Source organism: Silurus meridionalis, chromosome 7 (assembly GCF_014805685.1).
Source record: "Silurus meridionalis isolate SWU-2019-XX chromosome 7, ASM1480568v1, whole genome shotgun sequence".
NCBI lineage: Eukaryota > Metazoa > Chordata > Actinopteri > Siluriformes > Siluridae > Silurus > Silurus meridionalis.
Window position 1 is genome coordinate 20,892,398 of NC_060890.1, and position 144,179 is coordinate 21,036,576.

Sequence of the window (144,179 nt, forward strand, 5' to 3'; positions counted from 1 at the left end):
AGTGTTTCCTATGGAGCTAAACTGAGTCTAAGTAAAAGAAGATAAAGAGACTGTGAGTATAAGGAGCTCCAAACCTGCATCAGCTCACATCCCATTCCTTCTCTTTCCCACTCTCTCTCTCTCTCTCTCTCTCTCTCTCTCTCTCTCTCTTACACTCGTCTTACCTGCATCTATTCTCATCTCATTCCACCCCCACTTTCAGCGCATTCCTCTCTCTTTCTCACAGTTGTCACAGTTGTATTTCATTAAAAAAAAAAAAAAAAAAAGGCAACTTGAATGGAGTTTATTTTTTAGAATGCCTATTCTGCCTATTCTGCTGCCTGGGTGATGATGATAATAATAATAATAACAATAATAATAATAATAATAATGATAATAACAATAATAATTTATTTTATATAGTGCCTTTAAAAGTAGCATCTCAAGGCACTTAAGAAAAACATATATACATACATATATACGTATATATATATATATATATATATATATATATATATATATATATATATATATATATATATATAAAAGTAATAATAATAAAATCAATTAGAAAAATAATTATTATTAAGGCAGTTTGTAATGAGGAAATTAACAAGGAGACACAGCGCACTCTCATTTAATGGCAGCTGGTCACAGAATATAAAAAACCATACACAACACAAATGCAAATGTTTTTATAAGATCGAAACTTTTAGCTTATTTAAAATAAATATACAGGTATATTAAATATTTCAGAGGAACTCATATTTATGCTATGTATTTGCAAGCAATGAAATGTTCAGCAACGTGTGAATATCTACCTAATAGTGTTTAGCTGTTTGAGATCTGGATACTTTTTGAAATATTATAATATTATAAGAATACACTCACCGGCCACTTTATTAGGTACACCTGTCCAACTGCTCGTTAATGCAAATTTCTAATAAGCCAATCACATGGCAGTAACTCAGTGCATTTAGGCATGTAGACATGGTCAAGACGATCTGCTGCAGTTCAAACCGAGCGTCAGAATGGGGAAGTAAGGTGATTTAAGTGACTTTGAACGTGGCATGGTTGTTGGTGACAGACGGGCTGGTCTGAGTATTTCAGAAACTGCTGATCTACTGGGATTTTCATGCACAACCATCTCTAGGGTTTACAGAGAATGGTCCGAAAAAAAGAGAAAATATCCAGTGAGCGGCAGTTCTGTGGACCAAGCTTGGACTCTACTGCTAAGGCAAGTTCTACTGTAGACCCTGAGCAGTAGACAGTTTACTCCCTGAGACTGTCTGAGAAAGAGCGAGTCTAGGAGCTGTATGCTGTTCTAGTGTCTAATCCATTTCATTATTCTACAATACTGCACAATGTTAGACTTAATTAGCAACCTTGTCCATCTCCATACTCCTGAGAGACAATTTATTCAGTTTAGAAAACTTGTCATGAACCAGTATCATTTAAACTATTTGCTGAAGAAACAAAGCTTTTTTTGGGGGGATGTACTCCCAACGACAGAGCACATTAGCCCCTAAGAAGACATCAACTCTGTTTTACTAAGTTGTAAACTTAGGATACCATCAGCCTAAATCTTCATAGGCAGAAATTATAGTAATTGTTTTAACAAAAAGACATAAAAGAAACACAAAAGAATAAATGCTAGTTCAAGTGGTTTAGGAAGAGGTAGGTCTTTACCCATTGTTTGAAGATAGTTAGTGACTTACCTGTTTGTACTTCTAGGGGAAGTTCATCTCACCACTTTGGTGACAGAACAGAAACTATTCTTGATGTATACCTGCTTCATAACCTGAGAGATGGTGTTTATGATGGAATCTATAGGTGTTTTCTTTTGTGAAAGGTTTGGATTAAACTCATTATACTCACGAGACTCAGATTCAATTACGGTACTCGTAAATGACATTGAAAATACATTTTAATACATTAAAAAGCTATAATAACATATATTTTGATAATAATGGGTCGTAATGCTTACAGATGAAACCAAATTCCTCTTGCTCTACAGACACTAGAACCACAGTTTTATGAGTAGGTATTGTAGATATAGAATATATCTTGACCTGTAATTTGACTAACTGCTTCCATGGAAACCTGTTTCAACATCTGTTGTTTTATGATTGGATGAGCATTAAAGGAAGAGTCCCTGCAATGCTGCATGCAGTCAAGTGTACAATGGAGATCAGCAATCAGGAAAAAAACTACATGGGTGTCTTTTTAATGATGGACAGACAGACAGACAGACAGACAGACAGACAGACAGACAGACAGACAGACAGACAGATTTAGGCATGTAGACATGGTCAAGACGATCTGCTGCAGTTCGAACCGAGCGTCAGAATGGGGAAGTAAGGTGATTTAAGTGACTTCGAACGTGGCATGGTTGTTGGTGCCAGACGGGCTGGTCTGAGTATTTCAGAAACTGCTGATCTACTGGGATTTTCACGCACAACCATCTCTAGGGTTTACAGAGAATGGTCCGAAAAAAAGAAAATATCCAGTGAGCGGCAGTTCTGTGGACGCAAATGCCTTGTTGATGCCAGAGGTCAGAGGAGAATGGCCAGACTGGTTCGAGCTAATAGAAAGGCAACAGTAACTCAAATAACCATTCGTTACATCTCTGAATGCACAACACGTCGAACCTTGAGGCGGATGGGCTACAGCAGAAGACCACACCAGGTGCCACTCCTGACAGCTAAGAACAGGAAACTGAGGCTACAATTCGCACAGGCTCTCCAAAATTGGACAACAGAAGATTGGAAAAACGTTGCCTGGTCTGATGAGTCTCGACTTCTCCTGCGACATTCAGATAATAGGTTCAGAATTTGGCATCAACAACATGAAACTACATTGTCCGTCAGTCATTTTGTTTTCATTATGCTACTGGCTGGAAATAAAAGGTTTGAAATGAGAGGCGGCGCATAAAAAAAACATCTGCAGAGAGAGAGGAGACTCCACCCAAGATTTATACTCTTTTACTTTTTTATTATCTTTTTTTTAACTTTTTTTGTGTTTTCAACCGTTTTCTAACACTACATTCTACCAGCCATTTTTGTTTTTTGTCACCAAGATGTCGTTTTTTATGTGAAAGTTATTCGAAAATATATAAACACAAACACCAGCCGAAGTTCTGTGACATAAACAAAGGAATAAACATCTAAATTACAACACTATTGTTTGTTTGGAGCAGAAATTCTTTACAGTATGTTGTTAACTGGACCCTTATCTTTCCTAATAAACCGGGATTAGCAGCAGTGGATGTGTTTGTGACTCGTTATTACAATAATTATGTAAGAAGTGCGTTTTTTTTATGCATGTTGTTGTTGTGTACTGCTCACACAAATTCAGCAAATACATTTGTTATACATTTTCCATTGAAATATAGTAAACTGAAATCGCTGCTAGAGACTTTAGAATGATGTATAGTTAGTCATGGTTACTCTTCTCCCTATTTATTTAATCTATTGCTAAACAATTAACACCTGAGAACAATTGGCTATTAGTTGTGTTCACGCAACCACAAAGCCTAAGAGGTTAAGGCAGTTCTGAAGGCAAAAGGGGGTCCAACCCGGTACTAGTAAAGTGTACCTAATAAAGTGGCCGGTGAGTGTACTTACAATGTAATCTTAGATGCATTGACCTAATTGATATTTGTACATATAATTAGTATTTTGAAAGGAAAAACATATTGTTTTTTTGTCATTAAAGCCAGGCATTAAACATGAAGCAACAATTTGCACCTACTGTATGTTTAAACAGTTTTCAGGAACTTTCTATTGTGTGAACTGTTGATTTAACACTAATTAACAGTGCATTTATTTATTCACCCAGGAAGCAGATAGCATATTCTATTTTATACTGCTGTGCTGGAGAATTGCCATTCATCTCCTTTTTTCTTTGGCACAGATCTTTTAGTGGACTGATTGGATTATTAATGAAAGAAAGCTGAATTAAAATATAAAAGACCAGCTTTTTGAGATTTCACCCTGCCGAGCTTTCTTGTTATTCATCAAAAGGAAAATCAACCATCGTTATGAACTGCTCAGGGTGTACACGTTTTAAAAGTAAAAGGCAAAATGGTTTGTTATGCTCTAATTAGCATAGGTAAAAGAAAACAAACTGAAAAACATTTTAAATGTGATATTTCATGGTATGTCCTCAAGAATATCATTATTATATGGTTTTGTTTTGGTCTATGACATCAATGATGATAGTGTTTAGAACAATTTTTTTTTTTTTTCTAAATTTATAAATAGTAGGTCTGAATCATTAAAATGTTAAATATATTTTAAAATGCAAGTATATTTTTATAATTTCTCCTATTACCAGCATTCGGCAGAATTCTTTTTTTTGTAGCATGATCAGTAATCTAAAATTATGCAATTTACTGTACTGTGTTTAAAAGTAAAGTAGCTTATTGGTTGCGATGTTGGATCAGAAGGTCATACGTTAAAATCCCAGCACCATAAGCTGCCATGCTGGCCCCTTAAATAAGGTCCTTAACTACTAAGTTGTATAAATGAGATAATTGTAAGTCGCTCTGGATAAGGCTGTCTGCCAAATGTATGAATGTAATGTATGTAATGTATTTCTTAGTAACTCATTAAACCAGTGATTAATTATATTCCCTATTTCAATTCAACCTTTTAATCCTGTAATTCTCTAATATAGCTGTTTGGATTAGACTTTCCACATGCATATACACATTATACACATTTTCCTCCATGTGGCTTATTAAAGATTCATGCCAATATTATTACATGAAACAGTCTCTTATACCATACAATAAAATTCTTAAAAGAAATGAATGTGAGTATATAAAGTGTACACTGTGTATAAAGTGTGTGCGGTGTGCAGTGTAAACATGCACACACATAACTTACTATATAAAGTGTTCAGTGAGCGATGTAAACATGGAAAACATCCTTTTTTTAAGGGTTACAGACAGTCTGGGTATAAAGACAAATCCATGTGAAATTATGGATTCTTGAGTTTTGGTTTTGATTTGTTTTATTACAATTTCGACTTAAAGTGAGGAAAATAAGTATTTGAACACCCTGCTATTTTGCACGTTCTCCCACTTAGAAATCATGGAGGGGTCTGAAATTGTCATCGTAGGTGCATGTCCACTATGAGAGACATAATCTAAAAAAAAATCCAGAAATCACAATATATGATTGTGACCCGAAGCACACAGCCAGGATAACCAAGGAGTGGCTCTGTAAGAAGCATATCAAGGTTCTGGCATGGCCTAGCCAGTCTCCAGACCTAAACCCAATGGAGAATCTTAGGAGGGAGCTCAAACTCCGTGTTTCTCGACGACAGGCCAGAAACCTGACTGATCTAGAGAAGAGCTGTGTGGAGGAGTGGGCCAAAATCCCTCCTGCAGTGTGTGCAAACCTGGTGAAAAACTACAGGAAACGTTTGACCTCTGTAATTGCAAACAAAGGCTATTATACCAAATATTAACATTGACTTTCTCAGGTGTTCAAATACTTATTTGCAGCTGTATCATACAAATAAATAGTTTAAAAATCATACATTGTGATTTCTGGATTTTTTTTTTTACATTGTGTCTCTCACAGTGGACATGCACCTACAATGACAATTTCAGACCCCTCCATGATTTCTAAGTGGGAGAACTTGCAAAATAGCAGGGTGTTCAAATACTTATTTTCCTCACTGTATATACTGACTCAGATTTCATATATGTCCTCTCAGATTTCATGGTCATCAGTCAGGAGGGACCCGATTGAAGGTTCATCATGTGATTCGACAAGGTGATATCAGATGTTGGGTTGGGTAGTGTGTCTAAAATAAGGGGTGGGTGAGGGACAAAGCGTCAACAGGGTGACACACACACACACACACACACACACACACACAAGTGTGGCATTGGGGATCAGCCGGGAATCAGGCACATCCTTGTTCATAGGCCCGGGTTTTGTTTGAGAAGAGGCAAGCTGAGGATGATGATGACCACGGTGACGATGACCCAAATGGAGACGCAGTACAACAACGGCTATGTGCAAGGCGAGTACATGCTGCAGGAGGATGACTGGGACAGAGACCTTCTACTCGACCCTGCCTGGGAAAAACAACAGCGCAAGGTGCGAGTCTCCACTAACCTGTGCACTGTGTGTGTCTGTGTGTGTGTGTGTGTGTGTGTGTGTGTGTGTGTGTGTGTGTGTGTGTGTGTGTGTGTGTGAGGGGTTGAGAGGAAGAGAGAGAGAGAGAGAGAGAGAGAGAGAGAGAGAGAGAGAGAGAGAGAGAGAAAGAAAGAAAGAAAGGAATGTGTTGTGGCCATACTGTCTTTAGAATACTTAAATAACATTAACACTTAATACTAATCCTATGGATTACAAGTTTGAAATATGGTAATGTGCCACCTGTCAGACCCTGTGTGTGTGCGTGTGTGTGTGTGTGTGTGTGTGTGGTGTTTTTTCAGTAGTATAATCCTGTGGCAATTGTAGTCTTTAATAATATTTAATATTATATTATATTATATTATATTATATTATATTATATTATATTATATTATATTATATTATATATATAAATATAATATATATGTTGGGGTGTTAGATGTGTTGGTTTGGGGTATAGGAGGTTTGTTGTATTCTGGGTTGTAGGAGGTGGTGGAGATTTCAATGATGTGGGGTAGGGGTGAAAGAGATGTTGGAGATGTTGGGTATGAGGTAGAAGATGTTGCAATATTAGGTATGGTGTGTAAGAGGTGTTGGAAATGTTGGGTATAAGGTGTAGAAGATGTTGCAGATATTGGGTATGGGGTGAAAGAGGTGTTGAAGATGTTGAGTATAAAGTGTAGAGGTGTTGGAGATGTTGGGTATAAGGTGTAAAAGCTGTTGGAGATGTTGGTTATAAAGTGTAAAAGGTGTTGGAGATGTTGGGTATAAGGTGTAAAGAGTGTTGGAGATATTGTGTATTAGGTGTAAAAGGTGTTGGAGATGTTGTGTATGAGGTGTAGAAGACGTTGGAGATATTGGGTATGAGGTGTAGAAGACGTTGGAGATGTTGGGTATGGGGTGTAATAGGTTTTGGAGATGTGTATGAGGTGTGAAATGGTGTTGGACATGTTGGGTATGAGCTGGAGAAGACGTTTGAGATGTTGGGTATGGGGTGTAAGAGATGTTAAAGATGTTGGGTATAAGGTGTAGAAGGGTGTTGGAGATGGTGGGTATGGGGTGTAAGAGGTGTTAAAGATGTTGGGTATGAGGTGTGAAATTGTGTTGGACATGTTGGGTATTAGGTGTAAAAGGTGTTGGAGATGTTGGGTATGAGGTGTAGACGATGTTGGAGATGTTGGGTATAAGATGTAAAAAGTGTTGAAGATGTTAGGTATGATGTGTGAAATATTGCTGGACATGTTGGGTATTAAGTGTAAAAAGTTTTGGAGATGTTGGGTATGGGGTGTAGAAGACACTGGAGATGTTGGGTATGGGGTGGAAAAGGTTTTTAAGATGTTAGGTATGAGGTGTGAAATAAAGTTGGACATGTTGGGTACTAGGTGTAAAAGGTGTTGGATATGTTGGGTATGGGGTGTAAGAGGTGTTTGAGATATTGGGTTGGGATTGCTAGTGCATGTGAGACAATCAAAGTTTTGGGCAATATTGTTTTGGTGTTATCTGGCATTTGCCATTTCACTGCCACTGTTTTCCATATCCACCTGCAATTACGTCACGATGTAGTGATCCGTTTAGAAATACAGTGCCTTGCTTTAGGGTCCAACAGTAAACCAGAGCTGATTTGTGAATTTATGATCACCAAATCAGTAGCACAACAAATACACCACAGTCACCACTCTTCTTTGCAGGTTCGGCAAGAATTGATTCTTTCTTTAGGAAAACATCTAAACATTATTGCAATGAACAGATTATTTTAAATTATGCTTCAAACCACTTAAGGCTTTGTCTTAAATCACCTGCTGCTAGTTCTCATCATGATTATGGTGGTGTTAGAGTCAGGGTTTTTGAAAGTTCACCCTGATTAGCATTTGCTCACAATTACATCCTTGCAATCCTAAATGGTCAGCAATATAACTGGAATGTGGTATGCTGAAAACATCATGCAAGTAGTGTGTGTGTGTGTGTGTGTGTGTGTGTGTGTGTGTGTGTGTGTGTGTGTGTAGGTATCTAACAATAGAACGCAGCAGCAAACAGCTTTCCCACTGTGCCATTTTCACAATGTGCATGCTTGCAAAGACTGTCATTAGTTTTAGGACATCCACCTAATTATAACCTTAAAGCACAGTGGCCTGGGGAACAGTGAGCTTAGGTATGATCAGACTGGCATTTTACATTAGGTGGTTTGATAGGCAGACTATGTGCCTGTGTGAGTTGTAGGTGAATAGTTTGCAATCAAATGTAACACCTGTTTGCTGTGTGTACCTGCCAAGTGAAGTGACTCCAAAGGACTGTATGGATTGTGAACTTTCATATCTCAACTGTGAACATAAAAGCATTTTATGTATATATATATATATATATATATATATATATATATATATATATATATATATATATATATATATACAGGGTGGTATGACAAAGTTTTGAGACCTGCTCTGTTTGAAGGAAAGCACTCTATTTATCTATGTTTTCACAATATCACCTTGAAAATAGTCTCCTTGCACAGCAATACAGTGCTCCCAGCGTTCCTGCCACTTCTGGACCCTTTGAGCTGGATCTTCATCTTAGGGAAATCTGGTGAGTAAGGTCGGTTCGGCAGTAATACCATGTTGTTTCTGACGGTAAATTCACGTGCGAGGGTGTCAGAATTACCTATTTGCTCTTTGTTCTAATTTGCTGTCCATGATAAAATAGCAGACGTGGTAGCGCACATGGTCAGAATAGCACCAGTTGTACAACTCTCAATGTACAAAGGACAATGTCTTTTGGCACAGTGACTTATGAAGGTCGGTGCTCCCTGTGACTTTGCATTCAGCCTTGTGCTGCCACCTGTTTGCATGTGTTTATTTTACTGAAGTATGATACAAATAGAGGAGCTGCACACTCTGTTTGAAGAAGTGGTGGCTCAGTGTTTAAGGTTCTGGGTTACTGATTGGTACGGGGTTGAAGCACGATTATCACCAAGCTGCCACTGCTTTTGAGCAAGGCCTCATCAGTGCTGTATAAGGGCTGACCCTGTTCTCTCGCTCCAGCTTCCTAACATGGGATATGCGAGGAAAGAATTTCACTGTCCTGCAATGTAAACGTGAGAAGTAAAAAAACATTTTTTTAACCTTTATACATTTAATATGGTGTTTTAAACTTGTTATACTTACATAATTAATTAAATAAAACCCACAGTCAGCTTCTCAGAGTTAATTTCAGTTCAATTCTTTTCTGCATCTCTGTATGCACATAATAATTTAATGTCTTTTTTGGATGCATTGGTACCATGTAATGGTTATTTCATTTGAATATAGCATCTCGTCTGACCTTTATTGTCATTTATGGTTATTTAAATCCAACCCAGTGGATCTCAAATTGACAAGCACTGTTTCACATGGCATGCAGACCAGGGCTGCACGCCCAGAACAAATTTCAGCACAAGAATGATTTATTATAGTGGCTCCTAACACAGCTGACACCAACAGAGCAAATGTTCTTCTGTCCATCTTAACCTTCACCTTCAGTTTTGACTTGTAGTTCAGCATATGCATAATTTGATGCCTACCAAAGGAATGATTTTCATAGTAAGAAATAAAATGCACAAATGTGTGCTGTAATGTACAGTAAATCATAGACAATTCTGATTTCACATGCTGTAAATCCTTTTCAAAGTAATTGGCAGACACTATTATTAAGTTTAATGGACTGCACTGAATTCAGCACATTAACCCGTTTCTCGTATTCTTCTCTCATCACCATATTGCATGTATGAGCACAAAGCTGTAATTATAATGACAGACCAGAATCTAGCTTAAAGTGAGATGTCCATGAAATAGAACATCTCAATATACAACGAAGACAGTATTCAACCTGGAGATCTTCAGACATTATAGCGATTTCTACTGTCTCTTTTAGTATCGCTATAGTCTGCCTTTTTCCCAGACATCTCTAATTTCTCCAATCCTCTAATTCTCCAATCTATCTATCGATCTATTATATAAGGGCTGTCAAAATAAACTAGTTAATAAAGCATAAACAGAAATTTTATTTAACTGCACAAATGTTATCAATGCTTTTGATCAATGATTAATGCAGCATGCTTTCTGTTTGACCATTATTATTAAAAATATAAATAAATATATGAGGCGAAATGAAAACCTTCAACACAACACAACACAACACAACCCACATTTATTCATGACGTCCTTTCTTTACTCAAATATAAAAAAAAATTCATCACTTAACATTGATGCGGCAAGTCTCGAATCAAGTAGTTCATTTTGGTGTCTTGATGATCTACATATTTTACCACAGTTACTTTAAAACATTTACAAGAAGATTTTGTCTTCCTGCTTTATACTGATTTTGGTTTCTTTAATAATAAACATACATTTGCAGTATTAAAAAAAGAATAAACCATCCTCTGTAGTCTTCTGATGTCTGATTTTATAGCTGAGCCCATACCAGATGGTTATCGAAATGCACAGGACAGACTCCATGATGGCTGAGTAGAACTGTTTGAGCAGCTCCTGTGGTAGGCTGAACTTCCTCAGCAGGTGAAGGAAGTACATTCTCTGTTGGGCCTTCTTAACAAGGGAGTCAATGTGATCGTCCCACTTCAGGCCCTGAGAGATGGTGGTGCCCAGAGCTTTAATAACGTCACTGCTGCCACAGTGCTGTTCATTATGGTGAGTGGTGGAGTACAGAAGGGTTTCTCCTGAAATGAACAATCCTCTCCACTGTTTAAGCGTATTAAGCTTCAGGTTGCTATGACTGCATGAGACAACCAGCTGCTGAACCTCGCTTGTATGCAGACTCATCACTATTATCAATGAGGCCGATGACTGTAGTGTCGTCTGCAAACTTCAGGAGCTTGACAGAGGGGTCTGTAGAGGTGCATTCGTTGATGTACAGGGAGAAGAGCAGTGGGAAAAGACTACATCTCTGGGGGGCACCAGTGCTGATAGTATAGCTGTTTGACTTGAATTTCCACAGTCTCACTAGCTGCTATATGCCTATCTGTCAGAAAGCTGGTGATCCACTGACAGGGAGAGCTGTTGGGATGATGGTGTAGAAGGCCGAACTGAAATCCATATGAACAGGATCCTCACATAAGTCTCCGGTTTGTCCAGTTGTTGCAAGAGTTAGTGCAGTCCCATGTTTACCGCATCGTCCGCAGACCCGTTTGCCTTCTGCCTACGTCTGTGGTGCGTGAGAGCCAGGAAATGAAACACCAATGGTAGGTTTAATAAGCAGCACAATGACAAGAAATAGGTTGATGGGCTGAAAATGGTATACAATGAGAAGAATCCATGTCACCAAATGGATTAAATGAGTCTTTTTTGAAAATGTAAGAAGTAGAAAGTACAGATATTTGTGTAAAAATTTAATGAGTGAAAGTAAAAAGTTATATAGTAAAAATACTATTAAAAATAAATAGTAAAGTACTAAAACCTGAAAAATCTACTTAAGTACAGTAACAATTTGTACTTCATAACTTCCTATCTCTATCTATGTTTAAATGCATGACATCTGTTCATTCCAAAGCCTCTTTCTATCCCTTTCTTGACTTTTTTTCCTTTCTCTTTTAATGTCTTACTTTCTCTGTGTGTTCCAGACATTCACAGCATGGTGCAATTCACACTTGCGTAAGGCTGGGACTCAGATCGATAACATAGAGGAGGATTTTCGTAATGGGCTCAAGTTGATGCTCCTTTTAGAAGTCATCTCAGGTACATTTTCACTCTTCATATTAATTATGAAAAATTCATAGCCAAAAATTCAAATGATAAGTCCAGTTCAAGGACAACAATTGTCACAGCAACAAAAAGTGATAATGATAACAACAAAAATAATAATATTGATGATAATGATGACAATTAATTAAATCTATCTATTTACAAGCCCAGAAATAAACAAAAATATTGCACATAGTAATAGCTATGTATATAACGCTACACTTACTGTTGAGTAAAAAACCCTCTATTGAAATCACTTTGCCTTCCTTTTTGTATTCAAATTACTGTATAATTAATGACAATTATTATTATTATTATTATTATTATTATTATTATTACAATTTATTAAGTTTAAATTAGACTCTTTACACATTTACTTTAGTCTCACAATTTTTGGCATTTGGTTTGTCCCCTTTGTTGCTTTATTCACACTCGAGCTGGCACAGACTTCATAAGTTTGTGCAAAAACCTATTTTTATTATCAGATTTATATCAAATTCAAAGTGTCATCTAAACACATTTAATAGAAGCGATTAGACATGAAGAACAGCTGCCAAGTTTTTGTACAAAGCAGACGAGATCATAACTATCACACATTTAAAAAGGTCCATAGTGCAGACATTTGTTTTAAATGATGCCAGAATTATGCCTAAATTCACAAGACTATATCTACCATCAGCCACTGAAACTCATTCACTAGTAATTAGCTCTTGTGTATGCCATCACCTCTCACAGCAATCTTTGTCTCAAGTTTTTCTTGGACCATGATTATGCTCATTTCAAGTTAATGCTCTAGTAAACCTATTTGTTCATCTACTTAGTGTTTTTTGTACTCGTGGTTTGTTCTAATGTTAGTTAGATTTTCTGTTTGCACTTAAATGTAATATCTGCATTTGCATCTGCTTATACTTGCTTTACATACAAAATGAAAAGAATCCTTAGTTTACAATGTGACCTTAGACTTTTGGTCCCCACTGCATATACACCAAATAGTGCATGATATGGCAAAAAATATGTCACAATGCTAACAAAACTTTTGAATGTGTTTCGTATGGGTTTTCTGTTTTCTCAACAAATGCCTAACAGGCAAGAGGCATATATAAAATAATAAAATGAAATAAAAACTGTGGAAACCTATAAATGAATATACCAGAAGACAGAGATTAAATAGATAAATTGTACATTTAGGGAAAAGAAAGTACATTTGATTAGTTTGCCCCTTAGGTTTGCTCATTTGACATGAAACTGTTATTGACCTTTATACTGGGCTGAATTAGGCTTTGACATGCTGTGTCACAGTAAGTGATTACATGTTACAGTAATTTTGGATGTGAAGTCATTAATTCAGGTTCCAACTGTGAAGGTTTCTATATTCGTCCTTAGGTGAACGGCTGCCTAAACCTGACAGAGGAAAAATGCGATTTCACAAAATAGCCAATGTAAACAAAGCCCTGGAGTACATAACCAGTAAAGGGGTCAAGCTGGTGTCCATCGGGGCAGAAGGTAACACACCAGTGTTTTTTGTTGTTTTTTCACACCTTATGCAAGTCAAAGATATTGTCAAAGGCAATGTATTATCTTCCCAGAGTCTCTAAATTAATTAAGAATAGCTGTTGATTAAGAGAGTTGGCTGAAATTATAGTTTTATTTTCAGTCGGTGGCTTAGAAATCAAATATTGTACAGTAGGGGAAATAATTATTTGATCTCATGCTGATTTTGTGAGTTTACCTCCTTACAAAGAAATTAACAGACTAGAATCTTCATGGTAGGTTTATTTTAACAGAGAGAAACAGAATATAGAAATAAAATTCCTAAATAAAATAATAGAAAGACTATAAATTAATTTGTATTTGATTTGACTCTCACAAACCCAAATTAGTCCTGTCCTAAAATCATGTCTATAAATGACACCAGTCACAGAATCACCCTCTTCCATTCAATCTCTCTACCACTATGGGCAAGACCAAAGAGCTGCCAAAGGATGTCAGGGACAAGATTGTAGACCTGCACAAGGCTGGAATGGGCTACAAGACCATCAGTCTGTTGCTTTGGCTGTATGTTTTTGATCAAGTCCAGTTGATGCCAAAGAGCTCAATTTTGGACTCATCTGACCACATCACATTCTCCAAAGCCTTCTCTAACCCTTACCATAACCCAGAGGGACCTGTTCATGTGCATTCTTGAGCAGAGGGACCTTGGTGTATTACCAATGGTTTCCTTGGTGACTGTGGTCCCAGCTCCCTTGAGATTTCTTTGTAAGGGGTAAACTCGCAAAATCTGCAGGGCATCAAATAATTACATCTCAACATGTCATTGAAAAGACTGCAGTGTCTGTGAATTATTATTAGGCTTAAATATAAAAAGTATGGCATGTGGGAGGATGACATAACATCAATGTGTTATGTGACATTAGAGATTGTTGATGGCAATATAAAGATGACTTTGGGAATGATCTGGACCATCATACTTCGCTTCGCCATCCAGGACATCTCAGTGGAAGGTAAGAAATGAAAATGCAACTCACATTATGCACTGACATGAATAATAAGTTAGCAGCTCATTAATTTAACAGTTAATTAGCAACTCATTTAACATATCCAGCATACACAATATTTGTGGTTCACATGAAGCAGTTAGTATGATTCAGAGGCAAAGTTTTAGTTCTTAAACCCCTTTTAAAAGCATTCAATTTTGTTTCTTTTTTTTCTGAGAAAATGCTTTTGCTATTTTAAAAATTTGCTTTATTAGTTAAGAGGGTTTTAGTTATAGGAAGGAAAAAAAAAAAGGAAATTTTATCCCTGAATGTTCTGCAAATGGAAAATGTTTTTATAAATTGTATTTATAAAAATGTAGTTTTTTCTCTTTTTATTTTCTCTATTTAATGCTAAGTAATGGCATCTTGACAATAGTAATGTTAAGCTATAAACACACAAGATGTCTTTTTCCACTCTGCACTTTCCACTGTTGGTGTATTAAACTGGAAAGATGGCCTGGCCTTCTGTGCCCTTATACACAGACCTGAACTTAATGATAAAACCATACACTTATAAATACGAGATACAGAAAATAGTATGGATTTTAAACTAGTAATCACAAACAAAACACACAATATTCACTTCTGGTTCATTTTCTCATTGATAAAGCTGAGCAATGTACATTAATACAATGTAAAGCCACTAAGAACTCACAGGTCTATGGAGAGGTGCTCACTTATACAGGAAAGAGTTACTCAGTGAATAAGACATCAGACCTCTGTTAAGACTACAAATCCCAATTTCAAGATGTCCCTGTTGGGCACTTGGCCAAGGTCCTCAACTGCTCATCATATAAACATGGATTTTTAAATTCACCTAATTAGATACACGAGGATTCTTCCAGCTCTTCATTGTTAGTATAACTTTCTTTTCCAGCCATTTGTTGCCTCTGTCCCAACTTTTTTGAGACATGTTGCTGCCATCAATTTCAAATATACCATATGCACATTTCTTCAAAAATTTGTCACTTTGAATAAAACGTGTAATATAAATAATGTTCCATTTGGATTTTAGTCACTTTTGTTACTTATACAATATGTTGCTGAGATAAAATTTAATGTACTTTTTTATTTTTTGCACGTATTATTCGATCTATTGAATATTAGTGGGATTTTTTCAGAAACCTCAGCTAAAGAGGGCCTTTTGCTATGGTGCCAGAGGAAAACAGCTCCCTACAGGAACGTCAATGTCCAAAACTTCCATTGCAGGTGAGAAATTTGGAGCGATTTTGTGTACTCCCTTAGACTACATAATGTTTCAGATTTACAAATTTACATTCTGAGCTTGAATACACACACTCAGAATTCTCAGCACCCTGTCAGTGAATAATTTTTGCTACCAATCTGGAAAAGAATAACCACTTTCTACTAAAAAACAATTAGCTTTTACTCAAAAATAAAACTATTCTGGTTCTTAAGTGTATTCTGTGATGCTATCAGCTGCAGAGAACGAATGATTCGCTGACATATATTACAGTAATGATGTGAACTTCTAAAAAACTTTGCTTTTGTTCTCTTTAAAACTTTTTAATTGGTCTTCCAAAGACACTTGCAGATCATGTAAGATCATGTTACAGGACACAACATGAAATAAATAACATCATAAGTATCCAATATTTTAAATATAGACAAAATAAGTTCTAATTTTCTATTATAATAAACCAAGATTCAAGACATTTCTTCACTGATTTCCAACTTGATCTTTTTTCTTTACTTTTTTAATTCTAAAGAGAAAAAAGCTACTTTCCCATATCTCAGCGTACAGGGTGGCTGGTGCAGAGAGGATTAAGTGCCCTGCTCAAGGGCCCAACAGTGGCAGCTTGGCAGTGGTGGAGCTTAAACCCTTGACCTTAAGATCAGCAACCCAACACCTTAACCTTTAAATCATCACTGCCCGCAAAAGTGAATCATTCTAATTATTAACCTATATAATATATAAAAAAATTATTGTTGAAAAATGATTATACTTATTAAAATAAATTCTAATATTATCTGTAAATGGAATCAGAAAAATCTAAGCTATATTTATGTGTCTAGAAATTGACTTAATTCTCTTATATATTGTTTATTGGCAAAACCTCCATCATTTCAACACAAAAATGATTATCGCTACTGGGGTGCATTGTAACAGTATCTTACCCTAATATAACTATACTATATTCATTTTAAAAAGTAGCGATGTTCATCCAATATTTGTGCAATCAGATTTACCAGTTTGACTGCATAGTATGTTCAATAGAATGTAGAATAAAAAATTTTGCATTTCCAATTTAATAGTTTTAAAGTAAACCCACTGAATTCAAATGAACAGTCTAATTGAATTGTTATACTTTAAAAGCTCAATAATGACTATAATAGTTTTGACAATACTGCACTGATTTGCATGATTATAACAAAATAATAGACTGGCTATGTTTCACCTGAAGAACCTTGTACTTCTTATACCATATGCAAGGGAATAAATCTTTGGCATGTTCAATCAGGTGTATGTGCAAATTAAGGAAATTAAATGACTGAACAATTTTTTGCTGTTTTTTTTCTGAGAAAAAAGGTTTCCCTATTTAAAGTTAAAGTGGTTAAGACATTTTGAAATAGGTGCAAATAGATGTACAGTGAATTTAAACCTTAACAACCCTGCACTTTTCTTTCATTTCATTTAATGCTATGTAATGGTGTTTTGACGATATTGACATCATGCTATATACACACAACATTTTTTCCCCTCTCTGCACTTTCCACTGCTGCTTTGTTAAGCTGGAAGGACGGCCTGGCCCTCTGTGCCCTTATACACAGACACAGACCTGATCTGATTGACTACTCCAAACTCAACAAGGTCTGCTTGCTATTCTATATGGCTTTCTGATCAATTGTGTGTGTGTGTGTGTGTGGGTGTGTGTGTGTTAGAAACATGGCTAATGATTTCTAGGAATTTGTCACCATGTCTAAGAATTTCTTTTTTGACTCATTTCCTTCCTATGTGTGTAATTTCAAATACTAACTATGCTTTTCTTCAAAGTTTAACTAAACATTTTTTTGTAAGTTGTCATTAAAGGTGAAGGTATCGAGGCTTGTTTACGCCACATAAAAAGACAAAACATGTTTAATTGTGGCTTTATTTCTCGCAATTCTGCCTTTTTTCTCACAAGTCCGACTAAAATCAGGCAGCATCACCCCCTCTGTAGTGCCAGAAAGCTTTACACATTCGCATTCGGATCGCATGGAATCAAACTAAGCCTTCAATCCCTGGAGAGAAATCGAAGAAAACGAAGTCAGAATTGGCAAAAATAAAGTCGAAATTACAAGAAATAAAAGAAGAATCGCAAGAAATAGAGCCTGATTTGCAAGAAATAAAGGTGAAATTATGAAATTCTTTCTTTAACGTTGTGAAAACTGACTTCTATATTAGAGAGTAGTTTGCTCCCCTCACTAACACGTTTTCATGCATATGTTTTCTTTGCAAGGCAATAGTGTGCACCGAATGGTCCCTCTAACACAGTTTCTGGTCCCTACAAGACAGGTGTTTTGGCAGGTGCTCTTAATAATTCTAAAAACACCCGAGTGCATCTTTTATTAATGTATGCGCAGGATGATCATCTCGGCAACCTGAACCTGGCTCTGGAAATCGCAGAGAAACACCTGGACATCCCCAAAATGCTGGATCCAGAAGGTACTTCTGTACATGACACACAGTACAAATTCACAGAAATTCAGCTATTTGGAAGTCACTCTGGATAAGGGCATCTACTATATGCTGTAAATGATAGTTTTACTTGGCTAGAAATAAATTAAAAAAATGTATACATATATAAAATGTAGAAAAGGTACACGGCAAAAATGTACGAACTGTGGTATAAAGTGCAATGATGTTTAACACTGATCTGAGAAAGTGAAAACGTTAATAGTATAATAGACATTGTTTAATACAGGATAGGCCACATGTATTGACATGAATGTTGGCTGTGTGGGTGTTGTGCTGAGATATCTAATGTTAGTACAGTATGTACTGGATATGGATATGGATATGAATTCAGTGGTGCTTGAACATTTGTGAACCATTTAGAAATTGTGAACCCATCAGAAGTCCTAATACCATGTCCTAAGACAAAGACACCTAATTAAACAACTGAGCAAAAAAATATACTTTACATTTATTTATTGAGGAAAAGGATCAGATATTACATGTGCAAAATGTAAGTGAACCTCGAGTATTAGCAGTTAATTTGAAGGTGGAATTAGGGTTAAGTTTCAATCATTTCGATTAGCCATGGTTTCCATGGTTACCCATGAAATGATAACATTAACTTAAATCTTAATTTTGTCTTTTATTCCTCTTGTGCTGAATTCACAATATACATATTTTGGTTGTTGTTGTATGCACATTCATGTGTATAGGTGTGGACAAACTGTAAAAACAATTCACAAATGCTATCCAATATTGTTTACATCACCAATTTAATTTTAACAAATCAGCATCATTTAAACATCAGCTTTGGATAGTAAGCATTAAATGATATGCTTATAAATCAAATATAATAATCTCTATAATGCTAATATCACAAATTGTCATAATAAAATTACATATATGCATTAAGCATTATCACATGTTTCTAGAACAGTCTGTTACACAAGCATACTAAAGTTTGTTTACCAACTAAATGCAAAATATATTGCATGAATATTTCAACAAGCAATATAAAAAAACAGTAAATGTCTACACAAACATTAAATCACAAGTGTATAACATTAGCCGTTTAGGCGCTAATCGCAAAAGCTATCTACAGAATATATCAGAAATGATCAATTCACTTAAACATGTAAATTACTCACCACGCTGGGAATATAGTTTCAAACTATCATTTCAAACTTCTATCTTCATAGAAGTTTAGTGAGGTTTTAACATGAGAACAACAAGCATTCATTTTTTTTTCTGCAAACTATTTTCTAAACATATTTCTTCATCAGAGTCTGGTGGTAAAGGACATGCTCCTGCTTCTCAGTTTTTAGAACCTACAGTGAGGAAAATAAGTATTTGAACACCCTGCTATTTTGCAAGTTCTCCTATTTAGAAATCATGGAGGGGTCTGAAATTGTCATCGTAGGTGCATGTCCACTGTGAGAGACATAATCTAAAAAAAAAATCCAGAAATCACAATGTATGATTTTTAAACTATTTATTTGTATGATACAGCTGCAAATAAGTATTTGAACACCTGAGAAAGTCAATGTTAATATTTGGTACAGTAGCCTTTGTTTGCAATTACAGAGGTCAAACATTTCCTGTAGTTTTTCACCAGGTTTGCACACACTGCAGGAGGGATTTTGGCCTTGTAAACTTGTGTGTATATATATATATATATATATATATATATATATATATATATATATATAGGTTTATATCCAAATGTTTATTATATTATGCATGAGGAGGTTTTGGTGAGGAGAATGAGGATATGTGATAAGGAAAGGGGGGGTAGAGGCGATAACCGGAGGCGGAGGGAAAACTAATTTTTTACTATAACTCCTGTACACTACGTATCCCCAAACTTTACATTTTTTACTTTTTCTTCTTTGCTTATCTTGATTTTTGTCCTCAGAAAACTCGTACATTCATGCACTCATAGGTCATGGTAGCACTGTACTTATACATACACGTTTACATTTGCGGCATTTGGCAGACACCCTTATCCAGAGCGACTTACAACTGAGCAGGGGAGGGTTTTTAGGTACTTTAGGGCTTTTGCTCAAGGGCCCAGCAGTGGCAGCTTGGTGGTGGTGGGATTTGAACCTGTGATCTTCTGATCCAAAGCCACTGAGCACTCAGCCTTAACCACTGAGCTACCACCTCCCTCCACATCCTACACATACTTCACAGTACATATACTCATGCTTTAAAAATATTTTGGTAAAAGTTGAAGTACTGACTATACTTTTTTTACTCAAGTTAAAGTAAAGAAGTTTGGGCTCTGACATGCACTTAAGTAAAAAGTAGGCATTCTTACTACCTGTTTTAGTGTCAAGATGGTAACTGGATGCCACATCATATTAATATTAGGGCTGTCAATGTATTAAAATATTCAATGGTGCTGTTCTAAATGTACCTTAAATTACTACTTTCCATTTTTTTTATACTTTAATCAACATGGGCATTATTCGTGAAACCAAACTCAACATAGCATGAAGACAAAATATTCTTGTAAAAGTTTTAAAGTAATTATGGTGTTTTAAATTACGTAAATTATCAGGACACCAAACAGAATCTTTGCTATGTTTCCAGACGGATGGGTAATGAGCTGATACCGGAGAAACTGTACTTTTTTTAACTTATATACAGATTACATAATCAGAGAAAATTTGTATTCGGTGTGAATTGGTTTATTTAAAAGATTTTTCAAGCTTTATCTACATATATTTATTATGTCTGTGAGGAAAATATTTACTGAGATTCAGGGTGTTTTATTTGTGTTGTGTCTGTTTACTTTACAAAAGCACAACGTTTTAATGTTATTATGAGTGTGTACTAATAAAATTGGACCCTTTACATATTCAAATAAAAAAAAAAAAAAAGACAGCAATTTATGTTAGTTTTGGCGTTATGAGAAAAAAATGGCACAAAACCGCCGGTGCGTTTGTCAACACCAAAGGGGTTAACTGTGTGCATCATGGTGGATTTCGGTGCTGATTTGAGACTTGGTGCATCAGTAAAACAATTTTTACTAATTAAAAAGAATTTTTCGGTGGAGCTTATTTATTTATTTTTTTATATCTGAGCAAAGAAAATACATCATGAATAAACGTGTATTGCGCTAAAGGGTTTATTTTCGCCTCTTTTATTTATTTATTTATTTATTTATTTATTTATTTATTTATTTATTTATATTTTTTAAAAAAATGGTAAAACAGAAATGCGTGCTGCATTAATTGCACGTTTATTTAACCACTGCCTTTAAAATCAATTTGCATTTTGACAGCCTTAATTGATATATTAACACAAAACCAATAAAAAAGTTCTACCCAATAAATGTATCCAGGCTGAACATCCACCATATTAAACACAAGCAGAGAAAAGATGATAATGATGATCATGTGATCAGGAATGTCTCTGTTCTATCATGTTTACATCGCTGATTCCCTCTGTCTCATCCACGTTACCCCCAGACTTCTTGTTGCCTTTTGCCTGCTCATTGATTGCTTCATAAACTACCCTACATTTGAAGTGTGTGGGAGCCAGGAAATGATACACCAGTGGTAGATTGAAAAAACAAAAATGCAATGACACTTAATAGGCTGATGGTTTAAAAAACAGCATGCAATTAAAAAGAAAAATATTGACATTTCACCAAATAGATTCAAACTAAAGTAACAAGGCTGTTTTGAAAATGTTAGAAGTAGAAAGTACAGATATTTGTGTAAAAATATAATGAGTAAAAGTAAAAAGTGGTCCGAAAAATAAATGGTGAGGTAAAGTACTGATGCCAGAGAAATCTACTTAAGTACAGTAACAAAGGATTTGTACCGCATTACCTCCCACCTTTGAATATAAGTATGACAAAGCAAATATTGTTAATGAATTTACATATACTATATTGCAAATCTGAACATATAGCATATATTGCAACCTGTGAGCGCTGAATGCTGCTATATTCATGCAACTAGTCTGCTGCTGCGGCTACTGACAGAGTGTTATGCTCATTAGGCTATAAAGGTTATAAAATCATCCTAAAGAGTATGGAGACTACCAGTCCACAGACAGTCAGAGAGATTGTATAGAAATTGAGGGCATTAAAGACCATTTGGAAAAAAAAAAAACTCTTTTTGGGATTGCCAATTGTTTGTGTTTCTCCATCAGATAACACTAAACAACAATAGATAGGGGTGCAAATTGAACATTCCAAATAGAACATTGCTGGCTGTGTGCAGTGTGTCTAAAGGTCACATTGACAAGCCAGAAGTCTACTGGAAAAATGTTTTATGGACAGCTAACCAAAGAATATTATGTTTGGAGCAAAAATTTAAGCACTGCTTGGTTTCTCATCAGAATGTCCTCAGTGCAGGAGATCTGCTGTCTGCTGTCAGATGTATACCAGTGTGTGTGTGTGTGTGTGTGTGTGTGTGTGTGTGTGTGTGTGTGTGTGTGTGTGTGTGTGTGTAATGGCAGTAAATGTTGAGCGAATGGGATTGTATGCTAAAAATAATGAGTTTACATTTTTGCTCTGCATTTGCCTGCTTAGCACCGTTGCATGATGGATCTTACAATAGACACTGTAATTGTCTCTTGTAGTAAAGAGAGGTCAGTATGTCAATCCTGTTGTGTTTTTATAATAATATATAAGGGAAAGAATGTGTTTTTTTTCAGTGAGCTAATAAAGGCTGAGTTTTTAGCAGACTATACTCATTCATTAGAGAAAGAGGTAAATAGCAAAGGATGGCAAATTGGATTTCACTGCAGATAGAGATGCTTGTATTTGAGGTTGCTGCAAATAAAGGTGTTTTTTTTTCTTTTTTACCTCAGTAACAACAGATGTGCGCACAAAAGTGCCCCCTATTTATAGTGTTTTGTCTAAGCTCATTGTGTGTCAGGTATAAAAAATAAATAAATACATTTTCGGAACTTATTTTATGGAACCTTACTTTGTCATAGAACAGAAAAGGTTTGATGTCATATATTTTATATTACTAGATTACCAGACTTCTTATCTCATCTCATCCAGGTCTATAATGTGTATAAATCAGTGGCAGGCCGTGCATTTGGTACCTGGGCCTTTTAGTGGGGACTTACCCAACTTAATCCACATCTTAATACCACCACTATCCCGTCGTGATTATAGAAACCATCAAGACAAAAACGCAATGTAACAACGAGAGAGGCATTTCAGATATGGAGGTTGAAAACCATTTTACCAAAGCAAGAAACTCAGTTAAGACAACTCCAAACCTCTACACTACAACTGCAACTGTGCACCTACATCATCTGGAGCAGTTTAGAATCGACATTTGTGTAATAACTTGACAAAAACTTAAACATTGTAATAAAATACAACCTACCCACCAGAGATGCAGACTCATAATTTGCACTGCTCCTCAAGGGCTGTAATCCAGTGGTACCGTGATTTATCAGTGCTTACCGAATTTTCTTCTAGTCAATCGCTGTCTAATTCTTGCCTGTTTTTTGCCTTTTACCTAGTTTATTGCATACAAACAAAACGGACATCCATGTGTCTCAAAAGCAATAAAAGTCTGGGCGTTTCCAAACTTTTAACAGGCACTCTAGTGTATATGTATATGTATATGTATATACTATATGAATGGTTGTATTGGGACTACTGACCATTACACCAATTACACTACAGGGACTGTAATAGTATTGCAAACTCAAACTCTCAAAATATTAATTTGGTCTCTTCTTTGCAGCTTTTAGTAAGGCTTTCCACAACATTTTGGAGTGTTTATGTGTGAATCTTTGCCTATTTATCCAATAGAGCAAACAGCCCAATTCTATTTTCCCTCCTCCACCAAATTCTACATTGTCTATAGTGTGAAGTGGGTCTAATGGCAGTGTGCTTTACTGCTCCATCTGATGCTTGCGTTGGACTTGGTGGTGTGAGGCTTGCATGCAGCTGCTTGGTTATGGAAACATGTTCCTTTGAGCTCCCACTACACAGTATTTGGGCTATTAATGGCGAGGAAGAGCAACGCAGATGCATTATTTGCTTTGAGGATGTTGATGGAGAAGTATAGAGAATGTTAAAAGGAGTTGCATTGTGTGTTTGTGGATTTAGAGAAAGCGTATTACAGGATGGTGAGAGAGGAGGTGTGGTATTGTGTGAGGAAGTCAGGTGTGTCAGAGAAGTATGTGAGGGTGATGCCTGTATGAGGACAGTGTGACAGCAGTGAAGTGTGCAGTAGGAATGACAGACTGGTTCAAGGTGGAGGTTGGACTGCATCAAGGATCGGCTCTGAGCCCTTTCCTGTTTGCAGTGGTGATGGACAGGTTGACGGACGAGGTCAGACAGGAGTCTCTGTGGACTATGATGTTTGCAGATGATATTGTGATTTGTGATGAGAGTAGGGAGCAGGCTGAGAAGAACCTGAAGAGCTGGAGGTATGCACTGGAGAGAAGGGGAATGAAAGTCAGTAGGAGTAAGACAGAGTACATGTGTGTGATTGAGAGGGAGGGCAGTGGAGTGGTGTGTTTGACAGGAGAAGAGGTGGAGAAGGCGGAGGAGTTCAGGTACCTGGGGTCAACAGTGCAAAGTAATGGAGAGTGTGTTAGAGAAATGAAGAAAAGGGTGCAGGCAGGGTGGAGTGGGTGGAGAAAAGTGGCAGGAGTGATTTGTGATAGAAGAGTATCTGTGAGAGTAAAAGGGAAAGTTTATAGGACTGTGGTGAGGCCTGCGATGTTGTATGGATTAGAGACAGTGGTATTGAGTAGAAGACAGGAGGTGTAGCTGGAGGTAGCAAAGCTGAAGATGTTGAGGTTTTCTTTGAAAGTGACGATGATGGACACGATTAGAAATTAGTTTATTAGAGGGACAGCGTTTGTAGGACGTTTTGGAGACAAGGTGAGGGAGGCGAGATTGAGATGGTTTGGAAATGTTTAGAGGAGGGACATGGGGTATATCGGTAGGAGAATGCTGAGGATGGATGAAATTGTTTTTAATTCTATCTAATTTATTACAGAATGACTTTTTGCAGGGTGGCATTCTATCACAGCACTATGCTTTCACTGGGCTCCTAAGAATGACCCTTTTTATTTTACATTTTAGTTATTTAGCTATTTATACACCTGTGGCAATGGGTCTGATTCACCTGAATTTAATGATTAAGTGGTGTATCCCACTACTTTTGTCCATAGTGTTTAAACTATTTTGCTCCTTTCATTTCATTTCACTACTCCATCATCAACACCCCCAAACCTGATGAAAGAGCCATCATGACCTATGTGTCCTGCTTTTATCATGCTTTTGCTGGAGCCGAGCAGGTACAGCTGTCTGAACAAACACTTACAATACAAGGTTACAACATATTGTTTTGTTAACAACCTTATTAATCAAACATACATGTCTTTCCGCTCATGAAAGGCGGAGACTGCTGCTAGCTGGATTTGTAAAGTACTTGGAGTCAACCAGGAAAATGAGAAGTACATGGAAGACTATGAGAAGCTGGCCAGTGAGGTGAGACACTCATGTTCTCTGAGAATGTCCACTTCTATGTTCACTTCTACTCCCGCTTTTCTCTTTTTCTCATCATTAGCTGCTTGATTGGATCCAACGCACCACCCCGTGGCTGGAAAACCGAACTCCCGAGACAAGTATGGCATCCATGAAAAAGAAACTTGAAGATTTCCGTGACTATTGTCGCATTCACAAGCCACCAAAAGTGCAGGAGAAATGCCAGCTGGAGATCAACTTTAACACGCTGCAACTGCGTATCAGCAACAGGCCTGCCTACATGCCGTCTGAGGGAAAATGGTGTCGGTGAGACACCAAAATCCTACATATCAAAGATTATTTCAAAACTTTATTCAATTTATTGCCGTGTTCAAAATTGCCGTGTTTTTTCATATTTTTCCAGGTATATTTTTTTGCTTTAGAATAATGAATTTTAAATTGTTTGGAAATGGCCTTATAACCCTTCCCAAATTGATCGGCAGGAACAGTTGTTTCTCTAATATCAATGCTGTCTTTACTCTTTGGCATTGTGTTAACAAACGCCTTAATGCTCCAATCCAGCAAACTGCTAAAACTTGATATATTGTAGAGGTGGTCAATCAATTATTAGTACTTTGTAGTTTTTATATATGGCTTTTCAATTTTGGCTTAATTTTTGTAAAATATATAATTATTGAGTGTTATTGAGGGATTTGGATTAATTGATTTTTATTGATGGTCAATAAAAAACATTTTTGAGGTTAATAGATTTTTATTAAATTAAATTAATTATTAACTTAAAAATTGTTTTACAAGAGGCACATAATCGGCAAAAGCATCAAATGAATTATGAAACAGAAAGACACATAATTAATCATTAGCTCAAGGAATAATTAAATATATATATTTATATAATTTTTTTTTTTTTTTTTTTTCATACTTTAAGCAGTTAAGAAAAGTTAGTTTTCAGAGGATATGGCTTTTCAGGTCAGTACTCATTAAAGGTGATATTCCAGTTAACAGGTCCTGTGTCAATGTGATAATCATTTTAACAAATCCTCAGTGGAGGTGATTATCAGGCTAACAGGTCCTCTTGTTCTCTGTAGGACATTACAAGTGCGTGGCAGGGTTTAGAGCAGGCAGAGAAAGGCTATGAAAAATGGCTGCTGAATGAACTTCAACGTTTGGAGCGTCTAGACCATCTGGCTGAGAAATTCCAGCAGAAGGCATCCACCCACGAGAGCTGGGCTAAAGGTAAAAGTGTGCAAGACAAGAAAACATCGGTTTCAAATATGATAAATACTATGCAAATATAAAAGATGCTTAGTGCCATAAACCCATTTGTATCTGAAGAACATAATACAATATACATAATACTTACTACTCATATTTAAAAGAATGCTCAACAAGGATACATACTTACTGTGAATCAGCAACATTTCCAACTTTAATTATGTAGATAAGATATTTAATGTCAAAAAAGCTTTGGTTTTGAGTAGGCTTCATTCCACCACCTTTTCATTCAAATACAGACATTTGAATTTATTAAATATATTAAATCTAGCCAAAAAGCAAATCCTTATTAACTCTTCAGTGTAATATTACTGATCATTACCGCACAATATACCATAGTGTAAAGTGTTTTATGTGTGTCATACTGTATGTACTGTAATACAGAAATGTTGCTGCACTGCACATATTTCCTCAAAGGAAAGATAACCAGGTAATTCATGGTCAAAATATATAACAGCGCAGGTGTATGCTTGCTGTATGTATTCTGTGTGTGTGATGTAGGTAAGAATGAGCTTCTGACTCTGAAGGACTATGAGAAGGCCTCTCTGACTGAGGTGCGAGCGTTGCTCCGGAGGCATGAAGCATTTGAGAGCGACCTCGCCGCACACCAGGACCGAGTGGAGCAGATCGCCGCCATCGCACAGGAACTCAAGTATGACAACTTCCAGTTTCTTTTTCTTTACACATAAAAAAATTATAGGTATGCAGGAAAGCCATTGGAGAACCATTTGGAGTAGGTCTCTGGTCTTTTAATTACATTTTATTCTTTACCTGCATGATGACATTACATAAATACTAGATCCTGGTGAAATATGCTTTTGTTATAAATGACTTTATAACAAAAACTTTTTTAAAAGGGTCCTCTAATGAAAATAAAAAAATTTTACAGCACAATGTCACTATTACTGTTATACACACAAACACATTCCAATTTAAGCTTCAGGTGGGCAATCTGGCATAAATACCACCACAGGATTTCTTTCATGTTGAAAAAAATTAACTCTGCTGTCAGAGCGCTACCGCACTACTAAGATTTCCATGCTTCTGTATTTACATTTACGTCATGTCTTCACGCCATCCTGTGAATTCTCACATCATTCTTTCACGTGTCTTTGTTTCCGACGAGTTTTGTGTAAGTAGCTTATTCAGCCGTTTCCTTTTTTGCCAAGTGATTTATGTTTATAGTTTCTTGAACCACATTTTTGATCTTGCTTTTGGTTTCTTGTTTCTCACTCTTGGTTTTGCATATGTATTGCTTTGACTGTCCCACATTTTTAACCCAGATTTGAGCTTGGATCTGGATATACATGATATTTGCTAGTTGAGCTAGCTTTAGAGTCGCAGACAGAAAAGACACACTAATGATTTATAGCTTTACATAGTCTGAAAACCAGAGGTGGGAAGTACCGGAGTACAAACACTTCGTTAATGTACTTAAGTAGATTTTTTGGTATCAGTACTTTACTCCACTATTTATTTTTCAGACAACTTTTTACTTTTACTCATTACATTTTTACACAAATATCTGTACTTTTTACTTCTTACATTTTCAAAACAGACTCGTTACTTTAGTTTTATTAAACAGACACATTCATGATCATCATCATCTTTTCTCTGCTTGTGTTCTATATGTGGATCTTCAGTCTGGATAGATTCATTAGGTAACAACATTTTTTATTCGTTTTGTATTTATATATCTATATATATATATATATATATATATATATATATATATATATATATATATATATATATATATATATATATATATTTGGCTGTCAAAATTAAAATAATTGTAAACGGCACTAGATGTTATTAACACGCCATCAATTTAGCGCGCATTTCTGTTTTTACCATTTTTATAATAAGTATAAATACATAAATAAATAACTAAATATAAAAGAGGCAAAATTAAAACCTCCAGCAAAACATAAACTTATTCACGACACCCCTTCTTTACTTAGATATACAATAAATAACTAAACTCCACCGAAAAATAATTTCAATCAGTAAACGTTTGTTTTATTTCTGCACAAAGTCTCAAATCAAACACCAAATCCTCATGTTTTACACAATTGATCCTCTGGGTGGCGTTTTGTGGGTTTTTACCTCATAATGGCGACACGAACAGAAATTACTGTCTTTATTGATTGTAGAGATAAAAACAATACATCATTCAAATCTGTAAAATGTCTATGATTATATATAAAAGCTTCTTGACTTGAAGAGGTGCACTTTCTCTGGTATCACCTCATTAACTGTCCATGTGGAAACATAGCAAAAGCTCTTAATGATGTCCACACGTCTCTACACTGTTATAGCCTTTCTATTTAATCACTGTACATACATTAATCACTGTACATATTCTCATATATATATTACATGCTGTAAATATTATACATATTTATCTGCACTATTTGCATGATTGCTACTTTGTGCACTTCTGGTAGATGCCAAACTGTCTATCTATCTATCTATCTATCTATCTATCTATCTATCTATCTATCTATCTATCTATCTATCTATCTATCTATCTGTCTGTCTGTCTGTCTGTCTGTCTGTCTGTCTGTCAAATATTAATATGATGTGAGGTCCAGTTAACAGCTAAAACAGGTAGAAGTAATAACTACTTTTTACTTAAGTACATGTCAGAGCCAAGACTTCTTTACTTTCACTTAAGTAAAAAGGTATAATCAGTACTTCAACTTTTACCCGAGTATTTTAAAACATGAGTATCTGTACTTTTACTTAAGTAATGGATGTCTGTACTTTTGCCACCTCTGCTAAAAACACCTTAAAATTAAAGGGTCTTACATGGCTAAGATGGGTAAGGTGTCTGGTTCTATGAAGAACCTGGATCCATGGAACATTCCCCTTGCAAAAAAGGTTCTTTGAAGAGAAAAAGGTTCTTCACACTCAACAATCTCAATGCTGATCATGCATATCATTTTCTATATATTGGACTGAACAGGTTGGAACAAAGCCAATTGCAAGACAGTGTTTTTAACACCCACATGTGTTAGTTTAAATAATTTACACAAATTATTTTTAGATCAGTTATGGATCTTCTATGCCATCGGTGCAAAATGCTCCTTCTAGGTTCTTCAATGGCACCTTCTATGCACCTTCTATGGTGGGTGGTGGTAGTTCAGTGGTTAAGCCGTTGGACATTGGATAATCACGGAAGATCACAAGTTCAAATCGCACCACCAAGTTGCCACTGCTGGGCCCCTGAGCAAGGCCCTTAAACCTCCCCTGCTCAGTAGCAAGTCGCTCTGGATATGATAAGGGCATCTGCCAAATGACATAAATGTAAATGTCTATGTTAAGGGCATGTGCTCTGATGTTAACGGCATGTGCGTGATATAGAAATATTAATTAAGAAAATGATGCGGTTGTTATTGACACTGGATGGTTTTTAATGCTCTGTGTAGTGTTCGGTGTGTGTAGTGTTGTGTATTTCAATCTCTGGCTACGACTGCATGTGTGTGAGCTTCCTTTTGTATCTGGTATTATAAATATCTATAACTATGACCTATAGTGCTGCCAAAACACCTGCCTGAATCCTTCTCTGTAAATGTCTTCACTCTCTCTCACTCTATCTCTCTCTCTATCTCTCTCTCGATCTCTCTCTCTCTCTCTCTCTCTCTCTCTCTCTCTCGCTCTCTTACCCTTACACACACATACACACACATGTTCAGAACAATAACGCATTAATGTGATGATTAGACAGTTATGTAAGGGTTGTGTAAACTGGGGCTGTACTTTTACTTTTCTCTACTGCCCAAGGTTATGTTTACTCTTCCCTCACACGTTATTATGTTTCTGATTGATATATCTCTGAATGGTCATTGATATAGTTGGTTTTGTTTTGTATGCTTAAGTATACCTATTTATTTTATTTATTTATACTATTACCCTTCTCAAGTTCTCTTTCAGTTATTCATGTGCAGTTGCAATATATTTATCTATTAGTCATGCATTATAACTGTGGACATTGCGGACATTGTTTTTTGCCTGGGATATTGTGTGTTTGTTATCTGTGTGTAATTTTAACACACGCATACACACACACACACACACACACACGCACGCACACACATACACATGTGCACACAATGTTCTAGGTCAGGGTCGGTTTGTTCTTATGCACCTGCATTAAATCACTGAGAGCTTCAGGGCTCAGTTTAAAAAGTGTGTAAGTGTGTGTGTGTGTGTGTGTGTGTGTGTGTGTGTGTGTGTGTGTGTGTGTGTGTGTGTGTGTGTGTGCATGTGTCTGAGTATGTGTGTGTGTTCAGAATGACAGCTGTAAAGGCTGATTTTATCTAATACCATGCATTTAACCAGTTTTTGATGAGTATTTGAGTGTGTGAAATTGTCCAACATCATTACAGGCCTGTTAATCTAAACCTGAGCTAATTAGAAGGAATGTTAAATCAGCTGATATTTTCCATTATTAGAAAAGCTTTCAATCAGCAACCACAGATGTTTTACAAAAAAACAAGTACACATAATGTCTATTTTTTATCTCTCTCTTTCTTTTGCTTTTCTATGCCATATTATCATGCCCCTTACTAACACATGTATTTATTAAAACCGTGTTTCTGGACTTTGGCCATCAGGTGATCAGTTTTAGCATTAACTGTGTCACTGTGTTCTAAGTTACAGTATGTGCACACACACACACACACACACACACACACACACACACACACACACACGACAACTATACACAGTAAACGCCTGGCAGCCTTTTGGTCAGAATTATCACTATTTAACTTTCAGACTTTTCACAGACTTCTCACAATTTTGTCTCAAAAACAGCTTTACAGATATAACTGTGTAACACATACATTTATCCTCAAGTTTATTACTAATGAGTGAGCCAGTGGACATGGTGGTAAGGAAAACTTCTTGAGATGGCATAAGGAAGAACCTTGAGAAGAACCAGACTCAGAAGAGAACCGAGCCTCATCTGGGTGACACCAATTGTCCATTCATTACATTTCCGTTATTGTTGAGGGTACCAAGGTTATTTCTGGTGTGTGTGTGTGTGTGTGTGTGTGTGTGTGTGTGTGAGAGAGAGAGTGAGAGTGAGAGTGAGAGTGAGAGTCACTAATGAACACTTGAGGGCAAAACTTGTTAATGGCAATTGCAACCATATGCCACTGAAACAAAACTGTTTATATTAATTACAGACCAAATCCATCTTCATGGTTCTTGAGCTCTTGACTCTTCACAGTAACCTCCTGCATCACTGCTAGCTACTTTCTCACATTTTACCCTAGTTTTAGTTGTTCTGATTATTTTATTATTCATGATTTTAAAAAAATTTGTGCACTTTACACGAGTGCTTCTCATTATACATTTTCAAATATGTAAATACAGTATACATTTTTAGGGTTGTCATTTTTTTGCTGTCTACAATATGTAATTTAATGACATAACCGTTTATAAAGTTACAGATCTGAAACATTAGAACACAGCAAAAAACAAACAATACCAAACACATGACTGTAATTATTTTATCTGTAAGTATGTTTTACTCATTTTACAGTTCATTTTCATAAAATTGTTAGTGTTATTTTTTTTTTTTTTTTATTTTTGCATAAAGAAGCGTAATTAGAATAAGATCATTTAAAACTCGACCCAAGTCAATGCGTTGAAAATGAGGTGAATAATTATAGCTTTAATTTATAATAATATCTCAATAGAACTCTCTTTTTTTTTTTCATATTCAATACATTTTCACATCTTTTTTGTAGTGTAGCTTTTCTTCTGTTGCAAAAGGAGCGTCATGACTGCAAGGCTCCATGTGTAGCTCACGCAGCTCAAGGATCTTTCATAGCTTTTTTTGTTATAGATTTCTTTTTAAATATTTTTAATAGACACATTTATTTTGCCAGCATGTTGTATTGCTTTTCTTTTGCTTCCAGGCATCGGGTTTCTCAGTTCACGTTAGTGCACACTGCTATTGAAATGTCATTACATTTCAAATAGGAAGAATTTCTACTTTTTGTGTGTGTGTGTGTGTGTGTGTGTGTGTGTGTGTGTGTGTGTGTGTGCGTGTGTGTGTAGTGAACGGGACTTCTATGCAGCAGCAGCTATTAATGAGCGTTGTCAGCAGATTTGTGATCAGTGGGACCAGATGGGAACTCTGACACAGAAACGCAGAGAGGTCCTTGAGGTATTTCAATTATTATTATTTTTATTATTATTTTATTTCTTACAAGTTGTTTCCAATTGAACAAAATAAATAAAAAAACTGAACCTTTTGATAAAATGTATATTCTGCACAACATATCGATGGCCTGCTGGGATAGAATTGATTAAAGAATAGCATGTGCTCCACTCAAGAGCCATGTTCTTGTACACAGTCATCAGTACAGTGGAGGTGATTATAATTATACAGCAGGTCACTCTTATCTTACTTTATTCCCCTAATTAAACAAATGTTAGCAGCTTTAAAGATAAAGAGATTTTAAAGTTTACATTTATAAGATTAGTTCCTATTAGTTTATCCCTAATTAGAGAGCAGGTGGCGATTGTGGCAAGGAAAAACCCCCCTGGAATGAGAAAGAGACTTTGAGAGGAGCGAGAAAGAACCGAGTAGCATGAATGAGATAAATATTAATCGCTCTGGATAAAGGCGTGTGCCAAACACCATAAATGTAAATGTAAATGATTGATTAATTGACTGTTGCTGCAAACTATGGTCCTAAGCCATTGTAGTAGTAATAGACTTTATATTAATTATTGGAATATATTGATAATTTATTTCAAAGTATCTATCTATCTATCTATCTATCTATCTATCTATCTATCTATCTATCTATCTATCTATCTATCTATCTATCTATCTATCTATCTATCTATCATAATTTATTTACTGTTTGAATGTTGAATGATTTTTTTTATTGTATATCTGCAGTATTGGTGAGAAATGTTTCTCTAAAACTCTTTCCTAATTTTTTTAGGGAAATAAAAAATACCAAAACATTCCTATATTTTTTAATTGGATATAGCAATTGTTTTATTACTGTTTCCATTTTGCAAATGTTCATGATATATCTATTGAAGATGCTATAAATGTGTGACCATGTGGGCAAGTAGGCTACAGCACACTGCTATTCATTTAAATGATATGACCATTTGAGATTGATGTAAATCCACAACCAACATTATGAAATGCTTTTCAAGACAATGATTTAACTTAATGAAAGAAACAGTCTTATGAATTTCAGTGTTGAAACTTTACAGTGACCTTGGTTTTCATCCTTAGAGAGAAATTAAAGCTAGGCAGAAAATGATTTATTGTGAACTTTGCATATTGTGCATGAGGCAGGCATTCTTAGAATCAAGGCTACATTCTCATCAAACTGTATATGTGACTGTGTATGTGTGTGTTTGTAAGAGGACAGAGAAGTTGCTGGAGACAATCGATCAGCTCTTCTTGGAGTTTGCAAAAAGATCTGCTCCATTTAATAACTGGATGGATGGAGCCTTGGAGGACCTGCAAGACATGTTCATGGTGCACAGCATAGAGGAGATAGAGGTAATGCTCAAGAATGTAATGATAAATTATAAATCACAAGATATGCCAATATAAGCAAAAAATACACGTATTTTATTCATTTCAATCCCTGGTCACATTATTCAATATCTTGATTTGGATTGTTTATTCACAAGCAAGTTACATTTAATGAAAAAAATTAAATGTTTAAACTGTAAATTGAAGTAGGTGAGACTGAGGCCATTTTGGCTCATGTGATTTACTCAATGCTGCATATTATGGATGTACTGTGTATTGAGTATTTCATGTCAGAACAACAGGGCACGGTTAAAAATGGTAGTGGTTTGTCCCAAAAATCCATCTCATACTAAAATTGAAAATAGCACTCACAACATGATACACAAAGGTTTGTGCATTTTCAATCTAGAGCTTTATCTGTGTGTGTGTGTGTGTGTGTGTGTGTGTGTGTGTGTGTGTGTGTGTGTGTAAAGAACCTGATCTTGGCCAATGACCAGTTCAAAGTGACGCTGCCCGAGGCAGATGCGGAGAGACAGTCCATTATCAGCATTTACAACGAGGTGCAAAAAATTACCCAGACTTACAACATCTCTCCCAACCTCACCAACATCTACTGCTCCATCACCCCGATGGAGATCAGCACCAAATGGGACAAGGTGTGTAAGATTGGCCAGAGATCTTATATGTATAGATAAGTGCAGGTGGGGCAGAATGTCCCAATGATGTAAGAAATAGTACGTGGCTAATTGTGCATTAGATGATTTTAATGCTTGACATTGGGGGCACATAACTCACAGACGCAACACTTTTTTGCCCTGGTCATTTGCCATACAAAACTTGTTTATTGGATATAAATAACAGTTTTTTTTGGGTTAGGTATTTATATAAAATTTTTTGGATCTAAAATTCTGACCACTCTGTGTCATTCACAGAGAAAGAATAGTGTGGGAAAATCACATTTATTAAAATAAATGTTATTTATAAAAATCCTTTCATTTCTACTAATAATGAAGCTGCTGCTGTTAATGAAGCTGCTGCTGCTGTTTCTTCATTAATTTATTGTCCAGTTTGTTAAATTCATCTTGTGCCTCTATTACCATTGCCGTAGTCATTATATCAGTTAAATGGCATGTAATACTCATCCATGTAATACAGTAAGGTTAATAGGAAATATTTAGTATTTCACAGTAGTTTAGAACCAGGGTGTTGAACGCACGCCTTCTTACCAATCGCTGGTAATACATTTGGTTTAATTTGCTTCCAAACGGCAGTTCGTTATAAATAAAACCTATAAATAAAAGCGCGGCGCTGGCAGCAGCAGAGAAATGCGGTGCAGACAGCGTGACATGCGGAGAAACACAAATGATGAGCATACGCAAAACACACAGGACCATACGTGGACGGCATGAACGTGCAATAACGGACCGGGAGTGTGGGTGAGTGAGCGGTTTATATTGGAGCTGGGAGTGAGTGAATAACTAGCTCCAGCTGTGCGTGATTCAGGCTGAGAGCTTGGAAGCACGAGGAGGCAATGCCAGCCACCGAATGGGGGTGTGGCAGGTGGATTCCTGACACCACCCCCCCCAAAGGGGCGGCACCGGACGCCCCAACCCACTCAATGCCCGGCGGGCCAGGGCACTCGGAGGAGGGCCCCTCCAATCTCCCAGGGCCGTAGGGGACCCGGCCGGAACTGCCACTAAGGCAGAAACAGCCAGGAAGGGCCTGAGGCGAAGAGACCACCCCTGCGGAGAGCCAGAACGGGACAACGACTCCAGCAGGCTCCCGGAACGGAGCACAGCCCAACTTGGAGACCAGGAGCAGGGCAAAGTCCTTGGCGCCGACCGGAGGCAGAGAGACAGCCCTCATGGAGACCAGGAGCGGAATGACGCCCCCAGCAAGGACCTGAGGTGGGACGACGCGCCCAGCGAAGACAGGAAGTGGATAGACGCCCACCACGGAGGCCTGGAACTGAGAGACGGCCCTGACGACGACCCGAGGCTGGGCGGAGTCCTCGGCGGAGGCCTGGAGCTCAGAGACGGCCACCGCGGAGACCCGGAACGGGGTGACGCCCACGGCGGGGACTTGGAGTGGAGCCACGCCCTCGGCGGAGACAGGAGGCGGAGAGACAACCCCCTTGGAGACCTGGAGCGGAGCGACACCCTCGGTGAAGACAGGAGGCGGAGAGACGTCCTCTACGGAGCTCTGGAGCAGGCTGACGCCCTCGGTGGAAACCGGAGGCGGAGAGATACCCACAGGAGAAACTGGAAGTAGAGAGACCACCCCCATGGAGACCGGGAATGGAGCCACGCCCTCAGCGGAGACTGGCAGCTGAGCGACTTCCTCTGCAGTGGTCTGGAGCTGAGAGGCGGTAACCCTGGAGACCTGGAAAGGCGTGACGTCCCTGGGACCTCTGGGATGTGACCTCTCCTCCTGAGTGCTCGTGGGGCGAGCCGTCACCTTTTGGGAGACTGTGGTGCGAGCTGTTGCCTTCGGATGAAGCTGGGGGCAGCGGTTCGACGTCCCTTTCGCAGTCTAGGAGCTGAGCTAAGAGCTCTGGGGATTCCTTGGGTAAAGCGGAGCTCTGAGAGGTGGCATCGCCCTCCGGGAGACTGTTGGGCGAGCTGTTGCCTTCGGTGGAGCCCAGGGGCCACGGGACGACTTCCCTTTCGCAGTTTCAGAGGTGAGTTGAGTGCTCCGGGATCCCCTTGGGTGAAGAGGTGTTCTTGGGGACGCGCTGGCATGGAACCGGGCTCTCCTTGGGACGCTGGAGCGGAGCGGAACGTTTCTGGAAGTCCTGGGAGCGAAGAGAAAGCCGCCTGGGAACCCTGGAGCGGAGCCAAGCTCGCCTGGTGACCTTGGAGCAGAGAGGAGCTCGCCTGGAGACCCTGGAGCGGAGAGGAGCTCGTCTGGAGACCCTGGAGCAGAGAGGAGCTCGCCTGGAGACCCTGGAGCAGAAGGGAGCTCGCCTGGAGACCCTGGAGCAGAGCAGAGCTTGCCTGGAGTCCCTGGAGCGGAGAGGAGCTCGCCTGGAGACCCTGGGATGAAACCGAGCTCTCTGGGACTCTCTGGAGCGGAACGGAGCTCTCGGGGTCTCTCTGGAGCGGGACTGAGCTCTAGGGGACTCTCTGGAGTGGGACCGAGCTCTCGGGGACTCTCTGGAGCAGGACCGAACTCTCGGGGACTCTCTGGAGCAGGAACGAGCTCGCCTGGTGACCCTGGAGCGGAGAGGAGCTCGCCTGGAGACCCTGGAGCGGAGAGGAGCTCGCGGAGTTGCCCTGGGACAGAGAGGAGCTCACGGGGTCGCTCTGGGACAAAGAGTGTGGAGCGCAATTTTTGCTCTTTCCGTCGGATAGCTGGACGGATTCACCTCCATGTACCGATTCACGCTCCGTAAAAATTCCCCCCATTCAGCTCTGTCGCCGGAGAAGCGAGCCGGGAAATCCATGAGGTCAACACGGGGGTGTGGTGCTTCCGAGCACGAGCCGCGCAAAACCGCAGCAGATTTCGGGTTTTCCGGGGTGGGGGACTTAGTGGTCGCTTTATCGCGGCGGTACGAATCCTGCCTCTGAAATTTGGATCGCCCCCGGGACCACTGTGGTAATCCGATCATGTCCTTACTTTCTTTCTTTCCTTTTTTCTTTTTTTTTTTTTCCGCCCCCCTTTTTTAGTCCTTGTAGTCCTATTCAGGGGTCCGTTATTTCTGTCATGCGGGAAAAGGAGGCGGAAGCCGTAGTAACAGCAGACAGTTTTATTTAACAAAAGACAGGAAATATACACACAGTTCGCACAGCTGTATATTCCTGTGAATGAAAACGGCAGTTCGTATAAATAAATTCACAATATCGCGCAGGGAAAAGCGCGGCGCTGGCAGCAGCAGAGAAATGCGGTGCAGACAGCGTGACGTGTGGAGAAACACAAAGACCTGCGTTCGCAGGGATAATCCAGAGTTCAGGGTCCGGGGAAAAGGAAGATATAATCCCTGGTGCACCTGGGTAGAGGTGCAGTCCACGCGAAGTGAGAGAGAGTGTCCGAGGCGAACGATACGTAGCGGGGATGAGCAAAAGGACCATACGTGGACGCCATGAACGTGCAATAATGGACCGGGAGTGTGGGTGAGTGAGCGGTTTATATTGGAGCTGGGAGTGAGTGCATAATTAGCTCCAGCTGTGCGTGATTCAGGCTGAGAGCTTGGGAGCACAAAGAGGCAATGCCAGCCACCGAAGGGGGCGTGGCAGGTGGATTCCTGACAGGTCTAATGTTATGGGGCTCAGTTTTTTGTCTTGAAGTTTGTGAAACCGGGAAAAACCCAGGAATAATCCATATATTAGCCGCTTCGTTGTTTAAGCCGTGGGGTTTAAAGCGTGGGAAAAAAGTAGCGGCTTGTAGTCCTGAAAATACGGTATTTGTATTTATTTGGTTTTATTTATTTATTTGTCAATTTAATGTCTTTGTTTAATTTAATGTCTTTTCCACAGTTAAGATATAATGTAGAAACTTTGTGTCCTAAAAGGCCACAGGATATAGTTTCAGGTTGAACTGGTTTTGCATGTAGAGACAGCATCAGTTGGAATTGGTGTATGCACAATATCTTGAAAACATCTTGATCACTCAACTGCAAAGAGGCTATATGGGCAGAACAGAAACTTTGCTGTGTGTAGCTGGGCTAACAGATGTATATTCCTGATAGTCCTGGCTTACTAAAATACCTCACCTATTTCTGGTTTAATTAAAACACCTCGAACAAAATGTCAAAGTAGAAGAATAAAGCACTTGGGTGCATGATGTTATAGGAGAATAATCAGCACTACTTGTTAGGGCAACCATTCTTTCACTTAATTATGACAAAGTCAAAAGAAATCTAAATTTTATTTTATGTCTGTTTGTGTGCAGGTCAAGAGGATGGTCCCTCAAAGAGATACATCATTACGGGAGGAGTTATCAAGGCAGCAAATGAACGAGCGCCTCAGAAGGCAGTTTGCAGCCCAGGCTAATGCGATTGGACCATGGATACAGACCCGGATGGAGGTGCAAATAAAATAATGCAAACGCAGTGGCTTTCCTAAGCGGTGTGGTTATGTTGTTTGGTCATGCTGTGCTATGTTTTAAGGAGATTGCACACTGCTCTGTGGATGAAGGTGCTACTCTGGAGGATCAGATGAATCAACTAAAGCAGTATGAGGGTATGATCATTAACTACAAGCCCAACATCGACAAGCTGGAAGGAGATCACCAGTTTATCCAGGAGTCACTAATATTCGACAACAAACACACCAACTACACCATGGAGGTGCCTCATTCTTTCATATGCTGTAGTTCATACTAAATATTTCAATGAATGTTAAGTATTGTGTATTGTTATGACCGAATGACAGCACATAAATAACTTAATAATATTTATAAATCTGATGTGCACAATGTTTCCCTTAACAAGCATAGGTCAGGACCATTGTCTGAACTTTGCTCAGAATGATTAATATCTTTAGAGTGTATGATACATATACAATATAGTGAATTATGTAGTACATCTATAGGCATTTAAAGGAAAATGACAAACTGCAAGTTATTCACAGCCACTTCTCACCTCTCTACATAATAGAGTTTTGCTCTGTTCTGATCTCAGCATATTCGTGTCGGATGGGAGCACCTCCTGACCACTGTGGCTCGCACCATCAACGAGATCGAAACTCAGATCATAACCCGCGATGCCAAGGGCATCAGTCAGAAGCAGCTCACAGAGTTTCGCTCATCTTTCAGCCACTTTGACAGGGTAACACCATCAGTGCACAAACATCCACACTTAAACATGCACATAAAAATTTACACACACAAATATAACACACACAGAATTGTACAGAGTCTGAGCTATTCTCTCATGGTGTGGATGAAAAGAGAAATGGTGTAGGGGTGATTCTTAAGGAAGATTACAGTAAGAGTGCAGTGGAGGTGAAGAGAGTTTCTGATAGGGTTATTAACGTAAAGTTGAAGGGGTGATAATAAATGTCATCAGTGCCTATGCTCCACAAGTGGGTTGTGAGATGGAGAAGAAGGAAAGATTCTGGAGTGAATTAGATGAAGTGGTAGAAGGTGTACCTAGAAAAGAGTGATTGGTGAGTGGGGCAGACTGTAATAAGCATGTGGGTGAAGGGAACAGAGGTGATGAGGAGGTGATGGTAGGTATGGCTTTAAGGAGAGGAATGTGGAAGGGCAGATGGTGGTAGATTTTGTTAAAAGGATGGAAATGGCAGTGGTGCATACTTATTTTAAGAAGAAGGAGGATCATAGGGTGACGTAAAAGAGTGGAAAGTTGGTAGGACCAGATGACATATCAGTAGAAGCATGGAGATGTTTAGGAGAGATGGCAGTGGAGCTTTTAACCTCAATGTTTAGGAGTCTCTATGGGCTATGATATTTGCAGATGGTATTGTGATTTGTGGTGAGAGTAGGGAGCAGGTTGAGAAAAGCCTGGAGAGGTGTAGGCACATGCTGGAGAGAAGGGGAATGAAAGTCAGTAGAAGTAAGGCTTTTGTCCATATAGTGTCTATTCATGTGAATAGACACTATATGCCACACCTCCGGCTTTACTCCATGTGCGTTTTATAGTTCCCGATCAAGACGTCACCCCGCCGGTGACAGCCTGCTTTCAATTTTGATTGATTACACACATTATTCAGAGCATGGACAACGCAGTTGCGTTCCCAAAGCGTTCCGACGCAGCGTCTCGTTCCCTGAGGAAACTAGGGTTACATTCGTAACACTAGAGATGTTTTCTCATGTAGTAACTTGTGCTTTTTGATATAATGGACATTATCATGCTTCTTATTTTTAATCTCGTACTTATACAGTGAGGAAAATAAGTATTTAAACACCCTGCTATTTTGCAAGTTCTCCCACTTAGAAATCATGGAGGGGTCTGAAATTGTCATCGTAGGTGCATGTCCACTGTGAAAGACATAATCTAAAAAAAAATTCCAGAAATCACAATGTATGATTTTTTAACTATTTATTCGTATGATACAGCTGCAAATAAGTATTTGAACACCTGAGAAAGTCAATGTTAATATTTGGTACAGTAGTCTTTGTTTGCAATTACAGAGGTCAAACGTTTCCTGTAGTTTTTCACCAGGTTTGCACACACTGCAGGAGGGATTTTGGCCCACTCCTCCACACAGATCTTCTCAAGATCAGTCAGGTTTCTGGCCTGTCACTGAGAAACACGGAGTTTGAGCTCCCTCCAAAGATTCTCTATTGGGTTTAGGTCTGAAGACTGGCTAGGCCACGCCAGAACCTTGATATGCTTCTTACAGAGCCACTCCTTGATTATCCTGGCTGTGTGCTTCAGGTCATTGTCATGTTGGAAGACCCAGCCTCGACCCATCTTCAATGCTCTAATTGAGGGAAGGAGGTTGTTCCTCAAAATCTCGCAATACATGGCCCTGGTCATCCTCTCCTTAATGCAGTGCAGTCACCCTGTCCCATGTGCAGAAAAACACCCTCAAAGAATGATGCTACCACCCCCATGCTTCACAGTAGGGCTGGTGTTCTTGGGATGTACTCATGATTCTTCTTCCTCCAAACACGTTTAGTGGAATTATGACCCAAAAGTTCTATTTTGGTCTCATCTGACCACATGACTTTCTCCCATGACTCCTCTGGATCATCCAAATGGTCATTGGCAAACTTAAGACGTGCCTGGACATGTGCTGGTTTAAGCAGGGGAACCTTCCCTGCCATGCATGATTTCAAACCATGACGTCTTAGTGTATTACCAACAGTAACCTTGGAAACGGTGGTCCCAGCTCTTTTCAGGTCATTGACCAGCTCCTCCCATGTAGTTCTGGGCTGATTTCTCACCTTCCTTAGGATCACTGAGACCCCACGAGGTGAGATCTTGCATGGAGCCCCAGTCCGAGGGAGATTGACAGTCATGTTTAGCGTCTTCCATTTTCTAATGATTGCTCCAACAGTGGACCTTTTTTCACCAAGCTGCTTGGCAATTTCCCCGTAGCCCTTTCCAGCCTTGTGGAGGTGTACAATTTTGTCTCTAGTGTCTTTGGACAGCTGTTTGGTCTTGGCCATGTTAGTAGTTGGATTCTTACTGATTGTATGGGGTGGACAGGTGTCTTTATGCAGCTAATGACCTCAAACAGGTGCATCTAATTTAGGATAATAAATGTAGTGGAGGTGGACATTTTAAAGGCAGACTAACAGGTCTTTGAGGGTCAGAATTCTAGCTGATAGACAGGTGTTCAAATACTTATTTGCAGCTGTATCATACAAATAAATAGTTTAAAAATCATATATCGTGATTTCTGGATTTTTTTTTTAGATTATGTCTCTCACAGTGGACATGCACATACGATGACAATTTCAGACCCCTCCATGATTTATAAGTGGGAGAACTGTGAGAATGTGTGTGTGTGTGTGTGTGTGTGTGTGTGTGTGTGGGTGCATCTTTATGTCTGCCTGTAAGTAATAATACTTACCTTTATTATGACGCTTCACATTTCTCATTTTTCTTTCTGGTTACTCATTGTGTATTCTCTTTCCACAGAAGAAGAAAGGAGGAATGGATACAGATGAATTCCGTGCATGTCTCATCTCCATGGGTTATGACCTGGTAAAAGAAAATACAAAACAAATCAAATCAAATTCCAAAGCAATATTTTTTACTGATCTTTTGTTTATGGAATACGACAGCGTCTCATTAAGGCAAGCGACTGTCCAAAAAATATTCAGTTTTACAAAAATCCCTGAAATATTGTTTATTGACACTTAGAACAAGAGGATACGAATTGCAAAAATAATTGTCGATTGTAGTTTACATATTTCCTCATATATATTTCACAGTTTTCTTAAAATATTTCATAGTTCTCTTCATATGTTACAGTTTTCCTTATATATTTCACAGCTCCTCATACTGTATGTTTTACAGTTTCCATCATATATTTCACGGTTTCACATATATTTCAGTTTTCTTCCTGTAATTCATAGATTTCCTCATATATTTCACAGCTCCTCGTATATTTCACAGTTTTCCTCATACATATCACATTTTTTTTATTCTTATGTTTGTAGTTTTGTTACCACATGACTAAGAGTACAGTCAGTAGCAACAAACACATCCATAAGCAATGAGACAAAAGCGCAACACATTATTGGCAATGCTTGTAGTTTATTTAGGCTCTACAGCTTCATCCACATGTGGTGAAAAAAATTTACTAAAAACGATTTGAGAGCATTAATTAATTTAGCTCCTAATTTCTCATAAGGTGTTTTTTAAGGTCTTTCATAAAGATTTTTTTCTCACTCTGTTGTTGGTGATTCATAAACCTATTCATCTATTCTTCAGCTATTTTTTTCATGCTCTCCTGCACGTATACGTTTCCTCAGTACCTCTGTGTATTTGAATTTGAAAAAAAATAGCACGGATTTATTTTTAAAGCAATTGTTCTGCCCAAAAAAAGCATGTACTTTATCTGCTTCTCATAATTAATGGCGCTTTTAATTAATGGAGGAGCTGGTTATTTCTGGTCAGTTATTGTTACACAACTTAAACATTTTTTTTAAAGACAGGGTTGTGTAGTTCTACACAATAGGAAGTTTTAGAAAAGTAAAAGAGCTTTTAGTGCAACTTTTCTCAGAAGTATGTGTGTATGTGCAGGGCGAGGCTGAATTTGCTCGGATCATGTCAATGGTCGATCCGAATGGTAAGGGAAAGGTGACGTTCCAGTCCTTTGTGGACTTCATGACCCGTGAAACTACAGAGACTGACACTGCTGAACAGGTTGCTGCCTCCTTCAGGATCCTCGCTGCTGATAAGGTGTGTGTGTGTGTGTGTGTGTGTGCGCGCACGCAATCATTCTTTTTCATTTACATGGACAAAATATGCCAACCTTTTATTTTTATGCAGTTAAAACGTACTATTTCAGCAAGTGGTAGCTCAGTGGTTAAGACATAAGACTTCTGCATAGATGGTTGTGGGTTGTAACTTGTATAAAAATAATATAATGATTATAAGTTACTCTAAATAAGGGTGTGCGCCATTTGTTCTGGCTGAAATCTCTACCAAAGCCGATTTGTTTTCTATTTGTAACTTTTTATTTTCCCTATTTTTCTCATATATTTAAATTTTCCCCATATATTTCAGATTCCTTAAATATTTCACAGTTCTTCTTGTTCTTCTCAGTTGTATTGTCTTAATATATATATATATATATATATATATATATATATATATATATATATATATATATATATATATATATATATATATATATATATATTATAGTATATGTGTGTATATATATATATAGTATATATACACATATACTATGTGTGTGTGTGTGTGTGTGTGTGTGTGTGTGTGTGTGTGTGTGTGTGTATATATATATATATATATATATATATATATATATATATATATATATATATATATATATATATATATATATATATATAGCACTAAAGAAATAAACTTGAATCAAAAACGTTCATATATTTCCTAGCTCCTCATAATGTATTTTTCACCCTTTTCCTCATTTGTTTTCACATTTTTCACACATATGTTTGTTGTTTTTCAATCTGTAACACTTTTTTCCATTTTCCCTATTTCGTGTGTTGCAGCCGTACATAATGATAGAAGAGCTGAGGCGTGAACTGCCTCCTGAACAGGCTGACTATTGCATCACCAGGATGCCTTTGTACACCGGGCCTGATGGAGAGCCAGGAGCCTTGGATTACCACACCTTCGCTTCTGCCCTCTATGGAGAGAGTGACCTTTGAATGCATACTTATATGCACACACATGCTTTTTTTTCTCTGTTAATTTCTATGCATTACATTACTGTTTCAGGCACTCCCTCCTCTAATAACTTTCACCAGTTACCAACTATGACAAATGTCATTTTTATTAAAAAATGTGATTCTCTATTTACCTAGCTTGAGAGTTATTAAGAATGTGGAAGTATAAAGTGGCAATTTTTGACAATTTGAATCATAAAAAACAGCATACGCATCATATTTTGCTCTTTTTAAAAAATTAATGAAAAAGCATCAGATAAATTTTAGTGTCATCTGCTCCAGAGTCACTCCTACTTAATGTGCTACATTCACACTTCACTCCAAGATATGACTGGACGTGATCATGGTAACATTCTGAGGGAATGCCAACAAAAGTGTCAAAAACAGTATATAACGTTAAAAATCCATTTTGGAAAAAGCAGAAAACTGGGTTTAGATTGGAAGAAGAAAAAGAAAATAAATTGTTGTACATTAGTTGTTTTATTATTTGCAAACTAAATATATATCGGTATCCTTTAATTGGGGTGTTAAAATGTTGAAATAAGATTTATAATTATTTAAATGCATTGGTAACATGCTCCAGAAATTAGTGTGTATTTAAATTATAACTCAACATTGGTCATCATAAGCCTATGTTGCTTGTTTATCTTATACACTAGTTTTCACACATTATAATAATAAGTAATAATCCAATAAAGCCCAATTGTAAGCAAACTGTTGCCATGCTTCATTATTTAATGTTTAAAAAAAATCCTACACATTTAATTATGATATACATATACAGTACATGTACAGTACATATACACTATACTGACAAAAGTATTGGGACACCTGACTTTTTTTAGCCATGGAGTCGGAGGCACAGAGAACGACTTTGGATTCAGTAGCATTAAATTTAGCCTTGAATCGAAATAAGAGACCAAAACCTGTTCCAGCATGAAAATGTCTCTATGCACAAATTGAGCTCTACGAAGATATAGTTTACATGGGTTGGAGTGGAGGATCTTGAGTGTCCTGCTCTAGAGCTTTGACCTCAACGCTATTGAACATTTTTGTGATGAATGTGAACGCTGACTGCACCCCAGACCTCCTTACCTCACTTACATCAGTACCGGACTACAAATGACCTTGTGGCTGAATAAATCTTAACAAATCTCGCCCAAGCACAATTCAAAATCCAGTAAAACATCTTTCTAGAAGAGTGGAGTTTTTTTATAACAGCAAATAAAGGGGACATATGAAAGCGAAGTTCAAAAATAATATACAAATTGAATTATTTGTATCTTATGATTATGGTGTTCACAAACCTTTGTCAATATAGTGTACAAGCACAAATACAGAAGGAAGAAACAGGTTTTATCGCACATGTCACAGCATGGATAGATGTTTTCAATGTTCTATTGTGAACAAAAATCTATTGGTCATTATTTACAAGTTGCAGTGGATGTGCAGGTGTTTTAATATAGTTTATTATAATTTTATTATAATATTTATAATATCTTTCTAGACCCTATTATAGTTGTATTTATTTTTTATTATAATAATAATAATATTATACACATCCCGATTTATTTAAGTAAAGAATAGTTAATTATGCACTGTATATGGTAAATATTATCATTAATTTAATGTTTATAATATTTAATATTTAATATTTGAACATGTGTTTCTAGTCCACAGCACAGGATGGTGCAATAACTTGAAAAGTCTTTTGCGCATGCGCAGCTGGCAGCCCGGCTCTTTTCGCGCATGCGCAGGAGAAGTCCGGGCGCACGCGTCAATTCGAGCATGCGCATGGGACAGGTAGTTTGATCGTCTCACGCGAGAGAACAGTTAGGAGTTTCATGGCCTGAGTTGGACTCTGGGGGGTAAAAGCGAAGGGGGGTAAAAGCAGGGGGCAGTTTATATATCAAGGTTTTTAACAAAGTGCAGAAGTTGTGTAGTTTGTCTTGGGACACGGTTCTGAGTTGTAAAATGGGCCCGACAGTTCAGTATGAGACAGGTAAGTGTGTGTGTAAATATATATAATATATATATAAACAAAAATATTTATTTGCGCATGCGCAGCTGGCAACAAATGTTTATATGAGGAATAAATAATATTTATAATGGCAGAAAAGAAACCGTGTAATTAGATTTGTAATGAGGGGGCGAGAGAGAATACGAAAAGGAGAGAGGAAGAGAGAGAGAGAGAGATCGACAAAAAGTGAGAGAGGGAGAATAAGAGAGCAAGAGGTGACAGTAAGAGAACGAGAGAAAGAGTAAGAGGGGAAGAAAGAAAGTGTAAGAAGAAAAGAGAGAGACAGAAAGTAAGAGGTGGAGAGAAAAGTTCAGAAATGGAGGAGAGGGTACAGTAAGAAAGAAAGCGATAGAGAGAAAGAACAGGAGAGAGAGAGAGAGAGAGAATAGCGTAAGATTCAAACATGGAGAGAGGGTGAGAAAGATGATGAGAGGGATGGAGAGAAAGGGGAGTGTAAAAAAATTGATAGAAAGAGAATGAGAACCTGGGGGTAAATAGTTTGTTGTGAAAAGCACTCGGAGTGAGAGAGTGAACTTCATCGTCATGTTCTTTAGAGGAACAGAGACAGTATTGTTGACTATTAAAAGAGTTTGGTGTTGCGCGATGTTAGGTGCTGGAGCAGCTTCTCTCGAGGCTGAGCTCAGAGAGATGCTGCAGAAAAGGATCATGGTCCTGGATGGTGGAATGGGAACCATGATTCAACAGAGGAACTTGCAGGATGACGACTTCCATGGTCAGGAGTTTAAAGATCACCCACAAAGCTTAAAGGGCAACAATGACCTGCTGAGCATCACCAAGCCTGAGGTTATCTACTCAATCCATAAGGTGAGGCTGTGAGGCTGTGGCACTGTGTGTACTGATTAATGTCTTTTTTTCTTGCTTTCTCTTCCTTATGCTTACGTTCCAGACCTAAGGATCACTTTAGGATTCAGGATTTTATAATGGCCTAAGATATGAAATAGTTTAAAATGATTTGCTTGAAAAATATACCTAATTCTTTTTTTATTGTATTATTATGTAGACATACCTGCTTGCCGGAGCGGATATCATCGAGACGAACACGTTCAGCAGTACACGAGTTGCTCAGGCGGATTACGGGCTCGAAAAGCTGGTAGGATTTACAACAAGAGCTTTTCCTGAGCTCAGCCTATTTGCAGCCTCCTGCCATTAACTCATGCTTTATGCAGCAACATTTTTTATTTTGCTTCATGCAGCAAAAATAGAGCTGCATGAAGGTGTAATATTTCTTATTATTATTGCACTAATTAGCATTAATCCAGCGTATAGATTTACTTTTCATGAGGGAGATATTAATGATTGTGCATATTTCCATTGCGTTGTTTAAACCCAGAGCTACAGTACTGTGCAAAAGTTTTAGGCACGTGTGAAGAAATTATGAAAAGTAAGAATGCTTTTTAAAAAATAAAATTGTTAATTAAATGTCAGTTGTCGATTGATAGTGGATTTTGATAGTGGAAACAAACCTAACACTCCATATAAAATAGTACTGAACTTGATTACAAAAAAAAAGTATTGAATCATGAAAATGTGCTAAATGAAATACATATGAATGTTAATTAATATATATATATATATATAATTAAATAATTCATACATTATAAATAATACATATAGCGCTCTTTGTGTACCACGCAGTCTTGCGTGTAATAACAAAACGCACGTGGTGTCAGTGATTTGCCTCTAGAGGACGCTCCCCCCTAATGAGAGCGGACCTTCTCAGCCGCTCCAGCAACCCGGAAAAACTCTCATTTCGCCGATAACTATCAGTGCCGATTAATCAGCAAAACCGATGAATCGGTCGCCCTCTAGTGTTAATTGTTAATTTTTATCAATTACTAAAAATGAAAATTTAATGAACAGAAGAGAAATCCAAATCGGATCAATATTTTTTAGTGTGGCCACCCTTGGTCTGCAAAAAAGCATCAATTCCTGTATGTTTATTTGCACACATTTTTTGAAGGAAAACAGAAGGTCGGTTGGTATAGTAACTTCAAAACTTTCACACAGTACTGTATATCAAACTCTGAGTTAGATGTTAGATGGATTAGTCTAACAGAGTAGAAAAGATTATGCAGTGTTTAGAATCTGACCTATAGTAATAAATCAGGGTTTTCTGATTTTGATCTGTGCAGGCCTATCGGCTTAACAAGGTGTCAGCAGAATTGGCCCGAAAGGCTGCTGATGAAGTTTCTGCTGAGACAGGTAGAATTATGATTATTTCAGAGGGTATATTGTAAAGAGGTTAAACCGAAATATATTAATAATAACAACAAATATTACTACTACTAATAATATTAATGCTAACAATTAGCACTGCAACAACTAATGGATAATAATCGCTAATGAAGTTCGTTGTTAATGAATGCCATTATCGATTAGTTGGCCTGCTCAAGTTACATGTTAGCATGACGGTAAGATAATACAGCCGCCCACGAAAATGGCGGAGAGTACAGGGTCAACTGGCAGCAGGAAAAAGTGTGTCCCCCAAGTCATCCAAGGCATGCAAGCATTTTATATTAAACGCAACAAAGAAAACCGATTCCGCACGTTACAACAAGCAGTTACTATAAGCTTTAAAATGTCTTGATTAAAGATTGTTAAACTCAATATGTGGCTTTTGGCATTTTTAAATACACTTTTTATACATAAATACCCTGAGTAGTTTTTATCCGATTAATCGAAGAAGAAAAAAACCCAAAAACTAATCGTACGACTAATTGTTTATCAAAATAATTGTTAGTTGCTGCCCTAATAAGACTACAACAGGGTGTGGGGCATCTGCAATGATTTGAAACCAGCATGACCTCGTTTAGAACCACTTACCATTAGTTATAATGAGCAGTGTAGTGGTGCACAACGAGCGTCCAATGTTAAAACTTCTATAAGGTGATAGTGTGAGTCCTGCCCAAAGGGAATTTTGGCATCTTTACCAGTTATGACGTCATGATTGTGTCCCGTCTGTTTATTTTGAAGAAACGGGTTCAGCCTTAGAGTCCCCAGGCGGTGTTTGAATGGCACGCACACCTGAAAATACTATCGCAGCTCTTATAAAAGATTTTACACCAAACACTCCTTGCGCACCGTTTTACTGCTCCTTTATAACTAACAGCAAGGGGTTCTTAACAAGCTCACACTGGTTCCAAACGTTTGCTCATGTCCCAGTGTCAACAACTCGACAACATTTCCCGTTTCCCTGCGCCACCTTGTACAACCAACAATAATAATAATTACAGTAATCCCCTGTTTATCGCTGTGGTTACGTTCCAAAAACACCCACGATAAATGAAAAACACGGACGCCACCCCAAAAATGCTATTTTATGTATACAGTACTGTACTGTATTAACATTCTACTTCATTTTATAATTAATAATCATATTTTTAATAATAAATTTCATTATTTCAACAAAAAACTCCATAAAAACAATTCCCTATAAGTTTTTTTTTTGGTCTATCGTGCTATCTGCAAGAGACCGGGAAAATCAGCCAAACAAATTATTTCGCAAATGCAATTCCGTGATAAAAATGGGGACGCCCCGTTTAAATTTCGTTTTGTTTAAAAGCGGTCTTTGTTTACAGGTGTGAAACGCTACGTGGCTGGAGCAGTAGGGCCGACCAACAGAACTCTCTCTGTCTCACCATCTGTGGAAAGACCAGACTTCAGAAACATCAGTAAGTTACGCCATTTTTCTCACACATTCCGAATTTATCCGGCCCCTCGAGATAAAGAAAGTGTGTTTGGACGTTCTCTGCCCTGCCATGATGTCAGATTAACCCGTCTGGTGTAACTTTCCCAAAGTTGTGCCTGTTTATCGAGACAGTTTATCAAATCTCTGGTGAAAATGCTGTCGCTTCATCTTGTTTGAGGATGAAACTGAAACTGAATTGAAACATATAATTATAATTTTCCATTAACATTTTCAGTTTTTCCACCCAAAGCTTATTTAAAAACTTTTTTCATTTGAGGTCCAAGTTACTATTTTTTTTTATTGCTGTTTTTAGCCCTATACCAGTCCTAGTTATTGCCTTAGTGGATCTCTAGTTGAGTTTTATATCTTCAGTAACTGCTTCATAGTAATCAGGAGCCTTGTGTATCCAGAGCCTCAAAACGTGCACCTACTTGCATGTCTATTAAATCACAGGAAGCAAACTGGGGTTGTAACTCTTTCTGGAAGAGATTTTTTCAAATTTCATTAGAATCTATGCAGTTTCCTACAGAATACGTTGAACAGTTGACTTGTACATATACCGAGGCTTTAATGCAAAAGAACCGTTTAGATAATGGCCAAGGCTGAAAGAAGAGAAAAAAATATAAACAAAAAAAACATAACCCAAGAAATAGACTCATGCACGTAAGACCTTGAATTGAAGCGTTTAAATGATAAAATCTTTTACATTTGATCATATTTATGAAAATTCAATACAGGTAGTCGTCGACTTACGACCTATGCAACTTACGACCATTCGACTTTACGACCACAAGTACGTTATTTTTTTACCAGCTTCCGGCATAATTTCACAGTACTGTACATGTAGCCTACTCTGCTTATGATCAAATTGTGTTACGACTGTCGTACGCCGCGGCTACAGGACAGTGCGTACCAGCTTCCGGCATCATTTCACAGTACTGTACATATAGCCTACTCTACTCTACTCTATATAGCCTACTCTGGTCGTAAGTCGATGACTACCTGTATATGAAATGAAACTCTCATCCGCTCTCTTTGGATGTCTATTAAAGCAAGCTTCAATGTTTTGTGCTATTCTACATACAATAATTTACTGGTTGGTTCAAATAGGTCTTAAATTTGTACTCATGTACCAAACGTACAGTTTGTAGTAGAGTAAAAATCATATTAAATGTAAGCCTCTGGCCTAAAAAAACATGTTGAAACAGAGAACTGTGTCATAATATAACATGCGACTGACGAACTATACTGTGAAACAGTAGAATTTCATGGACGTATTGCCACCAGGAAGCTAATCAGGTACCAATCATGGTAACTTGTACTTTACACAGTCGTGCGACTCCTTTAGATCTTTGATGTGCTGAGTCAAGTTTATGGTATGGTGGAAGATATCAGTACAGCATTCAGGACCTTTCACTTCAATCGTTCCTACTTGTTGTGCTGGTGCAGATATAGAATGTGGCACATTATTCCACATTGCATCTGGTGCGATTGAAATGTAGAAGATTATAAGACCTCAGGCATTTGCAATATAATAAGCCAATGCATGTTATAATGAGGTAATTGAACTCGTAACCAATCCAAAGTCCAATGCCTTAACAGTTTATAGCATTTTGAAGACTCAACTTACGTTTATCTCATTCATACAACTGAGCAGCTATGGGGTTATGGGACTTACTCAGGGGCCCAGAAGTGGCAGTTTGGTGTGGGATTTAAAGTCATGACCTTTGGATCAAAAAGCCCAATGTTTTAGCCACTGAGCTACCATTGATGCGAGTCATATACTCACATAGGATTAGGTTAGACTTCTAATCAGAAGGTCATGAGTTCATATCCCACCACCTAAAAGCTGCCACTGTCGGCAAGCAATTAATCAGTTTCTGAGTTAAATGAAAGTCTCCAAGGGGGGTTATGTCAAATTGATATCTTTTAAAGAAAGACTGAGCAGCCTTATCAGTATACAATGGCCACAAAGTACCCAGTAAGGGTTCTTTATCTGCACCTGAGTGCATTTCAACATTTTTCTACAGAGTACACTAAATTTTATCATATGTCTTCAAGAGCGAGGATCTAAAAAGATGTCAACGGACCAAGATGATATGAGCGGAGGTCATGGGTTACCCTGCTACTCTCTGATAAAATCTGCTGAAAGTAGATCTTCTTATTTATTTTGTTTTCAATTAAAAAAAAGATTCCTCTCAACAAAGTTGTAGGCTGATTTATATTATGTTGTTATATAGTGTACCAGTGTAGACTCAAAGCACTCTTGTACGTTGCTCTGGACTTCTGCCAAATGCTGCAAATGTAAATGTAAGTAGGTATGTTATTGAAAGCAGATTATGGAGCCTGGCTAAGTCACTATAGATGGTGCTCTATATATTGAATAGATTTTCTACACTGTATGGAAGTGTTTATGGGAATGTAACACTCCACTCTTCACACTGTGCTTGGAGAGCAACATTGAGTTGGATTGCTTTTGTAACATTGTCTAACAGTGAATGATAAACGCAACAAAGCACACTTGTTGCAGATCACGATGGCATGCTCTGCCAATGCTGTATTGAGTAGCGGCACTGAATGGAAAATGCAGACTTGAGTGTTGGGATATTGTTCTGGGTTCATGGATGCGAAGCCTGAAATGTGTTTCCCTTATCAGCTTTAGAGATGAACACAGAACTAGCTAAATGATTATACCTTCATACCAAAGGTTGGCCGATAGTGGATTTTACCAGTAGCTAGAATTGATAAAATTAGTTTTTAAAATGGATACTTGGTTTGAAAGAAGAAAAAAAACTCTGTAAAAAATTACTGTACTTGAACTATTACAGAAATATAAAAGAAAAAAGGTTCTGAATCATAAAAATGAGCTAAATGAAATATGTTCATTATATTCCTAAATATTAAGGAAAATAAGACAAGCATTCAAACTGAAACAAAAAGTAACTCTCCAAATAAATAAAAACAGTTAGATTGAAATTAAATAATAAAAAACCAAATAACAAGAAGATCTGACAGTTCACTAAGATACAACCACTAAGCAGGTACCACCAAGCAGCAATCAAAACAAGTTCAAAACAGAGCGCACGCTCTATCTTGATTGGTGGCTTGCTGCTTGCTTGACCAGTTCATTTTTCATCCACTTATAAAAAAAAAAAAAGGAACGACTGATTTTGCAAAATGTAGTTGATTGAAATGTACGATATTTGATATTGAAACTCTACTTAAGTACAGTTACTTTAACAGAAAATCCGACAAACTTGCACATTTAATTGTTCATTCATGGCACTCCAATGAATAATTTACTCAGTCATCTACATAAACTCTACACAATGTTTTGTGCATGTATTTTAAAAGGGTATGTATGTGTTTGGTGTAGCATTTGACGAACTGGTCGAGGCGTACTCAGAGCAGGTCCAAGGGCTGCTCGATGGAGGCTGTGATATCCTGCTGGTGGAAACCGTCTTTGATACGGCGAATGCAAAGGTGGGGCTTTTCCTCTTTCATTTACAAAAATAAATAAATAAAAAAAGAAATTCAGTGGAAAGTATATTACCGTATTTTCCGTACTATAAGCCGCTACTTTCTCCCCACTCTTTGAACCCTGCGGCTTAAACAATGAAGCGGCTAATTTATGGATTTTTCCTGGGTTTTTCCCGGTTTCACAAACTTCAAACCCCATAACATTAGACCAATGAAATTGCCACATGGGTTCAAGGGGAACCAATGAAACTCTTTATATAAAATCAGATGCGCTCCCACTGAATCGGGCCACACCACATCATAAATATGGATTATGTTCCTCTGACGTTTGACCTGCCGCTCACTTGGACTGTCTACAGTAAATGTGAATCATTCATCACGCTGAAAACAACCGGGCATGAAAAAAACGCACTTCACCCGTGTTCTGAGCTGCACGGCATCGGGAGAAAAGCTTCACCGATGGTGATTTTTAAACCCACGATGATGCCAAAAGATAAACTCCCGAGAGAAATAGTTGTGAAAGGAAGGAGGAAGACAGTAAACAATGACTTTCTTGGTAGGCTACTGTTTAGATACAAGCCGTGTGACAGACACTGTCTTTCTTTAGAGCCTGTGTAAAGTTCATTAGTTTTAATGTAGGCTTATAGACAGGTGCGGCATATTTATGTTCAAAATAAAAATCTTTGTAAAATTCAGTGGGTGCGGCTTATATTTGGGTGCGTTAAATAGTCTATTGTAATATAGTTTATTGTAATTTTGTGCAACAAAGTGATTGCACTGTTGCAATCTCATTCGCAATAATCACTATATTTAATCATAGCCATTCTTTTTATGCTTTTGTGTTCTAAACCTTTTGCACTGATTACCTTCTTCACACTTTCCCTTCTTTTTTTTTCTTTTTTTCTTCAAAGGCTGCTCTGTTTGCTATCGATAAACTGTTTGAGGAATCCTATGAACCAAGACCCATATTTGTAAGTGTCAAAATGGATTCTTCCAGAACATTTGAGAACCACCAGCAGAACTTATCGATTTACATTTGTGTGTTTGTGACATCGATTTCACAGAAAGAACATTGTGTATATGTGTGTATGTTATAGATCTCTGGGACTATAGTGGACAAGAGTGGGAGAACTCTCTCAGGGCAGACTGGAGAGGCTTTTGTCATCAGCGTATCTCATGTAAAGCCTCTCTGGTATGTATTTCCTATAGAGCTTCAGTCATAACTGATTTATTTAATTATTCTATATTCTCACCCACACTAACAACCCCGTTGTGGTACATGAAGGCTTTTGAAATTAAATATAATTGGGAGATTCCATTATTGTGAATGTATTAAATTATAAAAAAAAAAAAATTCCCTCTCCACACAAATGTGTAAAACATCATCTGTAAAGACTGTACCGGATCTATAAAAGCACGGTCTTGTCAGCTTGATTGATCAGGAACATTCAGGATCAGAACTGAATGTTTATGTGGGAGAGTGTTGACTCTGAGATGGCATTGCTCATTATCAAAATATTGTTCATCATGCCCTTGTCATTATCTCCTCTAGTGAACACGCATTACAGCTTTTCTTGCCAGTATGAACCTGTTTATTTCCCATTATATAGCGAGCTGAGAGATTTCCAGTATTGGCGGCTGAGTAACTCTTATATAACCCCTTATTAGATGGCTACAATCTAATCAATTGTAAAGGATTGTAGTCACTTTTTTTTTTTTTTTTCTTTCTTATTTTGGTTGCTCCAGTTAGGGGTCCTTTCTACATCTGCCTCTATCAAACCAACTACCTGCATGTCTTCCCTCACCGCATCCATAAACCTCCTCTTTGGTCTTCCTCTTTTCTAACTTTCTGGTGGCTCCATCCTCAGCATTCTTCTACCGATATACCCCATGTCCCTCCTCTGCACATGTCTAAACCATCTTATTCTCACCTTGTCTTCAAAAGATGCACGGTTTCTCTAATAAACTCATTTCTTATACTTTCCATTTTCGTCACTCTCAATAAAAAATGCAGTATCTTCAACTCTGCCACCTTCAGCTCCGCCTCCTGTCTTTTAGTCTTTTAAAGACTTGTAGTAAAGGCGTATGCTGAATAACAAACTATTGACATCAAACTTCACTTTCATTGAGCTGGTTTGACACACTATGTAAGCTTAACATCTCTAACCTCTCCCTCCATTCCTGCAGCATTGGTCTGAATTGTGCTCTGGGAGCCTCTGAAATGAGGCCGTTTATCGAAACGATCGGAAAGAGCACTGAGGCTTTCATCATATGTTACCCCAACGCAGGTAATGCCCCTCTGCTGCGTGAGGATTTAGACTTTTGAGATTTGTGTCATGCTTTGATTTACCCATGTCTGCTTTTCTCCAGGCCTCCCCAACACATTTGGTGGGTATGATGAAACCCCAGAATGCACTGCTACACATTTAAAGGTGAGCTGCTATATTTGAAACAATCCTAAAATGTTATTGTGCACTTGCAGTTTTTCTTATTCTTCAAGTTTTAGTTAGCATATACATTTTGACTAATCAGAATGAAGCAATTGTGCAATTTAGCAGTGCTAACGATGCAGTACGATTCATCTCTAATGAGATTCAATGGAAAAACCATGTTGCTATGTAATTCAATAAGGTACAGATAGTTCACTTTTATTTCTTTGGTTCAGACAGACAATAAGTCATACATTTATTAAGTGCTTTCTGGCTTTTAGTGTTTTTACAAACAGGGAAAAAAAAATCCTGTTCTGTGTCCAGGAAGATGCAGCTCTACCTCTGCCATGTTAATCTGTATTCTATGTGACTCTCAGGACACATTGGTCACAAATTATTGGTAACTTTTAAAATAATAAACGTGTAGCACATCTACTAATACTGTATATCTACTAATACTTGTGTTTTTACTGATGCAAATATGTAAAAAAAAAAAATGCATTGCAATACAGATGCCAACACGTATCCGATGCACAATTTTTTAAAACCCTTTTTTAATTAAGAATCGGTTAATCTTTCCACCCCCAAGGTGTCGCCGTATTAACATGTCTTTTTTTTTATTGTCTAATGGCATTCTTGTAAGAACCACTGCCTCAAGAAATTTATTATTCAATTTTAGATGACTGTTGTAAAAAAAAAAAAAAAAAAAAAAGATTCACTTTAAGGACAGGTTTGTTTGGATGCGCAAAAGTTCGTAAAGTGAATGTTCGTAAAGGAGCGTCTGTATTAAAATAGTGTTTAATTGCTTATTTTAATGTGAAAAATGTCAGCACATTGTATGCTTGGAGGTTTTCCAACATTATCTTGCATACAAAGGAAATATACAATTTTTATGTAAATTTCCCTTGTGATTGTAATGTGAATGTGGAGCTGTTTGAATGGTGCTGTTACCCTGGTGTCAGGATATATTGACCGTTTGAAGCTTGACAGTGTTTCAGCCATGTCGTCAGAGCCATTGGAGCAAAAATAGCCATGTGCTCTTGGTGAGAGAGGTGGGACACTCTTCTCCTGTCAGTCATAGCAACTCCAGCCAATCCTACGGAGGCAAAGAAAGTGAAAGAGTCCAACTACATACCAATTATGATTAATGGTACAGCTGTTTCTCCTGTGACAAAATACGAAGCTAGATATGTGAGGTATTTACAAGCTAGATTGCATTCAGTCCTCAATGTCAAAATTTGGATTAGATGACTGGAAGCAAAAGCTTGTTGGATTTTGTGCTGCTAGTGCAAATGTGAAAGTGGGCCAAGCAGATACTGTTGTTGCAAAACTGATAGACACACACTGTATTGTTTACAGGCTGGAGCTAGCACTTCTTGGAGTTTTGAAAGAGGTGAACTTAGTGAGTCGTATAAATGCCACCATTTCAGCCCAAAGAGACAGAGATCTAAAGACAAGTTTTTGAAGAACTTGGAAAAAGGTTCTACAAACCAAAGCTAATGACGGATAAAGCGTATTTTGTTATTTTTATATTGTTCAGTTATTTTTATATTTTTCACATTGTTCAGTTGCATTATTAATGCATTTCATATAAGAAGTCTGGTGAGTAAAATAAAAGAAATTAATAGCCAATGGCAACTCAAGCTTTCTAGTGTACTTAGAGCTTTGGGAAGATCTTGAGTGGCCTTCTGTAGAGCTCTGATATCAACCCTACAGAACACCTTTTGAATGAATTGGAACACTGACTGCACCCCAGGCCTCCTCATCTCACACTTGTGGATGAATGAACACAAATATCCATAAGCACACTCCAAAAATCAAGTGGAACATCATCTCAGAAGAGTGGAGAGAACTATACGAGCAAATTAGGACTAAATGTATGTGATGCTCAAAAAGCACATACCATACTTATAAACAGGTGTCCACAAATTTTTTGCCAATTTATTTTATGTAGAAGAGAGCAGAACACGCTTTCGTCAGAGTTTGTTACGCTGCCCTCAGTTTGTATGAGCTGCAGTTAAAATGATGCAGTTGACTGGATTAATTTCTCTTTTAGAGAAATGTACACGTTTTCAGCAGTTTGAGAAAACAAAAACAAAGGGGAAAAAATGTAAAAATGGTTCGCTTTGTCTTTCTTCTCACCACACAGGAGTTTGCGACAGACGGTTTGGTGAACATCGTCGGAGGCTGCTGCGGAACGACGCCAGACCACATACGGTAACAAAATAACATCTTTTATCCACCAGACAGGATCGCAGGATTCCCATTAGTGCATTTACACCAATAATAACTTTTATACATACTTTTTTTTCTTTCCTTTTCTGAATGCAGTCTTTTGGCAAGTCTTTGCTAATAGAGTGTTGTCATAGTAACAATAAATTATCTTTAATACACAATAAACTGGACATTAATTTCTGATCACATTTTTATATTAACATAATTATTATGCTAATACTCAGCAAGAGGCTTCTTTTAATTAGACTAGTTGCATGCCTGTATATTTCTCTTTCATTTTCTCATCATCACATTTTCTTTTTTTGAAACTGAACCCCTGATGGCTTTGACCTTTTCATGATGAAACCTGTATTCGAGATTAGCCTGGCATATCAGCAGAGCTTCCACACCACATTTATAAAGTGTTTCATGATTAACGGGCAATAAAAAATAGCTGTAATAATAGTAAAAATGAAGTCTGATATGTGTGAGTCAATATTGTGATGTAAAATAATAGAAGGTGCCTTAGATGTCTTTGAAGTCATACTCTGTGTGATCCACATAACATAATGTATTGTTCCTATAATTGTTCTTTATAAAAGTCTTCAGCTTGTCCTAGATGGTGATCGTGTGGTTTGATTTCTGACGCAGGGCGATCGCTGAGAGTGTGAAACACTGCCAGCCCAGAGTTCCTCCGACAGACCTGTTCAGCAATTACATGCTGCTCTCTGGTAAACTGCTCATCTGTGTGTCTCTAATGTATTCCAGGTGTCCATAGGATGTATGTCTAATAAAATAAATAATTTTTAAGTGTTTAAGGCGTTGGAGCAGAAGGTCACGAAGTTAAAATCCCAGCACCTTTAAACTGCACACTGCTGGGCCCTCAAGCAAGGCCCTTTACCCCAAATTCAGTTTGTAAGATGCCCTGGACAAATCTGCCAAATGACCATAAATGTAAATTAATTTAACTTTTGAAAAACCAGCAACAGGAAGTAAACAGGAAACTACTTTCCAGGCTGTGCAACACGGATTTAAATTTTTGTAAGGTTCATTTTCATAATGTTGGTAATCGTAATTAACGTGTTCAGGATATTGTTTTCAGGTCTGGAGCCATTTCGGATCGGACCGTACACTAACTTCGTTAACATCGGCGAGCGCTGTAACGTGGCCGGATCACGCAAGTTCGCCAAACTCATCATGGGTGGGAATTATGAGGTAATTTACATGTGAAATGTTTAGCAATGGCCTGTCTAAACATTTTTAACACAATATGAATCTCAGCATGATGCTCACCTGTAATATATGTAGGTAGCAGTATTGAAATTACCATCTTTATTGCTCCTTGGATACTGCAGGAAAACAAAAACAAAACAAAAATCAATCAAATTCTGGCTATACATATTAATTCTATATTTCACCCCCCACCCACCCCCCTTTTTGGTAGCCGTAATGGAACATACTTGTAACTCCTCCCATATTATTGTTGAACTGTATCATAATGCAGTGTTTGCGTGTGTTTGATTGGCAGGAGGCGTTGAGTATAGCTAAAGCCCAGGTGGAAAGCGGTGCTCAGGTGCTGGATATCAACATGGATGAGGGGATGCTGGATGGCCCCGTTGCTATGGCTCGCTTCTGCAAACTCATTGCATCCGAGCCAGACATCGCCAAAGTAATATAGAAATTTGAACAGAGAATTAGGCAACTGTTTTAAAATAAAAAAAATTACGAGGTGGTATCTTTCGAGACTAGTTCTGTTTACAAGAAAGTACAATATTTATCTACACACTGTCACCTGCAATATAGTCGCCATTGCACAGCAATACACGTTACACAGAACATTTCTGAAGCTGGTCAAACACTCTGCATGGATTTCTAGATCTGTGCGCGTGGTCAGAAAAGCACCAGTTGCACGGAAAATGAAATGTACACTGGACGATGTATTTTGGCGAACTGACTCGAAGGTCTGTGCTCTTTGTGACTGTGTGCGCAGCCTTCTGTGATTTTAGTCTCGAAACGTAGCACCTCGTATATTACATTAAAATAACTCACTAAGACTAATCCTAATACAAATCCATAGTAAGACCTGAGGTTAATCCGTAGCGTGTCATGGTTTTTGTGCCGGTGTGTAGGTGCCGCTGTGTATCGACTCCTCTAACTTTGCAGTGATTGAAGCAGGTCTGAAGTGCTGCCAGGGCAAGTGCATCGTCAACAGCATCAGCCTCAAGGAGGGAGAAGAGGCCTTTCTCAAACGCGCCCGGGAAGTGCATCGCTACGGGGCTGCTGTCGTCATTATGGCCTTCGATGAGGAGGGGCAGGTCAATGCATTGTCAATATAACAACGTTTTATCTAGCTTTTTTTTTATATCTGTTCTTTATTATTTTTTTTATTATGTACTGTGAAAACGCCAGGTCAGCATAAACATCAATCACAGAGACTTGCATGTGAAGTCTTTCCATGTCTGCTTTTAATCTCTAAATCTCTGAGCTCAGATCTTTTTGGACAGTAGTCAAGCTGACTTGCTCTTTGTTGGTTCTTTGAGGCACATGTTTGCACTCTTTTTATTTTTAGGCTACTGAAATTGATCAGAAGGTCAAGATCTGCACAAGAGCGTATCATCTCCTGACCAAAAAGGTGGGCTTTAACCCCAACGACATCATTTTCGACCCCAACATCCTGACCATCGGCACCGGGATGGAGGAACACAACTTGTACGCGATCAACTTCATCAAAACGATTCGGATCATAAAGGTGGAGCAGCGAAGACCTGGATATGAATCTAGTTTATGTAGTGTGATCTAATCAGATCAGGGCGGCTGTGATTGGTGTTATTTAGTACAAAATAGATTTTATAACGACAGTGATTATTTTTGATTTGGTCTAATATATTCTCTCTCTTTTTTTTCTTTTTTTTCACTTTTTTACCTGTCTTTAGGAAACTTTGCCTGGAGCCCGGATCAGTGGAGGTCTATCTAACTTGTCCTTCTCATTCCGAGGCATGGAGGTCATCAGAGAGGCCATACACGGAGCGTTTCTCTACCACGCTATTAAGGTGCCACTGCTCTTCTTATAAATCATGTGACCATTCCAGGGTTCGTCACTTGCTATTTGCTTTTCTTATGAGCGATGCAAAAGAAAAGAAAGATAAGTGGTTTATTCTTTCTTTAGTTTCAAGTTTATTGGTCATATGTACAGATGCCAGTGACAGTTTGTACGATTAAATTCATAAGTGAGGCACCAAACTACAGCAAATATTAAATATTAACCATTAAAGAAATTAATAAAATAGTAATAATAATCATGAAAGAAGAAAAAGCAGAGAACAGTAATAATGAGGCATAAGAAAGTTATAATTATTTCCAAGTGTGTGCAGAAGTGTGTGTGTGTGTGTGTGTATGTGTGTATATATACAGTGAGGAAAATAAGTATTTGAACACCCTGCTATTTTGCAAGTTCTCCCACTTAGAAATCATGGAGGGGTCTGAAATTGTCATCGTAGGTGCATGTCCACTGTGAGAGACATAATCAAAAAATAAAGTCCAGAAATCACAATATATGATTTTTAAACTATTTATTTGTATGATACAGCTGCAAATATATATATATATATATATATATATATATATATATATATATATATATATATATATATATATATATATATAAATGACAAATTGGATGAAGTAGGTCATTATGTTGTGTCAAAACAATCCCCAAGAAACTTCCAATCTTAATCAAATCTGCAGTGTAGTGGCGCTGTAACAATATGGTTCTCTTCTCAGCAAATTAGAAATCGCAGTGCCCTCTGGTGGCGGTAGGTGATCATTGCAGATAGTGACCCATGATACATTTTACAGCAGTTAATTTCACTTATTTTATTGTGTGTGTGTGGGAGGGGTGTTTAAAGGGGACATAACGCACAGCTTTGGCCAATCTCATGTTAATCTTGAGTTCCTATGTGGTAGCATTGCATCCTTAATATCTCCAAAGAGTCTTTATCAGATGTATATAAGAAAAACCTTCTTTCCATAAATAGCCTAGCTCCTGGGGGTGACACTGCGCTGCTGCACCGGAACAATAAACTGCATTTACAGTTCACGTAATGCTTTGGAAAGCTAAACAAGGGTCTTCTTCCCTCACATCAAAAAACACACTTCTTTGGAGAGGTTCTTCTCAAGCAAGTTCTTCTGTGTATATAAGGAATTCTGCATGAAGAACCATACTTGAAAAAACTTTCTGATACTTGTACTATTCGGAAGGAGTGTATTGGCACAGAAATACTCTGTCATACATTCAAAAACTTATTTTTTTTTAATTTGTTACAAACAAAATTGATCTTCAGCGGTCTAAGACAGAACAGAAGTCTTTATAATACAGTGATTTTCATTGATAAGGATTATTATAGATCAATGCTGTAATTTGTTTGCTTGCTTGCGCCCCCTGCAGGACGGGATGGACATGGGGATTGTGAATGCAGGCTCACTGCCTGTCTATGATGACATCGATAAAGAGCTGCTCCGGCTGTGCGAGAACCTCATCTGGAACCGGGACCCAGAGGCCACAGATAAGCTCCTTCAGTATGCTCAGGTATTCTTGACCTTCCCTACACACACACGCACCCACACACGTTAGGTGATAAGCGTGAGTTGTTCTATCCTCAATACACGTTAACTTTCTGAACGCTTTGTCTTTAGTAATGTATCTTTTGTATTTAGAACAATGCCAAAGGAGTGAAGAAGGTAATTCAGACAGATGAGTGGAGAAAAGGAAGCGTGGAAGAGAGACTGGAGTATGCACTTGTTAAGGTAATATTGTGTGTATTGATCTTCCATCAGCTGATAACGTGATGTCTGTGTGTTAATATGATCCATCAAAAATGAACATGCACTGCAGTACATGTGCATCCCTGCAGGGGGAGTAAGGCCATTAATGATAAGTCCCTTACCTCCACTCTTGTTTTTTCACTTGTGTGTGTGTGTGTGTGTGTGTGTGTGTGTGTGTGTGTGTGTGTGTGTGTGTGTGTGTGTGTGCGTGCGTGCGTGCGTGCGTGTACAGGGTATAGAGAAGTATGTAGTGGAGGACACAGAGGAGGCTCGTGTTCAGACAGATCGCTATTCCCGACCACTCCGCATCATCGAGGGGCCACTTATGAATGGCATGAAGACCGTAGGAGATCTGTTTGGTGCCGGAAAGATGTTTCTGCCACAGGTAAAAAAAACACACACATTAATTCACTCTTTATTCATATTTAATTGTAGGTGACATCTTACTAAAACACACACGCACACATGCACACGTGTTATTTCGAACTGTTTGCATGAATGTACTTTATCCCATGGATTTGTCAGACAGAATGTTAGCGCAGTACCACCTCCATAATCAAGCCTTTTTGTTACACATGCTGTAATTCGCATATTATATTCTTAATCACTGTAATAATCAAAAACTTATTATTAAAATAAAGTATAAAAAAATTTAACTCTGTTCTGGTGAGATTTGGTCTTATTGTGGGATTTTATTTTTTCGATCCAGAGTTCAGCAGACACAGAAGCAATTGAAAAGTTAATCTGTAAAGTTTGTATAGTGATTTAGATCACTGTAAACTGTTAACATTCCTCCCAGTTACACACACACACACACACACACACACACACACACACACACACACACACACACACTACCATGTTGTCACTGCTGTGCTGTGATTGGTTGTCTAACCACAGTTTGATTGTGTTCAGGTGATCAAATCAGCCCGTGTGATGAAGAAGGCCGTAGCGCATTTGATTCCCTTTATGGAGAAAGAGAGGGAGGAGATGAAGGCTGCACTTGGAGTGTCTGAGGACTTGGTGAATTATCACACAATTATACACTGTTTACTAATGAAACAGATCCCATGTAGCACTCGGCATTTTGTCGCAGCAGTGCTGAGGTTGTGGGTGTGTGTGTGTGTGTGTGTGTGTGTGTGTGTGTGTGTGTGTGTGTATTTGTGTCAGTGCAGGATCCTTATCAGGGCACGATCATTCTGGCCACAGTAAAGGGAGACGTCCATGACATCGGCAAGAACATTGTGGGTGTTGTGCTGGGATGCAACAACTTTCGGTATGTAGCTCAAAATATATCACTCAGTCCTTGACTTACAATGACCAAATAATAACTTGAAAACATCCTAAGTTGAGACATGGCCTAGACTACCGAGGAGTCTTAAAGAGAATGGTGATCAGTATGGAGTTCTATACTGTAATTTGTTAATAATGTAAAATATTGCAGTACATAATTTAGTAAAATAGAGCAGTTTAGAGTACCCTACTGTATAAACACTACAGTATACACCGATCAGACATAACATCATGACATTATAACATTATAAGTGGTGAAGTGAATAACATTATCCATCTCTTCATCGTGGCACCTGTTAGTGGGTGGGATTTATTAGGCAGCAAGTGTCCTTTTATCCTCAAAGTTGACGTGTTAGAAGCAGAAAAATAGGCGAGCGTAAGAATGTCCAAAACTGCAGCTCTTGTGGGATGTTCCCAGTTTGCAGTGGCCAGTATCTATCAAAAGTGGTCCAAGGAAGGAACAGTGATGAACCAGCGACAGGGTCATGGGCGCCCAAGGCTCATTGATGCACATGAGGAGCGATGTGTGGTCCGATCCAACTGAAGAAATAATAATGCATAATGCAAGAGCACATGGAGTGTTTTTCCACCAGTTAGTGGTCAGCTGTAACATCTCCAAATGAAACTTGGAGGGGGAAAAGCAACTAGACAATATTTTAGAATAAATTGTCAAAATAGGATTTCTATTTATTTTTTTGGTGCTTATGGATATGAGAATATAATAGTTTTTCTTCCTGTAGGGTGATTGATTTAGGAGTGATGATTCCATGTGATCAGATCCTGAAGATGGCCATTGAGAAGAAAGCAGGTATGCAACATGGAGCTAATGAGTAAAAAACCTCAAATGTAGGAGAAAACAGTGTATATGTGTGTGTGTGTGTGTATATATATATATATATATATATATATATATATATATATATATATATATATATATATATATATATATATTAGGGCTGGGCGATAAATCGATTTTATCGATTAACTCGAATGTGTAGTTTACATCGATCTGTTTTAATAAAAATCGGTTTTCTCTTTAATGTCCGCCAACGCTCCCCTCTGGGCTCCCATAGTTTCGAACGAACTCAGTTCCCCCCACTTATATAGGTTCAGAGCAGAAAATAAATCGGAACACTTGTGTGTTTTGCGTGTCTGTGTGTAGATATCATCGGTTTGTCGGGTCTCATCACGCCGTCCCTTGACGAGATGATTTTTGTAGCTAAGGAAATGGAACGCCTGGGCATGAAAACCCCTCTGCTGATCGGAGGAGCCACGACTTCAAAGTCAGTTCTGACATTCTGGTCTAAATCAGCATTCAGAATTTCAGTAAAAAAAGATCTAATTGTGTGTGTGTGTGTGTGTGTGTGTGTGTGTGTGTGTGTGTGTGCGTGTGTGTGTAGGCAGGGATAGGCAGTATTTATGATGCATGTATTTTCAAATACATATTTAGGATATTGTCATTTGTATTTGATAATTTTGATGAAAATGGCTTGATATTTTGTATAAAGATACTTCAGTGTTTTGTATTTTTAAAATACTGTAAAATACTCTGTAAGAAGTCTACAGTATAAGAATGTGGCCTATGGTTGGTGCTCACACAGTAGTTTGCCCAGACTTTGATCCATATGAAAGAAGGTGGTGAAGGTAAGAAACGTGCAAGCTGCCAGCTTTCAAATAGGTGTCTAATGACTGATAAATAAATATTATATTGATTATATTGATAATATATATTGATTTCCTAATACTGTACCCTAAGTGAAGAAGCTGTTTAGTAGGATCATGATTTTGCATACTGTTGCATGCATGGCTGCCTGACACATAATACATTTATTTTATTAATAATTAACAATCAAATGATTTATTAGTTAGAAACTAGTTACTATGAATACAGGTGTCATCAGTCGTCTTCTTATGAATGACTTGTTTGTCATTGAGTCGGCGTTGCTGATGAAAAGTAGCCCATTGTTACCAAACACCAACTAAATTAGGATTCAATTATGATTCATTCACAAACTGTTCAACATTAAACTTTAAAACTAACCTTCATCTGGGAGATCACAGGGATTAGATATGTGAATAGTTGATTTGTTAACTGGTTGCATATGTCAGATTTATTGGGTGACTCGGCCAGATGTTGCTATCAAACATTGTTTACTTAATTAAACTGTCAGTGTAATGGTGAAGTAACCGATCAAACAGGCCAATTAATAGAAGGTTTGTGAGAAATTTCAAAAGTATTTTTCAGTATTTTCAGAATACAAAAAACAGTAGTTCATTTTGATACATGGTGTGGCTGCTGTATTTTGTACTTGCAGTATTTAGTACTTTTTTTAAAAATACATTTTGATGCATCTTTGCCCAACCCTGTGTGTAGGACTCACACGGCAGTAAAGATTGCCCCTCGATACACCGCTCCTGTTGTACACGTTCTTGATGCGTCTCGTAGTGTTGTCGTGGTAAGCGTTTTATTTTTATTTTTTCATTTTCATTTTCCTATTAAATAAAACATAAAATATTCAGACTTTTGTGTTTTGAATGCATAGAAGCACATAGCACATATACACTTTATAATGATTTGAGACAATTACATACATCCATACTGCCATATATTACTATATACACCAATATGCATTCAAAATTGAGCACTTTAAGGAAGAAAAGGTGTAGTATCAGCAGGAAATTTATCCATAAGAATGATGAATATAATCTGAATGGGAATGTGCACTTCCCTGGAACAAGAATTTTTTTAATTTAACGTAAAAAAATAAATAAAAAGAGACCCATGGCTTGAAATAGCGCATCAAAATTTGAGTATTTTTTTTGCGAATTGATTATGAAAACATAAGGGCAGTGATTATTTATTGATTTATTTATTTATTTTCATTTGCATATGTATATTTACTATATTACCGGTTTTATTTGTATTTCTATCTATACTCTGTAAATCGCTATATAATTCACACTATCTGTATTAAGTGTGCCTGTACAGTTTTAAAGAATTGATCTTCTTTTATTTTATTTGTAGTTGTTTTGTATTGTCTTAAGCTAGAATTTTCTTTCTTTGTACATAAAACCTGGAAAAAAGGAAACGTAATAGCATTATTATACTTCTGCACCATTGGACTTATTTGGAAAATATTCCAATTGTGCACTGTCTTAATTTTTATTAATAACTTTATTTTATTTTTCCTAGTATTTATATTATTATGTTATAAAATACTTCCTGTATTTTATAACATAAAGATAACTTTGGTCACTTATTCTACAAATATAACAGTTTTGTTTCTGCTCATTAAAGTGCCTAATTTCCTGATTAATTAATTATCATAAATTATTAATGAATAAATATCAGATTTTTCTATTTTTTTTTTCGCAACACTGTTTGATCTTAAAATCAAAACTGGAGGGCGAGCAGAGTCTGAAGGCTCTCTGTGACCAAATTTGAACTTTTTGCATTCTGAAGTAGATGGGACAATAAATATTTAATTGTAATTAAAAGCTTTATATAGACTTTACCTGATTAAATACCATTATTATAGTGAAATGAAGACATAGAACGGAATCCCGGTGATCTCTCTGTTTCTTTGTCTGTGCAGTGTTCTCAGTTGTTGGATGAATGTTCAAATGAGGATTTCTTGAGGAAATAACAGAGGAGTATGAAGATATCAGGCAGGATCACTACGACTCTCTTAAGGTTTGTATCCTGGGTTTCTGTAATGTTTACATTTTGTTTTTTCCCTCTGGGCACAGGATAAACAGACAGACTAAATTATTTTATTTACAGCCTTATTCGAGGAGAAAGGCAATTCAGTCTTGTGTATGTGACTTTTATTTATTTATTTATTTATTTATTTATTTATTTTACAGGAAATAAAACTAATGTAGCACACTATGTAAAATATTACTGAACTTAATACAAAAAAACACAGTACTAAATCATGAAAATGTGCTATATGAATATAATTAATATGAATATTAATAAATATTGAGGAAAATGAGATATGCAAAAATCAATACTCCAAATAAATATAAACAGTTACATCCAAAATTAATAAAAAAATAAAAAGACACTTTAAAGAAGCAGCACGTTCTTGTTAGTGAGTCACCTCTAGATGTCGCTCTTGTACCGGGTTGTATAACGCAACCCGGAAAAACTATCGGTATGGATTTTTGCCGATAGTTCCAGCAGTCAACTATCTGTGCCAATTAATCTCCAGAACCGATGAATCAGATGGCCTCTAATCTTTTGTGTAGTCTCTCAATTCACCCATAACACACTAGCGAAATTTATTCCATTATGAGTATTGTAATTAAACTTTTTACTGTAAAAGAAGATACTGTCAGTCCATGCTATCAAGCACATCATTTTTTTTTCTGCTCCTACAGGATAGGCGATACATGTCTCTCGAGCAGGCACGAAAGAAGTGCCTGCACATCGATTGGCTCTCACAGCCACCACCAGGTAATATTAAAACAACAGGTGTCCTCCAATAAAATAATAGTAATAATAAGATTAATGATTTATGATTGAGTCATAATGATTAATGATTAAAGAAAATGGCTTGTACCATGGCTCATTTTATGTCAATAGACTTGAACGTGTTGAAATGCTGTATGTGCTTTAGGTCACAGACTGTTTGTTCCCTCTGGCTCCTGTAGATCAACCACAGTTCCTGGGCACGTGTGTGTTTGACGCTTATAACCTGAGGAAGCTGGTGGACTTCATCGACTGGAAGCCATTCTTTGACGTGTGGCAGCTGAGGGGAAATATCCCAATCGCGGGTACCCCAAAATCTTTAATGATAAAACTGTGGGTAAGGAAAATTCTTAAATTCGATGTTAAATAATTTTAAATAGGGCTTAATTTCCGATGACCATTGAAGTGCTCCTGCAGCATTTTATTAATTTTTTTATTTTAGTTCTTTCTTTAGTTCTTTCTTTTACTAATCCAAATATAATTCGCTGTATTACGACTACAAATGGGACCAACATGCAACAGCCAATCAGCGGTTTTTTATTGGCGTGAATCAATCTTGCGTTGTACCACAGATGTAAAAGGGATTTTATTTTTCGTCTATGGGGAAGTGCAAGTTGTGATATAGGTTTTACACTTCTTTCATGATGCTCTTTAAATAGATCTTAAAATGTCTTAAATTTGACTTGGTGTCCGTATGTTTTGAAGCTAATTTGCTTGGATATATTTGTGTGTGTGTGTGTTTGAGTAGGAGAAGAAGCCAGGCGTGTGTTTGACGATGCTCTGAAGCTTCTGAACCGGCTGATTGACTGTAAGGACCTGCAAGCAAGAGGCGTTGTGGGCTTCTGGCGTGCACAAAGCCACGGAGATGACATTCTTGTATACCCTGATGATGTCACTCCAACCTTATCTAACCACACTGCTACCTTCTTCGGGCTTAGACAGCAGGTGATGTTACGCTCAGGGTTTTAGAGTGCACATTTGTATTGGCAGATGTATGGGATGTAAACACTTTTGATCAGATATGAAGAAAATCTTCTGTGCTGTACTCCGAAGGCAGAGAAGGACTCGGTGAGTTCGGAGCCGTACCTGTGCCTGGCAGATTTCGTAGCGCCGCTGGAAAGCGGAGTGCGGGACTACATCGGGCTCTTCGCGGTCGCTGTTTTCGGGGCCGAAAAGCTCAGCCAAGGTTTTGTGCAGCAGGGCGATGATTACAGCAGCATCATGGTGAAAGCTCTTGCTGACAGACTGGCTGAGGTAACGCATTTTACAGCCATTGCCCATCTGGATTCAGTTCTGGGAGTTCTGCATAGAAGTAAAACTAAATGTAAAAATAATTGTTTTTACATAAAGCAGTAATGAGCACCCCAGGCTCCTCACCTTATATCAGTACCTGACTTTACTAACGCTCTTGTGGCTGCATGGGCACACATACCAAAAACCAGACTCCAAAATCTAGTGGAAGTTATTGGAACGTGAAAACTCCCATAGAATAGTGTAAATAGGTAAAGTAATGAGGATGCTGAATTGAACTTGCTCTTTGCCAGGCCTTTGCTGAGGAGCTCCATGCCCGTGTGAGAAAGGAGTTTTGGGGTTACAGTGAAGAAGGAGATCTGCTGTCCAGTGACCTCCACAAGCTGCGTTACTCTGGCATTCGTCCTGCTCCAGGCTACCCCAGCCAGCCTGACCATACTGAGAAACATACCATGTGGAGACTCGCCCAAATTCAAGAGAAAACCGGTAGGCCATCTCAATATTTGCAGGCATTAACTATTTTTAAAGGAATTTCTATTAAAACATGAGCTGATTGTTTTATTTCAAGGTATTGGTCTGACTGAGTCACTTGCCATGACTCCAGCTGCAGCAGTATCCGGTCTCTACTTCTCCAACCCCAAATCCACCTACTTTGCTGTGGGCAAGATCACCAAAGAGCAGGTACGTGCTTGAATAAACCCGAGTGTACGAGGTGGTATTGAAAAGTTTCGAGACTAGATTTGTAACATGCCAACAGTTGGCAGCACAAGACCGCGTGCACACCCCGTCACCGAGCTCACCTCACACGCATGTTTCCCATCGGAAACAACACGATCTCCCATCCGCACCCACCCTACTCGCCAGATTTGACTCCTGCAGACTTCGCTCTTCTCCCAAAGATAAAGATCCAGCTCCAAAGTCAGCGTTTTGACACCATTGTGGAGATCTAGTGCGAAACGGGGAAGGTGCTTGACACACTTTGAAAAGAAGACTTCCAGGACTCATACCAGAAGTGGCAGGAACACAGAGAGCACTGTATTGCTGTGCAAGGGGACTATTTTGAAGGTGATCGTGTAAACGTAGATGAATAAAGAACTTTTTTGTAAACAGAGCTCGTCCAAAACATTTTTACAACCACCTCGTCTGACCTGTAGTCAGTTTAAAAGATGCAGATCAAGTCTAGATTCTTTTCTAGACTTGATCTGCAGAAGATTATCTGCAGCTAAACACAGGGAAACACCTGGATAACAAAATTAGGAGGTTTGTCATGAAGTACAGTACACAGCATAACGCATGCTGTGCAAATGACATGACAATTACTGGTATTCAGTGAATTTTTGTTCTTTAATATGTATTGAATTCTTCGTAATAGTCGATTCTTTCAAAGAAAATTGATTTCAAAGAAAAATGTTTACTTTTAGTTGTGCTGCTTCCAGTAGTGTCGGTTTATGTTAGAGTTTCTATCCAATTATATTCCAGCCTGTGGATTAAATTTGCAGGAAATTTTAGCTGTTGCCTGAACAAATCATATTTCGGGTTGGTAACCCTGGGGTCATCTAGCAGGCGTACAATAACGTTCTTAGATTGGACGGTCAGAGAGCGCACTAGTCGGAGCTTGCAAACCGCATCTGTAACAAACTGCACAAGCTCAATATGTGGATTTATGGATGGCTGACAATTGATCTGGGCACAGGACTTTTCACAAAAAGCTTGACATAATATTAACTGTGTCTATAGCTGTGGCATCATAATAATAGCCGTGGCAGCCATCTTTTAAGAAAATTTTTTTTATTATTTGCTTTTTTTGATTTCCCAAAGTTATTACAGGGAAATTCCCAAAATTGTATTATTTCTTCGTCACTGTTGTATGTGCAGGTGGAAGATTATGCCAGGAGGAAGGAGATTTCTGTGTCTGAGGCAGAGAAATGGCTGGCACCTATCCTGGCTTATGACACCGACTAAGCCCCATAACTGCGTACTTTCAAAGTCAACATGGTTCTTTATCTGTGGTTTTGAAATGTAAACCCTGAAACTAGAGAAGCCGAATTATTACAATAGTGGCAGACTATTGTTTTATTTATTATTTATCATTGACTGTCAGGGCTTTTTTTTTTCTTTTAAATGCTGTAAATTCTATTTTTGACATTTTTATTACAAGTTCTGGCAAAATTACATCTTATACCCATTTAAAACATATATATATATATTTTTTTTTTAAATTATTAAAATAATTGAGCTTATTGCGATGGCAAAAGCGTAAGATCCAGAGTTGTCCAATTGTAATAGATTTTTCTAAGATAAATTCTAAGCACAACAATTTCTATATACTGGACAGTTTCTAAAAACAGAGATTGTTGTTATTTGTTTTTATTTTTATGGCTCAATGTTGCACAAATGACCAGACGGTTTAAAAAAAAAAAACATTTCAAGCGGACATTTCTGTATTTTTGTCTTAAAATACAAAATCTAATTTTGTAAACTTGTAAATTAAAAGTCAGGGATAGAGACCTAATTGTTTTCTGTCTGTTGCATTCTTCTCATTACACTATAGAAGAGTTTGGTGACTAGCACAGTGTTAATTTACCTTCGTTAATATGACACAGTTTAGAGATTTCCCTTCTCAAACAGATTTAATTCAAATCATCAGTAATTATTTACGTTTAGCCGATTTCATTTACAGACCCACTGCACATCCTGTTATCCTACACTACAAAAAAATAATGTTTCTATCATATGGCTGATGTGTAATTATTAAATGTTGTTTTACATATGTTTTATAAAGGTAATCCAATCTTTCAAATGTATTTCAATCTACAAGCAGAAATGTTTGTCATTTGAGTGCAATTATCTATTTATTTTCTATAATAGAATTGTAAAATATTTAAAATTACATTTGAAGAGTGAAGTGCTCAATTCATAGGGATAGAGAGAAAATACCTGATGTAATTACCAGAAAATGTAAATAATTAAATGGAGAGTGGGGGATTTAAATTACAGTTCTGGTAAGTGTGCACTTGGTGGTTCCACTGGTGCAAGCAATAAATGCGTGTTGTTTTATCTGTTGTTATATTCCTATGTTTATAGGAAAAGTGCTATCTGCCCTTTTCTGCATACACGACTTCATAAAAGCCCACGATTGACTAGTTTCACTTTACCATGTCTGCGATTTCATCATGGACAGCAAGTTAGAACAAAAAGCAAACGTGAAATTCTGCACGAAACTGGGCAAATCTCCCACAGAGACGTTTGACATACGCCAATGCTGCAGTTAGTGGTTCGAAATGTTTTAAAGAACCTCACTGGAAGACGAGAGTTCAGGAGGACCTCGAGGAGCTCAACCTGTGTGTCAAAACCATTTGGCAACTTGTGCATGATGATCGTCAGAGTTCATGTGATCTCACCCACTCAGCGGAGAAGGTGTTTGAAACATAAAAGGCCTTTGAAAAGAGTCAAATTGTGATGTCTAGACAGTTGGGTCCACAGCATCCACAGAAGGTTCCAGATATGCAGTGGTTAGTACTTAAAAGTCGCCCAAAGAAGGACTGCTCAGGGCTCAGTGGTGTACTTAAGGAGTGAAGTTAGCATGTCCACTTAGATCAAACAGATGAGCTATCACAAACTGCTTATTCTCACTTTGAAAGACAGGCGTCAGAACATGCAGTGCTCCACAGCTTGCTGCATAAGGGGACAAGAATGTGTTGCTGCAGATGGATCCATGTTGACGCTGTCAATGGGCACATGAGTTTTAGAACTAATGCTAGTAGAAAAAGATAAAAGGTGCCCTTTGTTTACATCATATAAAAGTCATAAGGAAGAAATATGAGCCTCTGGGCAGTGTTCTGCTAGGAATCCTTTGGTTTTGGTATTTAGCTTCCTTCATGGCAGCAATAATTGCAATTTCAGAGACCTTTTTCAGCAGGGCAATGCTTCCTGCCCTACTGCAAAACTTGTTTAGAAATTATTTTATGAACATCTGTTCAAAGCAAAAACCTGTTTGGCTATTGATATTGAGTTAATATTAATATTGATGGCCTGGTAGCTATTGCATCACAGTCATAGCCATTCATACTGATGTCCGGCCAATCTAATCCCAACAACACACACACACACACACACACACACTGACTTTTTCAAGCATTTCTCTTATAAAAACAAACAGGCAATAAAACCTCTAACATGGTATAAAACTGTAAAGGAAGATGTTTTTTTAACTTACAGATAGCATCTTCATGCAGATCTCCAAGTCTCTGTTGTTACTCCGCCCGCAAGAATATTTTCACCATTGCTGCTTTTTTTTGTTGTTGTTTTTTGGAAATTCCAGATAAATCAACTTTTTTAACTGTCCATTTTTTCCTTGTTTTCTTTTCTTTTCTTTTTCTTTTTGTAAACAAAGCGCAGTTAGCAGGCACTATAAACAGCTGTTTGTGCCGAACTAAGAGCTGCATCACTTCCTGGTTGGTCACACCACATGCCGCTTCATCCAGTAAGAGTTTATAAAGAGTAATAAAACTAAGACTCACACGTGGGGAATAAAATCCTCCCATATATCGTTAGAATCCTGCACCTATTGGCTACAAAAAGAAAATAAAAGAATAACCATCTAAACTACAACACTATTGTTTTGTTGGAGTAAATATGCTTTACAATATCTCGTTCACTGGACCCTTATCTTTTCCAATAAACCGAGATTAGCAGCAGTGGATGTGTTTGTGACTCGTTATTAGAATAATAATGTAAGTAGTGCATTTTTTATGCAAGTTGTGTACTGTGTATTGTGATGTGTATATTGTATATGACGGCCACTAGAGGGCAGTGTAATGCTATCAATACAGTTACGTTTTGACTGTGTGTAACACCGTAACACCGGAAGCGGTGTGTAAGTCTCATCAATACATGGTTCCAGGAAAAATGATTAGAAATCATGAATGACAGGAAAATAAATAAAAACTGGAAAGCTTTCAAGCAAAGTTTTGAACTTTATGGACTCGCCATTGGGTTGGATGGAAACGAACGAAGGAGTTTAGCATTGCTGCTAACAGTGGCTGGACGTGGCGCACTGGATGTGTATTTAATTCAATTCAATTCATTTTTATTTGTTTAGCGCTTTTAACAATGAACATTGTCTCAAAGCAGCTTTACACAGATAATGTGGTGATTAAACGTAAATATGTTCTTTGTAAGTATGTTTGTCCCTGATGAGCAACTGTGGCAAAGAAAAACTCCCCGAGATGGCATAAGGAAGAAACCTTGAGAGGAACCAGACTCAAGAGGGAACCCATCCTCATCTGGGTTGCACCAAATGTCCATGTGTATAACACGTTTGTCTAAACGGAAGAATAAATAAGACATGCATGATGCAGTGATTGAGAAATTTAAGCAATATTGCACACCGTCAAAAAAGAAAATGCAAGGTCAAGAAAGCAAAGGTTGTGGAAAGTGTGGAAATAAACATGCACTTTTAGGAAAGGTGGCAGAAATTGTGGAGGAGAAAAATCACTTTGCAAAATGCTGTTATTCAAAGAAAAATGTACAGCTAGTAGAAAAGAGGAGTGACAAGGAAGATGATGGAGCAACAATCTTCCTAGACTCAATCGAAGAGGAACAAATTACTCCAGGAGAAGAGTGGATAGCCCACATGGAGGTAAATGGCAGTGATGTCACATTAAAACTGGACACAGGGGCACAGGTAAATATACTTCCTATGAAAGACTTTCTGAGACTGAAAAGAAAACCAAAAATAAATCAAAGAAAAGTGCATCTGCAAACGTATGACAACAAAACTATACCTACAAAAGGAATATGCAGAGTCAGTCTATCCTACAATGGAAAGAAGAAGGATGTGTTTTGTACTTGTGGATGGAAACAGACAAGCTATATTAGGACTGAAATCTTGCATACAGTTTGGATTGATAAAGAGAGTCCATGTCATAAACAAGGAAATGACAATGCAGAAGAGGAGAAAAGATGCAACTACAGAAGAAATTACTCAGAAAGACTGGATAAAAGAATACAAAGAAGTGTTCAAAGGAATAGGGAAATAACCAGGAAAACACAAAATAAAGCTGAAGGAGAATGCAGAACTGGTCATACATCCGGCAAGAAAGGTGCCAGTAGCATTAAAAGAAAGACCGAGAGAGAAAATAGAAATTCTGATAAAGGAAAGAATAATCAGAAAAATAGAAGAACCTACAGAATGGGTGAATTCTCTTGTAATAGTAGAAAAACCAGATGGAGATCTAAGACTGTGTATAGATCCAAAGGATTTAAACAAGGCAATCCAACGCTAGCACTACAGACTTCCAACAAAGTCAGATATTACAAGTGCAATGAGTGGAGCATGGTATTTCTCCAAATTGGATGCCTCGGCGGGATTTTATCAGATAGTACTAAATGAGGAAAGCACAAAATTATGCACCTTTAACACACCGTTTGGAAGGCATTGTTTACAGAGGTTACCTTTTGGCATCAGCTCAGCACCTGAAGTATTCCACAAAACAGTACAACAGCTCTTTGATGGAATAGAAGGAGTCAGAGCCTTCATTGATGATGTAGTGATATGGGGCCGCTCAAAAGAAGAGCATGATGAAAGACTTCGCAAGGTCCTGGATCAAGCACAAAGAAATGTATTATAGTTAAATAAAAACAAATGCCAGTTCGGAGTAAAAGAAATTACTTACCTGGGAGAAAGACTGTCTGAAGAAGGAATACAACCAAACAAAGAAAAATCAGAGCAATAGATGAAATGCCAGAGCCAAGAGACAAAAAAACCTGCAAAGAGCCTTAGGGTTAATAAACTACTTGGGAAAATTTGTTCCAAATCTGTCAGCAAACACAAAGTCATTGAGAAGTTTGTTAGAAACAGACACCATGTGGCAGTGGAACGACGAGCAGGCAAAAGAGTGGTCATGGTTGAAAAGCAGTTTAACTAGAGAACCTGTTTTGAAATTTTATGACCAGGAAAAGCCTCTAAAGGTCTCTACAGATGCATCACAAGCGGGTTTAGGAGCTGTTTTACTCCAGCGACATGACATGGAGTGGTACCCAGTTGCATACGCATCTCGCACGATGACATCAGCGGAAAGAAACTATGCCCAAATAGAGAAGGAAACATTGGGTGTAGTGTTCAGCTGTGAGAGATTCCACGAGTATGTCTATGGAAGATCAGTGATACTAGAGACAGACCATAATCACTGGGAGAAGTTCCACCATGAATACAAAGACTGATGCTAAGATTGCAAAAGTATGATCTGACGTTTGAGTAAAAACCAGGTAAACACTTAATTGTTGCAGATACCTTGAGTAGAGCTAGTTTGAATAACATTGTAAGCACTACAGAGAAAGATGTGCAAATACACGTGGACTCTATCAAAGCACAGATGCCAATGTCAACAACAAAATGGGTTGAAATAGCAAAAGAAACACTGAAAGATGAACAGTTAAAGAAAGTAATGGACATGATTCACATGCCTGGAGATGTGATAATGGAGAATCCTTTCCAAAATTTTAAAGATGTACTGTGAGTGCTAGATGGAGTTTTGCTGGAAGGAACAAGAATCGTTGTGCCAATCTCAATGAGAATGCAGATGCTGAAACTTGTGCATGAAGGACATCTAGGAATCGAGAAATGTAAGAGAAGGGCACGAGAAGTTCTATACTGGCAAAGCATGCACAAAGACATAACAACATTAGTGTAATTGTGAAGTATGCCAGTGGCACAGATATAAGCAAACAAAAGAGCCAATGAGGCCACACGAGAAACCAAAGAAACCGTGGAGAAAAGTTGAAATGGGCTTGTTTCAGCTTATTGACAAGGATGCTCATGGATTATCACTCAAACTACCCGGAATTCGTGCAGCTGACAAGCACAACATCAGAGCAGTTAATTGCAAAAACAAAAAGTATTTTTGCACGACATGGTATTCCAATGACTGTAAAAAGTGATACTGGACTGCAGTTTACAAGTCAGAGTTTCAAGGACTTTGCAAAAAGTTATGGTTTTGAGCACATAAAATCAAGTCCTCTGTACCCACAGTCCAACGGTTTGGCAGAGAAAGGAGTTATAATAGTGAAACGCCTTCTGAAAAAAGCTACTGAGACAGGAAATGATCAGTACCTGGCTATTCTGAATTACAGAGCTTCACCACTGGGGAATGGACTTTGTGTATATTGTATATCACGGCCACTAGAGGGCAGTGTAATGCTATCAAATGGTACGGAGTACGTGGAATTCTGCAAATGAAAGACAGATTAATCACTACAACAAAACAGCAAACCCACTAAATCCACTGGCCCAAGAAGAAGTTGTTCGAGTGAGATGTGATGGGCAATGGGGACCATTAGCCAAAGTGATTAAAGAGACTACGCCCAGGACATACGAAGTGCTAACAGAGCATGGGAAAATAATGAGGAGAAACAGAAGACATTTGCTAAAAGTGCCTCAGAATGAAATAAAAAATCAATGAAAGTGAGACAAATGACCTGGAAATTGCAAAGCAAAATTAACAATTAGAACTGCAAGGCACTGCTAAAGAGTCTGTAACTGAATATAGAAAGGATGCTGTAGAACAAAAAAAAGTCCTCAGAGACAAATAATCAGGCCAAAAAGACTAATAGAAGAAATGTGAAGAGGTGAATTTAAGAAGAAATGTTACACATTGTTGATAAATGGAAATAATTTGGTGTTATATTTGTGGTAAATGAAACCAAATGTTGTATAAAGTTAAGAAAATTTTGAGAAAACTTTGGTAAAAGATGTATTGAGATGTGTATATTGTATATCACGGTCACTAGAGGGCAGTGTAATGCTATCAAATGGTACGGAGTACGTGGAATTCTGCAAATGAAAGACAGATTAATCACTACAACAAAACAGCAAACCCACTAAATCCACTGGCCCAAGAAGAAGTTGTTCGAGTGAGATGTGATGGGCAATGGGGACCATTAGCCAAAGTGATTAAAGAGACTACGCCCAGGACATACGAAGTGCTAACAGAGCATGGGAAAATAATGAGGAGAAACAGAAGACATTTGCTAAAAGTGCCTCAGAATGAAATAAAAAATCAATGAAAGTGAGACAAATGACCTGGAAATTGCAAAGCAAAATTAACAATTAGAACTGCAAGGCACTGCTAAAGAGTCTGTAACTGAATATAGAAAGGATGCTGTAGAACAAAAAAAAGTCCTCAGAGACAAATAATCAGGCCAAAAAAGACTAATAGAAGAAATGTGAAGAGGTGAATTTAAGAAGAAATGTTACACATTGTTGATAAATGGAAATAATTTGGTGTTATATTTGTGGTAAATGAAACCAAATGTTGTATAAAGTTAAGAAAATTTTGAGAAAACTTTGGTAAAAGATGTATTGAGATGTGTATATTGTATATCACGGTCACTAGAGGGCAGTGTAATGCTATCAAATGGTACGGAGTACGTGGAATTCTGCAAATGAAAGACAGATTAATCACTACAACAAAACAGCAAACCCACTAAATCCACTGGCCCAAGAAGAAGTTGTTCGAGTGAGATGTGATGGGCAATGGGGACCATTAGCCAAAGTGATTAAAGAGACTACGCCCAGGACATACGAAGTGCTAACAGAGCATGGGAAAATAATGAGGAGAAACAGAAGACATTTGCTAAAAGTGCCTCAGAATGAAATAAAAAATCAATGAAAGTGAGACAAATGACCTGGAAATTGCAAAGCAAAATTAACAATTAGAACTGCAAGGCACTGCTAAAGAGTCTGTAACTGAATATAGAAAGGATGCTGTAGAACAAAAAAAAAAGTCCTCAGAGACAAATAATCAGGCCAAAAAAGACTAATAGAAGAAATGTGAAGAGGTGAATTTAAGAAGAAATGTTACACATTGTTGATAAATGGAAATAATTTGGTGTTATATTTGTGGTAAATGAAACCAAATGTTGTATAAAGTTAAGAAAATTTTGAGAAAACTTTGGTAAAAAGATGTATTGAGATGTGTATATTGTATATGACGGCCACTAGAGGGCAGTGTAATGCTATCAATACATACTGCTTACACACATTCAGCAAAATACATTCGTTATACGTTTTCTATCTAAAATCGCTGCTTGAGGCTTAGAGCTTTAGAATGATGTATAGTTAGTCATGGTTACTCTTCTTCATTTTTATTTAATCTATTGCTAAACATTAACACCTAAGAACAATGTTATATTGGTCGTGCCTAAGACTAAGAGGTTAAGGTTTCAGTATCATTATGGGAAAATGCATATTGCCATTTTAAAAAATAAACGATGTATGACAGAGTATTTCTGTGCTAAATACATGCCTTCCGAATAGTATAAGTATCGCAAAGTGTGGCCCTTCATGCAGAATTCCTTGTATGGCCACTTCTCCAGAAATGTGTTTCTTTAATGGACGTGGTCAGCAGTGGTACACAAAACTTGCTTGAGAAAAACGTCTCCAAAAAAGTGTGTTTTTTGATGTGAGGGAAGAAGACCCTTGCTCAGCTTTCCAACGTGTTAGGTGAACTGTGAATGCAGTTTATTGTTCCAGGGCAGCTAAGCAGTGTTCATACCAGGTGCGTTTGTTTGTTCTGGTCATTACTTTAGCTCCTCTTAGCTAGGCTAAGCCCCAGTAGCTAGGCTATTTTCAGAGAGAAGGGTAAAGCTGAATCTTTCTTTTATACATCTAATAAAGACTTCTTCTTTTTCTTTCGGCTGCTCCCATTAGGGGTCGCCACAGCGGATCATCCGTCTCCATACCACCCTGTCCTCTACATCTGCCTCGTCTGATGAAGACACTTTGGAAATATTAAGGATGTAATGCTACTATATAGGTACTCAAGTTTACCATGAGTTTGACCGAAGCGTTGCGTTATTTCCCCTATAACCCCTTTTTTAATTTTTATTTTAATTGACTGCTGGAAAATGAATTATAGGTCACTGTCTGCAGTGAGCACCTACCGCCACCAGAGGGCACTGCGATTTCTAATTTGCTGAGACGAAAACTATATTGTGACAGACATAATTGCTAATGTCAAATATGTTATCAATCATATTTTATATATATATATATATATATATATATATATATATATATATATATATATATATGTATGTATATAGACATACAGAAAATTAGAATATTGTGAAAAAGTTCAATATAGGAGACTCGTGGTGTCACACTCTAATCAGCTCATTAAAGATTTGGTAGGTATTCATGTTATTATGCTGTTTAATATTGCACTGAAGCTTTCAACTCTTTTATTTTTTTAAGGGTTACAGACAGTCTGAGCATAAAGACAAATCCATGAGAAATTATGGATTCCTGAGTTTTGGTTTTAATTTGTTTCATCACAATTTCGACTTATATACAGACTCATCCTCTCAGATTTCATGGTCATCAGCCAGGAGAGACCCGGTTGAAGGTTCATCATGTGATTGGACAAGGTGATATCAGATATTATCGGCTAACGGCCGGTTAGAGTGTCTAAAATAAGGGGTGGGTGAGGGACAAAGCGGCAACAGGGTGACACACACACACACACACACAAGTGTGGCATTGGGAATCAGCCGGGAATCAGGCACATCCTTGTTCATAGGCCCAGGTTTTGTTTGAGAAGAGGCAAGCTGAGGATGATGATGACCACGGTGACGATGACCCAAATGAAGACGCAGTACAACAACGGCTATGTGCAGGACGAGTACATGCTGCAGGAGGATGACTGGGACAAACCTGCCTGGGAAAAATAACAGCGCAAGGTGCTAAGCCCCACTAACCTGTGCACTGTGTGTGTGTGTGTGTGTGTGTGTGCGTGTGTGTGTGTGTGTGTTTGTGTTTAAGAGGGAGGAGAGAGAGAGAGAGAAAGAAAGGAAGAAGTAAAGAAATGAATGTCTTGTGGCCATTCTGTTTTTAGAATACTTACATAACATTAACACTTAATACTAATCCTATGGATTACAAGTTTGACATATGATAATGTGCCACCTGTCAGACCCTGTGTGTGTGTGTGTGTGTGTGTGTGTGTGTGTTTAGTAATATGGTCCAGTAGTAGTCCTTAATATTATATTATATTATATTATATTATATTATATTATATTATATTATATTATATTATATTATACGTGGTGTGTCAGAGGTGTTGGTTCGGGATATAGGAGGTTATTTGTATTCTGAGTTGTAGGACGTGGGGGAGATTTCAGAGATGAGGGGTAAGGGTAAAACAGGTTTTGGTATGAGGTATAGAAGATGTTGGAGATATTGGGTATGAGGTGTAAAAAGTATTGGAGATGTTAGGTATGAGGTGTAGAAGATGGAAATATTGGGTATGGGGTGTAAAAGGTGTTGGAGATATTATCTTGCAATTGTTAGTGCACGTGAGACAATCAAAGTTTTGGGAAATATTGTTTTGGTGTTATCTGGCATTTCACATTTCACTGCCACTGCTTTCCATATCCACCTGCAATTACGTCATGATATAGTGATCCATTTAGAAATACAGTGCCTTGCTTAAGGGTCCAACAGTAAACCAGTGCTGATTTGTATATTTATGACCACCAAATCAGTAGCACAACAAATACACCACAGTCACCACTCTTTTTTGCAGGTTTGGCAAGAATTAATGATTGATTTAGGAAAACATTGTCTAAACATTAATGCAATGAACAGATTATTTAAAATTATGCTTTAAACCGCTTAAGGCTTTGTCTTGAATGTAACTAACTTTTGACAGTAACTCATTCTGTAACAAGTTACTTTTAAAAATAAAGTAACTCCGTTACTGTTACCGTATGGTGCGTTACCCGTTACTTTTTTAAATGAATTAATTTTGGCTGAAGTGTAGACTACAGTCTAACCTGTTTACAGCAGCGTCGCATTGTAGGATTGGTGGATAAACCACTGTAAACAGGAAGAAAACGCACTGTAGGATTGGTGGATTACCCTCTGTATACACGAAGATGACGCACTGTGGGCGTGTCTCCGTTTATTCAGGTCTGTGCGGTAGTAATGGCAAATCGAGGCGAGAGCAAGCCGAGTTTCTCAAAGTGGAAATATGCTCATTATTTCACTTTAGTTGAGTATAAAGACAAAAACTGTCAAATGTAAGCTGTGTCTTTTTGGTTCGAAGCTCGTATCTACTGCGATAAACAGCAAATCCAATCTGCCGAAGCGCCTTCAGAATCTCCATGCCTTGACGGAGCTAGAAGCTAGAAGCTAACCGCTAACCTGGCGTTCTGTTCTACATTGTTAATAGTTTTCATACTTTAGCTGTAAAAGGAACATGTTTAAGAGATCAACACAACAGCAGAAGCCACTTTAGTTTTCGATTGTGAATATATTATTCAGCTTGTTTTGTTATTTATTTCAGAAATCCTTGTGATATATTCAGTTTGTGATGGTCTGACTTAAATAAAATAGTGTTCAAAAATGACTTTGTGTTTAGGTCAGTATTGTGTTTGTAGACCATAACACATAAAAGGGCATTAATGGGAACATTAAAGAAGGTTCTTTAAAAAAGTAACTAAAAAGTTACTTTTAACAGTAACGCGTTTTTAACAGTACACTTTTTGGTGTAAGTAATCAACAAAGTAACTGAGTTACTTTTTGAATGAAGTAACGAGTAACTGTAACTAGTTACTATTTTTTATTAACGAGCACAACACTGGACATGAGTATGCTGGTGTTAGAGTCAGGTGTTTAAAGGTTCACCCTGATTAATATTTGCTCACAATTACATTCTTGCAATCTCAATGGTCAACAATATACCTTAAATGTGGTATGCTGAAAACATCACGCAAGTAGTGTGTGTGTGTGTGTGTGTGTGTGTGGAGTTATCTAACAATAGAGTGCAGCAGCAAGCAGCTTTCCCACTGTGTCATTTCTGCAATGTGCATGCTTGCAAAGACCTAATTATAAACTTAAAGTTCAGTGGCCTGGGGTACCAACTTTACATTAGGAGTTTGATAGGCAGAATATGTGCCTGTGTGAGTTGTAAGTGAAAAATTTGCAATAAAATGTAACACCTGTTTGCTGTATGTACCTGCCAAGTAAAGTGACTCCAATGGACTGTCTGGATTGTGACCTTTCTCAACTGTTTACGGTTTTCACACCTTATGCAGGTCAAAAATATTTAAAGGCAATGTATAATCTTCCCATAGTCTTTAAATTAAGACTAAGAATAGCTGTTGAATAAGTGAGTTGGCTGAAATTATAGTTTTATTTTCAGTAACTGGCTTAGAAATCAAATATTGTACAGTAGGGGAAATAATTATTTGATCCCCTGCTGATTTTACAAAAAAATAAACAGTCTAGAATTGTTTATGGTAGGTTTATTTTAACAGAGAGAAATGGAATATAGAAAAAAGTCTAGAAACCAACCAGCAAGAATTCTGACTCCCCCAAACCCAAATTAGTCCTGTCCCTATAAGAAAGAACCAGGGATTATGAGAAATGCCCTTTATACAGTCTTATATAGTCAGGTGACATTGTGGAACCAGGAGCTACTGAGCAACTCATAAAATAGCTCAACATTATAGTTCTATCTTCTCCATGACAGAGCCTTTGAAAATTCAAAGAGGTCCAATGTCCAAACTCTAAATGAAGTGTGTTCCAAATAGTGCTGGTACGTCTCTAGATGGTTTGGGATGTTTGCGGGGTCGGCATCTTTGACATTACTGGAGCTGGCGCAACCTCAGGATGCCTTGGGATGGGTAGAGAAAGAGAAGCAGTGAAGAGGATTTAGCGTAGCTGCTGTTCATGATATTTACAAGCACAAGCATTTGATCAGATGTACTGAAACACAGGTTTATGATATGTGATGTGTGTTATGTGTAGGACTTGCTAAAAAGATACATCTTTAAACTACGCTTTAGCTGGGAGAGTGTGTCTGAACCCCACTGTCAGGAAGACTATTCCAAAGTTTAGGAGCTAAATGTGGAGTGCTATTCTAGGAACTACTTAAAGTCCAAAGATCTCAAAAAGCGTGACAGATTGTAGCATGTTAGAAGACTGGATAGATACATGGGCGCCAAACTCTTTAGGGCTTTGTAAGTGAGGAGCAATAGTTTGTAGTCAATTTAAAATTTAACAGGTAGCCAGTGTAGGGATGATAAGATTGTGGTTATATGATAATATTTTCTCGACCTTGTAAGAACTCTGGCTGCTGCATTCTGGACAAACTGTAGCTTGATTATTAATGATACAGGACAACCACCCAGTAATGCATTACAATAGTCCAGTCTGAAGGTCATGAATGCATGGATGAACTTCTCTGCATCAAATATAGACAATTTAGCAATTTTATAGACAGTTTAGCAATATTTCTAAGGTGGAAGAAGGCTATATTTGTAATATTGGTGATGTGATTTTAAAAAGACAATTTGTTGTCTAAAATAACTCCCAAGCCTGTTGAACTAGTGGTGCAAGTTCTAAATGCAAGTTGAATTACTGGCGCTTCTGGGTATTGTTTTTTTGGGCAGGTGAGCAAAATTTCTGTCTTTTCAGAATTTAATAATAGAATGTTAAGTCATTCAATCTTTTAGTTCTTTAACACACCGAGCTAATTAAGAATTTTCTTCTGGTTTTGATGAGATATATAGTTGGGTATCATCAGCATATCGGTGGAAGTTAATCCTAAGACTTCCAATAATATTTCCCAAAGTAAACATGTATATTGTGAAAAGCAGGGGTCCTAGTCCTAGAGCAGGGGACAGTGTAGCTAGACAGCATCGGATGGCGGTCTGTAGGATGGTTTTGGAGGTGAGGAAGAAGAGGAGGAGAGTGAGGACTGAAAGAAAAATAAGATGGTGGAAAATTAGGAGTAACTACAGGTGAATAAAGTTGATCAGTCACACAATGAAGTTATGGGAAAGAGTAGTGGAAGCCAAACTGAGAGAAGAGGTGACCATCTGTGAACAACAGTATAGTTTCATGCCTCGGAAGAGCAACATAGACACATTATTTGCTTTGAGATTGTTGATGGAGAAGTATAGAAAAGGTCAGAAGGAGTTGCATTGTGTGTTTGTGGATTTAGAGAAAGCGTACGACAGGGTGCCGAGAGAGGAGTTGTGGTATTGTATTAGGAAGTCAGGTGTGTCAGAGAAGTTTGTGAGGGTGGTGCAGGACATGTATGAGGACACTGTGACAGCAGTGAAGTGAGAATAGGAACGATAGACTGGGTTAAAATGGAGGTTGGACTGCATCAAGGATCGGCTCTGAGCCCTTTCGTGTTTGCAGTGGTGATGGACAGATTGACGGAGTTAAGACATGAGTTTTCGTGGACTATAAAGTTTGCGGATGATATTGTGATATGTGGCGAAAATAGGGAGCAGGTTGAGAAGAGCCTGGAAAGGTGTAGGTATGCGTAGGGGAGAAGGAGAATGAAATTCAGTAGGAGTAAGACAGAGTACATGTGTGTAAATGAGAGAGAGGACAGTGGAGTAGTGCAGTTGCAGGGAGAAGAGGTGATGAAGGTGAAGGAGTTTAGGTACCTGGGATCAACAGTGCAAAGTAACGTTTTGGAGACAAGGTGAGGGAGGCACGACTGAGATTTGGACATGTGCAGAGCAGAATGCTGAGAATGGAGCGACCAGGAAGGAGGAAAAGAGGAAAACCAGGTTTTTGGATGTGGTGAGGGAAGACATGCAGGTAGTTGGTTTGAAAGAGACAGATGTAGAGGACAAAGTAGTGTGGAGACGGATGATCCGCTGTGGCGACCCCTAATGGGAGCAGCCGAAAGAAGAAGAAGAAGAAGCCTGGATAGTTTTCCATTTAAATATACAAAATGGTAACATCAGACAGGCAGGATTTAATCCATTTTAATGCCTGTCCCTAAATGCCGAGGTAATTCTGTAAGCGATCTAGGAGAAAGTAATGATATATAGTGTCGAATGCAGCACTGAGATCTAGTAAAACTAATAGAGAAATGTAGCCTTAGTCTGAAGCTGAAACAGGTCATTTGTGATATGCTGCCCTTAGTCACAATCCGAAGGCCGAGGTTCTTTTACTGATGTTTATTAAGCTTGCCATCAATACCGTAGAATTTACACCGACATCAACACTGTAGAATTTACACCGTAGAACTGAATAAAAGGATAAATATAAAAAATACATTCAGTTACAAAGAAAGACAACATTACATTTGGACATAAAACAGAAAATAAACGTACATACCACTTTGCCTGCTTGTAGACTAAGAGTGGTAACTTCTTGCACAAACTTATTTTTATTAAACATATCTTCTTTACAATAAGCATAGCAGCTTTCAATGCTCATCTTGGCTTTCTTTTGCATGCGGTGAGCAGGAAGTAAACTGTATGTATGATGGGATTAATATAATATATATAATATAACCCAAAACAAAAAATATCACATAAATCTTGAAAAATCAAAAACTTTAGTCTACCAGCCAATATACATATTATAAAAAATGTTGAATTTTAAAAATAAACAAGTTAAACTTACAAAAAAAAAAAATAACCGAAATAAATTAACACTAATTTGTGAAAGTGCCACCTTGTGGACATATCATAGTTTAAAAGGAATGTTTATGACTGCAGATACATGTGATTTCAACTAAAGCAGATTCTGTGCTATGATGGGGCTAGAAACCTGATTGAAACTTGTTTTCTTGTAAGAAGGAACATAACAGGGCAGACACAATATTTTCTAAAACCTTATACATAAACGGAAGGTTTGGAATGGGTTTGTAATTTGATAGTTCATTTGGATCCAAATTATGTTTCGTAATTAAAAAATAATAATAATTCCCTAATACCTGCCAAGACCAAAGAGCTGTCAAAGGACATCAGGGACATAATTGTAAACCTGCACAAGGTTGGAATCAAGACCATCAGCAGGAATTTTGGTGAGAAAGAGACAGATGTTGGTGGGATTATTTGAAAATGGAAGAAATGCAAGATAAGTCAATCGCCCTCGTTCTGGAGCTACATGCAAAATCTCACCTAATGGGGTACAGATTACAGGTTTAGGATCAGCTCAGAACACGGAGGAGCTTGTAATGATTTTAAGGGAGCTGGGACCACAGTCACCAAGGCACCATTGGTAACACACCAAGGTCCCTCTGCTCAAGAATGCACATGAACAGGTCCATCTGGGTTAGGGTAAGGTTTAGAGAAGGCTTCGGAGAATGTGATGTGGTCAGATGAGTTCAAAATTGAGCTCTTTCGCATCAGTTTGACTTGCCATGTTTGAAGACAGAGAATTGCTGAATATGACCCCAAGAACACAAACCCCACTGTCAAACATAGAGAAGGAAACATTTTGCTTTGGAGCTGTTTCTCTGATAAGGGTACAGAAAGACTTCACCCCATGAACAGGGTCATGCACTGTAGAATCTTGGATGAGAATCTCCTGGCCTAGCCAGAACACTGAAGATGGCATGACAATGATCAAAAACATACAGCCAAGGCAACAATCAAATGTTCTTGTATCCCATACCAGCCTTGTGTGCAGGTATATAATCTTGTACCTGATGTCCTTTCGCAGCTCTTTGGCCTTGCCCATACTGGGAAAGAGATTTGAATGGAAGAGGGTGATTTTGTACTGGTGTCCTTTCTACACATAATAGGACGATTTTAGAACAGGACTAATTTGGGTGTGTGGGAGTGAAATCAAATACAAATTAATTTATAACCTTTCTTTAATTTTTTTCATGGATTTATTTTCATATTCTGTTTCTCTCTGTTAAAATGAACCTACCATAAAGACCACATTTCTTTGTAACAGTAGTTATGCATAAAACTGTAGTTATGCATAAAACCATCTCAACATGTCATTGAAAAGACTGCAGTGTCCGAATTATTATTGGGCTAAAATATAAAAAGTTTGTCATGTGGGAGGATGACATAACATCAATGTGTTATTTGACACGACGTTAGAGATTGTTGATGGCAATCTAAAGATGATTTTGGGAATGATCTGGACCATCATACTTTGCCTCACCAACCAGGACATCTCAGTGGAAGGTAAGAAATTAAAATGTACCTAACATTATGTACTGACATTATGTATATTTTAACAGAGAGAAACAGAATATAAAAATAAATCCATAAAAAATTTTTTAGGAAAGGTTATAAATTAATTTGTATTTGATTTCACTCCCACACACACAAATTAGTCCTGTTCTAAAATCGTCCCATTATGTGTAGAAAGGACACCAGTACCAAATTACTCTCTTCCATTCAAGTCTCTTCCCCACTATGGGCAAGGCCAAAAAGCTGCCAAAGGACATCAGGTACAAGATTATATACCTTGACTTGACTTGACATGAATAATTAGTTTCGCAGCTCATTAGTTTAATAGGTTATTAGCAACTCACTTAAAACAGAATACACAGCATTTGTTGTTCAAATGAAGCAGTAAGTATGATTCAGAGGTTTTACTTATTAAACCCCTTTTAAAATTGTTCTATTTTGTTGCTTTTTTCTGGGAAAATGGTTTTGCTATCTTAAAACTTTGTTTCATTGGTTGAGAGAGTTTTAGTTATAGGAATGAAAAAAATTGCAAATAATATCCTTAAATGTGCTGAAAATTAAAAATGTTTTTATACATTTTATTTATAAAAATGTTTTTCTTCCTTTTTCTTTATTTGATGCTAAGTAAGGGCATCTTGACCATACTGGTGTCAGGCTATAAACAAACAAGATGTCTTTCTTCCACTCTGCACTCTTTTGCTACCAATCTGGAAGAGAGGATCCACTTTCTACTTAAAAAAATCAGTTAGCTTTTACTCAGGAATAAAAATATTCTGGTTCTTAAGTGTATTCTGTGATGTCATTAGCTGCAGAGCACGTATAATTCCCTTACATATATTACAGTGATGATATGAACATCTAAAGAACTTTGCTTTTGTTCTCTTTAAAACATTTTAATTGTGCTTCCAATGACACTTGTAAATCATGTAAGATCATGTGACAGGACACAACATGAAATTAGTGACATCATAAGTATGCAATATCTTAAATATAGACAAAATGAGTTTGCATTTCCTATTATAATAAACCAAAATTCAAAACATTTATTTACTAATTTTAAACTTGAAATAGTCTTTTTTCCTTTGTTATTTTTTGGAGTACTTTATTAATCCTAAATGGAAAAGGTCACTTTCACAAGTCTCAGCTTGTCAGGAAGCTGGTGTCAGCATGCAGGGTTGCTGGAGCAGAGAGAATTAAGTGCCTTGCACCAGGGCCCAACAGTGGCAGCTTGGTGGTGCTGGAACTTGAACCCCCTGACGTTATGATCAGTAACCCAGCACCCAGCAACATAAAGCAAATCATTCTAATTATTAACAATTATAATTATATATAAAAAATATTATTGTTTAATTTTTTTGTATAATTATAAAAAGTAATTCTAATAATATTTGTAAATGAAATCTGAAAAATTTAAAGCTATATGTACTGTATATGTCTAGAAATTAACTTAATATTCTTATACATTGTTTATTGGAAAACCCTCCATCATTTCAACACAAAGATTACCATTTGCATTTCCAATTTAATAGTTTCAAAGTAAACCCACTGAATTCAAGTGAACAGTCTAATTTAATAATTATACTTTAAAAGCTTAATAATGACTAAAATAGTTTTGATAATAGTGCAATTTGCATGATTATAACAAAATAATAGACTGGCTATGTGTCAGGCGGAAGAACAAGCCGGAAACCATTAGGTGAAGGTGTGGCTGGTGGGACCTTCTGTCTTTAATTGTTCTTACTAAGCCATATGCAAGTGAATTAATCTTTGCCATGTTCAATCAGGTGTATGTGCAAATCAAAGAAAATTTTTGACTGAACAATTTTTTGCTGGAGTTTTTTCTGAGAAAAAGGTTTCCCTATTTTAAGTGAAAGCCCTTCATTGGATAAAAAACTCAAAGCACTTTTGTATGTCACTCTGGATAAGGGCATCTGCTAAATGCTGCAAATGTAAATGTTTCAAATGGGTGCAAATAGGAGTACAGTAAAAATAAACCTTAACAACTCTGCACTCACATTTCTTTTACTTCATTTAATGCTATGTATGGCGTTTTTGACCATATCATGCTATATACACACATTTTTTTTTCCTCTCTGCACTTTCCACTGCTGCTTTGTTAAGCTGGAAGGATGGCCTGGCTTCTGTGGCCTTATACACAGATACAGACCGGATCTGATTGACTACTCCAAACTCAACAAGGTCTGTTTGCTATTCTATAAGGCTTTCTGACCAATTGTGTGTGTGTGTTAGAAACATGGCTAATGATTTCTAGGAATATTTCACCATGTTTAAGAATTTCTCTTTTGACTAATTTCTTTCTATGTGTATAATGTCAAATACTAACTATGGTTTTCTTCATTTTCTTTTTGTAAGTTTTCATTAAAGGTAAAGGTATGGAAGCTTGTTTATGCCACATAAAAAGACAAAGCAAGTTTGTTTAATTGTGACTCAATTTCTCGCAATTCTGATTTTATTATTCGAAATTCAGACTATTTCTGCAAATTCAGACTTTATTTCTCTTTAATTTTTTAATTTTTTTATAGTTAAATCGGGCAGCATCACCCCCTCTGTAGTGCCAGAAAGCTTTACACATTAAAAATAAAATTGGCTACAATCCATAGATCTGTCAGAGAGCCACCAGTCATGCCTCCCTTTAATACGCAACACTCTTGCTCAGCCTCTCCCTCCTACAGGTTACCTACACCTGTCCTCCATTTACCATCCCCTTTATAAGGCCCCTCTTCTCCTTCCCTCAACGTCCGATCTACAGCTTACAGCTAAAGATCATACAGACTACCGCCTGTGTATCAAACTAATCAAACTAAGCCTCCAATACCTGGATAGAAAACTCAAAATGAAAGAAAAATAAGATAAATAGAAGTGCAATTATTGAAATTTTTCTTTAATGTTGTGAAAACTGGCTTCTATATTGAAGGAGCGAGGTTAAAAAGCTCTATTTTAGCTGTTTTTTTAATATTGAGGTGCACAATGAACTGAAAAATTCAATTATTTCATTTTACTATTAGTGCATTATTGCCTTGCTATTTGCAAGGCAATAGTGTGCACCGAATGGTCCCTCTAACACAGTTTCTGGTCCCTACAAGACAGGTGTTTTGGCAGGTGCTTTTAATAATCCCAAAACGCCTGAGTGAATCTTTTACTAATGTATGCGCAGAATGATCATCTTGGCAAAGTGAACCTGGCTCTGAAAATCGCAGAGAAACACCTGGACATCCCCAAAATGCTGGATCCAGAAGTTAATTCTGTACATGACACACAGTAGAAATTCACAAAAATTAAATTTTATAGCAAGTAGGAAAAGTGAACAGAGGACAAATCTAGTTGCAGATGATACATGAGAAGACACACAGAGAAACATTTGGTGATATGAGGGATAAGGGCTAGCTCTGTACTTGGACTTGGACTGTACTGTATTGGACTTCTGATTAGAGAAGTTTAAATGAGTTTAAATCCCACCACTACTAAAGTGCCTATGCTGAGCCCGTGAGCTAGGCCCTAAACTGCTCAGTTGTACGAATGAGATATTTGGAAGTCACTCTGGATAAGAGCATCTACCATATGCTCTAAATGATAATGTTTTACTTGGCTAGAAATAATAATAAAAAAAAATGTATACATATATATAAAATATAGAAAAGGTACATGGCAAAAATGTATAAACTGTGGTAAAAAGTGCAATGATGTGTAACACTGAGCTGAGAAAGTGAAGAAGTTAATAGTATAATAGACATTGTTTAATACAGGATAGGCCACGAGTATTGACATGAATGCTGGCTGTGTGGGTGTTGAGATATCCAGTTTGTACAGTGTGTATATGTACTGTATATAAGGATATGAATTAATTGGTGCTTGAACATTTGCGAACCCATCAGAAGTCCTAAAACCATGTCCTAAAATAATGACACCTAATTAAACAACTGAGAAAAAAAATATTATACTTTACATTTATTTATTGAGGAAAAGGATCAGATATTACATATGTGTTAGTGCCAAATGTAAGTAAACTCTGAGGATTAGCAGTTACCTTGAAGGTGGAATTAGGGTTAGGTTTCAATCAATGGAATTAGCAATTTCCATGTTTCACAACATGATGGGATGGTTTAACATCAACTCGTTTAATTTTTCTGCTAGAAATATATATATATATATATATATATATATATATATATATATATATATATATATAAAGTGAGGAAAATAAGTATTTGAACACCCTGCTATTTTGCAAGTTCTTCCACTTAGAAATCATGGAGGGGTCTGAAATTGTCATCGTAGGTGCATGTCCACTGTGAGAGACATAATCTAAAAAAAAAAATCCAGAAATCACAATATATGATTTTTAAACTATTTATTTGTGTGATACAGCTGCAAATAAGTATTTGAACACCTGTCTATCAGCTAGAATTCTGACCCTCAAAGACCTGTTAGTCTGCCTTTAAAATGTCCACCTCCACTACATTTATTATCCTAAATTAGATGCACCTGTTTGAGGTCGTTAGCTGCATAAAGACACCTGTCCACCCCATACAATCAGTAAGAATCCAACTACTAACATGGCCAAGACTTAAGAGCTGTCCTAAGACACTAGAGACAAAATTGTACACCTCCACAAGGCTGGAAAGGGCTACGGGGAAATTGCCAAGCAGCTTGGTGAAAAAAGGTCCACTGTTGGAGCAATCATTAGAAAATGGAAGAAGCTAAACATGACTGTCAGTCTCTCTCGGACTGGGGCTCCATGCAAGATCTCACCTCGTGGGGTCTCAATGATCCTAAGGAAGGTGAGAAATCAGCCCAGAACTACACAGGAGGAGCTGATCAATGACCTGAAAAGAGCTGGGACCACCGTTTCCAAGGTTACTGTTGGTAATAAAACTAAGACGTCATTGTTTGAAATCATGCATGGCACGGAAGGTTCAAATACTTATTTGCAGCTGTATCATACAAATAAATAGTTAAAAAATAATATATTGTGATTTCTGTATTTTTTTATTTGATTATGTTTCTCACAGTGGACATGCACCTACGATGACAATTTCAGACCCCTCCATGATTTCTAAGTGGGAGAACTTGCAAAAGAGCAGGGTGTTCAAATACTTATTTTCCTCACTGTATATATATATATATATATATATATATCAGAGGCGATTTCTTTAAGACTGCAAGGGAAGCTCGGCTTCCCTTATAATGACACAAAATTAATGGTCAAATATGTACTATTGTATTAACATTTTATTGACTAAAAATGCGTTAGAAAACGTTCATCTCAAAGACGAGTTCGTTCAGAATCAGTTACATATAGCAGGTCGGCTGACTCGATTTCCTTCTCATACATTCCCGCAGCGTCACAGTGCATTTCCCTATTGAAGCCCAGCGTCCATTGACTTCAATGGGGCTGCTTTGAACGGTTTTTTCAGCGCTTGAAACTAGACGGTCATTGGATAAACGCTGCGATTATGTCCCGCCCACGGACGCTCAGCGTCTCTGGGGTGAATGGGAGTGGGCTGGCCCGGACTCCGAGCTTCTGCGTGATGATTGGAGGGTCTGTCGAAGACTGCATCTCCTTTTGACTGACAGCGATTCTGTACTATAAGGAATCACTGAAGCTATTCGCGCTCAGTCCCATCGCGGATTTCTCAAGTTCAGTCGAAATAAAACTGCTGCAACCTATTTCTTTGATATATGCTTGGCGAAATTGCTTGATTTTCATCATACATTTCACACAATTATACACCACATTCCTTGTTTCAGTTTTACAGAGTTTAATATTTTTTTTTTAGATCGTTCATTCATTCATTCATTCCTTCATTCATGGCCATCACTTTGATTCAGGAAGACTGAGGTCAGAACTTCAAGTCCTGTATTCAGATCAGGACTTGCAGGGTAACAGGGGAAAGCTGTGTGATTACTTGGTGTTCCTTAAAGACATGGAGTTGGACAGTGCAATGCCTCAGCTTTACAAACTGTTCTCATTAGTGGCAACAATTGGAGCTACATCTGCAGGTGTAGAAAGGAGCTTCTCCTGTTTAAAGCGACTCAAGTCCTACACCCGAAACACAATGGGCCAAGGCCGTTTAAGCAGCCTAGCTCTGCTGGCCATTGAGAGGTCACTGGTCAAGTCACTTGAAAAGACTCCTAGTTGGTACGACAGGGTCACAGACCATTTTCTTGAAAAGGAACGTAGGGCAGAATTTACTTTTAAATAAATAGACAATTTTATGATGTAGGCCGAAAATGAGCTTCCCCTCTCTGACAGACCAGTAGCCGCCACTGATCTTGAGCTTCCCTGCCCCTTTCAAAATCCAGAAAAATAGTAAAGACATTGCTAAACAGGCCATGTGATCATAGTTGCTCAAATGTAATCTTGAAGTCACAGGAATATTTTGCTTGCAAAAAAACCAAACTTTATTTAACAATTCATCCTCTTCTGTGTTAGCCTCCACTGTTAGTATTATTGTCACTTCATCAAATTACATTTGAATGACTATGATCACAAATACTATTTTAGTAATGTCTTACCTACATTTCTGGACATTGAAAGTGATCGCTGAGATGCTGGCTAGGTCACGAGACAAATAACTACTGTGTACTCTTCATCTGATCTATATTCTAATGGACCCTAATACACAATTTAGCATTAGCACAAATAACAAAGAAGTAAACACAAACATTACTTACAAAGAATGTCGTGAAAATTCCACAGAATAATCCCCCAGGAGGATTGGAAGGCCATGAAGTACTGCGGTGCGCACACAAGTTACATCAGATGACTATGAAAAACAGAGAATGAGGTTAACGATCATACACAGACTATACAATAAAGACAACTACATAAAAGGTTCACCTTTAAATCAACTTGACGCAGAAATTCATCAAGCATTCTTCCTTGGTTTCCTTCTTTTTTCCTGAAAATTTCAAACGTGTAGAGTGTTTGTCCAATGCTTCATAGAACTCGGATCTCAGATCTTAAAAGTACATGGGCAATCTGAGTGGAGGCATGGTATTGAAACAATTCGAGTATGGTTTATGTGATAGTGCTTAAGAAGTTGTGCCCTCTTTTCAGATGTAAAGAACTTCAACGCTGTCTTTTAAAAGATGCGCGCGCAGTGCACGCGCTGGCGACATTCAGACGTTACTTTAGTATTATCGCGCGGTGGTTACAGTTTGACGGTGTATTCAGTCAAAACTTGCGCCCTCGGTTTAAGACAGTTTTTTTTGTCCCCCATGTCCCGTTTTTTTCTTCTAGATTTTTTTGCCTTCCATATCCCGTTTTTTCCCATCCTTCCCTCCTTCCAACATCTTGCGAACCCCCCCGCCCCACTCCACATCATGATGAAAATGGCTAGATTTTATAACGCATGCTAACTATAGATGAGTTCAGTTACACTGCCAGGTCCCGCGTTGTCACGACCGAGTAATCAAATTAACAAAAATAAAGCATTTTCATATAATTAACCGGCAATCCGATTTTACAGATCTAAAGTGCAAAATAACATTTTAGATGTTGGTTTCCAACACGAGGTGTTCAAAGCTACAAACGGTCCAAAAGATGTTTATGTAAAGACAAGTTTAAAAGGTTCTAACATGTTCTGCAAAGTAATATTAATTCAAGTGAACATCATGATTATAACTAATAAACAAGGAAACAAAAGTATGCCTTAATTAATTACCTTAATCGGTAGATGCTCAAACCGTCTTCAGTCCACGAGCTTCAGCAAAGTGTGGGGGAGGGGAGTTGTGCTTCATTGCACATGCCCAATAAAATGTCTCAAACATTTCGAGTAATATTACTTAATTTTTATTAGTAATCTCAAATATTTATTTTAACATTTTACCAATAATTAACTATTTTTAGTAAACTCAATATTTTAGTCAGATTTAAGTTAACATAATAGAATTTTTCTAGTGAAGTATATTATTTGATTTTACAGTGTAATATGAAATTCCCAGATATATATATATATATATATATATATATATATATATATATATATATATATATATATATATATATATTTTTTTTTTTTAAGCGTTTTCACATTGGCCTAATTGGATTAAATTGAAATGTTGAATGTTTTTGTTTAGTTTACACTTTTATAGGGGACATCACAGCAAAATAACTATATGTAGGGCTAGCACAAGATGGGAAAAGTTTTATTAATTCTTGTTTACTTGTTAATTTAACTTATTTTTATTTTAGAGCATTTAAAGTGCTTCTTAACGATATTTTATTACACACAAGTTAATTTATTTATTTTTGTAACCCATCATCAGCCCTCTGTATCTAAATAAGTAATAAAAGTCCCTGAATTAAAAAATGTGTCAAACAAATCTGTGTGAGACTTGGTATAATTGATGACAAGTTGCAACTTGACTTTACTTGACTTGACCCTTACAACAGAATGACTTGACTTTGACTTGCAATGTTAAGACTTGGACTTGACTTGAGACTTGCATTTAGTGACTTACTCCCACCTCTGCATGTAACAACAAAAATAATAAGCTTACAAACGTTATAGTTGTGAAGCTTAACACATTATGCAACAGTCAGTTCAGATAATATAAATTAAGTATGACCTAAACACTAACATAACCACGTAGAATAATGTAGTTAAACATACAGTACAGACCAAAAGTTTGGACACACCTGCTCATTCAAAGAGTTTTCTTTATTTTCATGACTATGAAAGTGGTAGATTCACACTGAAGATATCAAAACTATGAATTAACACATGTGGAATTATATACATAATTATATACTTAACGCGCGTTTCGGTTTCCGGCTCGCGCTGAACGCGCTCCCGTTTCCGGCTCGGAATCCTCACCCTCCGCGCACATCGGCTCCCTGAATCGGCTCCCTGAATCGACTCCCTGAATCGGCTCCCTGAATCGGCTTCCCGATTCAGCTCTGCACAGCTTTTCTCCCCTGCTTCTTTTGCATCTGCCTTGGATCCCATAACCTGAACTTTCTGACAGAACAATCTGGCCAACATGGATCCCGTGGATGTACCTGCCTCTAGCGCCGTTTTAACGGCCTTGTCTCGCCGACAAGCGGTGCAGGAGCAACAAATCCAAAACCTCTCTACTGGCGTGCAGAAAATCATGGGATTTTTGCGCACACGTTTTGGTGACCGACTCACCACAGGTGCTCCGCCGCCATCATCATCTGCTGCCCCGGCCCGGCAGGCCCCTGCTCCTCCTACCGCCCCTTCAGCTATGCGTGAGCCTCAGCTCGCGCAGCCAGCCCGGTTTTCGGGCGACCCTGACTTCTGCCGATCGTTTATTATGCAGTGCGACCTGATTTTTAGCATGCAGCCCTCCCAATTCGGTACAGAGCGCTCCAAGGTGGCCTACGTCATTTCCCTCCTGTCAGGCTGAGCCCTAAGGTGGGCCACTGTGGAGTGGGAAAGCCAATCAGCCAACTGCAGATCGTTCGCCGCCTTTTCTGCTGAACTCCGGAAGGTCTTCGGCACGTCTACGCCATGACAAGATGCCGCCCGCTCCCTGGTCTCGGCCGCACAGGGGCATCGCTCTGTTGCAGAGTTCGCGGCTGAGTTCCGGACCCAGGCCACTGACAGCGGATGGGATCGCATCGCGCTTTATGATACTTTCCTCCAGGGCCTCTCCTCTGCTGTTAAGGACGAACTTGCTGCTCGTGATCCACCCCAGGATCTGGATTCACTGATCTCACTGGCTACACGCATCGATCGGCGCATAAAGGAACGCCACCGGGAGCGTGGTTACCCCGCTCAGAGCCTAGATCCTCACAGTCCTTTAACTGCGAGCGGTTCCCCACCTCGTGTTTCGGGTTCTGGCACCCGTTCTTTCTCTCCGCCACAAGCCATGGAGATAGGACGCCACCACCTGACCCCCGCTGAGAAGGAGAAACGTCGGTCTTTAGGTCTATGCCTCTACTGCGGAGGTAAAGGGCACATGGCCGCATCCTGCCCAGTAAAAGGCAAGGCTCGTCGGTAAAGGAGGGACCACCCACGAGCCATTCCTTCCCCGCTCCCTCCAAACCCACCATCTTGGTCCACCTTCAGGTTGGCCCCGGAGGCACGGAATTGGCTGCCTTCGTTGACTATGGGGCGGATGCCAAATTCATAGACCTCAAGCTTGCCCAGCAACTGCTGTTTCCCATGGAACCCCTTCCTGAAGCTCTGCTGATCAGAGCCCTGGACGGCAGCCTTTTAGGCCGGGCCACGCACCGCACTAACCTCTGCTCATGTCAAGTGGGGGAACGACATCAGGAGTGGCTTTCCTTCCTGGTCATCTCCTCTCCCCAAGCCCCCATTATGCTCGGGTTCCCTTGGCTTCAGAAACACAACCCACGTGTTGATTGGATGACAGGGCGTATTCTTGATTGGGGTGTGCATTGCTTCGGCCACTGCCTTGCTCTCCCTCCACCCAAACCACTGCCGGCTGTCACTCCCGAGCACTCTGATTTAGCATCGGTTCCTGAGATCTATCATGGCCTTGCGCGTGTTCAGTAAGGCCTTGTCTACCTCTCTGCCTCCCCACTGGCACTTCGACTGTGCCATCGAACTGCATCCCGGAGCCAGTCCCCCTAGGGGGCACCTGTATCAGTTATCAGCCCCGGAGAGGACTGCCATGAACCAGTATATCCGGGAGTCCCTGGCAGCAGGTATCATCCGACCATCCTCCTCCCCAGCTGGGGCGGGTTTCTTCTTTGTCGAAAAGAAGAATAAGTCCCTACGCCCATGTATTGACTACCGGGGTCTTAACGCGATCACTGTCCGGAACCGTTACCCCTTGCCTAAGCTGGATCTACGCAACATGTACCACCTGGTGTGTATCAGGGAGGGGGATGAATGGAAGACCGCCTTCAATACCCCGGCCGGTCATTACGAGTACCTTGTCATGCCATTCGGCCTTACCAACGCTCCGGCCGTCTTTCAGGCTCTAGTCAACGAGGTCCTCCGTGACATGCTCAATACGTTTGTGTTTGTCCACCTAAATGATATCCTGATCTTCTCCCACTCCATGGACAAACACGTCCGGCAGGTGCGTCAGGTCTTGGAGAGACTTCTCAAGAACGGGCTCTACGTAAAACCCGAGAAGTGTGAGTTCCACACCTCACAAACCTCGTTCCTGGGATACCTGCTTTCAGCCGGTAATATCCGGATGGACCCTGCCAGGGTCCAGGCAATCCGGGACTGGCCGACCCCCACCTCCCGCCGCCATTTACAAAGGTTCCTGGGCTTCGCCAATTTTTATCGCCGCTTCGTAAAGGGCTATAGTTCAGTGGCGGCACCCCTCCACCTCCTGACGTCTTCCCTCCGCTCGTTCTCTTGGGGCCCTGAGGCTGAGGAGGCATTTCTGGAGCTTAAGCGGCGGTTCACGGAGGCGCCCATCCTCATCTTTCCTGACCCGGCTCGGCAGTTCGTTGTTGAAGTTGACGCCTCCGGCGTGGGAGTGGGGGCGGTGCTCTCCCAGGTCTGCCCTGAGTATAACCGCCTGCATCCTTGCGCTTTTTTTTTCCAGGCGCCTTAGCTCCTCAGAACGTAACTACCCGGTGGGTGAGAGGGAGCTCCTGGCTGTCAAACTGGCCTTGGAGGAATGGCGCCATTGGTTGGAGGGTGCGGAGGTCCCCTTTCTGGTCTGGCTAAACGGCTCAACCCCCGACAGGCTAGATGGGGCCTTTTCTTTGGCCGCTTCCAGTTCTCTCTTTCGTACCGGCCTGGGAGCCAGAATGTCAAGCCTGATGCGCTCTCTAAGGTTCATGCCCTGGAGAAGGAGAAGCCATGCCCAGAGACCATCCTTGCCAAGTCTGTGTCGGTCCACACCCTTAGTCTCGCTTTGGAGGAGCCAGTCAAGAATGCCAGAGACAGGGGCCCTGTCCCCGAGGGTTGCCCCACTGGTCTCCTGTTCGTCCCCGAGGGTCTCCGCTCTGGAGTTCTTCAATGGTGTCACAACTCCCTGTTCTTCTGTCACCCCGGTCAGCCACGCACCTTGTCTCTGGTCAAGGCACGCTTCTGGTGGCCTTCCGTGGTAAAGGACATCCAGGACTTTGTCGCAGCCTGCCCCGACTGTGCCCAACACAAGAACCCTCATGGCCGCCCCCAAGGTCTTCTTCGGCCCCTTCCTATTCCGAAACGCCCATGGTCGCACATCGCCATGGACTTCGTTACCGGGCTGCCCATTTCCAGTGGCAACACGGTTGTCATGACGGTCATTGATCGGTTTTCTAAGATGGGCCACTTCATCGCTCTACCCAAGCTGCCATCTTCCAAGGAAACCACCAAGCTGGCCCTCCAGCACATATTCCGCCTTCATGGTTTCCCCAGAGATATAATCTCGGACCGCGGACCCCAATTCTCGGCGCAGTTTTGGAGGGAGTTCTGCCGCCTCCATCTCGACCAGCCTCTCATCTGGGTTTCACCCCCAGACGAACGGACAGACCGAGAGACTCAACCAGGATCTTGAAACCGGTCTCCGCCTCCTTTGCAGTCGGGAACCCTCCTCCTGGTCGGACATACTTTTATGAATTGAGTATGCCCATAACACTCTTCCCACTGCTGCCACGGGACTTGCGCCCTTCCAGGTGGTCCACGGTTTCCTGCCGCCAATTTTCTCCAACCAGGAACCCCGGTCCGCCGTTCCTTCTGCCGCCCTTTTCTTCCGACGCTGCCGTCGAGGCTGGAGAGTGGCCCGAGAAGCCCTGCTCAAGAATGGCATAAGGCTTTGCCAGGGGGCCAACCGTAGGCGGCGCCTAGCCCCCTGCTACCGTGCCGGGCAACGAGTGTGGCTCTCTACTCGGGACCTTCCCCTTAAGGCCACCTGTCGGAAGCTCGCCCCGCGCTTCATCGGCCCCTTCCCCATTTCCAAGGTCGTCAATCCCATGGCCCTCCGACTCAGGCTCCCCAGGGCGCTCCGGGTCCACCCTGCGTTTCATGTGTCTAGGGTTCGACCCGTTCAGGCCTGATGGGGGTCCTGCCTACGCCATGCGCCGCCTGCTCCGCTCCCGTCGTCGTGGTCGGGGCCTCCAGTACCTTGTGGATTGGGAGGGCTATGGTCCTGAGGAACGCTCCTGGGTCCCCTCCCGCTTTATCCTGGACCCTGACCTGATTGCTGGCTTTCATCGGGCCCACCCGGGGCAGCCTGTTGGGGCGTCCGCGGCCGCCCTGGACGGGGGGGGTACTGTCAGCCCGCTTGAGCACTTCAGGCATTACCGCCTCAATCACAGAGGAAACGCCCACTCCCAACCAGCTGCACGGATATGGCGTCTAATTTTCTGGCACTTATAAGGACGCCTGAATCCTCCAGACAGTGCCAGATTGTCTTTAGGCTTGCCCTTATCACTCTCCAGCGTATTCTCTGTTTTGTTTGTTCTTTTGTTTCTGACCTGATCATTCTGTCCTCCAGTTTCCGGCTCGGCTCTGCTCTGCTCGCGCTGGACGCGCTCCGGTTTCCGGCTCGGCTCTGCTCTGCTCGCTGGACGCGCTCCGGTTTCGGCTCGGCTCTGCTCTGCTCGCTGAACGCGCTCCCGTTTCCGGCTCGGAATCCTCACCCTCCGCGCACATCGGCTCCCTGAATCGACTCTCTGAATCGGCTTCCCGATTCAGCTCTGCACAGCTTTTCTCCCCTGCTTCTTTTGCATCTGCCTTGGATCCTATAACCTGAACTTTCTGACAATTGTAGGTTCTTCAAAGTAGCCACCTTTTGCTTAGATTACTTTTTTGCACACTCTTTGCATTCTCTTGATGGCTACTTTGAAGAACCTACAATATGACATATTTTCAGTTGTGTATATGTATATATATGTATATAATTCCACATGTGTTAATTCATAGTTTTGATGCCTTCAGTGTAAATCTACAATTTTCATAGTCATGAAAATAAAGAAAACTCTTTGACTAAGCAGGTGTGTCCAAACGTTTGGTCTGTACTGTATACAAATAGACAGTTTAAGTAAAATAATATAGCTTGATTGAATAAAAATGGGATAGCAAATTAATTATATACCCTTTTTAGTTATTTATATATAATAATTAGTTATTTATAATCAATAATACATTAATTAATTAATACAGCTTTTTAGAACTTGCATCTGAAAATACATCAATATCTTTAATTATCCCCAATATATTCACCCTTTTTCAGCAAATCTACCAATCAACACTAAATTAACAGGATTAAACATTTAATACAATGCACAGGTTAAACGCTCTCTGAATATATATAGCTTCGCGCAATTTTGTGGACCTTGCGCCATCTCACACCTGAGCTCGTGCCTCTACATGCACACATTTACACATTTACACATTTACACATTTACACATTTACACATTTACACATTTACACATTTACACATTTACACATTTACACATTTACACATTTACACATTTACACATTTACACATTTACACATTTACACATTTACACATTTACACATTTAAATATCTTTAACAAAACACAATCGGTCTAATTATAGCATTTACACTCTTTCCTTTTTCTCATTCAAACTAATACCTGAAAAGAGGGAGATGAAAAATCATGAACACGCGGACGTTTCCCCACTGCAAATTTTATGTAGAATGAAGAAACCCGCGAGTTGTCCCTCTAATGATCAAGCAGGGAAAAGCAATCGATCTGATTGCACCAAACTTATCGAACACAGATGAACACGAATGAACTAACATGACAAACAAATTACCTTACAACTTTTATAAACAGTTGTAAACATTCACATTTGTAACCTATTTTTACTGCTTCACAGATTCATGCAATTGAATACATATTTCAATCCATCACACACTCCCCTACAAATGTTGTCTCGACATTATCTACCTCTGTCAACACCAGAGTCTTTTACTCACAAAAAATTTTGTAGTGCAAGAGTTCTTGTAACGGTTCAACATTTTAACAGTCCATTGATTGTCCCAAACACACTCGTTCACTTTCTGGAGCAAACAAAAAGTTTATCCAAAATAATATTCCCTCATAGTTTTAAAGTGCAAACTCTTAAGAGGTAAGAAACAACAGTCCATATTCTCTTAAATTTTCAAGAGGTCAACAGCCTCTCAAGACTAGTTTATAAGGCCAACAGTCCATTTCTCGAAAGAGGCTATATTCCTTAGACACAACAGTCCATACTTTTTAAACTTTAAAAGTTCAAAGAATGTTCAAGGCAATATTCCTAAAACAGAACTGTCTATCGGTTCCAGACTATAACATGCACATTGCAAGTTTAACAGTTCATCGTACCCATTCAGTGGACTCCATACACCAAAGGCAACTGGTAACAGTATTGTTGAACAGGTGGCAACCATGTCGACAGTCAATGAGGAGACACATACGGTAAGTTCTGTTGTGATGTCTGCAAGATCCCATTTAGTTGCCTGACATTATAAGTCGGTGCTCCAAGTTTATCATAGGTAAGTACTCTCGGTGGGTATCTTTGCCTTCTAGGTGGCGTGAGGATTTTCTCTCTTTGACCCTCTTGGTCACGTTCAGGGGATGACATGGGAGCAGGAGCTTGTTCGTCAGCAGGTAAGTTTAACTCTTGATCGGCACTCTCGATCCCTGCAGGTGGCTCTTGATCCTCTTGGTCACTCTCCACAGACGACTTCAAGCAACGGTCCTCTGTTCTTTGCTGCTGACAATTGAAGCACTTTCTTGCTTGGAAACGAGTAGTCGGTGTATAATATTGTCGAGGCATATACTGGGGTTGAAATTGAGTGTTCATTTTTGTTTGGTTGGCAGCTGGTGATGCCCAATATGGTTGCACTGGACACTGAACAATTTCTCGGTCAAAAGCACTCGGTGTAGGAACTGGGCATTGTGGTGAGGCAAAGGCTGGTTGCTGCAATGATTCCCGAATGTAAGCTATTTCAGCACTGAGTGTTTTTAGTGATGCTACATCAGTTCTCAGTTCTTTAAGTTCTTTAAAAACCATCCTACAGACTACCATCCGATGCTGTCTAGCTACACTGTCCCCTGCCAACACCTTACAGTCTCCAATCTCCTTCATAGTCCACCTGTGTGCACCTTCCTCCACTCTTATGTCACCCTATGCTCCTCCTTCTTCTTAAAATAAGTGTTCACCACTGACATTTCCATCCTTTTAGCAAAATCTACCACCATCTGCCCTTCCACATCCCTCTCCTTAAGACCATACCTACCCATCACCTCCTCATCACCTCCATTGAGGCCATTAAAGTCTGCCCAATCACCAATCTTTCATTCCTAGGTACACCTTCTACCACTCCATCTAACTCACTCCAGAATTTTTTACTTCTCCTGCATCTCACAACCCACTTGTGGAGCATAGGCACATAGGATGACATTTCACCCCTTCAATTTCCAGCTTAACAATCATCATTCTATCAGAAACTCTCTTTACCTCCACTACAATCTCACTTTACTCTTCCTTCAGAATCATCCCTACACCATTTCTCTTTCCATCCACACCATGATAGAACAGTTTAAACATATCAACCTTTCTCCTCTCCATCATATCAGCTACCTCTCTCCTTTTACCAGTCATAGTACCAACATTTAAAGTACCAACCCTAACCTCAACTCTCCTACACTACTTCTTTCCCTGCTGTCTCTGTAGATCTTATCCTCCTCTCCTTTTCCTCTTTCGGCCAACAGTAGCTCAATTTCAACCTGTACCCTGTTGGCTAACGATACCTGTGGTGGCAGCCAAAGTTCTCACAAGGTCGAGAAAATATGATCATATAACCCCAATCTTATCATTCCTACACTGGCTACCTGTTAAATTCTAAATTGACTACACACTATTGCTACTCACTTACAAAGCCCTTAAGGGTTTGGCGCCCATGTATCTATCCAGTCTTCTAACATGCTACAATCTGTCACGCTTTTTGAGATCTCAAAACTCTGGACTTTAAGTAGTTCCTAGAATAGCACTCCACTAAAGGCGGTATAGCATTTTCACATTTAGCTCCTAAACTTTGAAATAGTCTTCCTGACAGTGTTCGGGGTTCAGACACACTCTCCCAGTTAAAGCATAGTTTAAAGATGTATCTTTTTAGCAAGTCCTACACATAACACACATCACATATCATAAACCTGTGTTTAGTACATCTAATCAAATGCACATTATCAACATGTGCTTGTAAATATTATGAACAGCTAATGCCTCTTCACGGCTTCTCTTTCTCCACCCATCCCAAGGCATCCTGAGGTTGCGCCAGCGCCAGTCATGTCGAAGATGCCGACCCCGCAAACATCCCAAACCATCTAGAGACGTACCAGCACTATTTGGAACACACTTCATTTAGAGTTTGGGCATTGGACCTCTTTGAATTTTCAAAGGCTCTGGAATGAAGAAGCTGGTGTTGGAACTATGATTGTTAGAAAGGATTCCTATTTAGTTGTAATTCCATGCTTCACCACTAGATATACAGTTTACCAAGCAATGACAAGCTACCCATGACATCACAGTACACCGTCCTCCACCAAGAGTATAAAACGCCAGAACACGGAGCCGCTGCATGCATTCTGCATCACGCAACCTACTGAACAGCAGCAAGCAGAAGACAGCAAGAATCACCTCATATACAATCAATTCTATACCCAGTAAAGTAGAGTGTTCTGAATCCTGTATCGTGTTTTTACTGATGCGCTGGGGCGAGTACAATCCACTGATCAGCGTATACCAGATAGTGAGAATCCTTATATGGTCCTTCGAGCTAGAGAGCAAACTTCCTAACAATGATGATCTCAAATGTTGAGCTATTTTATGAGTTGCTCAGTAGCTCCTGGTTCCACAATGTCACCTGACTGTATAAGACTGTATAAAGGTCATTTCTCATAATCCCTGGTTCCTCATAATAGTCTGGTTCCTCTAAAGGTTTCTTCCTCATAACATCTAAGGGAGTTTTTCCTTGCCACGGTTGCACCAGGCTGCTCATCAGGGATAAACACACATCATTCACTTTAATTCTTAAGTTACGTAAAGCTGCTGTCTGAGGTTGATTCTGTGATGTGTTTTTATACACATAATGAGTTGATATTAGGGGTTCTTTCTTAAAGGGACAGGACTAATTTGGGTTTGTGGGAGTCAGAATTCATGCTGGTTGGTTTCGAGACTTTTTTCTATATTCCATTTCTATCTGTTTCAATAAACTTACCATAAATAATTATTTCCCCTACTGTACAATATTTGATTTCTAAGCCAGTGACTAAAAATAAAACTATAATTTCAGCCAACTCTCTTATTCACCAGCTATTCTTAGTTAATTTAAAGACTCTGGGAAGATAATACATTGCCTTTAAATATTTTTGACTTGCATAAGGTGTGAAAACCTAAACAGTTGAGAAAGGTCACAATCCAGACAGTCCTTTGAAATCACTTTACTTGGCAGGTACATACAGAAAACAGATGTTACATTTTATTGCAAACTATTCACCTACAACTCACACAGGCACATATTCTGCCTATCAAACCCCTAATGTAAAGTTGGTACCCCAGGCCACTGAACTTTAAGTTTATAATTAGGTATTTTGCAAGCATGCACATTGCAGAAATGACACAGTGGGAAAGCTGCTTGCTGCTGCACTCTATTGTTAGATAACTCCACACACACACACACAAACACATGCACACACACACACTACTTGCGTGATGTTTTCAGCATACCACATTCAAGGTATATTGCTGACCATTGAGCTTGCAAGAATGTAATTGTGAGCAAATATTATTCAGGGTGAACCTTCTAACACCACCATACTCATGTCCAAGATGAGAACTAGCAGCAGTTGATTAAAGACAAAGCATAATTTAAAATAATCTGTGCATTGCATTAATGTTCAGACAATGTTTTCCTAAAGCAATAATTAATTCTTTCCAAAGCTGCAAAAAAGAGTGGTGACTGTGGTGTATTTGTTGTGCTACTGATTTGGTGGTCATAAATTTACAAATCAGCACTGGTTTACTGTTGGACCCTTAAGCAAGGCACTGTATTTCTAAATGGATCACTACATCGTGACGTAACTGCAGGTAGATATGGAAAACAGTGAAATGTGAAATGCCAGATAACACCAAAACAATATTGCCCAAAACTTTGATTGTCTCACATGCACTAACATTCACAACCCAATATTTCAAACACCTTTTTAACCCCATACCCAACATATCCAACACCTTTTACACCTCATACCTAACATTTCCAACACCTTTTACACCCTATACCCAACATCTCCAACATCTTCTACACCTCATACCTAAGATTTCCAACACCTTTTACACCTCATACCCAACATCTCCAACATCTTCTACACCTCATACCTAACATTTCCAACACCTTTTACACCCCATACCCAACATCTCCAACATCTTCTACACCTCATACCAACACCTCTTTTACCCTTACCCCACATCTCTAAAATCTCCACCACCTCCTACAACTCAGAATACAAATAACCTCCTATATCCCGAACCAACACCTCTGACACACCACGTATAATATAATATAATATAATATAATATAATATAATATAATATAATATAATATAATATAATATAATATATTATTGGACCATATTACAAAAAAACACACACACACACACACACACACACACACACACACACACACACACACACACACACACAGGGTCTGACAGGTGGCACATTATCATATTTCAATTTTGTAATCCATAGGATTAGTATTAAGTGTTAATGTTATGTAAGTATTCTAAAGACAGTATGGAAACAAGACATTCATTTCTTCCTCTCACTTTCTGTCTCTCTTTCTTATTCTCAAACACACACACAGTGCACAGGTTGGTGGGGACTCGCACCTTGCGCTGTTGTTTTTCCCAGGCAGGGTCGAGCAGAAGATCTCTGTCCCAGTCATCAAAACTGTGGTTCCATATAGGTGTCTGTAGAGCAAGAGGAATTTAGTTACATCTGTAAACATTACAACCTATTATTATTCAAATATATGTTATTATTGCTTTTCACTGTATTGAAATGTATTTTCAATGTCATTTACGAGTTATTGTTTCATGAAAGAAAAAGCCTATAAATTCCATCATAAACACCATCTCTCAGGTTAAGAGGCAGGTATACATCAAGACTATTTTCTGTTCTGTCACCAAAGTGGTGAGATGAACGTCCCCTAGATGTACTAACAGGTAAGTCACTACCTATCTTTAAACGATGGGTAAAGACCTACCTCTTCCTGAAACTTGAACTAGCACTTATTTTTTCCTGTTTCTTTTATGTCTTTTTGTAAAGAAATTACTATAATTCCTCCCAACAAAGATTGAGACTGATGGTATCCTAAACCTAAATAATCTTGATTCATGACAAGTTTTCTAAACTGAATAAATTGTCTCTCAGGAGTATGGAGAGGGACAAGGTTGCTGATTAAATCTAACATTGTGCAGTAATGTAGAATAATGAATTGGCTTAGACATTAAAACAGCATACAGCTCCTAGACTCACTCTTCATGTCTCAGAGATTAAATTGTCTACTGCTCAGGGTCTACAGTGGAACATGGACTTGCCTCAGCAGTAGAGTCAAAGTTTGGTCATAATATGGCCCCTAAATACTAATAAACCAAAATAATTATTTTAATATTATAATATTTAAAAAAGTATCCAGATCTAAAAGAGCAAAACCAGAGGTGGCAAAAGTACACACATCCTTTACTTAAATAGAAGTACAGATACTCATGTTTTAAAATACTCGGGTAAAAGTTGAAGTACTGATTATACTTTTTTTACTCAAGTGAAAGTGAAGAAGTTTTGGCTCTGACATGTATTTAAGTAAAAAGCAGTTATTACTTCTACCTGTTTTAGTGTCACTGGTAACTGTACCTCACATCATTTGATAGATAGATAGATAGATAGATAGATAGATAGATAGATAGATAGATAGATAGATAGATAGATAGATAGATAGATAGATAGAATGTACATTAAGGATATAAAGATACAAAAATACATTTAGATTAAAATAGTGCAGATGTAATGAGGAGTAAAAAAGATATACTATGTAACATGTACATTATATGTATAAAGGTTGTCAATCAAATTAAATAATGAATCGCACATTTCTATCTCTTCTAAATGTACCATATATTAATACTTCCTGTTTTTAATACTTTAAGCAACATGGACATGGAGAAATGTGGATGCAACATAGAGCACAAAGACAAAAAATCCTTGTAAATGTTTTAAAGTAATAATGGTGGTTTAAATTTTGTAAATCATGAGGACACCAAACGGAACCTTTGCTATTTTTCCACACGGACAGTTAATGAGGTGAAACTGCACCTCTTCAAGTCAAGTCAGGAAGCTTTTATATATATATAATTATAGACATTTTACAGATTCGAATGATTTATTGTTTTTATCTTTACGGTCAGTAAAGACTGTAATTTAAGTTTGTTTTGCTATTTTTAAGGAAAACCCACAAAACGCCACCCAGAGGGTTAATTGTGTGAATCTTTGCGGATTTGGTGTTAGATTTGAGACTTGGCGCAGAAATAAAACAAATGTTTACTGATTAAAAATATTTTTCTGTGAAGATTATTTATTTATTTATTTTATATCTAAGTAAATATCCGACGTCGGGAATAAGTGTATGTTTTGCTGGAGGTTTTAATTTCGCCTCTTTTATATTTGGTTATTTATTTATGTATTTATATTCTTTATAAAATGGTAAAAACAGAAATGCGTGCTGAATTGATGGCGCCTTAATAATATTTAATGCCGTTTAAAATAATTTTATTTTTGACAGTCTAATATATATATATTTTTTTTTTCAAGATTCTCTATTGGGTTTAGGTCTGGAGACTGGCTAGGCCATGCCAGAAACATGATATGCTTCTTACAGAGCCACTCCTTGGTTATCCTGGCTGTGTGCTTCGGGTCATTGTCATGATGGAAGACCCAGCCTCGACCCATGTTCAATGCTCTAACTGAGGGAAGGAGGTTGTTCCCCAAAATCTTGCAATACATGGATCCGGTCATCCTCTCCTTAATACAGTGTAGTCACCCTGTCCCATGTGCAGAAAAACACACCCAAAGCATGATGCTACCACCCCCATGCTTCACAGTAGGGATGGTGTTCTTGGGATGGTACTCATCATTCTTCTTCCTCCAAACACGTTTAGTGGAATTATGACCCAAAAGTTCTATTTTGGTCTCATCTGACCACATGACTTTCTCCCATGACTCCTCTGGATCATCCAAATGGTCATTGGCAAACTAAAGACGTGCCTGGACATGTGCTGGTTTAAGCAGTGGAACCTTCCGTGCATGCATGATTTCAAACCATAACGTCTTAGTGTATTACCAACAGTAACCTTTTCAGGTCATTGACCAGCTCCTCCCGTGTAGTTCTGGGCTGATTTCTTACCTTCCTTAGGATCATTAAAACCCCACGAGGTGAGATCTTGCATGGAGCCCCAGTCCGAGGGAGATTGACAGTCATGTTTAGCTTGTTCCATTTTCTAATCATTGCTCCAACAGTGGACCTTTTTTCACCAAGCTGCTTGGCAATTTCCTCGTAGCTCTTTCCAGCCTTGTAGAGGTGTACAATTTTGTCTCTAGTGTCTTTGGACAGCTCTTTGGTCTTGGCCATGTTAGTAGTTGGATTCTTACTGATTGTATGGGGTGGACAGGTGTCTTTATGCAGCTAACGGCCTCAAACAGGTGCATCTAATTTAGGATAATAAATGTAGTGGAGGTGGACATTTTAAAGGCAGACTAACAGGTCTTTGAGGGTCAGAATTCTAGCTGATAGACAGGTGTTCAAATACTTATTTGCAGCTGTATCATACAAATAAATAGTTTAAAAATCATATATTGTGATTTCTGGATTTTTTTTTTTTAGATTATGTCTCTCACAGCGCAGGGGAGGCCAACCAGTCAGAGACCAAGAGCCAAATTTTTTACTGTATTACCGCGAAGAGCCACATCATACACATGGGCACACATGAACATTACGCATCCCTTCCTCTTGCACACACACTGTCTCACACATACAAACTCTCAGTTCAACCAAGTCCACAATCAAAAATATAATAATTTATATTAGCGTTTTTCTTTTACTATGCATGTTGCTTAGTGGGACTTCTGGCATTCCAGGTCAGAGTGCAACTGTGATTCAATAGCCGTGTTAATGTCCAATATTCTGTGTTCAACAGTGTGGCGGGACAGTTGGATGTCTGATACAATGCGTTTTAGTTTGTCGTTTTCAGAAGACAAGATTTGACTTTACTGAGGCATTATTTAACGAACTCCCCTTCATTGTATGGCTTTTTAGACCGTGCAATGTTCCAAGCCAAATTTAAAGCTACATTTTTAGGAAAACTGTATCTGCTTTTCTGCCTGACTTTTCAAAGTGACCAACTTGTGCTTGTGAAGTTCAGTCCCTTTTGGAAATTCCTGGTTGATGTTAGCATTGAGTGAGCTGAAGTGGCGCTGAAGATTTGAAGATTTGAAACGCCTGACATAAGACAGAATGACGTCATTACGTTCAACATGATAAATATAAACTCTCCCACTCTGTTAAAACCGTCCTGTGTTCATCTTCATATTTTCCTTTTGCTGTGCATTTTTTTCTGCCATTTTGAGAGCGAACTTGACACAAATTGTTTTTTTTTTAATTTGAGTAAACAATTTGCATATGGAAGTTTGTGTTTGTGTTTTTTAATGTGCGTGTTTGCTTTGTTTGAGTTCAATGCGGTATTTTCGTCAAATGTGCATGTGCGTGAGATGAAAATACCGCAAAGTTTCCCAGTAGGGGCAAGATCATTTAAGTCTTAAAAATACTGTATTGAACTCAAGTGAACACGCACATAAAAAAAAAAAAACACAAACACAAACTTCGATATGAACGTAAGAGCCGCATGAAACCAGGCAAAGAGCCGCATGCGGCTCGAGAGCCGCAGGTTGGCCACCCCTGGTATAGCGCTTTTAACAATGAACATTGTCTCAAAGCAGCTTTACACAGATAATGTGGTGATTAAAAGTAAATATGTTCTTTGTAAGTAAGTTTGTCCCTGATGAGCAACTGTGGCAAGGAAAAACTCCCCGAGATGGCATAAGGAAGAAACTTTGAGAGGAACTAGACTCAAGAGGGAACCCATCCTCATCTGGGTTGCACCGAATGTCCATTTGAAGCAGATATACAATGTTGCGGGGTACAGTGATGATGATCAGAAGCGAACTGTATCCTGAGTCAGTGTAGCAGACTGTTGACATCAACTACAGTCCAGTCCATCCATAAAGCGCCCGTTCTTACTCCGGAATTTCATGGAACCACCCAAGGCGTTGATGAGAAACCGTCCCAAGCTGCACAGAGTGGCCTCCAGTCGAAGAGAACACTATCCAGAGGCAGGCCTGGACGAAGTGTGAAGATCCACGGAGGGGAGAGGGGCAGGAACAGTGGTCACTGGAGCCTCAGGAGCATGTTTAACTCGACCAAGAGAGAGAGAGAGAGAGAGAGAGAGAGGGTGACAGGAAGAGAAGGATATGGATTATTAAGTGTCCTTATTGTTGTATGAAAGTTAATGTCACTGTGCAGTTTGGACTCCGGCAAGACTCGATATGGCAGCATAACTAAAAGGGAGAACCAGAAGGTAACACAGACATGAGGGATCTCTGGGATGAGGCGACCCACCACACCACCGTCAACAAACCTGAGTGAGCGTGTGAATGTGAGGGGCGACAGCATACAAATATCCCAGTTCACCAAACACTCTATATCCATGATCCCTCCAGATCTGAGCCTTTACCTAAGAAAAAAAATCTACTGATCAAAGGCTTGACTAAATAAATACGTTTTTAACCTCGACTTGAAAACTGAGACTGTGTCTGAGTCCCGAACACTGGTTGGAAGGCTGTTCCATATTTGAGGAACCAACAGATAGCCAGCACCTTTTGATCTAAGTAGGCGTGAAGGATCATACTGGTACAGAAGTTCACTCAGATACTGCGGTGCGAGACCGTTAAGTGCTTTATACGTCAGTAGTAGTATTTTATAATCAATGCGAGATTTAATTGGGAGCCAGTGTAGACTGATTAAAACAGGGCTGATGTGGTCATATTTCCTAGATCTAGTGAGGACCCTTGCTGCTGCATTCTGAACTAACTAAAGCTTATTTATGCACTTACTCGCACACCCAGACTGTAAAGCATTACAGTAGTCTAATCTAGAAGTAACAAAAGCATGAACTAGTTTTTCTGCATCCTGTAACGACATCATATTTCTAATTTTAGCAATATTTCTAAGGTGAAAGAAGGCGATCCTGGTGATATTATTCACGTGAGACTCAAAGGAAAGACTCGGGTCAATAATCACACCAAGGTCTTTGACAGCCGTACATGCTGAAACAGAAACACCATCCAGAGATGCTACCTAATCGGAAAGTTTACTTCTAGCTGCATGTGGTCCTAGTAAAAGTACTTCCGTCTTATCTGAGTTGAGCAGAAGAAATATATATTTTTTTGTTTTGTTTTTTTTGTTTTATTTTTTTTTTTTTAATACAAAACGAATTAAAAATGTTGTTACCTAATGAATGTGTCCAGGCTGAACATCCACATATAGAACACAATCAGAGAAAAGATGATGATGATCAGGAATGTCTCTGATCTCAGTCATATTTACATCACTGACTCCCTCTGTCTCATCCACGTTAGATTTACTTCTAGTTGCTTTCTGCCTGATGATTCTAAGCTTTGTAAACTAGTCTACATCTGTGGTGAGTGAGAGTCAGGACACCATTGGATTGAAAAAGACGCACAATGACAGGAAATAAGTTGATTGGCTGAAATCAGTGCGCAGTTCACCAAATGAATGAATTAAAAGGTTTTGAAAATGTAACAAGTAAAAAGTACAGATATTTGTGTAAAAATGTAATGAGTAAAACACTCTACTTAGGTACAGTAACAAAGTATTTGTTCTTCGTTACTTCCCACCTCTGAGCAAAACACTATTAGGTAGATATACACATGGTGCTGAACATTTTATTGCTTTTAAATACATGGCATAAAAATGAAATATTTAATATATACTTTATATTTAAATAATCTACGAGTTTCGATCTCAAACATTTGTGTTGTGTACGGTTATATATATATCTATATATATATCTATATATCTATATATATCTATATCTATCTATCTATCTATCTATCTATCTATCTATCTATCTATCTATCTATATATATAAAACATAAAATGATATAATATAAAATGACACATTGCAGTACATATCATTTTATCATTAAAAACACATCCACTAACACACATCTAATTAAAAAGAGTTACAGACGGCATTCTGTGACGAGTTGCCAATAACCCAGAGTGCGCCTTGAGATTCTACTTTTAAAGGCGTTATATAAAATAAAAATTATTATTATTAATATTAATATCACCCATGCAACATAATAGGCATTCTGAGAAATAAACTCCATTTAAGATGCCTTTTTTTCTGAAATACAACTGTAACATATGGTAAAAGCTGAAATGAGGGGGTGTCTATGGTAGGTGGAAGTGAGAGAAAGGAGAGAGAGAGAGAGAGAGAGAGAGAGAGAGAGAGAGAGAGCGAGAGGGAGAATGAAATGGAGTGAGAGAGAGAACAAGAGAGAGTGAGAATGAGAGAGACTTTTTGACTTTTTACAATCCTTTTAATACTTTTATCCCTCTATTTTACGTGCAATGTTCTCCATATTCACTGTAGTGATACCTAACATTCTCTGTATTATATCCTGAAAAATATTTGGGTCTCATGTCAACAGGAACAAACTTACAGCAGGGTCACCAAATTTGATAAGTCACTATTGCATGTTATCAAAATCCGTTACCTTCCTCTATTTCACATGTAATGACTTTAATGTTGTCCACAAAGCCATTAAAAAGAATTACCTTCCTGTTATGTGGTTGATAATGTCTAACACACCATAGAGGGATTTACTGATTTTGATAACCTGCAATAATGCCTTATCAAACATGGTGACCCTGCGGTAAGTCTGACAAGTTCACTTTTCAGGATATAAGAGAGGGAGAGGGTTCGGCATCACTAGAATGAATATAGAGAACAATAACGAATTCCATATTTTATTCAGCACTTTATTACCGAAGTCTCACACACACACACACACACACACATTTATACACAATGTTAACATAATGAATATATATATATATATATATATATATATATATATATATATATATATATATATATATATATATATATGAATTTTAAAAAAGCAGTAATGAAAATAGAGAAGGCAAAAATCATTTAAATAGCCTTTTGTCTTTTATGAACAGTTCATCTGCACGCGCGTTCAGGGTAACGTGCACGGCGCGTTCTCGCACCAACATTTAATGAACAGTGGATGCCGAAGTTTGCATTTACGCTGTTTGCGTAGTGAACTTCACTAGACGATTTATTTTAAGCTGCATTTTAGCAACAGCGCCCTCTATTGTCACAACATAAGATGATCACAGAATCGTGGTGTAGAGAGACGCGATGCTAACTCACACAGAGAGATTTCATTAGGGCCCGAGCACCGAGGATCAGGCCAGAATGGCCTGCACCAAAGGTGCGAAGCCCTATTGTTTTCCTTAGAATTTATTTATTTATTTATTTATTTATTTATTAATTTATTTATTTATTTATTTTTTACACACATGGGCCATTTGGGGTCCCTTAACATGCTCGAAAACTCTTGAAATTTGGCATACACGTCAGAGTCCTTTGTCACTAGGGCCGGACAAAGGCTGGAATACGGGCGTGGCAGGGGGGCTCTGTAGCGCCCCCTGTAATTAAAAACCAAACATTCGTGCACAGATCGGGCAATTATGTTCGCACATGTACGAGAGTTGGTACGCATATAGACCTCATCGACCCGAACAACTTTCGCCCTCTAAACTATGAGCTACGCCCAACAGGAAGTCAGCCATTTTGGTTTGTTTTATAAGTGTATGCGGTGAACTTTTAAATACTCCTCCTAGGGAATTTCTGCGATTGACATCAAACGTGAAGAACATGATGCCGAGACATTGGAAAATTGCTAAATTGCGAAGGGATTTTTGATATCTCGAACGCTGCTGCCATGGCGAGGCGACAAATTTATGGCGAATTCGGAGAACAGGAAGTGTTTAATATCTAAAGCAAAAAAATGTCTTATTCAGATGACACGCAGTGTGTATGTTCTGCCAAGGATTCCGATCGCATCGATGTGCCTATTGTGAATCTTGGACATAGCGCCACCAACAGGCGCCAGGAAGTGTGTCAGTCACAAAAGGTGGATTTTTTGACAGTTGCATGTGGTGAACTTTTAAATACTCCTCCCAGGATATTTATGCGATTGACACCAAACGTGGTCAACATGATGCTGAGACATTGTAGATAATAAATTGCGAAGGAATTTTTGATATCTCAAAAATATTCCCAAAACTTAAATTAACAACATATCAAAAATTAATTCACCATCAATTACAAAATAAATAATGTTATTAAAGCACCTCTATAATTCAAAAGACTCCAAATCATTCATTAATTGATAAAACTCAAATTCAACACTCACTCTAGCTTTTAAAAAAACTTTAAAAACAGTTACAACATCTTGATTTGGTCTGTTTTCAATTCTGTTTCGCATGTGACATATATTGCAAGTTTTGCTTGTCCAACAATAAAGTTAATCAACTGCTATTCTCTGCTTTTGACAATATCTCAATCCTAAAAGAAAAGCAGTAGGAGAGAAGTTTTCCTGAAATCTTAAAAATAAACCCTTCAACAAGGCAAAGACTGGACCCAATCTGAAACATTCTGTAAAGCAATGAAAAACAGTTTAGCTAATAACACAAAACACACATTTATCAACAACATCTGAATTAAAAACAGAGACAAAGGCATTTACAGCTATGGCCAGATCCGCCACTGCAAGTCACCAGCCTGCTTATTCAATTGTGCACTGTTAAAAAAAAAAATCTGTTAAAAAAAACCCAGTAAAAAAACTGGCAGCAGGGCTTCCAGATATAATTCGTTAAATTACAGAAATAACCATTTTACAAGCAAAACAAACAAAAATGAACATGTAAGACATGCATAAGACCAATTCAGTTTAGAGTTGGTGACTTGCAGAGTGCATATATCCAGTTTGCAGCATGCAAAAAATGAGAAGATTGAGATTATCTCTTCGCTGAAAATGAGACAGAGGACACAGAGCAGCATCGCGATACAGATGAACCAGGAGACACAAACACATCTGATGAGTCTGATATAGAGGTCGCTGGTGCTGAAGCTGCTTCTGCTCCTTCTGAAACATTAAAATCCAAAAGTGGTAACATCTGTTGGACCTCAGTACCTCCTGACCTACATGGCAGGGTTACTGCTGCAATTGTCATCAAAATGACCCCTGGGATCATTTGCTGTGATGAGAGCACGTGACATCAAGACTCCACTTTCTTCAAAATTTGCGTTTACAGACAACACCACCGTTGTTTTTTTATTGTCCAAAAAAAGTGTGTGTGTGGGGGGTACTTATGTCCACAATTCACAAAGATGCAGATGTGTCATCAGGAAGTGAGACAAAGCCCATACTTATCCTGGACTATAATAAAAACAAAGGAGGAGTGGACAACCTGGATAAGCTGACTGTCACCTACACTTGCCAGGGAATGACCAGGAGATGGCCAATGGTTGTGTTTTATAACATCCTAGATGTGTCTGCATACAATGCATTTGTGTTGTGGCACCACATCCAGCTAGGGTGGACCTCAACCAAAAAAAACAAGTGAAGAATGTTTCTTGAGGAGCTAGGAAGATCCTTAGTCAAGACACCCATTGAGCGAAGCTGAGACCCAGCCATGGTTAGACAGCTGCAGAGTTCACCTAGCACTTTATCCATGCCATCAGCAACTCAAGGAGCATATTCCTAAGCCAGCCCTGCCTCAACATCAACCAGCACAGCAACAGCGACAACCACACTGAAGCCACCTGATTCTAAAAGAAAGAGGTGACAGGTCTGCCCTAGAAATAAGGACAGAAAGACAAACATATTGTGCTTCTACGGAAAGAAATATCTCTGCAAGTTTTTGCCACACATGCATCTAAACACACACATACACATGCATGTTTTTGCAAACAAAGACTTTTGGGGGGGGCTAGTACTTGATTTGCTTGATTGGTTGTTGTTTGTTTGACTGCAAATCTATATATTTTTATTATTACTAGTTCTAATTTTAATTTAGTATTTCTATTAAAGCTCTATTTAAAAAAACAAACAAAATGAACATGTAAGACATGCATAAGACCAATTCAGTTTAGAGTTGGTGACTTGCAGAGTGCATATATCCAGTTTGCAGCATGCAAAAAATGAGAAGATTGAGATTATCTCTTCGCTGAAAATGAGACAGAGGACACAGAGCAGCATCGCGATACAGATGAACCAGGAGACACAAACACATCTGATGAGTCTGATATAGAGGTCGCTGGTGCTGAAGCTGCTTCTGCTCCTTCTGAAACATTAAAATCCAAAAGTGGTAACATCTGTTGGACCTCAGTACCTCCTGACCTACATGGCAGGGTTACTGCTGCAATTGTCATCAAAATGACCCCTGGGATCATTTGCTGTGATGAGAGCACGTGACATCAAGACTCCACTTTCTTCAAAATTTGCGTTTACAGACAACACCACCGTTGTTTTTTTATTGTCCAAAAAAAGTGTGTGTGTGGGGGGTACTTATGTCCACAATTCACAAAGATGCAGATGTGTCATCAGGAAGTGAGACAAAGCCCATACTTATCCTGGACTATAATAAAAACAAAGGAGGAGTGGACAACCTGGATAAGCTGACTGTCACCTACACTTGCCAGGGAATGACCAGGAGATGGCCAGTGGTTGTGTTTTATAACATCCTAGATGTGTCTGCATACAATGCATTTGTGTTGTGGCACCACATCCAGCTAGGGTGGACCTCAACCAAAAAAAACAAGTGAAGAATGTTTCTTGAGGAGCTAGGAAGATCCTTAGTCAAGACACCCATTGAGCGAAGCTGAGACCCAGCCATGGTTAGACAGCTGCAGAGTTCACCTAGCACTTTATCCATGCCATCAGCAACTCAAGGAGCATATTCCTAAGCCAGCCCTGCCTCAACATCAACCAGCACAGCAACAGCGACAACCACACTGAAGCCACCTGATTCTAAAAGAAAGAGGTGACAGGTCTGCCCTAGAAATAAGGACAGAAAGACAAACATATTGTGCTTCTACGGAAAGAAATATCTCTGCAAGTTTTTGCCACACATGCATCTAAACACACACATACACATGCATGTTTTTGCAAAGCAACATACCAAATCCAAGTTAGTCTAACAGTAGATGCACTTGCACCCGTGCATTGTTTTCTGGGGGCACCGTATAGCGATACACAAATGTGCGAGGTCCGCCATCGCTGCTTGCAGCTATATTTATTTATTTATTTATTTATTTTTTACACACATGGGCCATTTGGGGTCCCTTAACATGCTCGAAAACTCTTGAAATTTGGCATACACGTCAGAGTCCTTTGTCACTAGGGCCGGACAAAGGCTGGAATACAGGCGTGGCAGGGGGCTCTGTAGCGCCCCTGTAATTCAAAAGACTCCAAATCATTCATTATTTGATAAAACCCAAATTCAACACTCACTCTAGCTTTTAAAAAGCTTTAAAAACAGTTACATCTTGATTTGGTCTGTTTTCAATTCTGTTTCGCATGTGACATATATTGCAAGTTTTGCTTGTCCAACAATAAAGTTAATCAACTGCCATTTTATTCTCTGGTTTTGACAATATCCCAATCTTAAAATAAACCCTTCAACAAGGCAAAGACTGGTCCCAATCTGAAACATTCTGTAAAGCAATGAAAACAGTTTAGCTAATAACACAAAACACACATTTATCAACAACATCTGAATTAAAAACAGAGACAAAGGCATTCACAGCTACGGCCAGATCCGCCACTGCATTTACCAGCCTGCTTATTCAATTGTGCACTGTTAAAAAAAAAAATTTGCAGGTACAGTCGACAAGAACAAAAAAAAAGGAAAAAAAAACGTGTGATGTGGGTATGTGATCACTGCAGCACTGGTGTAAAAGTGAGTTTGCCATTAGTTACTAAACACAGACCATCATTACAGCACCATTCATGTTCTTAAAAATGGGTAAAATTTTCTGTCCAGCTTTCTGTTCCATTTTGTTTTTTCTGCTGATGTACACAGCGAGTTTCGCTTGGCTTACAATAACATTCATCAGGTAATCGAACAAGTATATTTTTGTCTCACAGTGTTCTTAAAACCAAAAACAAAACATTGTTTTGAAAAGGTTACTTTCAGAAAAGAAAAGAATAAATGTAAGAGAATAAACAGAGGTGAGAGTCTTTTACAGTCCATAAAGCAATTATATATATATATATATATATATATATATATATATATATATATATATATATATATATATATATATATATATATATATATATATATATATATATATATATATATATATATATATATATATATATATATATATATATATATATATATATATATATATATATATATATATATATATATATATATATATATATATATATATATATATATATATATATATATATATATATATATATATATATATATATATATATATATATATATATATATATATATATATATATATATATATATATATATATATATATATATATATATATATATATATATATATATATATATATATATATATATATATATATATATATATATATATATATATATATATATATATATATATATATATATATATATATATATATATATATATATATATATATATATATATATATATATATATATATATATATATATATATATATATATATATATATATATATATATATATATATATATATATATATATATATATATATATATATATATATATATATATATATATATATATATATATATATATATATATATATATATATATATATATATATATATATATATATATATATATATATATATATATATATATATATATATTTATTTATTTATTTTTTTTACACACATGGGCCATTTGGGGTCCCTTAACATGCTCGAAAACTCTTGAAATTTGGCATACACGTCAGAGTCCTTTGTCACTAGGGCCGGACAAAGGCTGGAATACAGGCGTGGCAGGGGGCTCTGTAGCGCCCCTGTAATTCAAAAGACTCCAAATCATTCATTATTTGATAAAACCCAAATTCAACACTCACTCTAGCTTTTAAAAAGCTTTAAAAACAGTTACATCTTGATTTGGTCTGTTTTCAATTCTGTTTCGCATGTGACATATATTGCAAGTTTTGCTTGTCCAACAATAAAGTTAATCAACTGCCATTTTATTCTCTGGTTTTGACAATATCCCAATCTTAAAATAAACCCTTCAACAAGGCAAAGACTGGTCCCAATCTGAAACATTCTGTAAAGCAATGAAAACAGTTTAGCTAATAACACAAAACACACATTTATCAACAACATCTGAATTAAAAACAGAGACAAAGGCATTCACAGCTACGGCCAGATCCGCCACTGCATTTACCAGCCTGCTTATTCAATTGTGCACTGTTAAAAAAAAAAATTTGCAGGTACAGTCGACAAGAACAAAAAAAAAGGAAAAAAAAACGTGTGATGTGGGTATGTGATCACTGCAGCACTGGTGTAAAAGTGAGTTTGCCATTAGTTACTAAACACAGACCATCATTACAGCACCATTCATGTTCTTAAAAATGGGTAAAATTTTCTGTCCAGCTTTCTGTTCCATTTTGTTTTTTCTGCTGATGTACACAGCGAGTTTCGCTTGGCTTACAATAACATTCATCAGGTAATCGAACAAGTATATTTTTGTCTCACAGTGTTCTTAAAACCAAAAACAAAACATTGTTTTGAAAAGGTTACTTTCAGAAAAGAAAAGAATAAATGTAAGAGAATAAACAGAGGTGAGAGTCTTTTACAGTCCATAAAGCAATTATATATATATATATATATATATATATATATATATATATATATATATATATATATATATATATATATATATATATATATATATATATATATATATATATATATATATATATATATATATATATATATATATATATATATATATATATATATATATATATATATATATATATATATATATATATATATATATATATATATATATATATATATATATATATATATATATATATATATATATATATATATATATATATATATATATATATATATATATATATATATATATATATATATATATATATATATATATATATATATATATATATATATATATATATATATATATATATATATATATATATATATATATATATATATATATATATATATATATATATATATATATATATATATATATATATATATATATATATATATATATATATATATATATATATATATATATATATATATATATATATATATATATATATATATATATATATATATATATATATATATATATATATATATATATATATATATATATATATATATATATATATATATATATATATATATATATATATATATATATATATATATATATATATATATATATATATATATATATATATATATATATATATATATATATATATATATATATATATATATATATATATATATATATATATATATATATATATATATATATATATATATATATATATATATATATATATATATATATATATATATATATATATATATATATATATATATATATATATATATATATATATATATATATATATATATATATATATATATATATATATATATATATATATATATATATATATATATATATATATATATATATATATATATATATATATATATATATATATATATATATATATATATATATATATATATATATATATATATATATATATATATATATATATATATATATATATATATATATATATATATATATATATATATATATATATATATATATATATATATATATATATATATATATATATATATATATATATATATATATATATATATATATATATATATATATATATATATATATATATATATATATATATATATATATATATATATATATATATATATATATATATATATATATATATATATATATATATATATATATATATATATATATATATATATATATATATATTCATGCGATTGACACCAAACGTGGTCAACATGATGCTGAGACATTGTAGATAATAAATTGCGAAGGAATTTTTGATATCTCAAAAAATATTCCCAAAACTCAAATTAACAACATATCAAAAATTAATTCACCATCAATTACAACACAAATAATGTTATAAAAGCACCACTGTAATTCAAAAGACTCCAAATCATTCATTATTTGATAAAACCCAAATTCAACACTCACTCTAGCTTTTAAAAAAGCTTTAAAAACAGTTACATCTTGATTTGGTCTGTTTTCAATTCTGTTTCGCATGTGACATATATTGCAAGTTTTGCTTGTCCAACAATAAAGTTAATCAACTGCCATTTTATTCTCTGGTTTTGACAATATCCCAATCTTAAAATAAAAGCAGTAGGAGAGAAGTTTTCCTAAAATCTTAAAATAAAAGCAGTAGGAGAGAAGTTTTCCTAAAATCTTAAAATAAAAGCAGTAGGAGAGAAGTTTTCCTAAAATCTTAAAAATAAACCCTTCAACAAGGCAAAGACTGGTCCCAATCTGAAACATTCTGTAAAGCAATGAAAAACAGTTTAGCTAATAACACAAAACACACATTTATCAACAACATCTGAATTAAAAACAGAGACAAAGGCATTCACAGCTACGGCCAGATCCGCCACTGCATTTACCAGCCTGCTTATTCAATTGTGCACTGTTAAAAAAAAAAAATCTGTAAAAAAAAACGGTAAAAAAGACTGGCAGCAGGGCTTTCAGAGATAATTCGTTAAATTACAGAAATAACCATTTTACAAAATTACTAGCAAAAAACTGTAAAAAAAATACACAATAGACTTTATGGTCAAAAGTACTTAAATTACAGAAATAACCATTTTACAAAATTACTAGCAAAAACTGTAAAAAATACACAATAGACTTTATGGTCAAAAGTACTTAAATTACAGAAATAACCATTTTACAAAATTACTAGCAAAAACTGTAAAAAATACACAATAGACTTTATGGTCAAAAGTACTTAAATTACAGAAATAACCATTTTACAAAATTACTAGCAAAAACTGTAAAAAATACACAATAGACTTTATGGTCAAAAGTACTTAAATTACAGAAATAACCATTTTACAAAATTACTAGCAAAAACTGTAAAAAATACACAATAGACTTTATGGTCAAAAGTACTTAAATTACAGAAATAACCATTTTACAAAATTACTAGCAAAAACTGTAAAAAATACACAATAGACTTTATGGTCAAAAGTACTTAAATTACAGAAATAACCATTTTACAAAATTACTAGCAAAAACTGTAAAAAATACACAATAGACTTTATGGTCAAAAGTACTTAAATTACAGAAATAACCATTTTACAAAATTACTAGCAAAAACTGTAAAAAATACACAATAGACTTTATGGTCAAAAGTACTTAAATTACAGAAATAACCATTTTACAAAATTACTAGCAAAAACTGTAAAAAATACACAATAGACTTTATGGTCAAAAGTACTTAAATTACAGAAATAACCATTTTACAAAATTACTAGCAAAAACTGTAAAAAATACACAATAGACTTTATGGTCAAAAGTACTTAAATTACAGAAATAACCATTTTACAAAATTACTAGCAAAAACTGTAAAAAATACACAATAGACTTTATGGTCAAAAGTACTTAAATTACAGAAATAACCATTTTACAAAATTACTAGCAAAAACTGTAAAAAATACACAATAGACTTTATGGTCAAAAGTACTTAAATTACAGAAATAACCATTTTACAAAATTACTAGCAAAAACTGTAAAAAATACACAATAGACTTTATGGTCAAAAGTACTTAAATTACAGAAATAACCATTTTACAAAATTACTAGCAAAAACTGTAAAAAATACACAATAGACTTTATGGTCAAAAGTACTTAAATTACAGAAATAACCATTTTACAAAATTACTAGCAAAAAACTGTAAAAAAATACACAATAGACTTTATGGTCAAAAGTACTTAAATTACAGAATATTTCTGTTGATAAATAATTTTTAAACTATAGAAAAACAGATACATTCTGTCAAATAACTTAGATAAACAACCAACTGTCAGGTTAATCACCATAAATGTAAAGTTTTAATTTGTCATTTTATAAAACTGATCTGTCCATTTACAATAATTTACTGTAAAAGTATAGTTTTCCTCGTGTACAATAACGATGAAATAAATCCAGAAAGCACATATTTGAAAAAGGGTTGTATATTTAATCTCTGTAAATTAAAAGGCATTTACTGTATAAATACAGATATCATTAATTACAATAATCAAAAAATTTTGTATAAAAAATATACTCAATTCATAATACACAGACAAATGACTGTAGATACATCTTAATAGTTCATTTTCCAGACATATTACAGTTTACATTTTTGGACAGTAGAGCAATGAGCTCTACTGTATATTCTGTACTTATAAAAGGAACCTGCACATTCACAGTATTAATAATTGAACAGAATGTCAAGTTAAATGAACAATCCAATTAGAGAAAATAAGTTAGAGCATGCATAAATACCCACATTCAATGGCAATTGCTGTATACCTTTATACATTTACAGTGACATTTTATCCAAAGCAACATACCAAATCCAAGTTAGTCTAACAGTAGACACAGCAGTTTATATAAAAAATAAAAAAAGTGACGTGCACTCTTCAGCTTGTTGAAGATCAGCTGCAGAGGCTTGGTAGTAGATGCTGGAAAGTCTGCTAAGAGAGCAATACAACAGTCCAGTTTGAAGAGAACAAGAGCTTGGACAGGGAGTTCTGTAGCATGGCCCAAAAGAGTCTGAAAGAATATCATATATCTTCATAATGTTGTACAGGGCAAATCTGCAGGATCAGTACAGTGCAATTATTATATATGCGTCTGTCTTGGCAGGGTTGAGTTGATGATCATTCAACATACAGCAAAATATTTCTGTCCAGAAGGCATAAGAAGGCATAAGAAACGATAAGAGCAGCAACTGTCAGGACATCCAGCTGAAATGTATGTATGTATGTATGTATGTCTGTGTGTGTGAGAGAGAGAGAGAGAGAGAGAGAGAGAGAGAGAGAGAGAGAGAGAGAGAGAGAGAGAGAGAGAGAGCAAGTGAGCGATATTTATATTTTTATTTTAAAATAACCTTTCTTAAAAAAAAACAAAATTCAGGTACAGTCAACAAGAACAAAAAAAAAGGAAAAAAAACAGCAGATTGTGTGATGTGGGTAAATGCAACTGCAGCACTGGTGTAAAAGTGAGTTCGCCATTAGTTATTGAACACAGACCATCATTACAGCACCATTCATGTTCTTAAAAATGGGTACAATTTTCTGTCAAGCTTTCTGTTCCATTCTGTGTTTTCTGCTGATGTACACAGCGAGTTTCGCTTGGCCTACAATAAAATTCATCAGGTAATCAGACAAGTATATTTTTGTCTCACGGTGTACTTAAAACCAAAAACAATACATTGCTTTGAAAAGGTTACTTTCAGAAAAGAAAAGAATAAATATAAGAGAATAAACAGAGGTGAGAGTCTTTTACAGTCCATAAAGCAATTATATATATAGTTTCTCTTTAAGACACCAAGACACTGATCATTTCTCACCTCACACTTTGTTATTGCACGGACTGTTTACACAAACCTTGCTCATTTGCACACTGCTCTTTTTTGTATTGCTGCTCACCATAAACGTATCACCACTGTACATATACCCGTTCTCTGTTTATAGTTATAGCAATATTATTATGTCCACCGCTTACATCCAAATCTCTGTGTATAGTAATAGGCATCTGTATAGCATGTTCATAATACATATATATATTCATCTGTATATTATTGTTCATAGTACATATATATTCATATTCATCTGTAATTATATTCATAGTACATATATATACTCATCTGTATATTGTGTTTTCAGTACATATATATTCATCTGTATACTACATTTATAGTACATATACATCTTTAAATTACTGTTTATAGTCTATATTTTATTTTATTTAACTATGTAAATTCATGTAAAAACTATATATCCTGCACTTGCTGTTATTGCACTCTGGTTAGACCCAAACTGCATTTCGTTGCCTTGTACTTGTACATGTGTAATGACAATAAAGTTGAATCTAATCTAATCTAATCTTTCTAAACAGAAGGGACTTGAATCACTTACTGTGGGATTGATCTTATTAACAAAGGCATTCACAGCTACAGCACCATGCAAGATTCTCCACTGGAGATCACCTGCCCTTTTAGTCAGTGGTGGTTTGTATAATACTCTCCATACCGGTTTAACATTTTTTAGGAAGCCACACAGTGTCTGTTCGCTCTTTCAGCGTGTGTTTGTTTATCACATTTACAATGTTCTTCTTCTTCTTCTCGTGGTGTTTTATGGCGGTTTGGCAGACCAACGAAAGGTGCATTACCGCCACCTACTGATCTGGAGTGTGGAGCAACACAGAATAGGGAAAAAAAGAGAAAGAGAAAGAAAAAAAACCCCTTTAAAAAAGGTTACAGAAATAAATAACTACCTATATTCTGTCTATAGTCCCTGTATTCTTAAGGTACTCAAATAACAGTTCAAGAGATCTTGATTGCCCATACTCGCACCCCAACAGTACCTTCAAAGAGATATTGCCCACTCCTATCCACCCTAATTCCTGGATCAGCTGGAACCTGTCCCTTTCATATGCAGGACACTTATACAGAATGTGTCTCACTGTTTCCAGTTCCCCACACTTGTTACATTCACCCGATTCATGCTTACCTATTCTAAAGAGATCACTGTTTAATGCAGCGTGTCCAATTCTTAGCCGTGTGACGATAACATCCTTCCTCCTATTTCCCAATCTTTTCCTCTCTTTCCCAACATTCTCCTGGATCAGGAAAAGATGTCTTCCATTAGTCCCACTGTTCCATACTTCCTGCCATCTTTTACACACTTCAGATGAAATCACTGCCTTGAATTCAGCTCTACTCAACGCTACATTGATGTCTATCAGGGAATGATTAAGCGCTTTCTTTGCTAGCATGTCCACCATTTCATTTCCACCCACACCAACATGAGCAGGTACCCAAAGAAAATTTACCTCCACCCTCAGCTGCCTAATTCTAAACAGACTTTGTAAAATTTCTAATATTAAGTCTTGCCTCGATTCGGATTTACCACTTCTTAAACTAGTGAGGGCTGCCATCGAGTCACTACAGATCACCGTTCTTTCTGGTTGGACTTCTTCTATCCACTGTAGGGCCAGTATGATTGCTAAAAGTTCAGTAGCAAAAACAGACACCTGATCTGAAAGTCTTTTTGCAATCTTTTTCTCAAAAGCAGGTATATATACTGCTGCTGCAGTCCTTTCAGATTCTGGGTCTTTAGAGCCGTCCGTAAATACCTGCAGTGCACCATAATACTCTCGAGTGATGTACTGCTGAACTATTAGTTCAATTGGCACATTCATCCCCGGATTACTCAATAACTTCGTAACTTGTAGATCTATCACAGGGTTATGAAACAACCAAGGTGGAATTGCTGGTAAAGCCACAGAAGGAGCAATTTCATGATTTTTCAGCTCCAACTTATCCACCTCCTTCCTTACTATCCAACCAAAGCTTGATATTTCCCTGCACTCATATTCCCAACATTCTCTCAAAATCAGTCTAACCGGATGATTTTCCAGATGACCCTTTACACCGTACCAGTACCTTAGTCTGAGCTTGAACCTGCGTAGTTCTAGGGGCAATTCTCCCATTTCCACTTGTAATGAGGCTATCGGGGATGATCTAAATGCACCACAACAAATCCGCAAAGCCTGATTTTGTATTACCTCAATCTTTTTAAGTAATGTCCTGCTCGCAGAACCGTATACTAGACATCCATAATCAATGTTTGATCTGATCACAGCACAATAGATTCATTTCAGGGACTGACACGTTGCCCCCATCCTATTCCTGACAAGCACCTCAAAACATTCATTCCTTTCCTACATTTGTCTATCAATTTCTGAATATGCGTTCCAAAAGTTAATCTAGAATCCATCCACATTCCCAAAAACCATACTACCTTAACTTGTTCCAACTTATGACCGTACATTTCAATATTCAAGCTTGGGATGTTCCTCTTTTCGAAAAGCATACCACCTGTGTTTTGCCACAGAAAACCGAAAACCCCAATTATTCGCCCAACTCTCCACCTCGCTTACTGCTTTTTGAATTTTACTTTCCACAAACAGAACATTCCGGCCCCTTTTCCATAGTACTCCATCGTCCACAGTATGATAGATGTCATTAATACATATATATATTCATCTGTATATTATTGTTCATAGTACATATATATTCATATTCATCTGTAATTATATTCATAGTACATATATATACTCATCTGTATATTGTGTTTTCAGTACATATATATTCATCTGTATACTACATTTATAGTACATATACATCTTTAAATTACTGTTTATAGTCTATATTTTATTTTATTTAACTATGTAAATTCATGTAAAAACTATATATCCTGCACTTGCTGTTATTGCACTCTGGTTAGACCCAAACTGCATTTCGTTGCCTTGTACTTGTACATGTGTAATGACAATAAAGTTGAATCTAATCTAATCTAATCTTTCTAAACAGAAGGGACTTGAATCACTTACTGTGGGATTGATCTTATTAACAAAGGCATTCACAGCTACAGCACCATGCAAGATTCTCCACTGGAGATCACCTGCCCTTTTAGTCAGTGGTGGTTTGTATAATACTCTCCATACCGGTTTAACATTTTTTAGGAAGCCACACAGTGTCTGTTCGCTCTTTCAGCGTGTGTTTGTTTATCACATTTACAATGTTCTTCTTCTTCTTCTCGTGGTGTTTTATGGCGGTTTGGCAGACCAACGAAAGGTGCATTACCGCCACCTACTGATCTGGAGTGTGGAGCAACACAGAATAGGGAAAAAAAGAGAAAGAGAAAGAAAAAAAACCCCTTTAAAAAAGGTTACAGAAATAAATAACTACCTATATTCTGTCTATAGTCCCTGTATTCTTAAGGTACTCAAATAACAGTTCAAGAGATCTTGATTGCCCATACTCGCACCCCAACAGTACCTTCAAAGAGATATTGCCCACTCCTATCCACCCTAATTCCTGAATCAACTGGAACCTGTCCCTTTCATATGCAGGACACTTATACAGAATGTGTCTCACTGTTTCCAGTTCCCCACACTTGTTACATTCACCCGATTCATGCTTACCTATTCTAAAGAGATAATTGTTTAATGCAGCGTGTCCAATTCTTAGCCGTGTGACGATAACATCCTTCCTCCTATTTCCCAATCTTTTCCTCTCTTTCCCAACATTCTCCTGGATCAGGAAAAGATGTCTTCCATTAGTCCCACTGTTCCATACTTCCTGCCATCTTTTACACACTTCAGATGAAATCACTGCCTTGAATTCAGCTCTACTCAACGCTACATTGATGTCTATCAGGGAATGATTAAGCGCTTTCTTTGCTAGCATGTCCACCATTTCATTTCCACCCACACCAACATGAGCAGGTACCCAAAGAAAATTTACCTCCACCCTCAGCTGCCTAATTCTAAACAGACTTTGTAAAATTTCTAATATTAAGTCTTGCCTCGATTCGGATTTACCACTTCTTAAACTAGTGAGGGCTGCCATCGAGTCACTACAGATCACCGTTCTTTCTGGTTGGACTTCTTCTATCCACTGTAGGGCCAGTATGATTGCTAAAAGTTCAGTAGCAAAAACAGACACCTGATCTGAAAGTCTTTTTGCAATCTTTTTCTCAAAAGCAGGTATATATACTGCTGCTGCAGTCCTTTCAGATTCTGGGTCTTTAGAGCCGTCCGTAAATACCTGCAGTGCACCATAATACTCTCGAGTGATGTACTGCTGAACTATTAGTTCAATTGGCACATTCATCCCCGGATTACTCAATAACTTCGTAACTTGTAGATCTATCACAGGGTTATGAAACAACCAAGGTGGAATTGCTGGTAAAGCCACAGAAGGAGCAATTTCATGATTTTTCAGCTCCAACTTATCCACCTCCTTCCTTACTATCCAACCAAAGCTTGATATTTCCCTGCACTCATATTCCCAACATTCTCTCAAAATCAGTCTAACCGGATGATTTTCCAGATGACCCTTTACACCGTACCAGTACCTTAGTCTGAGCTTGAACCTGCGTAGTTCTAGGGGCAATTCTCCCATTTCCACTTGTAATGAGGCTATCGGGGATGATCTAAATGCACCACAACAAATCCGCAAAGCCTGATTTTGTATTACCTCAATCTTTTTAAGTAATGTCCTGCTCGCAGAACCGTATACTAGACATCCATAATCAATGTTTGATCTGATCACAGCACAATAGATTCATTTCAGGGACTGACACGTTGCCCCCATCCTATTCCTGACAAGCACCTCAAAACATTCATTCCTTTCCTACATTTGTCTATCAATTTCTGAATATGCGTTCCAAAAGTTAATCTAGAATCCATCCACATTCCCAAAAACCATACTACCTTAACTTGTTCCATCTTATGACCGTACATTTCAATTTTCAAGCTTGGGATGTTCCTCTTTTTCGAAAAGCATACCACCTGTGTTTTTGCCACAGAAAACCGAAAACCCCAATTATTCGCCCAACTCTCCACCTCGCTTACTGCTTTTTGAATTTTACTTTCCACAAACAGAACATTCCGGCCCCTTTTCCATAGTACTCCATCGTCCACAGTATGATAGATGTCATTAATCATGAAGTTAAAGAGAATAGGGCTGCTCACACTTCCCTGGGGAGTTCCATTCTCAATTGGAAGGATCCGAGATAACGCGGTCCCTACTCTTACTTGAATTGTTCTTCCAAACAAGAAGCCCTTAATCCAATTATACATCCTTCCTTTAATTTTCAAGCTTTCCAGTTTCATCAAGAGCCCTTCTTTCCACAGCATATCATATGCCTTTTCCACGTCAAAAAACACTCCCACCAATACTTCTCTATTAATTTGAGCTTTACGAATTTCAGATTCCAAACATAGTATTGCATCCATCGTACTTCTCCCTTTCCTAAATCCGCTCTGACACGCTGCAAAAATGTTTCTGCTTTCAATTACGAAAGTCAATCTACTCATTACCATTCGTTCCATAACTTTACATAAATTTGATGTCAGTGCGATAGGTCTGTAATTAATTGGCTGGGAGTGGTCTTTCCCTGGTTTGGCTATAGGCACTACTACCCCATGCTTCTAATCTGCAGGCAGATTCCCTGATTCCCATATCTTGTTAAAAAGTCTAAGAATCACTCTCAACGATAAATCCGACAAATGCGATATCATCTCATAGCATATGTCGTCCTTGCCTGGAGACGTCCGCTTGACCCCCACAAGTGCTTTCTTTAACTCGAATAAATTAAACTCTGTGTCTAGGATGCTTCCTGAAGAATTCTTCTTTTCATATATATGAGACTTCTCCCTAACTGTCTGTTCCCTATACCTCCTCATACTCTCTGACAGATTATCACTACTGTGCACCTTTACGAATGTTTCTACCAACATTTCTGCCTTGTCACTATCTTTTATTGCTACTTTCCCATTACTCACTAATACTGGCATAATGCTACTTCTCTGAATCCCTCCCATCTTCCTAATCATATTCCAGATTTCACCAACCTCAATTTCTCCTCCTATACTACTACAAAAACCCCTCCAGTAATTTCTTTTTGCATTTCTTACCTCTCTCCTCACTACTGCCTGCGCTCTCTTATAAGTAATGTACTCACTGAACAATACAGATTTCCTGGCTTTCTTCATTGCTCTATTCCTTTCCCTTACCGCTTTACTACATTCTTCATTCCACCAAGGTACAGCTTTCGGTCTATTTATATTTTTCCTTTTTCCTATCACTTCCTCAGCCGTACTTCTTATCACTTCACTGATTTCTGTACATAACCCTTCAATGCTATCAACATCTAGTATCAAGTCACACAACTTATTATGACACAATTCCGTATAAAGTTCCCAGTTGGCTTCACTAAATTTCCATCTCGGGACTCTTTCCACTAAATTTTGGGTAATATCCACACCAACTTTGCACCATATAGGATAGTGATCACTACCCATTGTACTCTGTGTGCTGACGTTCCGTTCACATTTCCTCGCTAGGTCTACGGACACCAGAGTAATATCTAAAACTGATATACGCCCCTGTGATACGTCATCCTCGTACAACTTCCATCATTAACACACACTAACCGTCCCCAATCTAACATGTCCTCAACTATCTGTCCATTATAATCTGTTTTAACACTCCCCTATAGAGTATTATGTGCATTGAAATCACCACACCATATTACTTTCTGATTTGTGTTACCTCTTATATTTTCCAATACTTCTCTACCTAACTTCTCACATGGATTATAATAATTAATTACTCTAACACTCTGGTTTCCTTCCCAAACTTCCGTCCCAACCACCTCTTTGTCTACACTCTCTCCAACATTCCTATATCCCACTCCATGTTTAACAAAGGTAGCTATCCCACCACCATTACCTTGCTTCCTATCTTTCCGGACTACCACATATCCTTGCAATACAAAATTAAGTTGGGGTTTGAGCCAGGTTTCCTGAACACAGATTATGTCCGGTTTATTTTCTAAATCAGAAATGAACTTTTTAAACTCCTGCCCATTAGCCATTAAGCTTCTAGCATTCCACTGGAGTATTAACAACATCATTATGTACCACCACATCCCGGCGTGTTTGTTGTTTGCATCTTTAATTTCTCATTTATCATATCCACTGAAATGCCCTCAATCTCTAGATACTTTTCCGCTGCTTTGATTATAATTTTGATCCTTTCTGTCCGGCTTTCAGTTTGTGCTGAACAGTTCACTACTTCAGCCATAAAAGTAACAAATGCAACGTTGTCCTTAATCCCAACTTTCTCTTTTGTACTTTACTTTGCCACTTCTGTCTTTTGTTGAACGATTTCTATACTTTTCTCTCCAGATTCCAAATTCCGTCCTACTCTTTTAAGAGCCTCAGAATATGACAATCCTTCCTGAATTCTAACATTTTGAACTTGAGCCGCATATTTCCTTACACTGCATCCTTTATATCCCGCACTGTGATCCCCTCCACAATTATAGCACTTGGGCTGAACTTCCTGCCCGCACTTTCCATATTCATGTTCTCCACCACATCTCGCACACCTCTGTTTGCCTCTACACACCGCTGCTACATGACCGAACTTCTGGCATTTAAAACATCTTAGGGGTGGGGGTATAAATAGTCTAACAGGAAAACTCATATATCCCAACATGACTTTACTTGGTAGTTTTTCCTCATCAAAATAAATCATCACGGAGAGACTGTCCCCCCTTTCATTGTTCCTAACGCATTTAAGCCTTTTGACATCAATCACTGCCGCCCCTGTAAGACATTTCTTAATCTTTTCAACTGGAACTTCTGTAGGAATCCCTGTTATTACCCCTCTAACCCATTTCTTTTCTTCTTGAATTGAACAAACCACTCTATGATCCATGATCGACTTCACTCCTACAGCCTTTTTTTGTTGCATACTATCCTTACAGTATATTATCAATCTACCGTCTCTCAACTTCATCACACTTTCAACCAGTCCTATCACTTCCTTTATCGCTTTGGACAGTTTTAGCGGGTTTAACGCATCGAAAGATCCGTTTACAAGTTTCATCACTACCTTATACTCTTCTTTCATTCTTCTGGTCAGATGCGTTCCGTTTTCACTATCAGATCCAGATGCGCTACTTTTCTTCCTTTTCCGTTTCTCTACTACACTCCATTCACTACCTCCATTCCCGCCTTCATCCGCCTCTACCATTTCACCCTCCATTTCCAGATCACTTCCGGAGTCTACCCCACCTCCTACCATGCACTCTCCAGTCACAGATCAGCCGCCGCCAAACCGCCTCTTCCGCCATGCGCCTTTACAATGTTTCTGTAGATCACTTTACCACTAAACCTACACATGTAGCCAGGCAAGCGCCTACCAGTAGGGGTGTGGTTGGCTAATTATTCCAAGACTTTTAAGTAGGCACTGGGCAAGAGGCCTCGAAATGTGCGTCTTGTTTTAAAAGCACATGGGATATGCTCTGCTTTGTTTGGTTGTGTTTGAATTTGCCCCAGAGGGGGGTAGGCCAAGTTTGTTACTTTAGTTTGTTTAATTTGTTTATTCAGAGGGATTTATTTTGATTGATGGGAAAATTGTTATTGTTTATTTAGATGCAGATAAATTGAGCAATGCTGACTGTGTATGTTGACAGCTGCTGGTGTAGGTAAATATATGGACTTTGTCTTTTTTTTTTAAATAAGATGGTATGAAAGGTTTTATTTGTATTTCTCTTTGGGAATGTGTTTCGATTCAGATCTGGATAAATGCTTTAACATCAACTGATTGTTATCTGCTATCTGCCAATGAAGGTAAATTATTTAATATTTTAATTAAATAACAGTGAGTGTGCAGTTGGTAACCATGGTTTTAAATGTTGTTGTTTTTTTAAAGTATATGATGTATTGTAATTTTTTGTTTTTCTGTTTTAGATTTAAGTCAATTGCTATTTCTCCAGTGTTGGTTTTGTTTGGTCCCCTGGTTGGCCGGTCTCAGGAGTGTGTTGCATGGTGGCAGCATGTGTATTGTGTAAATTGTTTGTGTACAAGTCCGGTAGGCCGGGGCTTTGTTTTTTTGTATTCTTTTTTTAATTTCTATTGTTCACATCTTCCCAGCCTAATTATTTCATTGTGCATCGCCATCTTATTTCATGGTGCATCCCTCTGTGTATGGGATATAAGTTTGCTGTGTTTTTTTTTTTTTGGTAGTAATGAGTGAAGGGTTATGTTTTGAGTTGTGTATTATTATTTGAATTGTGGTTATTTCTTTTCAGTGTTTTATGCAAGAGGGATGTCCCCCTATGCCTCAAAGGTTTGCCACACTCAACGAAATCAGCTATTATACCGAGAGATTTGAGCTGGCTGTTAATTTCTTTAAGAGCTGGGACCAATTTTGGATGTTACTTGTATAAATTATTTTATGTTCGTGTTTGATTGTTGTGTGTGTTATTTGCTGTTTTATTTTTGTAATACATTTTTGTACCTTGAGTGATTTTGAAGGGTTTCGTTTTCGGGCCTGTGCTCTAAACAAGTTGTTCTCTTTTAAATTAGTTTTAAAGGAGTGGTGTAGCGTTACACTGAGATTTACAGTTTCATGTTGTCCCAGGTTTAGCAGTGGACTACTGTGGCTTGATTGTTCAAGTGCAGGTGTCATGATCATGTCCGGGAAGGCGTCAGTGCATCAGGGACTGTAGCACCCAGACTGTATTCTTTTAGTAGCTCTTTCTTCTGTGGGTTTAGAGTTTTCGCCAGTTTGTTAAAGAATTTTTGTAAATACTGCAGCAATCTGATGCCCAAGTGCGTCCTCAAGGCTTGGGCCTGCTTTGCTGATGATGTCATGTGGTTTAAAGAAATGTTTAGATAAGTTGTTCTTTGAGTCCAGAGAGGTCACGTCCAGACGAGCCGCAACCAATAGATGGAAGACCCCACTGGTGTTTAAAAAAAAAAAAGGTCCACACTTTGAAAAGACTTTGATAGAAAGAGGGTATTCTAGTAAAGTCCATTAAGAACAAAGTGGCATCAAGTCCCAGTCCACCCACTCTGTGTAGAATGGTCTGAGCCAATGGATTCCATGTCGGATTTTCTGTGTTTATCAGGAACTTTTGAATGAACTGGAGGCGGTATGTTGCTCTTCTGCTGGCCAGGTTAATTAGTCCTTGACCTTCCTCGTCCTTATGTAGGAACAGATCACTTTTAGGGTCCAGTGCAGATTGTCCCAGAAGAAGTTGACAATCTCGCTCTGAATCTTTGAAAGAAGTCCAGCTAGAGGGTCCATGCAGGCGAGTTTATGCCACATGCAGGATGCTGCCAGGTTGTTGTTTAGAGTGTGAACGTCCTTTAATGTTCTCAAGTGTTGTCTCCCAATTTCTTTGAGTGAAGTCATCGTTACCCAGAAACACTCCAAGGTATTTTAGGCCACCTCTTTTCCATGTTAGATCTCCTGGTAGTTTGTGATAATTGGAGACCAGTTAGTTCCTTTCTTATTTTGTGCAACAGCGGCTCGATGGCTAAAGAGTACAACATTCCTGACGTTGCACATCCTTATCTAACCCCTCTCTGAACTTTAAAAGGAGCATTCAAACTACTATTGATCTTTTAGTATACTCTCAATGTTGCAGTTCATAGCCTGGATAATACTTACAAAACTTTGACTGAAACCAAAAGCTTCTAAAGTATGCTGAAGGTATTGGTGTTCGACACGGTCAAAAGCTTTTTCTTAATCTAAGGAAACCAGACCAACATCGACTCTTGATAGCTTTAAGACTTCTAGAATGTCTCTGACTAGTGAAATGTTGTCGAGTATTGATCTATTGGGTATGCAGTATTTTTGATCAGGATGTATAACTTGATTTATTACTTTAGTCAGTCTTGTGGCAATTGTTTTTGACAGTATTTTATAGTCTGTGCATAATAAAGAGATTGGCCTCTAGTTGCTTATGTTCTGGAGGTCATGGCGCCTTTTTTTAAGCTAGTGTTCAGAACTAGCAGAAAATCTTCACCAATTTGACCAAAAGGTTTTTTAAAATTCAACTGAAGAATTAATTTAAATTAAAGATTAAAATTGAACTGGAGATTTCACATTGTCCATGCTCATTAGTGCTCCATGTAGCTCTATATAGCTCATTAGTGCTGTATGTAGTTCTGTTAGTGATAGAATTTGTGCAAGGTTTGTGTTTGCAACTTAATTTAATTTAGCTAGGTCTCTAAAAAAGGTGTTGTTTCTTTGCATTTGTATAAATCCTTGTAAAATTCTACTGCTCTCTTGTGTATCTCATTGGGTTCTGTGAGTTCTTAGCCTGTGGCTGAGCGTAGTGAGTGAATTAACCGATTTCGACCATTTTTCTTTTCCAGATTAAAAAAGAACTGGGATGGTGCGTCCATTTTTGAGAGTTGCTCAAAAATGCTCCCCAGCATTGCCCTTTAAACTCATCCTTTCACATTAATTTTGTGATGGTAAGGACAGTCTGATGTGTTGGAATCTGATGAATTGCCGTTGTTATCAGACACTACATTTTCAGGTTACCTTTCCATTTTTTTGTTTATTTGTTTTGCTGCAACAGAGTTGTTTTTCTTATGGTGGGGACTTTGAAAACTGGTTTTGTCTCTGTGATCTATTTTATCACTATTCATTGCAACACCTGTAGGAACAGAAATGTCTCTAGCTGTGTTTGCAGGTTCTTCTACTGCAGGTTTGGCTGCAACCTCGGCTGCAGCCCCGGGGGCTTCGTTTGTCTCGGTTTCAGAGTGGACTCCTAATATGTCTGACCCGGCCTTCGACAGGCTTCGCATGCACATGATTTCCAGCATCAGTGTTGTTTTGACTCAGGGTCTCAGGGCCTAATTTTCCACAGCTAAAGCACTTCATGCTCGTTTCAGATATTGCGTAAACATTATAATCAAATTCGTCAACTCTGATATTAAAAGACAAATCCAGCGTATCTTCATTGTTCTTCAGAACCATGTAAACCGGTCTTCAAAAAGACACAATGTGCTTTAATAGCGGTGATTTGCACCCGAGAGCAATTTTCCTGATAGGTGAGACCAGTTTGACAAAAAAAAAAAGACAATTCTTTTGCCAGACTTTCATATTTTACAAAAGGGGGAATATTTGAGATGATAATTTTTTTTAGACGGGGTACTGAGTGGAAAAACAGGTACCAGTGAGTCATCGAGTTTTATTCTTGTTTTAATCACTTCATTAGCCTTTTCAACCGTGCGTAAAAAGAGAACATTCTAGAAGCTGACACTATGCTACTATGACTGACTACATCTCCTACTGCTAGAGCACACTCCTCTACTCTCACTTTACACAACACCTTCACTCCATCACCCCGGGTTAAACCTTCACAGCTCAACCTGCACAATCCTACCACGCTCCCAGCGCGAACTCTAATCTATCTGCCGTTTTTTTATAAACACACAAAAAAACAGCAAGACAAAGAAAATAATACACAAGGGCGTATAAGAAGTCAAAATAAGAAAAAAGCACAACCGCACACGGTCGCTTACAGCATGGAGAGAGAGAGAGTGTGTGTGTGTGTGTGTGGGTGGGAGGGTGGGAAAGAGGAATGAGATATAATCTGATGCAGGTTTGGAGCTCCTTATACTCACAGTCTCTATCTTCTTTTACTCAGTTTAGCTCCATAGGAAACACGGGTCACTGTAAAAGTACCCCGCTATGAGAGTTAATCATAACTAAGAGGCTATGCAGGAGAAAAAACTCAATTACAAACAAAAATAACCCACTCAAGAAAAATATCAAATTTAATCTGACTCTGTTATTTTAATACAACTATTAACATCAAATGCGAACAATACATACACTTAATAATATACTTGTAAAATGTAAATCCATCGGAATAATAGGTATTACAGGAATAAAAAGCTCTCCATAACTCTCCTCTCTCCATAACTGCGGTTAAACCAGCCGCAGCTTCAAAATACACTTTGAAACCAGCCGCACTTTTCTGTGTGTTGCGCTTCTAATCCTGTACTTACGGTAGACGTGGCAGCGGGAATGTCTTTTTATCATCTTTTTATAACGGAAACGCCTTTCTGAAGTTTCTTAACGTATATTTTGACCACGCCCACCACTCGTACCTTAAGTGTACGATTAGACGCGCAATACAAAAAAAAGTGCGGCTGGCTTGACCGTGCAGACTCTTGTTGCTAGGAGATGATCGCGTCACTTTTGGGTTACAGAGACTATAAAATTAAGTCTCGAACACTCAGTACTCAATACTACAAAAAGCGTAGGACTTTTCTGTTAACAGATGGTGTTTCAACCTCAAGCAGCAATTTCCAGCATCAGTGTTGTTTTGACTCAGGGTCTCAGGGCCTAATTTTCCACAGCTAAAGCACTTCATGCTTGTTTCAAATATTGCGTAAACAGTATAATCAAATGAATTAACTCTGATATTAAAAGACAAATCCAGCGTAACTGCATTGTTCTTCAAAAAGACACAATGTGCTTTAATAGCGGTGATTTGCACCCAAGAGAAATTTTCCTGATAGGGGAAACCAATGTGCCAAAAAAGTCAATTCTTTTGCCAGACTTTTATATTTTACAAAAGCGGGAACATTTGAGATGTTTTTTTTTGTTTTAGACGGGTGCTGAGTGGAAAAACAGGTACCAGTGAGTCATCGAGTTTTATTCTTGTTTCAGTCACTTCATTAGCCTTTTCAACCGTGCTTAAAAAGAGAACAATGGTGGTGTTCATTCTAGAAGCTGATACTATGCTACTATGACCGACTACATCCCCTGCTAGAGTACACTCCTCCTCTACTCTCACTTTACACAACACCTTCACTCCATCACGCCGGGTTAAACCTTCACAGCTCATCCTGCACAATCCTACCACGCTTCCAATCTATCTGCCGTTTTTTTTTATAAACACAAAAAACAGCAAGACAAAGAAAATAATACGCAAAGGCGTATAAGAAGTCAACATAAGAAAAAGGCACAACCGCACACGGTCGCTTACAGCATGGAGAGAGAGAGAGAGAGAGAGAGAGAGAGAGAGAGAGAGAGAGAGAAATGCGCTGAAAGGGGGTGGTGGAATGAGATGAGAATAGATGCAGGTATAAATGAGTGAGAGAGAGAGAGAGAGAGAGAGAGAGAGGAATGCGCTGAAAGAGGGGGGAATGAGATGAGAATAGATGCAGGTATGTAGGGAGAGTGAGAGAGAGAGAGAGTGTGTGTGTGTGTGTGTGTGTGTGTGTGTGGGAAAGAGAAGGAATGGGATGTGAGCTGATGCAGGTTTGGAGCTCCTTATACTCACAGTCTCTTTATCTTCTTTTACTCAGGCTCAGTTTAGCTCCATAGGAAACACTGTTCACTGTAAAAGTACCCCGCTATGAGAGTTAATCATAACTAAGAGGCTATGCAGGAGAAAAAAACTCAATTACAAACAAAAATAACCCACTCAAGAAAAATATCTAATTTAATCTGACTGTTATTTTAATAAAACTATTAACATCAAATGCGAACAATACATACACTTAATAATATACTTAAAATAAAATGTAAAGCAATCGGAATAATAGGTATTACAGGAATAAAAAGCCCTCCACTCTCTCATTACTGCAGTTAAACCTGCCGCAGCTTCAAAATACACTTTGAAACCAGCCGCACTTTTCTTTGTGTTGCGCGTCTAATCCTGTACCTACGGTACGGGTGGCAGCGGGAATGTCTTTTTATTATCTTTTCATAACGGAAACGCCGTTCTGAAGTTTCTTAACGTATATTTTGACCACGCCCACCACTCGTACCTTAAGTGTACGATTAGACGCGCAATACAAAAAAAAGTGCGGCTGGCTTGACCATGCAGACACTTGTTGCTAGGAGATGATCGCGTCACTTTTGGGTTACAGAGACTATAAAATTAAGTCTTGAACACTCAATACTACAAAAAGCGTAGGACTTTTCTGTTAACAGATGGTGTTTCAACCTCAAGCAGCAATTTCCAGCATCAAAGTTGAGCTTCTGGATTCGAGCTATATCACAAACATGAATTCTTCACAGAAGAAACAAGTGGACTGCAAGAACTATTCATCTCTATCTTTGAACGAGTCACAGATTTCAGTTCAGTGGAGCTCGGAGGTGACATCATGTCTCTTTTGGAGCATTATTTACAATGAGTTTTTGCTGAACCTGTCAATATTTACAATTCTGATACTCTTCACCTTTTCACTGGTTGTTAACATTTATCTGCTCCTGGGACTGGAACACTCAGAAGCTCTTTCCTGGAAACCACGGTATGTGCTTTTGAAGAATCTCATTGTAAGTGATTTGCTGCTGACGGTGACGATCAGCCTTCCGGCTCTTCACTGCTTGCTGTGGCGTGAAACTCTGATCTTCAGTTTCAGATGCATAGCGCAATATTTCACTGTTGCGGTCGCGATCCT

At 37.8% G+C, this 144,179-nt stretch overlaps 3 protein-coding genes and 1 pseudogene across 5 annotated transcripts; 2 read left to right on the forward strand and 2 right to left on the reverse strand.

Moving 5' to 3' along the window:
• Positions 1-5,894: 5,894 nt before the first annotated feature.
• LOC124389334 lies at positions 5,895-45,879 on the forward strand (annotated as a pseudogene).
• A 1,079-nt stretch (positions 45,880-46,958) lies between these two features.
• On the forward strand, positions 46,959-73,371 carry mtr (5-methyltetrahydrofolate-homocysteine methyltransferase). Its single transcript, XM_046854687.1, is given in 35 exon segments — positions 46,959-47,167; positions 47,796-48,010; positions 48,207-48,296; positions 49,339-49,408; positions 50,785-50,877; positions 54,271-54,377; positions 55,286-55,345; positions 55,472-55,566; positions 56,562-56,662; positions 56,745-56,806; positions 58,953-59,020; positions 59,669-59,748; positions 60,120-60,232; positions 60,546-60,686; positions 61,147-61,332; positions 61,587-61,766; positions 61,951-62,067; positions 63,462-63,602; positions 63,731-63,820; positions 64,071-64,223; positions 64,754-64,861; positions 65,014-65,114; positions 65,872-65,939; positions 66,294-66,414; positions 67,506-67,587; positions 68,728-68,746; positions 68,749-68,825; positions 69,518-69,593; positions 69,791-69,889; positions 69,892-69,945; positions 70,357-70,553; positions 70,662-70,862; positions 71,153-71,345; positions 71,428-71,540; positions 72,735-73,371. Coding segments are annotated over 35 exon segments (3,786 nt in total). The 5' UTR covers positions 46,959-47,139; the 3' UTR covers positions 72,822-73,371.
• Positions 73,372-127,320: 53,949 nt separating this feature from the next.
• On the reverse strand, positions 127,321-131,144 carry LOC124389330. 3 transcript variants are annotated; one of them, XM_046854704.1, is made up of 3 exons: positions 129,881-131,144; positions 129,287-129,553; positions 127,321-127,919 (listed from the first exon to the last, which is right to left on the reverse strand). In XM_046854704.1, the coding sequence occupies exons 1-2, from the start codon at positions 130,860-130,862 to the stop codon at positions 129,546-129,548; spliced, it is 990 nt and encodes a 329-aa protein (XP_046710660.1). In that variant the 5' UTR covers positions 130,863-131,144; the 3' UTR covers positions 127,321-127,919; positions 129,287-129,545. The 3 variants fall into 3 exon arrangements, with proteins under 3 accessions (XP_046710660.1, XP_046710658.1, XP_046710659.1); XM_046854702.1 differs by having other exon boundaries at positions 127,321-128,142; XM_046854703.1 differs by lacking the exon at positions 127,321-127,919 and adding an exon at positions 128,201-128,505.
• A 475-nt stretch (positions 131,145-131,619) lies between these two features.
• LOC124389329 lies at positions 131,620-133,624 on the reverse strand. Its single transcript, XM_046854701.1, has 2 exons — positions 132,360-133,624; positions 131,620-132,032 (listed from the first exon to the last, which is right to left on the reverse strand). Exons 1-2 carry the CDS (start codon positions 133,339-133,341, stop codon positions 132,025-132,027), a joined length of 990 nt encoding a protein of 329 aa, XP_046710657.1. The 5' UTR covers positions 133,342-133,624; the 3' UTR covers positions 131,620-132,024.
• Positions 133,625-144,179: the final 10,555 nt, after the last annotated feature.

Bases quoted from the DNA above. Each gene is read 5' to 3' on its own strand.
- LOC124389330 (XM_046854704.1), bottom strand. From the start codon at position 130,862: ATGGGAGAATTGCCCCTAGAACTACGCAGGTTCAAGCTCAGACTAAGG.
- LOC124389329 (XM_046854701.1), bottom strand. From the start codon at position 133,341: ATGGGAGAATTGCCCCTAGAACTACGCAGGTTCAAGCTCAGACTAAGG.